The following is a 144,179-nucleotide window of genomic DNA, read 5'->3' on the forward strand; positions in this document are numbered from 1 at the left end:
ACGGTTGTTTTTGGAATCCCAGATGATGACACTGGGCACTTGAATGTGCAATGATGGGACACCAATTATTCTGAGGTGGTTCAAGTTTGTCTTTTTCACTTCATTATTTCTCTGCACTTTTTTGTCTTCTTTATACTGAATCTAGGTAGTGCCAAATGTGACATTAGTTCTCAGATTGACTCTTTGAGGAACGTTACTTTTAAGACCGAAGGATTCCTGTGTTTCCGTTGAATAATATTTCTAACTCCTCATGATAAAATGGTGGCTCTTAGTTGATGTATAGTGGGACATTTTGACAATGTTTTGGTTCTTCTTAGTAAATCGCCCTGGCATAATGGAAGCCATCTTGGTATATTGGCAGACTTGTCTATAGAATAGATTCTATCTTGGTTGTGGCTTAATGATATGCACACATGTCATCTTGTGTGCATTCTTGACAGATATGAGGTCACCCGCAGCATAATGACCCCATCCTCGACATAGTAAGGGCACTTGTGAGATAATTATGGCAATCCAGATTATAATGGTGGCCCCAGCATAATGGTCAAATTATTAACATATTGAAGAATCTTCACATAATTCTGGTCTTCCCAACCCTAAGGGTGGTGGAAATTCCTGTTGTATATTGCACAGTACGGGTACTTGACAATGAGAAATAGGTATGGCTGTAGTACAGCTGTGTACTTGATGAAAATGGTAATCTGCACGTTGTGGACTACACCCAAAAGAGACTTTTTTTCTCCTTTCAAAAAAGTTTTGTTCATAAAATTGAGAAAATTGCCCCCTATTTATTGAACATGAAAAGCCTGTAAATTGGGCAAATTTTCTTGATCGGTACATTTATAGTTTGGTATTCACCCCTCACCACTATTGATACGCACAAACTGTAGCGGTGAAAAGTGCTCCGATTTTAAACAAGCTCCTGCTGTAGCATTGAGAGCATCAAAGATACACAATGCCACTAAGCAGTCCTTCATTATAAAAAAAATTGACAACTTAATTTTATTATTCTTATTTTTTAGTACGAAAAATCTTTCTGATATCATTTCTGTATCATCTTTCTGATATTTTCTCCCCTCCAGACATTTAAAAAGGAAAACACCCTGAAACCATCACCCCCACAATCCTGTGTCCATTTCATGACCCGACTCCTGTCGCCTTGATGCCACCACGCATGTCCAAAAAGGTAGTAACGGAAGTGGGCATGGTGATGGTTCTGGCTACAGCATGTTGTTGAGTATTTTGGATCCCTTTAGAAAGATCACGGCAACTCTCTGCCTTTTTTTATTTTCACAATGTAGTTCAGGCTTGCCTCTTCGGTATCCATCAAAAATACTGCCTGAAGAATGTCTTCAAAATGGCTGCCCATGACATGCCCATCCATGAACACTTGGGAAGCATCACTGTCTTTCACTCTGGCTTGTATTCTTTTGCCACATGCTGGTGTCTCAATTCCCACTTTCTGGGAAGACGCATCACACATTTGCTAAGAAATATTTCCACGCCCAGATTTTTTTCCTCTACCTATATAAATGTTGTTTGATTGGTTATTTGGTACCCCTGTGGTTCTTTCTGTTCCATGCTTTCATATTTCCTATGGGGCATACTTTGATAATGATTGCAGTGTAGTTGCTGTTGGTAGTAGTATTGCTGGTATGGAGTGCCAGAGGGGTAGCTTAGAGGTGGTGTGAAGTTATACCCATCTGCTTGTCTGCTACTCTGGTATTCCACGACTTGGTAATTCTGAAACATGTCCATAGCCTGCTGCGGACCCAGGCCTTGCAAAATCCTTTGGCTCTGTAGGATTCTCTGGCGCTGTAGCCCCATGGGCCTGTCTTCTTGCTGCGGGCCCTGGCTCTGCATCCTGGCGTGGTTCTGGTAAGGGTGGCCTGCGCATCGCTGGAGGGTTCCACCAGGGTGTGCCTGGGAGAAGGGTGGAGAAGTCCCCATGTGTTCTCCGGGTTGGGATCCAGCCTGAAAATAACCAGAAGACATTTTAATGTCAATTATATAGCATTTACACCCTTGAGTGTACAACTTTACTGAGTAACAATAGACAGAATGCCATTATCAACTTCAGTCTGAATTGTCCAGTGTTTCAATGACACCATCCCAAAAACACCTCCACAAGCTTCCCACCATGCAACCCATTTAATATAAAACAGCTCAAACCCAATAACCACAGCATGGATCTGTTCTCTAACTTGAAGTACTGGTGCATTAACTTATCAAACAAAACATGGGAAGAACTTTATTTGATAAAAAATATATTCATAAAAGTAGAACATACAAGAGTTTAAACTGACCAAAATATGATTGAACTGCGTATTTTAAAACCACATAGTAGCAGAATATCATTAAAAACAATTAATAATATAAAAAGAAACTGAATGTTGCGGCTAAACATTTCAAGTAAGACACTGAGTTGCACAGGGACCCAAATGATAAGAACAGTTCAGTGAAGCAGCTATCAGTTGTCTAGTCGTCTGGATCACATTCCGTAGTGTTGCAGGGGCAGAGAACGCAGGTTTTATACAGAGTCACCTGTGCTCTTCGTTGAGATTGTTACAACATGAATCTTCGAGTCCAGATTCTATCCCTTCAGCACAGATGCGCCAAAGCTTTCTTCAGACTTTCTGTGGCCCCCAGGTCAATATTTGAGTTCCTAATTGATGGCACTGGACTAAATGATGTGCATCAACTGAATTTACCATTGTTTACCATCTCCAATAAATTAGAAAGGGAGATGGAGATACATATAGGGCACAAAAAGGAAGTAAGTAAGTATGTGTTTTATTTGCATAATTAATTAAAATCATTGCAATTCGTACAGGCACTGGTTGAAAATTAAAAAAGAAACATTAATCAAATTTGAATATAAACAATGAGCACATGAAAAGGGAAAAATTAGTTTTAGAGATTAGAGTTCATTCTTGGTCACCTAAAAGGAAGGGAGCACACACACTAACCCCCTTGTGATGCCAGACAAAGGCAGGAAGTCTGGTTTGAATGAGAATGATGCTCTTGTCTCTCTTAGATAGCAACCTTAAAAGGGTATGATATAAATATTCCAACATGGAAAAATGGACAAATAAATGAGCCCACTGATGAGACAGATTTTAAATAAACATAGAAGGCTACGTGGATCTCCAACTGAAGAGCAACGAAGCGTGGGATAGATCAGTTGATGTGTTGATTGAACTGGTGGGGTATGGACAATGATTGGAAAGGTGAATGGACCGGGAAGTTAGTTGGATTTGGTACGCATGCGAAGGTTTCACTTTTGACATTTATAGACTACAATGTATTGAAAAGGTTTAGAAAATTGAACTGGAAATCTTTGAACCTCACCTGAGATTAAACAAATAATTGATGGATAGGCTGGCGGATTGATTTTGGAATATGTTAAACATTTGTGGAGAAGGAGATGTCGGTTTTGTTGATTATTATGCCGTTATATGAAAAGTTGTTGTCAAAATAATGTGTTCTGTCACCTCATAGTCTATCAAAATATTGAGTATAAGTGCGGTCCTACAAAAATATCATGGCCATAATACTGCAATGTGTGCTGGCAAGAACATACAGGCAAGTGTAGGTTCACTAACCTTGACTACAAATATCTTTAGGGTGGGGTAGAATTTGCGGAGTTCCGCAGTGGGCTGAATTCCACACATCACCCTGCATGCCCAAATTTTTAGTGCCAAAAGCTTGTCCCACAATGTAAAATCGGTGTGTAAAAGGCACCACGTGACACACCAGAGGGTGCTGCTTCTTTCGAACACCTGGGTAGATTTTCTACTCGAGAGACAGCTTTCTTAATGTGAATAATCTCGACCTGCAGTGACCACTTGTGTTGAGAAATCTTACTTGGAGGCGTACTAGTGCCCAAACATCTCCATAGGAGACGCTACGCCCCGTGCTCACCAACTTAATGAGTTTTGCCAGAGTTCCATGTTCGATGGGGAACGTGGAGTGGGCAAAACACAATAAACTCTGCAGACGGAGCCCAAGTATTCACCCACCCCTTATATCTGTACCTTCAAGGTGCAGAGAGGTGGAGCTAAGAAGAGTAAATATGTGCTTACCTACACAGACCTAAAATAGATAAGAGTAGGGACCCCCTCTCAAATTCACTTCAGGTCAGGGAGTAGAGGGGAAGAAATAAACCAAAACAGCCAAGAAACTCCCTCATGACCTATATGTACTTTTACCACAGGAGATGCCTCCAATAGCACTGGCATACACAAAACATATCTTCACTTTTTTTGGGATTTACTCATTTATTATATTTTTGAAAATCTTTTTTTCTTTCATATTTCTTTATATCATTACATCCTGTCGCATTATATCTGTCGTCCAGTATACAACCATAGTTGTTTGATCTAAATATGGAGAAAATGGCCTGGACGACAGATATAATGCGACAGGATGTTTAGTGTTTGCTTTGAAGTGATGCATGTTTAGGATGTATGTTGTGAGTGTGTGTGTTCTTGGGTTCTCTACCTGGTTTAGCAGAATGGGCTTTTGTTTTTAGAATATATGAATTTGTGTAATTAATGTATGAAATGTATATTTATGGTCTGAATTAAAAAAGTTTTGTATAATGCATATGTAATGACTTTCTGTGTTTAGAAAAATGTTATAAAGAAATATGAAAGAAAAAAGATTTTCAAAAATATAATAAATGAGTAAATCCCAAAAAAGTGAAGATATGTTTTGTGTATGCCAGTGCTATTGGAGGCATCTCCTTTGGTAAAAGTACATATAGGTCATGAGGGAGTTTCTTGGCTGTTTTACCTACACAGACCTGCCATCATCAAATTGGAATCCATATCCTAGTTGGATATTTTTGCAGGAAGGCGATCTCGTACTCAACATTTGACGTAAAGCCTCACACTAGAATACAGCACTCACCGGAAGTAGCCACAAGGACTCTTTGTGATTTTTCTTGTGCTTCATCCGCCGGTTCTGGAACCAAGTCTTCACCTGTCAAGCAAAGCAATGAGATGAAACTTTCTGCCTGCAGTCCCCATGGAGAAACATTACCCCACCCTAGAGGCACCCACCGCCCTCCCACGCCCTAGCTGCTATCACCTGCTGGTACGTAACGTTCAGGTCCTTGGCCAGCTGCTGGGTCTGGGGCACATTCATGTAGTGCTGGTTCTGGAACCGCTGGTGTAGCGCTATCAGCTGCTCCTGGGTGAAGTAAGTGCGCTTCCTGGTCTTCTTCTCTGGACCGCCGGCCTTGTCAGGGGACAGCTGGGTGGACGGCTCCACTTTCACACCACTGGCGGAGTCTGGGGGTGGACAGAGGGCACCACCTGTGCACGACAGAGGATAGCACTTGCCTGTAACAAAATGGAGGAATGGAGAGGAAATATTCAAGACTCCCTGTTGTACCACTCAACATGTAAATAGCCACATTCCACAATTTTGTCTCGACTAAAATGCTGATTTTCGTGAGCAAGTTACCGTAGCTTTAAAAATGTTGATGTGGACGGGCGTGAACCACTTGTGTGCTTTCCACGTGTGTAGTGTGTGACAGTGGATTACTGCAGAGATCTTTAGATAATCTGGAGACCACATTGTTGCATCCATCAAGGATCTCACCCGCCCCAAGGTGAGGCTTGGAAAGCCCAGGGTCTGACTAGGAAATTACCCATGGTTCAGGCACTTAAGTTTGGTCTCATCCTAGTGATGGTGGAAAAACGGATATCAAATAGACCGTCTTCTAGGCACTGAATAAACATGGTCAACCACATCGTTTTTGTGGGGGCGTCAAATATTGGTTTAATCCCTCCCTTCCTCCTGCAGAATTGATCAACCCATAGCTTTTGCCTCCAAGGGCTTCTACAATGAAGACCCTTACTGTAACACAGAACTGTTGACCTATGACCTCCAAGAACGCTTTCCCCTGAACTGCCCAGCGCCCACTTACACCTGCCTGAGAACCTTGCACAACTTGGCAAAACTCACCGACTGGTCTGCTTAAGTCTCTCCAGAGCCAGCACTTCACTCATCACAAGCTACCCCTGTCCCGCCCCATTAGAGTCGTTATCCGCTCCAGACTAGGGCACGCATGCCAATGCCCTGTGCACAAGTCTCCCAATTTGCTGGACGCCCCCAGGCTTTAGGAAATCCAGCGCAACCTGCAATCGCCACCCCCCCCCCCCCCCGCACGAAAAACCCCACGTGCACATTACACCATCTCAAATCTGGTTCTTTATAGCGCCTAGAAAAGGCAGAAGTGCGGTATGAACACAGAAACAGGTTAAAGGGAAAGTTTTACAATCGCGTCCTGCTTATCAAACACCTTTACACGTGTGTGCGAGAGAGAAGGAGGCGGGGCTGGTTAAACTCGCAGGGACTCACCTGCAGCGCTAGGAGGCCGGGGATTATCATTGCAAGCGCTACGAGGCCGGGGATTAATTAAAGGGTCGTATTTCTGCTGCATCCCTTGGGTGCGAGTGCCTGTATGTAAACAGAGGGGTGTCTATGAGTGAGTATCCACGTGAATGGAGTATCTAAATGTCAGACAATTTGGGACTGTAGGGTCCCTTACTGAAGAAAATGACCCATTCTCTTGCAATGTTATGCATGCTAAAGGGAAGAATTTTCAATCATGTGCTGCCCCCTTATGGCAGTACTGTGAACTTCAAGCATAAACGCCATTGTCTACTCTCAAGGCCAGCCTAGTAACAATAATACATCCTAGTTTTTTTTAAATTTATTTTTAAACTTTTATATAGCGCTAGCTCAACCCGTAGGTATCAGAGCGCTTTACATACACACAGTAAAGAGCAGAAGGACATTATATTACATAGTAGGCTGGCAGTGAGGAAGCAAACCACAGAAAAAAGTACAGTCATTTTGGGCTGTTACCCTGTAATGATAAAGCGATGATAACTGTATGTAGAAAAAACAATAAAATACTTTGACATTAAAAAAAGAATTGAGAATCGGTAAAGAGATTCAAGAAGGGGATCTATAGGAAGTTTACAATTATGCCTGGAGCCATCGCTGCCTTGACGGATGAAGTATTCCCACTCGGACCCAATACCAAGGTACTCGGCGCGTCCTGGGGTTGGGGCTGGAGCGAGGGGTACATTTCCGTGTTTACACAAATGGCAGTTGATTGAGGCATCGTCAATCCCTGCGAGTGTTAAAAACCTTTCGATCGTGTCCAACAGATTTGAAAACGTAGTTTTAAATATAGTGAGTAAATTGTAAATTAAACAAATTGAACACGAAGTGTGCACGAAACGCGTTTGAATAGGAAAATGAGCATAGAGCACCGACAGAGGGGATTTAAAAATGTCTGCCCCTGAACTAGAGACACCGGAATAAAGGCCCCGGACGCAAAGTTTGCAGTAAAGAGAACATTCTCTGGAAGGAACGATGTCTGAAATATGGAAGAAAGTGTGCTCTAGAATAAGTAGCGGATCACACAAGAATGGGCTCCAGAATGAGCTGCGGGGCACGTGCTCTGCACGAGGCACGCGGGTGCGTTCTGTGCAGTGCACGCGCCCCTTAATATCCCAGACCTTCTGCTGCTGTGTTTACATTCCGGGTTTCGTTTGCACAGTAGCTGGAAGAGGCGAGGGGAGAAATCAGACATGCAGGGGTGGGGCGGAGGCTCAAGGCAGGGAGTGATGTGGGGAGGGCATGACCTACCGGCGAGGGGTCGGTGTGGGAAATACAAACGTCATCTGCCCTAATACCGCCACCACAACACCCAAAATATAGACCTGAACAAGGCGCACTACGAAAAAAAAGATGATCGCCTCTGGGCGCTTCAGCGCATCCTCGGGGCAAGTACGCGCCATAAAAATATATTTTACAATACAAACTTTGTGTAAGCCCGTCCATTTCATATTATTCGGGTTCAAATCACCAAAACAGTCCCCCAAGCACAGGTGATTGGGGTAGAAGTCGTCTTACCTGCCGGCGCCCTTGCGTCCGTCTCTGGCCCCAGCGAGGCCCCGGGCGGGGGCCGCTCGTAGCGCCGCTCCTCGGCCCAGTGGTTCGGGGCAGGGTAGGCCGGGCACGCGGGCATCGTGAGGGGGGCGCCTTGCTGCGGAGGGGGGCGCGAGGAGTCAATCCGAGGGAGCCTGGGGGCTGGAGGAGGCCACGGATATAAACCTTCTCAGCCGCGACCACTCTTATAGCGTCAACCCAGGTGTGGGGGTGGTCCCCCCTGCTAGGAGCTTTGTATCACAAAGATGGGCGCACCCCTGGGGGGCGACGGGCGGGGCGGGTCAGGTGAGACAAGTTGTTTTAACTAGAGAGATGTTGCTGAGGGTACATACAATAATATGCAGCGGAGGGGGCTGTGTGACTGCCCTCGGCCGAGGGAGCTGCATATAATTGTAAATGCCCTCAGAAGCAACTTTATGGTTTAGATTTGCAGAAACGTTCACTTGTAACTTGGATTTAAACAATTCGTTCAAGAGTTTGTGAAATGCACAGACCTCAGGGAGGGGTCTTGTGGACTCGAACACCTTTCCACAGCGGCCGCATTTCTCCACTGTCATGTGTTCCCACGGCCTCTGCTCCATCCTTCTTTCCACATCTGCCGCATTTCTCCACTGTCCTGAGTTCCCACGGCCTCTGCTCCTTCTTTCCACAGCCTTTGCTTGTGTTTATAGTCCTGTCCTATCCCTACCCTCCAGACATCTCCTCACTACACCCAACAGCTGTTCGTTTCCCACTTATGTAGCATCATCTCCCCACAGCCACAGGTCCGCTCCCTAAACCTAACTCCTCTCCACAGCTATCCTTCGGATCTGTTCCCCGCCCTACCTTATCCTCACCGCCCCAGCTTCACCCCACAGCCTCAGGACCTCTTCCTAGCCCCCCTCCTCTCCACAGCTGCAACATCTCCCCACAGACCCAGCATCTCCCTACAGCCCCAGCTTCTCTCTACAGCAGTGCTTTTAAATGGAAATATAGAGGTGCACGTACACACTCTTTAGAGCGCATGTTTGCTCTTAAGGAGTGCTGGTTCTCTACAATTAAATGTAGTGCCACAGTGCTGGGAAGTTCAGGTACTCTTTCTCTCTCTCAAATTAAAGAAGTGCAGGTACTCACTTCAAATTAAAGAAGTGCAGGTACTCTTGCTCTGAAATTAAAGAAGTGCAGGTACTCTCCCTCTCAAATTAAAGAAGTGCAAGTACTCTCCCTCTCTAATTAAAGAAGTGCAGGTACTCACTTCAAATTAAAGAAGTGCAGGTACTCTTGCTCTGAAATTAAAGAAGTGCAGGTACTCTCCCTCTCAAATTAAAGAAGTGCAAGTACTCTCGCTCTCAAATTAAAGAAGTGCAGGTACTCTCGCTCTCAAATTAAAGAAGTGCAGGTACTCTCTCTCTCAAATTAAAGAAGTGCAGGTACTCTCTCTCTCAAATTAAAGAAGTGCAGGTACTCTCGCTCTCAAATTAAAGAAGTGCAGGTACTCTCTCTCAAATTAAAGAAGTGCAGGTACTCTCTCTCAAATTAAAGAAGTGCAGGTACTCTCTCAAATTAAAAAAGTGCAGGTACTCTCTCTCTCAAATTAAAGAAGTGCAAGTACTCTCTCTCTCAAATTAAAGAAGTGCAGGTACTCTTTCTCTCAAATTAAAGAAGTGCAGGTACTCTCTCTCAAATTAAAGAAGTGCAGGTACTCTCTCTCTCTCAAATTAAAGAAGTGCAGGTACTCTCTCAAATAAAAAAAGTGCAGGTACTCTCTCTCTCAAATTAAAGAAGTGCAAGTACTCTCTCTCTCAAATTAAAGAAGTGCAGGTACTCTCTCTCTCAAATTAAAGAAGTGCAGGTACTCTCTCTCTCAAATTAAAGAAGTGCAAGTACTCTCTCTCTCAAATTAAAGAAGTGCAGGTACTCTCGCTCTCAAATTAAAGAAGTGCATGTACTCTCTCAAATTAAAGAAGTGCAGGTACTCTCTCTCTCTCAAATTAAAGAAGTGCAGGTACTCTCTCTCTCAAATTAAAAAAGTGCAGGTACTCTCTCTCAAATTAAAGAAGTGCAAGTACTCTCTCTCTCAAATTAAAGAAGTGCAGGTACTCTCTCTCTCTCAAATTAAAGAAGTGCAGGTACTCTCTCTCTCAAATTAAAAAAGTGCAGGTACTCTCTCTCTCAAATTAAAGAAGTGCAAGTACTCTCTCTCTCAAATTAAAGAAGTGCAGGTACTCTCGCTCTCAAATTAAAGAAGTGCAAGTACTCTCGCTCTCAAATTAAAGAAGTGAGGGTACTCACTTCAAATTAAAGAAGTGCAGGTACTCTCTCTCTCAAATTAAAGAAGTGAAGGTACTCTCCCTTTCAAATTAAAGAAGTGCACGTACTCTCTCTCTCAAATTAAAGAAGTGCAGGTACTCTTTCTCTCAAATTAAAGAAGTGCAGGTACTCTCTCTCAAATTAAAGAAGTGCAGGTACTCTCTCTCTCTCAAATTAAAGAAGTGCAGGTACTCTCTCAAATTAAAAAAGTGCAGGTACTCTCTCTCTCAAATTAAAGAAGTGCAAGTACTCTCTCTCTCAAATTAAAGAAGTGCAGGTACTCTCTCTCTCAAATTAAAGAAGTGCAGGTACTCTCTCTCTCAAATTAAAGAAGTGCAAGTACTCTCTCTCTCAAATTAAAGAAGTGCAGGTACTCTCGCTCTCAAATTAAAGAAGTGCATGTACTCTCTCAAATTAAAGAAGTGCAGGTACTCTCTCTCTCTCAAATTAAAGAAGTGCAGGTACTCTCTCTCTCAAATTAAAAAAGTGCAGGTACTCTCTCTCAAATTAAAGAAGTGCAAGTACTCTCTCTCTCAAATTAAAGAAGTGCAGGTACTCTCTCTCTCTCAAATTAAAGAAGTGCAGGTACTCTCTCTCTCAAATTAAAAAAGTGCAGGTACTCTCTCTCTCAAATTAAAGAAGTGCAAGTACTCTCTCTCTCAAAGTAAAGAAGTGCAGGTACTCTCGCTCTCAAATTAAAGAAGTGCAAGTACTCTCGCTCTCAAATTAAAGAAGTGAGGGTACTCACTTCAAATTAAAGAAGTGCAGGTACTCTCTCTCTCAAATTAAAGAAGTGCAGGTACTCTCTCTCTCAAATTAAAGAAGTGAAGGTACTCACTTCAAATTAAAGAAGTGCAGGTACTCTCTCTCTCAAATTAAAGAAGTGCAGGTACTCTCCCTTTCAAATTAAAGAAGTGCAGGACTCTGCAGCCCCAACATCACCCCATGTCCCCGCATCTCCTCCTGACCCCACCTTCCTCTCCACAGTCCAGCATTTCTCCACTGCCCCATCATCGCCCCGCACCCCTAGCACTTATTCTTGGTCCTAATTCTCCCCCCCCCCCCGCATCTCTCCACAGACCCACCTTACCCCGAATGCAACTGTCTCCCCCTGACTCTCCCTTCTCTCCTCAGTCCAGCATCTCTCCACAGCCCCTTATTCGCCCCACACCCCAGCATGTCTTCTTGGCCCTGCGTTCTCTCCACAGCCCCAGCAGCACAGCACATCCGAGCACCCCCCCCTGACCCTCCCTCCTCTCCACAGCCCCCCCCTCTTCGCAGCCCAGCAGCTCTCCTGGACCCAAGGCTCTCTTCGCCCCTCTGCAGCCCCGACATCACAGCACGTAGGATGATTCGTCCATAGCACACATTTTCCCTAAACTCAGTTTATTTTTTATTTTCGAAAAGGATGAGGGGCCCTGTGGCCCTGACAGCGAAGCAGACACGAGGACGAATGACGGGGCCTCTCCTAAGAGTCGATAAAAGGGGGGTCCGTCCGTTTTCCGCCCACCCCCAGCTCTGACCTGGGGGGGGGGGGCATGGGTGAACCCGGTTCAGCTGGCCTGGGGTCGCCCATTCTCCCCGCCGCCCCGCTGGCTGAGGAGGCGCGCTGATGGCCCCTTCACACCTCTTCAGCACCTGAGAAGCGCCCGCCCAGGTGCGCCCGGCGCCTCGAGGCTGAGCGACGGCTTCTGGCCGCTGACAGCCCTGGCAGGGGGTGCGACCCCCGCAAGCGGGCGCCAGTCTGGCGCAGCCCGAGCCCATTACAGCCGGCACCTTCACGGGGGCCCGCTCGGTGCTATTAAAGGGCTCCTCGCGCTGCCGCGGCGTCTGACTTCATTTGATGATGCGGTGCCCTAAAATGTATGGGCAGATTATGCTAGTAAACGTATATCCTCTGGTGTTGTTACAGAGACGCCTCCTTTAACGTCCCTGCTGCACTCGACACCTCCAAAGAAAGAATGGAATATCCCTCGGCTCCACGAGCGTCGTTAGCATGTGGTGCAGCGGGTGTAGTGGTGCTTTAGTTACCGCCCCAACTACAGTCAAAGGGAGCATTTTCCTTGCTTATTCCCAGGACCCCTGGGCAGACATTCCTGCTTCCCTAATGCTCGCCCATCTGTGCATTTTATGTATAGCTCTGCAACTTCCGGCTGGTTTTACCGAAGTACTAAGCAAAGGAAAGATTAACTGAGTTAGTGGTGAGGGAGACGTGATATGGGGACTGGTGACAACCATGGGCCGTTGTTTCTTAACTTGGATGAGAAAATACACTTGTGGTGGTAAAGATGTGCGAGGAAGAAACTGCCCCGCAAGTAAATCACCCCATGAACAGGCAGCTCACCACCCGTCGCGAGGGTGATGTTCAGCAAAGCCCTGTTTTTTTCAGGCCGCATTGCTAAGCATATATTTAACACTACAGACTATCTTCACTTCATCAACGACGTTCACGGCTCTCTTTGTCTAGAACTACTGTATTACCAATGCTGTTTTTATCAAACATGTGCACAGTACCTGCTGTTTATTTCGCATTGCTAAGCATGCTGGGACTTGCAGTGTAGAAACCCGTGAGAAAATGCCTCAAAATTTAGAATCTAACATCTCAGGCTTTGGGTGCGGTCCGGGGTGGCTAGAGGGACCTGGAGTGATGTAAACAACACACCAAGCCCTTTTTTTTGTCTCCTTGCTCGCCGGGACATCATGTTTCCAGTTTCTTACTCTTGCTTGACAGCCCAATGGTTTATGGGGCTTGTAGTACGAGTTTGCTTGCATTGGCGCTGTTGGTCCACAAGGGCTTTCCTAGCTCCACGCGCGGGAGTATATTTCGTTTCTTTGCATTCTGGGCTTTATAGTTGTGGTTTTGTCATTTTAGAGAAACCACCGACTGACCGAGGCACTCCGACAAGTTTGCGAGCTCAGTGCTGTCGACGAGGGGAGCCATTATATCATTTATATAGCGCTGAGCCATTATATCATTTATATAGCGCCTTATACCACTTTTTAGGAGGTCGAAGGGCAAGACAAGGAGATATATTTCAAGACAAATGCTGATGCGTTGTATTTGCCTGATGACTTAGAGGCGGAGGCTGAAGTATAGAAAAGGGAAAAAAACTTTTTGGGCCTGTTGTTCTAGCAAGGAGTGACTCGGCGATGACGTCATCAGCACGAGATGCCCTTCAGTCGCACCCACACCTGGTACACCCCACATCGCATGCCTCTGATTCACCTGCATGGACTCCCAAGGACACCTGCCCATGTTAATACCTGGAGACTTAGCTCAGTGGGTGGAGCGCCGGCTGTTGAGGCATGTGTTTATGCTGCTTTTTGCGGGCTTGACTCTGACTGTCATCCTTCTGAAGAGGATCCAATAAATATGCTGACCACATTTACGTTGTGACATTTACCAGCGCGCCATTGCGTCATTCGAGCGGCAAGCATCAATTTCGTTCAGAGTGGTCCTTGTTCACACACAGCAGGGGTGTACCCTGAAGGCGTCACTTCTACAAGGAGACGTGGCTCTGGGCAGTTTTTTCACGGGACATGTTAAACAAATTGTTGTTGTTCTAGTAGGGCAGGGGGAGCTGGGGTCACATTCTGGTCACAACTGCCTGCGCCCACTCCCAAAACTGCACCCGCCAGTTTGAGAGACCGGCTTCTCTCTTTTGTGGTACCAAGGGAGGGGTGGGGGAGCCCCCTCTGTGTGTGGCGCAGGGAGTTACCGCCCCTGCCTACACGACGGTGCTGTATGAGGTGTTAAAGACACTAGTAGGTGGCGGCACCTCCCGCCTCACCCAAACTCGAGTTAGTCCATGTATCTGCTGGGTGTCTGCACCCCCCCCCCACTCGTGCCCCCCCAGAGCCAAGCTGACGCCTTCTTCCGAAAACAGGTCACACATAGGAAGGGCAAGGAGCCTGCCTGCCATATTCACTAGTGTTTAAATGAACTCTGCCCTGGTATTTATTACAGATACAGACACAGCACCGCAAAACACGACTGCTCTACCGCCAGGATCTCGCCATACTTTCAAGGCTTTGCCCAAGTGGTGCACTAAAGTAATTTTTGCCCTCTATGGAGGAGTCCTGTGACAGTTTTCTGTGCTGCTGCAATGCCGACTGGGCCTGCGTGTTTCTTTTTGGCATATGTATTTTCCAGAATTGCCTGCGTCACGGTTTCGTTTTGGCATCTTTATTACACTGAATGTCCGGAGTGTTTTGTTTTGGCATCTTTATTACACATCCCTTCATCATTACTGTTAAGGTGGTCTCACATCAGGCATGAAGAAGACCAGGAAGTAACTTAAAACTCCACCCATCGCATTGATTGACTGATTTTGTATTACATTTATTGATCGTTAACTACAACTTTTACAACAATTAAAAACTTGGAACAGCGCCAACGGCTCAGAACTTCGGATCTGCTCATCGATTCGCACAATACCATAGTACAATGCATAAATGGCTAATTGCAGCAAATCTAGATTTTAGCGCAGAGCATATGAACAACAGATGAGTATGTCTGTACTTAGCAGACCACCCCTTCTCTGTGTTGCTTTTCCCCCTCCCACCCACCCCTTCTCCATGTTGCTTTTTCCCCTCCCACTTACCCCTTCTCGGTGTTGCATTTTCCCTTCTCACACACACCTGCTCCATGTTGCTTTTTCCACTCCCACCCACCATTCTCTGTGTTTCTTTTTCCCCTCTCACCCACACCTTCTCTGTGTTGCTTCCTCCCCTCCCACCCCTTCTCCGTGTTGCCTTTTTCCTCTCCCACCCACCCCTTCACCATGTTGCTTTTTCCCCTTCCCACCCACCCGTTCTTTGTGCTTGTTTTTCTCTCTCCCACCCACTCCTTTTCAGTGTTGTTTTTGACCCTCCCACACACCTCTTTTCTGTGTTTCTTTTTCCCCTCCCGAACCCCTTTGTCCATGTTTCTTTTACCCCCTCCTATACACCCTTTCTCTGTGTTGTTTTTTCCTCCTCCTAGCCACCCCTTCTCCATGTTGCTTTTTCCCCTCCCACCCATCCCTTCTCCATGTTGCTTTTTCCCCCCTTCCACCCACCCCTTCTCCATGTTGCTTTTCCCCCCTCCCACCCACCCCTTCTCCATGTTGCTTTTTCCCCTTCCCACCCACCCCATCTCTGTGTTGCTTTTTCCCACTCCCATCCAACCCCTCTCCGTGTTGCTTTTACCCCCTCCCACCCACCCCTTCTCCATGTTGTTTTACCCCTCCCACCCCACCCCTGTTCTGTGTTGCTTTTTCCATCCTCCCACCCACCTCTTCTCCATGTTGCTTTTTCATCCTCCCACCCACCCCTTCTCCATTTTGCTTTTCCCCATACCCCATGTCTGTGGTTGCTTAGCCCCAAAACTCACCCCTTTTCTGTGTTACTTCCCCCTTCCACACGCCCCTTCTCCATGTTGCTCCTTCTCTTCCCTCCCACCCCTTCTCTGTGTTGGTTTTGCCCCTCCCCTCCCACCCCACCCCTTTTCTGTGTTGCTTTTTCACCCTAACACCCACTCCTTCTCTGTGTGGTTTTTCACCCTCCCACACACTGCTTGTCCATGTTGCTTTTTAACCCTCCTACCCACCTCTTCTCAGTGTTGCTTTTTCCTCCTCCCAGCCACCCCTTCTCCATGTTGCTTTTTCCACCTCCTACCCATCCCTTCTCCAAGTTGCTTTCTCCACTCCAACCCACCCTTTCACTGAGTTGCTTTATCCCCCCCACTCACCTCTTCTCCGTGATGCTTTTTTGCCTCCCACCCAACCCTTCTCTGTGTTCCTTTTCCCCTTCCCACCCACCCCTTCTTTGTGTTTGTTTTTCTCTCTCCCGCCCACCCATTTTCAGTGTTGCTTTTTGCCCCTCCCACACACCTCTTCTCTGTCTCTTTTTCCCCTCCCGAACCCCCTTCTCTGTGTTTCTTTTACTCCCTCCTGCCCACCTCTTCTCTGTGTTGCTTTATCCCCTTCCCACCCCAACCCATCTCTGTGTTGCTTTTTCCCACTCCCATCCAACCCCTCTCCGTGTTGCTTTTACCCCCTCCCACCCACCCCTTCTCCGTGTTGCTTTTACCCCCTCCCACCCACCCCTTTCCTGTGTTGCTTTTTCCACCCTCCCACCCACCTCGTCTCCATGTTGCTTTTTCATCCTCCCACCACCCCTTCTCCGTTTTGTTTTTCCCCATACCCCTTGTCTGTGGTTGCTTAGCCCTAAAACCCACCCCTTCTCCGTGTTACTTCCCCCTTCCACACGCCCCTTCTCCATGTTGCTCCTTCTCTTCCCGCACACCCCTTCTCTGTGTTGCTTTTTCCCCTCCCAATCACCCCTTCTCCATGTTGCTTTTACCCCCTCCTGTTCCCCCTTCTCCTTGTTGCTTTCCCCCTCCAACCCTTCTCTGTGTTGTTTTTGCCCCTCCCACCCCACCCCTTTCCTGTGTTGCTTTTTCACCCTGGCTAACACCCACCCCTTCTCTGTGTGGTTTTTCACCCTCCCACACACCGCTTGTCCATGTTGCTTTTTAACCCTCCTACCCACCTCTTCTCCATGTTGCAGTTTCCCCCTACCACCCAACCCTTCTATGTGTTGCTTTTCCCCCTTCCTACCCACCCCATCTCTGTGTTGCTTTTTCCCCTCCCAACCACCCCTTCTCCATGTTGCTTTCTCCACTCCTGGTGAGTGAGGATGTTGTAAAGCTGAGTAACCTGTGGTTAGATAGACTACAACAGAATGAGCATCACTGAAGGTAACTAACTTTTTCTTCAAGGCAACCATAAACACCTTTAAGGTGAAATTCAGCATTTCTTTAGTGCGTTACACAACAAATGCATTTGCAGCACATACATACCCTGAAAAGAAACTCATCTGGAGCATGTCAGATTGTAAGTTTGAGCTGTAAAGTTGTCAGTGTAACACCAGCAACGAAGACGCATGAGTAAAATCGCATTTATTCACGCCAATGAGCCGCAATAAAACAAAAAAGAAGTGATTCACAAAAAGTAAATAGAATTGAGACCTGGCTTATGGAAGAAGAGGTATTAACCCACTTCCAGGCAGGGTTTAGACAGAATGTGGGCGCAATAGACCAGGTGTTTCGGTTTTGCGCGGTCTATTGGAAGTCAGTATCCATTAACAAAGGCAGCCTGTACCTGGCTTTTATTGATCTTAAAACTTCGATGTCATTCTCCGCCCCAAATTGTGGGAAGTTTTATTGGGAATGGGCTTTCCCAACTATCTCCTCCAATTTATTATCAAGCTCCATGAGGACAATTTTGCGAGGATTCGTTGGGGAAGCCAAGGGCAACTGACAGAGAGGGTACCAGTCAACAGAGGAGTGCGGCAGGGATGTGTGATGGCACCAACGCTGTTCTCCCTCTTCATAAATGGGGTGGTAGACCATTTGAGAGAGGACCCCGCGGATGCGCCCGTCCTTGCCGGTGAGAAGACCCCCACACTCCTCTTTGCTGACGATACCCTCCTGATGTCCAAGACCCCGTCAGGCCTCCAGAAACTGTTAGACCGCTTTTCGTTTTTTTGTAGCAAGCGGGGCTTAACAATAAATACCACGAAAACAAAGCTAATGGTCTTCTCGGTAAAAAAGAAGTCTAGGAATGTAAATATTTCACTCTTCGGGTCCCCGCTTGAGGTGGTAAATGAATTTGACTACCTGGGTGTTAGACTATCTAATAATATGTCCTGGGGTCCGCACTTATCCAAAATGATACTTAATCTTAAAAGGGTTTCTGGTGCTATAATTAAAAACCAGCGCCAATCCACCAGTAGACCAATCGCTCCAGCCATTTCAGTCTATGAGGGGAAGGCTGTAGCATCGGCAGTCTACGGCTCGGAAATTTGGGGCGCTGACAGCACCAGAGCCCTGACAGTCATAGAGAACAAGTTCGTCCGAGAACTGGTCTCACTTCCCATGTCAACTCCTTTGCTGCCACTATTTTTTGACATGGGTATGAAATGTATAGCTGATAAAGTCTATCTTAGACCCTTATTATTTTGGGTGCGACTGCGAAGGACGGAAGAATTGAAAGACTATGCCCGAGTCCTGGACGAGCTAATTATCCTTAATGTGAATAATAAAATAAAGTGGCTTAACAACCTCAAGCTTTTGGTAAAGTCATTAGGTCTGGGGGCATCCTGGACATCACAATGCCCTCCCACTAAACAAGAAGTAAAAAAGTTATATTGGGAATGGGTAGACTCCAAGATACATGCTAATTCAAATCTTGGCTCCCTGACCACCAAGTTCCTAGAACACAAAGTAGGGCGCAAAATTGAACCCTTTTTGGATTTCATCCAATCACCTAGAGATAGGACTTTGTTCTTGAAATTTAGACATGGAACTTTACCTGTCAAAGAAATAACGGCAGGATGGAAAAGCATGGAGGGGAAAGACCTAAACTGCCCAGGTTGTAGTTGCCCGAAAGAATCCCTGGGGCATTTTTTATTTGCATGTTCAGCCTATAAGCATGTTAGGAATAAATGGCTAAAACCAATCTGTAGATCCATGGGCGTGAATGATCATAAATCTGCCTTGCGTATTATGTTAACCAATACAGCTTCATTGTATATTGTCTGTGGGGTCTCAAAATACCTTGCGGGTGCTTGGTTTATCCGCTCAAAACTGCTAAGTGACACGGTAAACCCGCTTGAATCGAACAGCTAGTTATATTTACTTACTTCTTAAGTTTCAAATTTATCCTTCTTGTTGTAACACTTGGGACGGACTGCTTTTATATATTTTATGTATGTCCATGAGTTTGTATGTCTGTTCTTTTATGACGATTTTTTCGTCGAATAAAGTATTACAACAAGATTCACAAAAAGTATTTGAATACAGGAAGTAGAACCTAAGGAGAACTATTTTACATACCCTTACGTGCCTTTCTTATTTAGCCCCAAAACCCTTTTAGTAAAAGACCAAATAGAAGTCCTATTTTATTTGTGCTAATTATATATAAACATTCCTGACTTCTGCCATGTTATATCATGTTTTGAGGACAATTCACAAAGGCATCTAGGAGTATGTAAAAATGTGCTAGATCAGTTCTAATTTACATCCTTTGCGAATAGACCCGCCAAGAGGACAGCTATGGTCTTCACACATGACTTCAAGATACTCACCACATAGGGCCAGATGTAGGTAAATACCATTTACCGATTCTAAAATACCGAATTTTACCAATTCTGTATTTTAGAAAGGGTAAATGGTATGTAGGTAATAATTTGGTAATTTTGACAGAATCTGGAAAATTTGGTAAATACCGATTCGGTATTTAGCGAATTGGTATTCCCCATTCATTCCTATGGGCCTCCAGGCCCATAGGATTGAATGGGGAATACCGATTCGGTAAGGGGGGGAAGACCTACAAGGGTGGCAGGGTGTCACACTGACACCCTGTTGCACCCCTGAATAGTGCATGGGTGCACATGTGGCACACATGTGTGCCCTAAGGGCATGTCTGTCTGCCACATGGCACTGTTAAAAAAGCACAAAATAGCTTTTTTAACGGTTTTCGTTATTTACCACCAACTTGTAGTTAGTGGTAAATAACGAATCCTTACAGGTGAAAAACACTCACTTGAGTGCTTCCTACATTTCAGAATAGGTAATTTACCGAATCTGTATTTAAGTATTCGGTAATTTACCGAATCTGTATTTAAGTATTCGGTAATTTACCGAATCCTAAATGTAGCGACCTACATCCCAAATGCCTAATACCGGTCTGTAACGGCAGAAATTCGGTAATGTCGGCCGTTACCGACCGGTATTGGGGTTCCTACATCTGGCCCCTAAACATCTAAAGCACTCCAAAGTTGAAGCGTGCCACATTTCCACAAATGCTCTTTGGTGTCCATCTGGTGTGGTATACTAGAGCAAATTACGCAACATTTCTGAACAAATTCACAAAATTACGCATAATTACACAAAATACAAATCCGTCATTTAGTGCTATTAATGTGGAATGTGTCCTGTTGGACAGTATTTATCTAGAGAGCACTGAGGACCGAACTCTCAGACATGGACACAGCCTAACTCCTTATTATGGGAACACTTCATCTTACCTACATCTATCTTCAGGCCTGGACTCATAAAAGCCTCCATTATGGAAACAACCCCTCTTAACTGGACAGATCTTTCTCCAGGCCTGGACTTGGCATAGGTGGCCATAGAGGGGACATCCCCCCCTCAACTGGACAGATCTTTCTCCAGGCCTGGACTTGGCATAGGTGGCCATAGAGGGGACCCCCCCCCCTCAACTGGACAGATCTTTTTCCAGATGTTGACAGGGCTGGGCAGGCCTTTGTATTCCACCAGGCATTTCCACAGTGAGCTGGAGCCCTTGGAGGTGGTTTTGAAAGCCCAGGGCCACTCCTGGTGACTCTGTCACTTTCCTTAGCTGCCAGAGGTTGATTGCAGCAGGCATGGGGAGGCTTCAGGAAAAAGGGAGAGAAGGGGGAGGTAGAGAAAAAGCGATCAGACAGGGAGAGGAGAGAAGGAAAGAGAGCAAATGTATGGACAGGGAGAGAGAGTGCGAGAAGAAGGGAGTGAGGATGGTTGGAGCATTTTTGCCAGGGCTCCTGTTTTAGTTCTCCCGTCCGTCCCTGGGTCTGGACTCAGCATACATTTCTCTGGAGGAAACGCTCCCTCTTGAATGGACACATCTCTGTCCAGGCCTGGGCCGAGCAAACATCTTTTGTGAGCAGATGTGTCACCTCTCACCTGGATAGAGCTTTCCAAAGACCTGGAAACAGCAGGGTTTGGGGTGGTCCACTCTTTCACCTGAAAGAAGATCTCTCTCGACCTGGGTTCCTACTGTTTCTCACAGGGCCAGTGACCCAGCCAGCACAAGTGGGTGTGCCAGCATCAACAGTGTCCTGCCTGTAGGTTTCTGTTTTAGCTCTTTAGTTCCTGTTGGTCTCTGCTGCTTTCAGAAAGCCCCCTGCACCTTAAAAAACCTTTCTGGCCTTTCTTTTTTGTTATTTTTTCCATTTCTGGTTGTTGTTTACTCTGCCCACCGCAGTCTGTTCTCTTGATTGGTATTACTCTTTTCTCACCTTCCCACACACTGCAGGGGCTGCATCTGAAGAAGGCTTGGCCGGAAAACGAAAACCAAGGCCACCAGCTTGCAGAAAGGCTTACAAAAATTCCAATGCTCATAACATCTCTCAAGCAGCGAGCTGAGCCTTCTGGGTGCAGAGCTGAGCTGACGAGCGCCGAGAAGCCTTGGTGAAGCGCCTCCAGCCCCCATGGCCGACGAGGTGGTCTATGCAGAGGTCAGGGTGGGCCAGGTGCCCCCGCGTCCAGCAGGTATTGCTTTCTCCAAGATGTCTCTTGCACCTTCCCTACCTGCTCTGTCTGGAGGGTGCCTGGAACCCCTACTAACCTTGGTTCTCCTGACAGACAGGTGCTTCCAGGAGGCCAGTGACAGAAACATGGAACCTACAGGCAGACAAGTATCCCAGGCCCATTCAGCTCATGTGCAGCTTCTATGCCCCCAAAGAATACATGGTGGTCAACTTTACCCCTTCTAACTGTAATATTTTAGAGTATGGAAGGGCTGAGGAAAAGTCAGTCGTGCGCCAGACGAGCATTTGAAAATCCTGCACATTCAGGCAGTTATTAGACTCTGCTACCATGTGCCTGACTCTGCCCCAGTCCAACTGGCCTTACTCGCAAACAGGCCTTTGTCCCAAAGCCTATATGGACGGCTGGGCTTGACCATGTCTTATTAATCCTCCTTTCCAGGGCACAAGTCCTGAAAAAAGAAGTGGGGGGACGCTGACGTCACGACAGGAAGTGACATCACGAAAGGTGGCTTGCACCATCAGACTCATTGCCTCCCCTTGCTCACCACTTAGATGCGATTGCATCAGAGAAGCCAGCGCGTGAGCAGCGTTCTGAATGAACGCCGATCCCGCCCCAGAGAGGCCAAAGAGTGAATGTGTGGCTCCATTTGCTCCAGTTATCGAGCTCCCGGTTAAATAAGTGGGGGAACGCCATCCACCCGCGTGGTACCCCGACTTAGCCCTGCTCCTTTCCATACTTCAGGCCTTTGCCTCGCATGTCACTCCACCAAGGTCGACAGGATTACAAAATGGTGGTGAGGGTGATGATGGGGTGGGGTCAGGATGTTTTGCTCCAACAAGCAGTTTTGTATCATCCCTGGGGCTTAACCCCTTCCATGCTGTTGACGGCCGGGAGCCGTCATGGCACACAGTGCTCGTGTGGTGATGACGGCTCCCATCATGACCGCACGCGATCGGAATGTGCTGCACAGGCGCAGAATCGCGGCTGCGCCCAAGTTAAAAAAGACAGTCATTGAGCTTGTCTTTGTGCTGTTCTGGCACCTTCTACCGGGTGGAAATGGCGCCCTGTCCATTCCCACTGTCCCTGAGCACGGGTTGTGCAAGTCTCCATAAAACTCACGAGGACACTTGGGCGCAGTGGAAATTTCAGACTCCGAAAAAACTAAGGGGCATATTACCAACGTTAAGCGATATTTATCGCTAACGATGCTTAGCAACGAATTTTTTACCGCTAAGCATCGGCAGAAATTATCGCAGATAAACCTTGCTATTATCAAGGTTTATCGCAAATGCGATAAAAAACGGCCGCAATGCATGAATATCGCTGAAAAGTCAGCGATATTCATGCATTACCGAGCTAATGCTCTTAGCCATGTTATCCACATCCCATTGGATAACATGGCTAAGAACTGCTCAGGGCAGGTGTTAGTTTTTGGAGATATTCGCGCTTAGCGCGAATATCTCCAAAAGTTGGTAATAGGAGATAGCGATGTTAGCGACTGTTTCCAGTCGCTAACATCTTGGCACGCCCACTTTGCATGTCATTAGTGATAAATATCACTGACATGCAAAGTGGGGCCCAAGATGGTCGCTATCTCCTACTAGCGGTCGCTAACTGGTGTTAGCGACAGCTAGGTAATAGGGAGATAATTTTATCTCCGCTTTCTTGGCTTTCAAAGCCAAAAAAGCGGAGATAAACCCCCTTGATAATATGCCCCTAAATTGCCTCGGTTTAAGATATGATTTTACACCCTACGTAAATTTGTGCATAAAAAATGGAAAACAACAGTAAACAGTTTTTGTTTCTATTTCGCACGTGCTGTTTGTGCGTTTTTTTAAAACAATTGTATTCAGGCAATCACCTAAGACACTGGACGAAACGGGAGGGTTGTAAATTAATTTTACGCTCAGCTTGCGATAGGTGGTAGTGTAAAAAAAACCATTTGTTGCAAATATAATTGGCGTCCATTTGAGTGCTATTATATGGGTCTACATCATGCCATCAAAAATTTGCTAGACCTTCAACCAAATGACTTATGTAGCAATTTTGATAGAATTTAAGCCTTATCTTAAAAAGTTTATAGCCATAATAATTCTATTTTGGGGAACGTGTCCACAGGGTCGAACTTTGACTTCATCAGATGGCTTACAAGTAAGATACTTTAAATGATTTTAATATAAACAAAATCTAAGCCCATTTGCAAACGTAAGGGGGTTGATTATCTGAATTCAAGGGATGCATCTGATTTTTTAAAATATGTATTCATTCTTTTTGATTTAACACACTATAATATCACATATAGCAACGATATGTGATCTTTAGGGCTTGTTAGCCATAAAATAAATTATATTAAGAATATATTTAAATATTAAACATAAAAAATTCGATTGGTCTATTGATGAGGGTTGCCACATAAATATGTGTCACCTGTTTATGTTAGTATTGATAACGTATATAGAGGAGCCACACTGCAAAGGTCTATGCACATGCTTCGAAGCTGTGGTGCAGCACTTCACATCCCAGCCACTGCACAGAAGTAATTGAGCAACTGCACTTGCCTGGGAACTTAGCCTTGGAGCAAACACTTCTTTTCATATTTCCACCTGGAAAAAGTGCTTTTTTTCGATATTTTTATTAGTTTCCAAAAGGACATATAAATAGTTAAATACAATAAAAAAGTGATACATTGAGCAAAAAAGAATTATAAGAACACCAATATAAAGATATCATATACAGTAACTGTGACCAATTTCATAAATGTGTTGCGAAAGAGAAATAGGAACATCAAGAAACCATAATAAAAAATCAGATGTATCACTTTGATAATAAATAGTTAAAAAAGAAAAAATAGGAATAAAGAGAAAGCAAGAAAGCGGAAGAAGAAAAGAAAGAAGAAGAAAAGAATAGATCAAAAAAGAAGAAAGACGAATAAGAGTAAGAACAAGAAAGGGGAGGAGGAGAGGGAGGGGGGAGCATAAAAACGGATTCCAACCACTGATTTCAGCTCATGACAATGTGTATAGACTTTTCACTATATCAGTGAGCTCCCATAGTGTGCAACCAGTTTGCCCCACGTTTTTATGCCAGTACAAACACCCCAATGCATTCCCTTACACGCGAATAGCAAAATAGGTACAATTGGATTGCCCCTTTATTTTTGCATTAGTGCAAACTCTGATACAGGATAGTAAAGGGGAAGTGGTTACTACAGACAGCTTAGTTCATACCCGCTGAAGAAAATAAACAGAGCTAAAACACATCAGGAACATTTCGCAAGCATTTGTTGCAGGAGACTTTATAAGAAAAGACATTCAATGTGGCCATATTACATAAACTTTGCACTTGTTTAAAGAAATGGAAAATAATTTGCATAATTGTTGCTGCTTTTGTAAAAGGGTCTAGAACAAATGGTATTTGCACCAGGTAACCATGAGACATAACACATGATACATTTTTTTGCCTTTCTTAATTAGTAAAAATTGCAAAAAGTATATTTCTCCTCTTATCAGATGTGAAATATGGGTTTAAATTTGAGGTTTAATCTCAGTTTAATCATTGGATAAGTTGTAAAAACAGTGTAAAACTAGTCTGGTCTTTTAAACAAAGTCTATTAAACAAAACACACAAAATGATATAGCATCGCTAAAATCAATATAAAAACAAACATTAAAAAGCGGTTAGGTTACATTTCCATGTACGCCCCTCCATTAAAAAAAAGACCATGCATGCCACAGCGTGCAGGAACATGCTGCAGGTGCTGTTATGGCAGTGGACTGCATGTTAGGCTCTCCTATAAGCCCACCTGCCCACCGCTGTGAGATTGCTGCAGCACCACCTGCCCACCATGGATTACACATGTAATCCGATGGGCGGGCGCACTATGGGCTTTGCGGGCGGATGTATGACGGTACAACGCGTACCATTACAACGCGTACCTTTACGACGCAGGTTTAACAACGCAAGTCGTTACAACGACTTGCGTTGGGGGGCGCTGGATAGTGAATAGTTTAATTTACTATTCCAACTCCAGTCCCCGTGGATAGTAGAGAAGGTGTTGGATAGTAAATTAAACTATCCCCTATCCTAGAGCGCCCTCCAGCGAAAGTCGTTGTAACGACTTTCGTTGTAAATCCTGCGTTGTAACGGTACCGCGTTGTAATGGTTCCGTTGTAAAGGATGTTTCCCTTTGCGTGCCAACAGGGAAACCACAATACTCGTAATAAGGCCCTTAGTTTTCTTTGTAAAATAGTCTTGGTGTTTTCTGTTATTGCCATGTCATCCATGGACTATAGACATGGGGCGGGTCCCTCTAACCATACATAAACATGAGTCAATTTGTACAAGCACATTGGGAAGATCTGCCAAGAAAAATGAAAATAGTATTTGGGGCCAATATGCAACCTTGCAGTCTATTTATTTAAAATAAGTTTCTCAAATAAGCAACCATTATGGTCAGCTTTTACTCTGTCCCAGTTTTACTAATGTCTGTTTTTTTAAACTTGCAAGTAGGCAGGGTGGAAGTGGGAAGGAAGCACATTTTTCCCATATTAAATCATGGTTTTACCAATTCAAAAGTGTCTTGAAAATCAATAAAGCAGCAGAAGAGGTTATTTCGTTGTTCTATAGACTTCTTGCAATTACCTAGAGACTGAAGAAGTGATCAGAGTTTGAATGACTGTCCCCGAAACCCCTCTGCTGAGCAGGGATTTATTTTTCTTTCTTGAGCCATTTTTTATGACTTGCAGTATTAGTTTTCCATAAACGGTATCCCCTATGTCTTTTAAGTTGATTAGGCAATAATTGTTTTGGTAACACAAGATTAATCTTTTACTCTATTTGCTTAATCACTGGTTCTTCCCACCTGTCCTGGAACTAACCCAACTGTGTAAACCACCAGAAACAGGCAGCGAAAAATCTGGCACACCAGTCCAAGTTAGTTTTTATACTAGTTGCTGGTGGATTATCTGGTATCGCATCTCTTGTTGTTTTTAAGCAGCTCATTGTTTTTTACACTTTCAAAGATAGATAAACCGGTATTCAGACAAAATATCAATGTAAATATATCAAGTGACAGAAATATCGAATTTTTAATATTGTGACACAGAAATGTCATACGCAAAAATATAGTTGTAATATGAATTTTTCAAGGTAGGAAATATTGCGTATTACGTTTCTTTCTGTGTTGATATAATATGTTAATTGTATATGTTTTATATTGTTTGTGTAATAGTTTTTAATGTGTTTACATATAGTTTGTAATTTTAAGCTATTTATATTTTTAATTCAATTGTAAAATAGTAATTTATACTGTTGTAGCGGTTGTGAGGTTTGTAAAGGTACAGGGTGGGAATTTATTTAAGTATCATTAATTTATAAATTTATTTGAAGTAATATTAATTATGTATTTGATCATTAAGTAGTAAATTGTGTAAAAAATATTTTGTAAGTGATATTCTAGGTGCAGGTTGTTGGGTTGGTAGGGGTACAGAGTAAGAAGTTAATTAAATAATAATGTATTATATATTATTGATTCATTGTTAATTAATTATGTAAATTGTGTAATCAATATAATTTTTTTAATTGATATATGTTAAATGTGCATTGCTATGTATGTGGGTAGTGTGCAAATGTAATGAACAATGTATTAAATAGCACTTTTTTCTAATAATAATTATTTTAAATTTGATAATTTATAACATTTCATTTTTTAAGTTAATGGTTTTATATTTTTATAATATTAATATGTGTATTAAAATAAATATGTTTTGAAGTGAAGCACTTTCCCTACTGTTGCACAGACTGGAGTAGGAATAGTAAATTGTGCCCCTCCAGAGTTCAACGCTTTCTTTACTGTTGCACTGACTGGAGTAGGAATAGTACATTTTATCCCTCATTAGTCCAACACTTTCCCTACTGTTGCACAGACTGGAATTGGAATAGTACATTCACCCCTCTTCAATCCAACACTTTCCCAACTCTTGCACAGATTGGAGTGGGAATAATAAATGTTACTCCTCTTGAGTCTAACACTTTCCCTACTCTTATGGAGACTGGAGTGAAAATAGTAAATTTTACCCCTCCTGAGTCCAATGCTTTCCCTACTGTTGCATAGACTGGAATGGAATAGTGCACTTTACAACTCCTTAGTCCTACGGTTTCCCAACCGTTGCACAGACTGGAGTGGAAATAGTACATTTTACCCCCTACTGGCTCCAACACTTTCCCTACTGTTGCACGGACTGGAGTGGGACAGTATATGTATTATTCCTAGAATTTGATAGTTTTGTTTATATTGTTTACATTTATATTATTATTATGTTTCGGTGTATTCAAAAGAATATTTTTTTAACAGGTAATGATTGTAATGTATAATGTTTAGTACAATGTATTCTTTTATATGGCTTACTTTTATATGTGTAATTAAATTGGTAATTAAATTGGTATGTTTTAAAAAAATATCTAGTTTTTTAAAATTTCTTTTGTGTGTGTATGTGTGTGTATATATATATCTATATTCCCAGTAAACTCCTCCAGTCTTGTCCACATGAGGACTTTTGGCCAATCCTGGCCTTGATCACATATGAGAGAGTTCAACATCACTTTATAACCCCCCCCCCCCCCCAAGGTGCATAGACATACATACTTTGCACATCTAATAAAACTCAATTCATTGAGTTGCAATGAGGTCAAACATAGATTTAAAATACTGGTATTTTTGCACAATTCATGAATTACACAGTGGTATATACATCTAAAGCTGTTGGTTAAACACTGTTCACATGATGCCTGTAACGAGAGAAGTGGTGTATAGATGTCTAAAAATGTCACTGGTTAAATCCATGATGTCGGTCTTCAGCAAAAACAAGCTCCACCGAAAAATGGTAAACACATATAAGTATATAAAGAGGGTGTGTATCCGGTATGAAAGGGGTAACATTGATAAAAATCTAAATTGATGTTAATACATGTGATCGGATTTACAGAATAAATTAATCTAAATATCAAGATAAATCCATGTCCAAAGATACAATAAAAATAGTGCCTAAGACTCAAATTAAGGCAACTGCACATGAAAGTTCCCCTGTAAAACACTCAATATCCAAGTTCATCAGGAGACATATTGATCAAAATAAAAACCTAAATGTCATCGCTATGGTGGAAATAACAATCAAAGACATACTCCATGGACACACACTGGTGTTCATACCTCTATGTCATACCTACATCATATACCCATACCAAGAAGTGTATTACTAAAAATATATATGATAAAGGAAAGATGGCAGCGGAACACATATGCGTATGTCATGTATAGATACACTGCCGCCATGTGGAAATACACAGAATACAACATCCTAGATAAAAGTGTGAAGATCATAATCAAAATTCAAACCATTGGAAGCCTTCAAAACAAGATTCAAAATATAGTAAGCCTCTAATTGTCTCTGCAACCTTCTCCAATTGCCACCATGTATCGATTTCAGGACAGAATCATTTACAAAATCTCTGATGTGATTCTGAGTGCTGTTATGGTACTGAGCAAAGTACCTCGCGTCTGGATACGACTGGTTCCTGTTGGTAATGGCTCTTAAGTGTTGTAGCACCCTCTTATCGACCTGTAACTTTGTACTGCTAATATACTATAGTCTGCAATCGCATTCTAAGACATAGACTGCATATTCAGTTTTGCAGTTATACACCCCCTTGATAGGTTGCGCTTTCTCACAAAACGTAGTAACATATTCACTCATGTTCTTGCTAAATTTACACGCTATACATGAGCTACATTTATGAAAACCATGCCTTGACTGTAGCCAATTGCTTCTGGCCACTATCTCCAGACTCATCTTAACCTAGCCTTTCCTCATACAGGGTGACTTCTGGAAGGTAATAAATGGGCGCTTGTGGAGTGCGGGTCCTAAAACCGGGTCATTGTGCACTATTGACCAGTATCTATTGCGCATAGCTCTTAGCTCTTTCTCTTGTTTGTTAAAAGTAAGAATTAATCTAGTGGTGGAGTCTTGGACTTGCTGACCATGATCAAACAAGAGTGCCTCCCCAATCTTCTGATTGGCTTTTCTATTGGCATTGTCCAACACTGACTTAGTATAACCCCTCTGTAGGAATCTAGCATTGTTTTTTTCCTTCATCAATGTAACATCCGTAGGGTAACAGCAAATCCTCCTAAAATGAAGCATTTCCCCAAATTGAATGCTGGTGAAAACTGTTGGCATGCGGTGTAGAATTCCCTACAGTAGACTTCCTATGTAAGCATGTCTCAATTTTAGTATCCTTGATGTAGACTCTCAAATCCAAAAAATCAACCTCATTGCTGCTGATATGTGGCACAAAATGTAAATTGACTTTATTATTATTGATATCATACAAACAAAACAACATAGTTGTTTTAGAAGTTCCCCTCCATATAACAAACAAATGGTCACTATAACATACTATGTGGTCATTCCACAGATCGCCATGGCCGGCGATGAGCACCCACCCCTCCCACCAGCCCATGTGTAAACTTGCATAACTGGGGGTGAAATAGGTACCCATTGCCGTTCCGCGTTTCTGATAGAACACCTCAGATTGAAATCAAAGTAATTATTCTCCAGGCACCATTGATCATAGAGAATAGCATGCAGCTATGGAAATTCATGCACAATGGTCTACTTTTCAAAAAAATGCTCAACTTCACGTAGCCCATCTTGGTGATTAATATTAGTATATAGGGATGATACTTCGAGAGTCATTAAGAGGTAGTCTGAATATCAGGGAATGTCATAAATATGTTTGAGAAAATCACAACTGTCTAATATAAAAGAAGGTGGATTTTATACAAAATCCTGCCAGAAGAAGTCAATGCACCGGGAGGTATTTTCAAAAGTGCTTTGTCGTACTAAGATAATAGGTCTGCCTGGTGGTTGAGTCATATTTTTGTGTACTTTCGGAAGAAGATATAAATTAAGCAATTTTGACAAAGTTATTTTTCAAAAACTGACATTCCTCAAGACATAAAAGTCCTTCATCTCTCCATGTTGTTAACGGTACTCAATATGTCGAGTCTACTTTCCGTACAGTACCCAAACTGCTCCTGTCACAGCATGTTGAGTTGGTTATGCGCCGCTTGTGTGTATGTGTGTGTGTGTGTATATATATATATATATATATATATATATATATATATATATATATAAATATATATATATATATATATACATACTTGTTATATCATTAAATTAAAAAAATTGTAAATTATATCATACATAAAAATAATTGTTTTAAATACAGTTTTTAATTTCAAATATGTACATTAACATGCAAACATACATATATATGTGTTTGAATAAGTATATAGTTATATATATTTGGTATAACATTTAAATATATTTATTTGACATTATATTACTGTTAAACGCTAATATACTTAATGTTTACTATGCTTAACTATATATATCTTAAAAAACAATATTTTTGTATATATTTTTCAATATTAGTGTACAACAATTTTTTTTTTCTGATAGTTTTGTCATTTACATTATAAGTATAGGAATACGAGACTTTTGTGCTTTATATTTTTGACATGATATTTTTACCCATGATATTTTGTCAGTGTACCAGATAAACCCACAGTTGCACATCTCTTTGGTAATTTAGTAAATGATATATGGGGCATCATGGAGCATATAATTCTGCTACGAAAGCCTTCCAAGTGTCTTCCTATAATCTGCAAGTAAGTGAAGGCTGCTTCTTCAATAATCTATATCTCACACATTTTTAGTATTCTCTACTATCAGTGACAGTAATTGTGTCAAACATTTTATTCTAGAACTTGAAATAAAATTCAGTTTGAAGGTGAGTTTCTACAGGTAAGTAGAGTTTCACCTTATTTTACTCTACATTTACGTACCTTGATAATGTATATATTTAAAATACATAGATGTGAAATTAAGAATAATAAATCGATACTCACTTTTATGCACTTACCTTCTCGATATTTTGATCCTCAATATTTTTTACACTAAGGTCTTTATTACCATAGTGCGCGGTCGGACCGCCACCCACTATTGTGGCGGACAGGAGACCACCAGACAAGCAGGTCTGATCACCGCATTATGATCCGACTGCTGGGTTAGCAGTCGCAAAGTGCTAGTTTAAACAACAACGTCTGCTGTGGACCAGGAAAAGGACTGTAGCATAAGCCGCCGTGAAAAGGAGCACTTCCTGCATGTCCATGGACCGCGTGCCATGCATTATGAGGTGTATGGCACACGGTGCATGGAGGTGTGTGGGAGCACTACATGTACCCCCAGGGCCACTTTACAGTGGCCCGTGATTGACAGGGGCCCAAAAATCAATTTCTGACAGACTTTTCATGGCGGTCTTTCCACCATTAAAAGGCTATTGGAAAGTGATATCATAATCCCGGCGGCAGTGCCTACCTCGGAACTATGAGTTTGACTGCTGCCCCATCGAGATCACTGATCCTGCTGGAGGAGGCGGGTTTTCCCCTGAACACCGTCGGTCCGACCGCTAGTATTGTAAGCTGGTGGTCAGACCGAGGGGCTGTCCACCACTGACTGGACTGCACATTCAAACCATGATTAGGAGAGAAACATTTGTGCATATTTTGTAGTTAATGTATTTTCTAGCATAATTTGCAAGCAGCATGCAGGGTAAGGCTATGTGTAAAATAATGCAACATGAATTCTCAATTTCTTAGCTTGCTGTGATATTATTTTTAATCAAACTGTCGTACATTATTGGTAGAGAAGAAATACAGTTTTGTTGTTTGCATGTGCCTATTGTTGTGTGATTAGGATTGTTTCAAAATTTTCATTTGAATTTGGTATAGTCATTGAGGATGAGGTTCTTGTTTTTTTCACTCTTTGGTGTATGATACTGGAGGGCTGTAATTTGGACTCGTGTGGGATATAGGTGTTTCTTTGTACTGGATAGGCTCTACTCTCGGTGATGAGGTAGCAATGATGTACAAGTCTGTTGTCTCTAGTGGAGTCAGGAGGTGAAAACCCAGGTCTCCACCACCCTCCTGAGTTCTAAGTGATTATTGATAGCATGTACTATCTGTAGGTTTTCACCCTATTTTAGCACATTTTATCTGATGGTTTTATAATTTTATAATTAATTTGTTTGAGATTTAATTGTGATATTTTTGGTACTTAATGTCGTTTTTATCCTTGTTGGCCATGGAATTTTTTGAATTTTGTCTCTCATTGAAGTTTTTGTTTTGCTTTTATGGCCGTAAGGCCAATAATAAAGTTTTCCTGACTGACTGCTTATTGATAGCTTGTCTCCTTGCTGGGAGAGAACTCCATAATTTATCATCTTGGAAAGAAAACAATGTGCCCCCAATTGTATTGTATTGTTTTGGGTGATGTGAGTAATTAGACTGCTAGTTTGAAAAGTAGTGTACTTTTCTGGGATAATCTCTTCTGCTTAGTTCTTTGGATAACTGACCCTTTTTCATTTATTGTCGGACCTCAGGACAAAATCTTTCTATTATACCTTCACAGAACTAAAGTATCTGATATTCGATCCCACCTCACAACTTGAAACACAAATATTTGATGCACGTTGCTGTGATCACGTTTGATTTTGTTAGATGTCTTTTTGCAATTTTGATTGTCTTATTCCAATAAAATTATACTGTTGCTAGATGATATTATAGTATTTGCTTATATACATTACCTTATTGTAGGACATGCACCTCGCTTTAATAGGTTATACCTAACTACTGTAAATTTTTGGCTCACTTATTCTAGGATTATATGTATTTTCCCTACGGTAACACAAAATTAATTATTAATAACTTGTAATTATTTATTGATAAATCTGGACCTAATTTAGACCTCGTGGATGGGTTATTCCATCACAATGGTGGCGGATATTCCGGCTACGGAAATATAAATATATATATATATTTCAGCGGACTGTATATCTGTGGAGTAACCAGTCCGCTGAGATCTAAATCAGGCACTTTCTCTTTTGCTCGATCTGGTCTGCAGTATAGAAAACTGCCAATAAACAAATACAGTAAATACATTGGTGTTCCCCTTTATATTTTTAAGAATAAAGTAGTTTTGTATTGAGTTTGTTTAAAACGCACACTATTTTTTCATACTTAATGTCTAGTGACTAGGGAGCAGGACCCTATAGATATTACACAAAGATATACTGAAGATTGTGAAGCAACGCCCAGGAAATGTAAGTAAAACATAAGTTTAAAATGTCCTGTAGCATACACATATGAGTAGGCTGTCCTGTTTTCAGTTTCTATTTTTGGTCAATTCTGGTGGTGTTTTTTCAGTGTTTTCAATATCTTAAAAAACAGTTGTTATCAGTGGTTACACATTTTCACGCGCTCGCACTTTCCTTCCCATGGAAACTTGTGTGAAAAGGCCCTCCCAGCATTCATAGCCCCTTGGGCTTAGAACCGTCAGCTAAGGGACACAGTTGGGATGACTCTTGCTTTGATGCCACGTAAAGCACGAAATGATAAATATTTGCATTTTAGTTCCTGGGCATAAGAAAACAGTGCACCAGAATGGACTAAAAAGTCCATAGCATCCCTCATTAACTCTGAAGATTGTAAAGATGCTTTCAGCATACCATCTAACAAGTGGCAAGGATCTCCTACAGGGAATCACTTCAGCTCGGGTATCAATTTTGACTGGTCATCACACAAATGTTTTATATACGTAGCTGAATCACCACAAATACAAACAATATCACTCAAATCTTTGTTGAATTTGGAAATAACCTTTTTTTGGAGAGCATAACAAGTGACACTGCGTTTTCCAAAAGTATGGTGTCACGTTTTCACCACTAGCCCAGATGCTTGGTGAAATATATACTTGTCACTATACCTTGCATTTAATGTTTAAAGCCTGAGGTGTTGGCAATTCACCTACTATCAATACTGACCCACTAGAAACTATGGTCTGATGTATTAAGGGTTTTAACCATTCTCAGTGGGTAAATGTGATGACGCATATTAGGAAAGATTTTTATGAAACTAGCCATTTTACCTATCAGTGAAAGAATCAAATGCAGCCAAAATATAAAATGTGAGTTTGATATGTCCTGATTCTCTACAGTTTATAAAATAATTAAACTAAACCTAAAACGTGAAACGAAACCCTGCATATTTAGACCAAAGGCCATAAAACTGAAACGAATAAAAGGAAGAAGAAACAATATTTTAGTGACATCCCTAAAGAACAAAACTCAATCAGAATAATGTTAGACAGTCTTTCTTACTGCTAGCTTGTATAACAAAGTTACATTTTATTGACCCCTTCAGTAAGAACAAAATGGCTCTTTCACTTTCTTTTTCCTTTCTTTGAATGGCATTTAGTTTGTGGTTGTGAAGGTGTTTCTTCAGTGTTTATATGTTTTCACCGGTGAGGGCTATTTTTCTTTCAGTGGGGTTTTATCAGTTATTATAGGTTTAAACCTAAAACCCCACAGCCTACATATGAGTAAGCATGCTGTGAGAGCAACAACTCAACATGTGGCTTGGTAGAGCCCAGTCTGTCTATTGTTTGTCATCTCGGAGTGCATTGAGACCTTTGAATATGTTTCAACATATTTAGGGTTAAATATGGTGACTCTGTAGTTCTGCTTTTGGGAAAGCAGCATTTTGATCACTAACAAATTTGACACTGCAGGAGGAATTTGAACTGTTTTATGGAAAAATGTAGGCATGTTTTTCACGATCCATGTCAACTTGTAATGGGGGCAAAGCGTATAAAGCAGTAACAAACCTGTTTTTCCTATTTTCTATCCATTAGGAATTTTTGTTCTAGGACACAGCAAAAAACATACCAGACAGATAGATGTACAACGGGCAACCTACCTTTCTACTTACGTTTCAGAAAAGTGCCAATTGTTTCAACTCATAGACTCATTGTCGCTGTACGCCAGACTATGGGGTCTATTAGGATCGCGGACGGACTTGAGTCCGTCCGCGACCCCAGAGGAGGAGGGAACGTCCGCATGGGCTGCGGTGTTCCCTCCGTGCAGATTAGGATGTGACCGCCAGGGTGGCGGTCACATCCTCTATCTTTAACATTGCGGCGGGTGCAGCTTCAAGCTGCACCCGCCGCAATGTTAAAAATGCATGCATCGCATTTGCGTGCACAAAGCGGCAGGCACCGTGCGGTGCCTGGTGCTTTGTGCACGCAAATGACCCCCCATGTGCACCCCCCACACCCCCTTCACCAAGGGGGCCCGCAACGGGCCCCCGTAGTGAATGTCCGCATGCTTTTCCACGGCGGAAAAGCCGCCGTGGAAAAGCATATGATTTCATCCATCCTAATATGGCTGGCGGTGTCTGATAGACACCGCCAACCATGTTAGAGCTTTTCCGCCGCGGTCGGAAGGCGACCGCGGCGGACGGATTTCAAGACCCACCGCCATCCTAATATGGAGTTGGGTCTTTCGAGGCTCCGCAGCGGTTTTCCCGCATCCTCCAGGCTGGCGGTGGCTTCCGCCGGCCCGGAGGATGCGGGAAAACCGTTATCATAATCAGCCCCTATGTCTGTGTTTATGTGCTTTTGCGTCTGTGCGCTAACACAATATGCGCACAGACGCAAGCGCAATAAGCGCAGAGTTCAAAGTCTGCTCCAACATCACAACAGCATTACAAACCGATCCTCTGTAATGTCGTCGGGTGCATACTCTGGCGCACAGCGACAATTAGCGCTGGCGCAGTCATCGGTAATATGACCCTTGAAGGCTGTCTTGAGATCCCATGATCTCATGGGCCATCCCTTGCTCGGCCACAGTAGACCTTCATAAAAGTGTTTATAGAGGAGACATTCACTCAACTGGACAGATCTTTCTCCAGGCCAGGACTTGGCATAGGTGGCTATAGAGGAGACATTCACTCAACTGGACAGATCTTTCTCCATGCCAGACTTGGCATAGGTGGCTATAGAGGAGACATTCACTCATCTGGACAGATCTTTCTCTAGGCCAGGAGAAGGCATAGGTGGCTATAGAGGAGACATTCACTCAACTGAACAGATCTTTCTCCAGGTGAGGACTTGGCATAGGTGGCTATAGAGGAGACATTCACTTAACTGGACAGATCTTTCTCCAGGCCAGGACTTGGCATAGGTGGCAATAGAGGAGACATTCACTCAACTGGACAGATCTTTCTCCAGGCCAGGACTTGGCATAGGTGGCTATAGAGGAGACATTCACTCAACTGGACAGATCTTTCTACAGGTGAGGACGTGGGATAGGTGTTTATAGAGGAGACATTCACTCAACTGGACAGATCTTTCTCCAGGCCAGGGCTTGACATAGGTGGCTATAGAGGAGACATTCACTCAACTGGACAGATCTTTCTCCAGGCCAGGACTTGGCATAGGTGGCTATAGTGGAGACATTCACTCAACTGGACAGATCTTTCTCCAGGCCAGGACTTGGCATAGGTGGCTATAGAGGAGGCATTCACTCAACTGGACAGATCTTTCTCCAGGCCAGGACTTGGCATAGGTGGCTATAGAGGAGACATTCACGCAACTGGACTGAGCTTTCTCCAGGCCAGGACTTGGCATGGGTGGCTATAGAGGAGACATTCACTCAACCGGACAGATCTTTCTCCAGGTGAGGACTTGGCATAGGTGTTTATAGAGGAGACATTCACTCAACTGGACAGATATTTCTCCAGGCCAAGACTTGGCATAGGTGGCTATAGAGGAGACATTCACTCAACTGGACAGATCTTTCTCCAGGCCAGGACCTGGCATAGGTGGCTATAGAGGAGACATTCACTCAACTGGACAGATCTTTCTCCAGGCCTGGACTTGGCATAAGTGGCTATAGAGGAGACATTCACTCACTGGACAGATCTTTCTCCAGGCCTGGATTTAGCATAGGTGGCTATAGAGGAGACATTCACTCAACTGGACAGATCTTTCTCCAGGCCAGGAGTTGGCATAGGTGGCTATAGAGGAGACATTCACTCAACTGGATAGATATTTTTCCAGTATTTGACAGGGCTGGACAGGCTTTTTATTCCACCAGGGAGGTCCCTAGCAGAAGCGCAACTAGAGCCACATTTCGGGGGGGCTAGAATTTCTTTTCGGGGGGGGGGGGGGGGCTTAATCTCTAAGCAATAGGCGGAGTGGAGTTGCAGGGGCTCTAAGCAGGGGAGGGGGGCACCAAAGCCTCATTAACAAGCAAAAGGCCTTTAAAAGACCTGTGAAGTACCGGGTGCGGCTGTGTGTGTGCAGGAAGCTGTCTCAGCCGGGCTGACACACACAATGGGGGGGGGGGGCTGAAGCCCTTTGAGTCCAATGGGCATTGTGCGCCTGGTCCCCGTGAGGGGGAGCCCTTGGAGGCGGTTTTTGAAAGCCCAGTGCCACTCCTGGTGCTTTCCTCAGCTGCCGGAGGTTGATTGCAGGAGGCATCCTGAAAAAGGGAGGGATGGGAAGGTAGAGAGAAAGCGATCAGAGAGGGAGAGGAGGGAAGGAAAGAGAGAGAATGAATGAATGGATACGGAGAGATAGTGCGAGAAGAAGGGAGGGGGGATACTCAGCATACATTTCTCTGGAGGAGACGCTCCCTCTTGAATGGACACATCTCTCTCCAGGCCTGGGCCTAGCAAACATCTTTTGTGAGCAGATGTGTCACCCCTCACCTGGATAAAGCTTTCCACAGACCTGGAAACAGCAGGGGCTTCTCTTTGGGGTGGTCCACTCTTTCCCTTGAAAGAAGATGTCTCCCGACCTGAGTTCCTACGATTTCTCACAGGGTCAGTGACCCACCCCCCCCAAAAAAAGCCAGCACTAGCGTGTGTGTCAGCATTAACAGTGTCCTGCCTGTAGGTTTCTCTCTTTGCTCTTTAGTTCCTGTTGGTCTCTGCTGCTTTCAGAAAGTCCTCTGCATCTTAAAAAACATTTTTGGACTTTCTTTTTTGTTATTTTTTTCCATTTCTGGTTGTTGTTTACTCTGCCCACCGCAGTCTGTACTCTTGATTGGTATTACTTGTTTCTCACCTTCCCACACACTGCAGGGGCTGCACCTGATAAAGGCTTGGCCGGAAAACGAAAACCAAGGCCACAAGCTTGCAGAAAGGCTTAAAAAAATTCCAATTCTCTTAACATCTCTCAAGCAGCGAGCTGAGCCTTCTGGGTGCAGAGCTGAGCTGACGAGCGCCGAGAAGCCTTGGTGAAGCGCCTCCAGCCCCCATAGCCGAGGAGGTGGTCTATGCAGAGGTCAGGGTGGAGCAGGTGCCCCCGCGTCCATCAGGTATTGTTTCTCCAAGATGTCTCTGGCCCCTGCCCTACCTGCTCTGTCTGGAGGGTGCCTGGACCCCCCACCATCCTTGGCTCTCCTGACAGACAGGTGCTTCCAGGAGGCCAGTGACAGAAACATGGAACCTACAGGCAGACAAGTATCCCAGGCCCATTCAGCTCATGTGCAGCTTCTATGCCCCCAAAGAATACATGGTGGTCAACTTTACTCCTTCTAACTGTAATATTTTAGAGTATGGAAGGGCTGAGGAAAAATCAGTCGTGCGCCAGATAAGCAACCTGAAAATCCTGCACATTCAGACAGTTATTAGACTCTTCTGACATGTGCCTGATTCTGCCCCAGTCCAACTGGCCTGACTAGAAAACAGGCCTTTGTCTCAAAGCCTATATGGACGGCTGGGCTTGGCCATGTCTTATTAATCCTCCTTTCCATACTTCAGGCCTTCGCCTCACATGTCACTCCACCAAGGTCGACATTTACATAATACGTGTCCTAATAGGATTTCAAAATAGTGGTGGGGTGATGGTGGCTTTGGGGTGGGGTGGGGGCAGGAGGGGCGATGTTCTGCCCCCAAGCTGAGATTTTGTGTCATCCCTGAGGGTTCAAAAAGACACTTGTTGAGCTTGTCTTTGTGCTGTTCTGGCACCTTCTACCGAGTGCTACAACAAACCGAGGAGGGAGGGTCGTAGGGAACATTTTAAAGACCTGCCCTGGTTCACATCCCCAAATCCAACATTTAAACAACAAAGAGAACCGGGGGTCTAAAGGCCAATCGTATGGCGAGCTGTCCTTAACCCCACCGTGGCGAGTTAATGCCCAAGTCACATTGGAGAGCCTAAAAGAAGGGAAGAAACTAGTACGTGGGGACTAGTGGCTACAGTGCAGGCTGACAAGATCCAAACCACAGTATGTGGATTACCATCAAATGGACTTTGTGATCAGTCATATCATATGGTCATCCAGCTAATAATATGGTAAGTCCCTTGATCATCGAGACTGATTACAATACAATCGTTTATGGACTGGACCATGCCCACAAGCAATTGTGGACCACCATAGAACAGCTAATCTTTGATGGCTGTAATAGTGAAAAGCAGTGCAAAAGTGAATAACAATGTGGTGAATTAAAATAGAGTGATGTGTCCAAAAAATACTATTTTAATGAGGATATGGGCACATCCCCTAATTAAAAAGTAGAACAGTGCAAACGACAGTAATGACCAAATAACTGTCGGAAAAAAAGGCCAACATGTTTCAGCCTGTCTGGCTTATAGTCCCTCGGCTTTTATCAGGGCCTCTGCTCTCAAGAGATTGGCTACTGCTGCCGTTTATAAACTCATGAAAAACGTGATGATCAAATAAAATGGAATGTAGGTTGGAATAAATACAACCTGAAAAATGCTAATCCTCCGTGTCAGTGAATGCAGAAGACATCCAGCTGTACAGGGGACTGGACCTCACCTCACCTGGACCGTGCTCAGGTTATCGAGGCCCCGTTCTAACCGTCGGTACCTCAAAGCTTATCCTGAGTCTTGGGGGAGACCTTCTACCGAGTGGAAATGGCGCCCTGTCCATTCCCACTGTCCCTGAGCACGGTTGGTTGTGCAAGTCTCCATAAAACTCTGATTTTACACCCTACGTAAATGTGTGCATAAAAAATAGAAAACAACAGCAAACAGTTTTTGTTTCCATTTCGCACATGCTGATTGTGCGTTTAAATTTTTTTTTTATCATGCAGTTGGGCGATCGAGGCAGCCGGCGGAACCCCTTTTAACGATAACGACCGACTATCAGACGGGACTAACGGAAGCGGCAATTCGTCATGGTTCCGAACAGTGTCGGTGGAATCCCTAACTAAAAGCCCGGCTTGATTTAATTTTAAGTTAAAGAAATACCCGACGCATTATTTTGACTCGATCGGTGATACCGAATGCAAAGGACTAGAAAGTGCAGGACTACGTACCAAAACTACCTCCTTCCTGACGCCCGGCAGCTGCTAAGGAAGAAGCTATAAAATAAATACCAGAGCAACAAAACGGAAGAAAAAATGATAAAGCTACCAAGGACCTGAGATCTCTGTTTGGTTGAGTGACAAGTCTTATTCGGTTGAATAAATTGACCTGTTAACCCTGCAGGAGGGACTACGAGTGGATTCCTTAAATCTTGGACAATAAATGGAACTTACTCCCTCCTAAAATGGTGAAGGTGGACCTTACTGCGTAGGCGTCCCCAATAAACCAAACAGATTTTTATCCCTTATCCCTGCCCACCATACTACCTTGGCCCTGACGAAGGGGCGGCCATATTGGCTTTCCACCGAAACGCGCGTCGGCATGTTGTCCCAGGAATACGGCAACCCGTTCCAAATACATCAGGACCCATATTAATACCATCTGCCTGGTTGAACCCTCCGTTTTAGGCAACCTATTCAAGATCTATTGTTGTCTACGCCAGGACTATAAGAATGGATGAATGAGAGTTGAATGTTTCTATCGTAGTTAGGAAAATCCCTGTGTGAATGAGTGTGGTAGTTTGTTTGAAGTATGGGCAGGTCTTAATGCTGAAAAGAATTTTGTTTATATGTTTTGCAAAATATCACTGACTATTTAAATTTATATATGTATGTCTTTTGAATATATCTAAGAAGAAAAAAATAAAAAAATATGTATTTTTTCAAAACATGTTGTTGAGCTTGTTTGGAATGACTTAGTTTTGTCCTGTGCAGCCTCAGCCTCTGGGCTATTCACCCCCTCACTTTATCACAGTAGGATCCTCTAGTTGGGACCTCTATAAATAATTGGCAGGGTACCTTCTATTTCTCTTTATATTTGTTTCCATTTCGCACATGCTGATTGTGCGTTTAAATTTTTTTTTTATTCAGGCAATCACCTAAGACACTGGACGAAATGGGAGGGTTGTAAATTAATTTTACGCTCAGCTTGCAATAGGTGGTAGTGTAAAAAATAAATAAAATTGGTGTAAATATAATTGGCGTCCATTTTGAGTGCTATTATATGGGTCTACATCATGCCATCAAAAATTTGCTAGGCCTTCAACCAAATGACCTATATAGCAATTTTGATAGAAATTTGGCCTTATCTTAATAAGTTTATAACCATAAGAGTTCTATTTTGGGGAACGTGTCCACAGGGGCGAACTTTGACTTAATCAGGTTGCTTACAGGTAAGATATTTTAAAGGTTTTTGCCATAAAAAAATCTAAGCACATTTGAGAACGTGAGATTATTTGAAGTCAAGTGATGCATATGACTTTTAAAAATATGTATTAATTCTTTTTAATCTTAACACACTGTAATACCACATATAGCAAAGATATGTGATCTTTACAGCCTGTGAGCCCTAAAAAAAATATATTAAGAATATATTGAAATATTAAACATAAAATAATTCGATTGGTCTATCGATGAGGGTTGCCACATAAATATGTTTTATCTGTTTATGTTGGTATTGATAACGTATATAGAGGAGCCAGACAGCAAAGGTCTATGCACATGCTTCGAAGCTGTGGTGCAGCACTTCACCTCCTAGCCACTGCACAGAAGTAATTGAGCAACTGCACTTGCCTGGGAACTTTGGGGCCCATTATGATGTCGGGCGGACTGCCCCCGCCAGGCTGGCGGTCCACCGCCAGCCTGGCGGGGGCAATCCGCCCGACATCCACACTCGTTTTCCCCCCCGCCATATTAGTATGGCGGGGGGACCTCGGTGGACGGAAAGACCGTCCGCCGCTTTTCCGCCCCGGTCGCCTTGCGGATGGGGCGGAAATGGTTTAATATGGTGGCGGTGTCTATCAGACACTGCCAGCCATATTATGATGGTTGTGTTTAGGTGCCTTTCCACGGCGGCGATGCCGCCAAGGAAAGGCATGTGGTCTTCACTCTGGGAGCCCCCTGCGGGCCCCCGGAGTGAAGTATAGGTCGGGGGGGCACACTGGGGGTACCTGTGGTACCCCCCTTCATTTGCATTAACAAAGCGGCAGGCACCGCGCGGTGCCTGCTGCTTTGTTAATGCAAATGCTGAAATGCATTTTTAGCATTGTGGCAGGCGGTGCAGAGAGCACCGCCCGCCACAATGCTAAAAATGCAGAATGTGCCCGCCACTGTGGCGGGCACATCCTAATACCCCCCACGGGACCCCCGCCCTTATGGCGGGCGGTCCCGAATTCCGACAGGATCGCGGGCGGACAAAGTCCGCCCGTCATCCTAATGACCCCCTTAGCCTCAAAGCAAACAATTCTTTCCCTATTTCCACCTGGAAAAAAGTGCTTCTTAAGCATAAAAACGGATTCCAACCACTGATTTCAGCTCATGACAATGTGTATAGACTTTCCACTATATCAGTGAGCTCTGATAGTGTGCAGCCAGTTTGCCCCACGTTTTTATGCCAGTACAAACACCCCAATGCATCCCCTTCCACGCAAGTAGCAAAATAGGTACAATTGGATTGCACCTTTATTTTTGCATTAGTGCAAACTCTGATACAGGATAGTAAAGGGGAAGCGGTTACTACAGACAGCTCAGTTCATACCCGCTGAAGAAAATAAACAGAGCTAAAACACATCAGGAACATTTCGCAAGCATTTGTTGCAGGAGCCTTTATGAGAAAATACTTTCAATGTGGCCAAATTACATAAACTTTGAACTGGTTTAAAGAAATGGAAAATAATTTGCACAATTTTTGCTGCTTTTGTAAAAGGATCTAGAAGAAATGTTATTTGCACCAGGTAACCATGAGACATAACACATGATAAATTTTTTAGCCTTTCTTAATTAGTAAAAATTGCAAAAAGTATATTTCTCCTCAGATGTGAAAGATGGGTCTAAATTTGAGGTTTAATCTCAGTTTTATCATTGGATAAGTTTTAAAAACTGTGTAAAACTAGTCTGGTCTTTTAAACAAAGTCTAGTAAACAAAACAAATAAAATGATATAGCATCTCTAAATCAATTTAAAAACAAACATTAAAAAGCGGTCAGCTTACATTTCCATGTACGCACCTCCATTAAAAAAACAGACCATGCATGCCACACCGTGCAGGAACATGTTGCAGGTGCTGTTATGGCAGTGGACTGCATGTTAGGCTCTTCTATAAGCCCACCTGCCCACCGCTGTGAGACTGCCGCAGCACCGCCTGCCCACCATGGATTACACTTGTAATCCGATGGGCGTTTTCTGTTATTGCCATGTCATCCATGGACTATAGACATGGGGCGGGTCCCTCTAACCATACATAAACATGAGTCAATTTGTACAAGCACATTGGGAAAATCTGCCAAGAAAAATGAAAATAGATTTGGGGCCAATATGCAACCTTGCAGTCTAATTTATTTAAAAAAAATTCTCCAATAAGCAACCATCATGGTCAGCTTTTACTTTGTCCCAGTTTTTGGTAATGTCTGATTTTTCAAACTTGCAAGTAGCGAGGTTCTTTGGTTTTCGACTTCCTTCCGTATGCGGCCGCCATTTTGTGTCATGCCGCCATTTTGTGTTGCCTTCACTCAGGCAGCACGGCGAACGGAGTGTTTTTGCCTTTTCCAGCTGCTACGTGTCCTTTCTGTTAAAAAGTAACCCCCTACCCTTGTTTACGAAACCGATGTAAGGGTTTGGCCGAGTCCACTAATCCATGTCTGGGCTGATTGATCCCTGTCTCGACTGACTGTTGGCTTTCCCTATTCTTTCTTACTTTATCTTATCTGACTGGCCTTCGCTATTCTCTCCTTGTATTCTCTTGTTACACAACTATCCGTTGAGGCACACAAATACGTCCTGCCACCTGCAAATTGGATTACAGGCACTAGCACTGATTAATATGTGGGGAGGGGTGACACATGGGGTCTGAAAGAAGGGCGTATTAGGGACATTTGATAGCTTGTTTTCCAACTTTTCCTATTGGCCAGCCTTGTATGTATTGGGAGTAGACATTGTAAAAATGTGTGTTATAAGAGATTATGCGCCCCGAAGTGAAGTGGCAGTCTCCTAAGAACCTACCTTGTACTTCTAGGACAACTGTGCTTAGCTGCAGCTAATAAACCCTGTTTTCTATGCCCAACAGAGTGTCTCGTGTCTCTGTCCGATAAGGCAGGTGAACTCGAAGATCACAGGCGTGCCCTGCGCCGCCAGGCCCATAAGGCCCGGTTCTTCAACAGGCAGTGTGGAAGTGGGAAGGAAGTACATTTTCCCATATTAAATCAAGGTTTACCAAATCAAAAGTGTCTTGAAAATCAACAAAGCAGCAGAACAGGTTATTTCGTTGTTCTATGGACTTCTTGCAATTACCTAGAGACTGAAGAGGTGATCAGAGTTTGAATGACCGTTCCCGAAACCACTCTGCTGAGCAGGGATTTAGTTTTCTTTCTTGAGCCATTTTTTATGACTTGCAGTATTAGTTTTCCGTAAACTGTATCCCCTATGTCTTTTAAGTTGATTAGGCAATAATTGTTTTGATAACACAAGATTAATCTTTTACTCTATTTGCTTAATCACTGTCCCTTCCCGCCTGTCCTGGAGCTAACCCAACTATGTAAACCACCAGAAACAGGCAGCGAAAAATCTGGCACACCATTCTAAGTTAGTTTTTATAATAGTTGCTGGTGGATTATCTGGTATCGCATGTCTTGTTGTTTTTAAGCAGCTGATTGTTTTTTATACTTTCAAAGATAGATAAACCCGTATTCAGACAAAATATCAATGTAAAAATATAATGTGACAGAAATATTGAATTTTTAATATCTTGACACAGAAATATCATATGCAAAAATATAGTTGTCAAAAATATGATTTTTTCAAGGTAGGAGATATTGCGTATTAAGTTTCTTTCTGTGTTGATATAATATGTTAATTGTATATCTTTAAATTGTTTGTGTAATAGTTTTTAATGTGTTTACATATAGCTTGTAATTTTAAGCTAATAATATTTTTAATTCAATTGTAAAATAGTAATTTATACTGTTGTAGCGGGTGTGAGGTTTGTGAAGGAACAGGGTGGGAATTTAATTAAGTATCATTCATTTATAATTTTATTTGAAGTAATATTAATTATGTATTTGATCATTAAGTAGTAAATTGTGTAAACAATATTTTTTAAGTGATATTCTAGGTGCAGTTTGTTGGGTTGGTAGGGGTACAAGTGGGAAATTAATTAAATAATAACGTATTATATATTATTGATTCATCCGTAATTAATTATGTAAATTGTGTAATCAATATAATTTTTTTAATTAATATATGTTAAATGTGCATTGCTATGTATGTGGGTAGTGTGCAAATGTAATAAACAATGTATTAAATAGTACTTTTTTCTAAAATTAATTATTTTAAATTTGATAATTTATATCATTTCATTTTAAGTTAATAGTTTTATATTTTTATAATATTAATATGTGTATTAAAATAAATATGTTTTGAAGTGAAGTACTTTCCCTACTGTTGCACAGTCTGGAGTAGGAATAGCAAATTGTGCCCCTCCAGAGTTCACCGCTTTCTTTACTGTTTCACTGACTGGAGTAGGAATAGTACATTTTATCTCTCATTAGTCCAACACTTTCCCTACTGTTGCAGAGACTTCACACGAACCGCGGGAAACTAGAACGAGGAGGCACCAGAACGTTGCAATTTGAACAAGTGACGAACTCCTTGATGAAAGCACTAAATGAAATGAAATAAACCCTCGAATAAAGAAGAGGAATACACGGGAATTTATCCTCATACTGGTGCCATTTATCCTTAAGAACAGAGAGGAATATTTTGAACGCGGAAATAAATTGAAAACTGAATATAAACATGATCTAAATTGGGATCTATTACAATATAGCCAGACCACGAATAATAAGGGTCTGGAATCAGCTTCGCAATTAAACAATGAGGCCTAATGGTGAATAAATTAAAGAACTGTTTTTAACTGTCCTGAAGAAGGTGGTGCGCACAGCAAAGACCCACCGAAACGCATCGACTTGGTTTTATTGTATTTGAGTGGGTTTATATAATGTACCATGAATTCATATCTTTTGGGAGTGTCTGAAAAAACAAGCCTGTATAGAAACGAATAACAGCATGTTGATATACATATGAATACCCACCAAAAGAGATACATACATTGTGTGTTTTTAAATGTGAAATTTCTTTCATGTAAATTCGAAATTTTAAATAAAAAATATTTCTACTAACATATATATCCCGGCTACGTAGCGTATATAATTTAGACAGTAAGTGCTTTTTTGTGGTTCCATTTAAGCTCATGAGTGCAGAGCGCATGAATAATTGTGGCATTTAAACTACAATGAGACCTCCATGGAATTTATTTAGAGATCTTATATTTTATAGATTCTAGGATATAGAAACTCAAGGGAACCTCTTGTGTTTGTTGGTTACTACTTACCCTATTCCCTTGGTGTTGAAGGGTTACTCTCCCTCTATTTACACTAGATTTGGAATAGTACATTCACCCCTCTTGGATGGTACAACACTTTGGAGAAGTGTGGCTCAATGGTTAGAGCGGCAGACCCTGATGCAGAGGTCTGGCCCGGGACCAGGGTTCAATTCCCGCTTTGGCGGGTCTTGGGCTCAATTTCCTCGGACCTGATAATTCTCGCCTCGGTGCCTATTCTAATCATGGGTCCCACTCTGCAACTCTGGGCAATAGCTTGCTTAATCTCCACAACGGCCCCAAAAGCGCTGGGATGCCTGGCTGCACCTGGGGGGTGCCCAGGAGTGGACATTTCCAGGGAAGCCAGGAAGGGTTCCTAAGCGGTATACGGACAGCGCCGGGACACCTTTGGTGGAGGTAGCTGTGCGCTTTACAAATTCCGACATTTACATTTACATTTTACTTTCCCAACTCTTGCACAGATTGGAGTGGGAATAATAAATGTTACCCCTCTTGAGTCCAGCACTTTCCCTACTCTTACAGAGACTGGAGTGGAAATAGTAAATTTTACCCTCCTGAGTCCAAGCTTTCCCTACTGTTTCATAGACTGGAATGGAATAGTGCATTTTACCACTCCTTAGTCCTACGGTTTCCCAACCGTTGCACAGTCTGGAGTGGAAATAATAAATTTTACCCCATACTGGCTCCAACACTTTCCCTACTGTTGCATGGACTGGAGTGGGACAGTATATGTATTATTCCTAGAATTTGATAGTTTTGTCTATATTGTTTACATTTATATTATTATTATGTTTCTGTGTATTCAAAAGAATATTTTTTAACAGGTAATGTTTGTAATATATAATGTTTAGTACAATGTATTCTTTTATATGGCTTACTTTTTATGTGTAATTAAATTGGTATGTTTTAAAAAAAGATCTATTTTTTTAACGTTTTTAAATTTATTTTGTGTGTGTACGTGTGTGTATATATATATATTTATATTCCCAGTAAACTCCTCAAAGGGACCGGCACAGCCACCAGTTTTATTATTTTATTGATTTATTGTAGTCTTGTCCACATGAGGACTTTTGGCCAATCCTGGCCTTGATCACATATGAGAGAGTTCAACATCACTTTATAACCACCCCAAGGTGCATAGATGTACATACTTTGCACATCTAATAAAACCCAATTAATCGAGTTGCAATGAGGTCAAACATAGATATAAAATAATGGTATTATTGCACTATTCATGAATTACACAGTGGTATATACATCTAAAGCTGTTGGTTAAACACTGTCCACATGATGCCTGCAACGAGAGAAGTGGTGTATAGATGTCTAAAAATGTCCATGATGTCGATCTTCAGCAAAAACAAGCTCCACCGAAAAATGGTAAAAACATATAAGTATACAAATATTGTGTGTATTCGGTATGAAAGGGGTAACATGTATTAACATCAATTTTGATTTTTATCAATGTGATCAGACTTACAGAATAAATTAATCTAAATATCAAGATAAATCCATGTCCAACGATACAATAAAAATAGTGCCTAAGACTCAAATTAAGGCAACTGCACATGAAACTCCCCCTGTAAAATACTCAATATCCAAGTTCATCAGGAGACATATTGATCAAAATAAAAACCTACATGTCATCGCTATGGTGGAAATAACAATCAAAGACATACTCCATGGACACACACTGGTGTTCATACCTCTATGTCATACCTACATCATATACCCATACCAAGAAGTGTATTACTAAAAATATATTCGATAAAGGAAAGATGGCAGCGGAACACATAGCAGCTCAAATGTGTATGTCATGTATAGATACACTGCCGCCATGTGGAAAAACACAGAATACAACATCCTAGATAAAAGTGTGAAGATCATAATCAAAATTCAAACCATTGGATGCCTTCAAAACAAGATTCAAAATATAGTGAGCCTCCAATTGTCTCTGCAACCTCCCCCAATTGCCACCATGAATCGATTTCAGGACAGAATAATTTACAAAATATCTGATGTGATTCTGATTGCTGTTATGGTACTGAGCAAAGTGACTCGCGACTGGATACGACTGGTCCCTGTTGGTAATGGCGCTCAAGTGTTGTAGCACCCTCTTATGGACCTGTAACTTTGTACTGCTAACATACTGTAGTCTGCAATCGCATTCTAAGACATAGACTGCATATTCAGTTTAGCAGTTATACACCCCTCTGATAGGTTGCGCTTTCTCACAAAACGGAGTAACATATTCACTCATGTTCTTGCCAAATTTACATGCTATACATGAGCTACATTTAAGGAAGACAAAAGTTGTGTTGGGATGCACACCTTCTATTCTTCCAACATAATCCATATTAGTCCTCATTTATTTCATCAACATGTGCGTGCCTAATTGGCTGGATGACATGCCCCCAAGTCACCAGTGATAACAACTGTAGCCAGGTGGGGCGACTGTACGCCCCAAGCCAATCGCACTGCTGAGGCAACTTTGCCACATTATTTGAAAATTATTCTTTTGTTTTGACGTAGTTTAAACGATGTATTCATTTCTTCAAACTTCACTATTCATGACTTTCAACACATTTTAGACGTTCACCAGGCGAGATACTTTGCAATTTCTCAAGCTTCTCATGCCCAAGTTGTGCCACTCCAGACCTCTTTCAAGAACACGACAGATGCAATAGGTTCGTCGTAGCAGTGTTTATTAAAAGACCCAATGCATTTCAGGCTTGAAAAAGCCCTTCGTCAGGGGTAACTGTAAACAACAAAAATTACCATGAGATTATGAACATCATATTTATACACATTAGATTGCTGCATCATGTCAAGTGAACCCTATGTTGTACCAATTCCCACATATTATCAAATTCTGAGTACCTTCACGGGTTATACAATTCCTTAGCCCCTCTTTTATCCTAACCTTCCATGCAGCCCTGTTTTTTTCGTTTCCCTCCCACTCATCTCTTCCTTTATATGTAAATTAATCACCACCTCGCCCCTCATTTAATTCACTCTCTTTTAACACCCTTCAAGTGCCTATTACTCTCCCGCATACACCCACCGTTCACAGTTCAGCCTCCCCGAAATTATTTAATTCACATTCTCTAAACACTATTCTCTTTCCCTACATTCTCCCGCATTCACTCACAAGTCACAGTTCCGCCTCCCCGAAATCTGTGTCACCCATACATACTCACATGCACACTCTTTTATTCCATTCCCCCACTCTTTCCCTATTACATTGCACTACCTTCCATTCACAAACAATAAACAACACTTCTTCTCGTACCTGCACGACTTTTAAAACCGGTCAGTTCCCATCTCATTTCCAAACAACAAAACTCACTGTTTTCTCCCTGACTCATATACCCAAACAGCCCGCTTAAACTCCTCCCTAATTGAGTGCACATGCGGATCCCTCGACCTAGGGTTTTTTCGTGCCATTATTTCACTTGTGGTTCAAACAACTTCATTTCCCACAATGCACTATACGCAAATTCCTAATGAACGGCCCCTGCAGAGTTTCAACAGTCACTTTCCATGATACATTTAAGGAAACCATGCCTTGACTGTAGCCAATTGCTTCTGGCCATTATCTCCAGATTCATCTTAACCAAGTCTTTCCTCATACAGGGTGCCTTCTGGAAGGTAATAAATGGATGCTTGTGGAGTGCGGGTCCTAGAACCGGGTCATTGTGCACTATTGACCAGTATCTATTGCGCATAGCTCTTAGCTCTTTCTCCTGTTTGTTAAAAGTAAGAATTAATCTAGTGGTGGAGTCTTGGCCTTGCTGACCATGATCAAACAAGAGTGTCTCCCCAATCTTCTGATTGGCTTTTCTATTGGCATTCACCAACACTGACTTAGTATAACCCCTCTGTAGGAATCTAGCATTGTTTTTTTCCTTCATCAATGTAACATCCGTAGGGTAACAGCAAATCCTCCTCAAATGAAGCATTTCCCCAAATTGAATGTTGTTCTTCAAGAGCCTAGGGTGAAAACTGTTGGCATGCGGTGTAGAATTCCCTACAGTAGACTTCCTATGTAAGCATGCCTCAATTTTATTATCCTTGATGTAGACTCTCAAATCCAAAAAATCAACCTCATTGCTGCTGATATGTGGCACAAAATGTAAATTGACTTTATTATTATTGATAGCATCAAAAAACCCAACTTAGCTGTTTCTGAAGTTCCCCTCCATATAACAAACGAATGGCCACAATAACATACTATGTGGTCATTCCACAGATCGCCATGGCCGGCGATGAGCACCCACCCCTCCCACCAGCCCATGTGTAAACTTGCATAACTGGGGGTGAAACAGGTACCCATTGCCGTTCTGCGTTTCTGATGGAACACCTCAGATTGAAATAAAAGTAATTATTCTCCAGGCACTGTTTGATCATAGAGAGTAGCATGCAGCTATGCAAATTCATGCATAATGGTCTACTTTTCAAAAAAAATACTCAACTTCACGTAGCTCATCTAGGTGATTGATAATAGTATATAGGGATGATACATCGAGAGTCATTAAGAGGTAGTCTGAATACCAGGGAATGTCATAAATATGTTTGAGAAAATCACAAGTGTCTAATATAAAAGAAGGAGGATTTCATACAAAATCCGGCTAGAAGAAGTCAATGTACCGGGAGGTATTTTCAAAAGTGCTTTGTTGTGCAGAGATAATAGGTCTGCCTGGTGGTTGCGTCATATTTTTGTGTACTTTCGGCAGAAGATATAAATTGAGCAATTTTGAAAAAGTCATTTTTCAAAAACTGCCATTCTTCAAGACATAAAAGTCCTTCATCTCTCCATGTTGTTAACTGTACTCAATATCTCGAGTCTACTTTCCGTACAGTATCCCAACTGCTCCTTTCACAGCATGTTGAGTTGGTTATGTGCCTCTTGTGTGTGTGTGTGTGTATATATACACATACTTGTTATATTATTAAATTAAATAAATTGTAATTTATAACATAAATTAAAATAATTGTTTTAAATACAGTTTTACATTTTAAATGTGTAGATTAACATGCAAACATACATATATATGTGTTTGAATAAGTATATAGTGATATATATTTTGTATATTATTTAAATATATTTAATTGACATTATATTACTGTTAAACGTTAATATACTTCATGTTTACTATGCTTAACTATATATATCTTAAAAAACAATATTTTTGTTTATATTTTTCGATATTAGTGTACAACAATATTTTTTTTATGATATTTTTGTCATTTACATTATAAGTATAGGAAACGATACTTTTGTGCTTTATATTTTTTACATGATATTTTTACCCATGATATTTTGTCAGTGTACCAGATAAACCCATTGGTGCCACATCTCTCTGGTAATTTAGTAAATGATATATGGGGCATAATGGAGCATATAATTCTGCTACAAAAGCCTTCCAAGTGTCTTCATATAATCTGCAAGTAAGTGAAGGCTGCTTCTTCGATAATCTATACCTCACTAATTTTCAGTATTCTCTACTATCAGTGATAGTAATTGTGTCAAACATTTTATTCTAGAACTTGAAATAAAATTCAGTTTGAAGGTGAGTTTCTACTGGTAAGTAAAGTTTCACCTTATTTTACTCTACATTTACGTACCTTGACAATTTATACATTAAAAATAGGTAGATCTGATATTAAAAATATTAAATCGAAACTCACTTTTAAATACTTACCTTCTCGATAATTTGATCCTCAATATTTTTTGACACTATGGTCTTCATGACCATAGTGCGCGGTCGGACCGCCACCCACTATTGTGGCGGTCAGGAGACCGCCCAACAAGCAGGTGGTAGTCTGATCACCGCATTATGATGCGACTGCCGGGTTAGCAGTCGCAAAGAGCTCCTTTACACGACAACATGTGCTGTGGACCAGGAAAAGGACTACAGCATAAGCCATGCTGAAAAGGAGCACTTCGTGCATGTCTATGGATCGTGTGCCATGCATCATGAGGTGTATGGCACACGGTGAATGGAGGTGTGTGGGGGCACTACATGTTCCCCCAGGGCCACTTTACAGTGGGTTGTGATTGACAGGGGCCCAAAAATCAATTTCCAACGGACTTTTCATGGAGGTCTTTCCACCATGAAAAGGCTGTTGGAAAGGTATATCGTAATCCCGTCAGCGGTGCCTACCTCGGCCATTCAGAATTATGAGTTTGACCGCTGCCCCATCGAGATCACTGATCCTGGTGGAAGTGGCGGCTTTTCCCCCGAACACTGTCGGTCCAACCGATAGTATTGTAAGCTGGTGGTCAGACCAAGGGGCTGTCCATCACTGACGGACTGTCAGTGGCAGTTCACCTGCCATCAAAATCAGCCCCTATATTTTTTTTCCCACAATATTTTTAGCCTTAATATTCTGCCATACAAACCTTTGCTCTTACATTCAATCATTCCAAGTTTCTTCGGCTCTACCTTAAGGCACCTAACCACCTCATTTATAGTTACTTAATATCATTCCATGGACCCTCAAACTAAATCAATGATATGCACTCCCATATATAAATATGAAATTATATTAGCTGGGAAAAATGCATTTCTCTAGATGGTGTGGAGGATATTCTAAGTTAAGAGGGACAGTTCTTTGCCGTGCACATTCAAGAATGTATGTTATCCTAGCTTGGAGCAGCCAATGATCACTCTCATCATGTCTTACAATAGGAAAACCAAAAAATAAGTTAAAAAAACTATACTGTTTTAAAGATGTAATTAATTGGGCATATTTGGTTGTCATTTCTAAATCTATTGGATGCTGGAATATCTGTTGGAAGTTGTCCATTTAGATAAACTATACCTAAAGAAGTGAAGAAATTCAAAATCATCTTTGCATATTTGGATGGTGATTATTTAACTGCTGCAGGGTCAATCATTTCTAGCAGATTTATTTGAGACAAATATAAGTAGTCCTCTGATGCACAACCCCTATTGTTTGTCACAGCAATCATATTCAGCAATACAAAACAATCAATCTTAAGATATTGTTTTCTTTAACAGATGTGCATTGCCAAAGATTTATGTGTTAAATATTACTCAATAAATGACACACATTTTGAACATGGGGTTACACTTCATTTGTGGCATGGTATGTGTATTTATATATTGGCCACTACTCCTGTTCATGTGCAAAAGTGCTTTGCTGATAAGTATCATGCTACTCTGTGTCAGCCCAATGTTAGTGATTAGACAAGTATAATGGTTGTATGTAGCCATGCTGTTAGTTGTAGACAGGCCATGGAATTTGAAATATTCTTTCCATGCAGCTTACTGCAATATTGTGCAGGTTCTAATGTGATTCTAAATGTATGTACTTAATAGGAGGTTTCACACTATCAGCAATATGGTCATACTGATGGAGAATAGATTGTCATGCTTTTGTAGTTATTCTTATGGATAATGCATTATCAAGCTGTTAGTTCACTGTTTTCACACTATTTTGTATAGAAATGTATTTGTACAATGGTTCTTTAAGTTTTTATTTTGGTAGAACGCTATTTAATCATGCCCTGAATCTGGGAACCCCCACTGAGTCATTAGTGTAAGCTAGGGACACCAGCTTAAGCAATTGCTATAATTTGTGCCTCAAACCGATACACAAAAATAGAGAAACAAGCATTCATCACACAAATTCACAAGTGATGAAAAATTAAAATAACAACCAATTATAAAAAAATTAAGCTTTTCATTTTATTTGAACGGTTGAGGACTTTCTAAATTCAACAGAGGTCATCCAAAGTCTGTTCTGTAGTCTGTATGATGCATTTGCACTGCTCCCGAAAATCAATATGAGGACCGTTAGCCTCCAATTTCAAATTCCTTCACATTGAAGGAATGTTTCCAAATTTTCAGCTTTACATTCTGCTTTTTTATTTATACACTGTACTATTCGGTAATTTGTTTGTAAATTTCTGATTTGTGTGGAACCATAGAATAGGTGTTGTGGCCCCCCAGGAGTCCCCGGACCACAGGTTAAATGCAGCTGTATTTGCATATTAAAATCTGCTATCTACTTTGATGAGTATGAACGTTTCAGATTGTGATCTAGAACTGTGCTGGACTGCACAATTAAACCATGATTAAGAGAGAAACATTTGTGCATATTTTGTAGTTAAAGAATATTCTAGCATAATTTGCAAGCAGCATGCAGGGTAAGGCTATGTGTAAAATAATGCAACATGAATTCTCAATTTCTTTATTGGTAGAGAAGAAATACAGTTTTGTTGTTTGCTTGTGCCTATTGGTGTGTGATTAGGATTGTTTCAAATTTTTCATTTGAATTTGGCATTGTCATTGAGAATGAGGTTCTTGTTGTTTTTTTCACTCTTTAGTGTATGATACTGGAGGGCTGTAATTTGGGCTCTTGTAGGATATAGGTGTTACTTTGTACTGCATAGGCTCTACTCTCGGTGATGAGGTAGCAATGATGTACAGGTCTGTTGTCTCTAGTAGAGCCAGGAGGGGAAAACCCAGGTCTCCACCACCCTCCTGAGTTCTAAGTGATTATTGATAGCTTGTCTCCTTGCTGGGAGAGACCTCCAAAATTTATCAGCTTGGACAGAAAACAATGTGCCCCCAATTGTATTGTATTGTTTTGGGTGATGTGAGTAATTAGACTGCTAGTTTGAAAAGTAGTGTCCTTTTCTGGGATAATCTCTTCTGCTTAATTCTTTGGATAACTGACCCTTTTTCCTTGATTGTGAGACTTCAGGACAAAATCTTTCAATTATACCTTCACAGAACTAAAGTATCTGATATTCGATCTCACCTCACAACTTGAAACACAAGTATTTGATGCACGTTGCGGTGATTGGGTTTGATTTTTATAGATGTCTTTTTGCAATTTTTTATTTTCTTATTCCAATAAATTTATACTGTTGCTAGATGATATTCTATTATTTGCTTATAAAACCTCACCTTATAGTAGGACATGCACCTTGCTGTAATATGTGATAGCTAAGTACTGTACATTTTTTGGCTTACTTATTCTAGGATTATATGTATTTTCCCTACGGTAACACAAAATGAATAATTAATAACTTGTAATTATTAATTGATACATTTGGGCCTAATTTAGACCTCGTGGATGGGTTACTCCATCACAATGGGGGCAGATATTCCGGCCACCGAAATATAAATATATATATATATATATATATATATATACTGAGATTTATATTTCAGCGGACTGAATATCTGTCACCGCTGTGATGGAGTAACGAGTCCGCCGAGATCTAAATCAGGCACTTTGTCTTTTGCTCGATCTGGTCTGCAGAATAGAAAACTGCCAATAAACAAATATAATAAATACATTGGTGTTCCCCTTTATATTTTTAAGAATAAAGTAGTTTTGTATTGAGTTTGTTTAAAACGCAGAATATTTTTTCATACTCACTGTCTAGTGACTAGGGAGCGGGACCCTAAAGATATTACGCAAGGATATACTGAAGACTGTGAAGCAACGCCCAGGAAATGTAAGTAAAACATAAGCTTAAAAAAATCCTGTAGCATACACATATGAGTAAGCATGCTGTGAGAGCAACAACTCAACATGTGGCTTGGTAGAGTCCAGGCTGTCTATTGTTTGTCATCTCGGAGTGCATTGCGACCTTTGACTATGTTTCAACATATTTTGGCCCCCATTAGGATGGCGGGCGGACTTTGCCCGCCCGCCACCTTCGTGGAAAACGGGACCGCCCGTGAGCTGAGTGGAGGTCACGCACTGCATATTAGTATGCGCCTGCCACAGTGGCGGGCGCATCATGCATTTTTTACATTGTGGCGGGCGGTGCTCTCCGCACCACCCGCCACAATGCTAAAAATGCATGTATGCATTTGCATACACAAAGCGGCAGGCACCGCGCGGTGCCTGCCGCATTGTGTATGCAAATGCAGGCGGTTACCACAGGTTAATAAATATACAAATTTCGTAGCACACTCTGCATCGCACAATGCGATGCAGCATGCAACACGAAGTTCGTTTTATTTATTAAATTGTTTACTTACCTCCAATTATCCATATTCCGTTGTTTACCACCCCCCACCCTGCCCCTTCCCCGCACCGCCTCCCTGCCCCACCAAACTCCCTCCACGGGCCGCGGCTGCACAGACGCAAACACAATAAGCACAGAGTTCAAAGTCTGCTCCAACATCACGACAGCATTACAGACCGATCCTCTGTAATGTCGCCGGGTGCATACTCTGGCGCACAGCAACAATTAGCGCTGGCGCAGGAATCGGTAATATGACCCTTGAAAGCTGTCTTGAGGTCCCATGATCTCATGGGCCATCCCTTGCTCGGCCACAGTAGGGCAATGAAAATGGGAGACCGGGCCTTACTCAAGCTTACTATGAGAAGCTTACCAGGTAGGATTGTAAACAAACAATTGCTACCCTGAGACATTCATACAAGTGTTAACCTTTCAGGAGACATTTTAAGGCTGCACAGACATTGAACTTCCCATTACCAAGAACCAATCACACAGCCTCTTGCTGAATATTGTACATATGACATAACAGCCTGTGAGGTCAATGTCACCAGCAGGCTGCAGGTCAAACTCTCACCTCCAAACATTTGTAGATGAAATACTGTCCCGTGAACAAACAAAAGAGTAGTCTAGGTGCAGAAAGCATTTACAGTCAAACTGAATGATGATGTGCACCTAGGTAGTACTTAACTGTCTCACAGCGCGTTCCCACAGTAAAAACGCGAATCCCTTCAATATATAGATAAATGACTGTGTAGTTATAGCTGACCAGACTTCCTTTGGCACCGTTTCATGAACTTTCACGAAACCTTTAAACAAAAGTTCGTCCACCTCAGCTCCTTCCTGGAAAGGTTTGGGATGATCTGTTAAGCGGGCGCCAAGAAAGAAGGTGACCGGAAACATGTTTTCTCAATGCATTTTCACATAGAAACTTTAGACATGGATGCAGAGAAAACAGCTATACAGAATTACACCAAATTTAGCAGAAAGCTAGATCTTTACTCAGACAGTGTTCTTTTTTGTCACTTGGTGTAAATATGCTTAGGCATTTTAGAGAAATTAAGTTTCAAAAGGTAATGATATCTGGACAGTTGTTGCTGCGGGACAAGAACATTTACAACAAATAGAGCATTCTGATTGGCCAAGACAGCTTTTTTTCCACGTTGGAAAGGTATGACGGTTCACAAAACACAAAAACACAAAAGTTAAAGTGACATTAGATTTTGGTATAGTAAAAAGATCTTACTTTACTTTTAAAAATATCACTGAAAATAAACAAAGGTTAAAGTTTCTTTAAAGGGAAGTATGGTAATATAATTTCACATTAAGTAAAATAAAAACTAGAAATTCACTAAAAAAACAAAGGTTAAAGTGATGTTATAATTTGGTGAAAATATTAGTCACAATGTCAGAAAACCCCTAGAATTCACCAGATATAGGCCCATGTCTAGCCTGGAACTGGAGAACTATTTTGGAGGAACTTCAGAGGCCTAACATCACCTTTGCGTTTCGGCTGATTTCCACTGACATTTCTTCCATGCTGCAGTTCTGCAGAGGTACAAAGGACATGTGACTGTTTAAAAAAGTATTTTTTACTGATCCTTCAAAGGGTAACGTTTTTTGAGGTCCACATACTTCGGCCTAGGGGCCAAGAGGTGCCCAACCTGCCCCATAATATAACCTATTACTTTTTTATAGGATGCTGGGACCTTGAATCATATCCGGAAATGTCTGCCATAAGAGAAAGTGTTCTCTTGCAGTAGCCAATGAGATCACTCGGATCTGAGTCTGGAACGGCGGATTCGAAAAGGATGATGGGGGAATGTTTTTTAATTTCTGAACTCATGGAGGATCAGCAGATCCCAAACAATTAAGATATACTAAAGGGTTAACCCTTTAAAGTCCACTTGCCAACTTTTTAAATAGTTGAATCTAAATACTACTTAATATATTTACCCCAAAACAGCATACTTCGTAGTAACATTTTACTTTTATGCCAAGTTTGATGTTCAGTTGTTTGGGCTGTAGAGGCAAGTAAAAAGTTCCTACTGGAGCTAAAATGGGATTTAACATATTTTATAACCACACCCTTAACTTTTCACTCCCACTATGGGGCTCATTAGGATGGAGGACGGACTTGTGTCCGTCCGCCACCCTAGAGGAGAGACCATCCGCAGGGGCCGCGGCGGTCCCTCCAGTGCAATTAGGATGTGACCACCAGGGTGGCGGTCATATCCTCTATCTTTAACATTGCGGCGGGTGCAGCTTCAAGCTGCACCCGCCGCAATGTTAAAAATGCATGCACCGCATTTGCGTGCACAAAGCGGCAGGCACCGCTCGGTGCCTGCTGCTTTGTTCACGCAAATGCAGGGGGGTACCATAGGTACCCCCCATGTGCACCCCCCACCCCCCCCTTCACCCAGGGGGCCCGCAACAGGCCCCCGAAGTGAAGGTCCGTATGCTTTTCTACGGCGGAAAAGCCGCCGCGGAAAAGCATACATTTTACACCATCCTAATATGGCTGGTGGTGTCTAATAGACACCGCCAGCCATGTTAGAGCTTTTCCGCCGCGTTTGTAAGCCAACCGCGGTGGAAAAGCAGCGGACTGAAACCAGGACCCACCAGCCATCATAATGTGGCGGTGGGTCTTTGGTGGGTCCGCAGAGGATTTTCCGCATATGCCGGGAAAGTTTCAAGATGACTGAGAACAATTACTTAAAGCCCGTATCCAACCAATCACATCGTACAAAAAACATCAAAATGTGACTGACAGGATTAGTGAATCAGGACTTCTGGTTTAAAACAGTAGAAATATACAAAAGTATACATGTTTAAATTCTAATATCTCAAAAACGACTGAATAGATTCATGACAAACCAGCTAAAGCAAGCTTTCTGAGTAAGGTTCTACTTTCATACCAACCTTTGTGTACATCCATTGAGCGGTTCAGATTGTAGCTGTTAGCTAAAGTTTCTAAAGGTTTAAAATGTGCAGTCATTCCTTTTTGACCCTCAATTACTTTTTTTTTACCTGCACATGTGTGCACGGTAATTGCCATTCTGCACCTTATCTGAATTTTCTGAATTACGTGTGATTTACCAAGTTTTGTGCAAACCCCTCAATGGGAAAGTTATAGGCAAATGTCTATCTCTCTCGCTCTCTCTCTCTCTATTTATTTGCCTCTCTCTATCTCCTCTCTATCTGTATTAAAATATAAGTAGTAAATTCGAAAGTCATAAATATAATATAGTAATTTAAGAGATAAAAGTTATTTCAAATGTGATAACATTTCTTTTCATTAAAAAAAGAATAGTGATTTAGCAAAATAAAAATATAATTGAAAGTTGATTAAGGAAGTATTGGAAGCATTCATTTAATAAAAATAGAACTACATTTAATTTAGATTAATATAATAAAAAACATTATATTTCTATCTATCTATCTATCTATCTATCTATCTATTATACAGTCACTGTAACCACTGCGTAGTTATACTTGAGTCCGAGTTTCCATACGTGAGTCCACGTTTCCATAGAAAGAGTGTTTTCTGTTTTGCTCTTAACTTTTGCAGCGTTTGACAAATCTTCCTGAAAGTTCCCCCCAAAATGTTCATCATCTCAGTTTTTTTCCTGCGGACGTATCATAATAAAATGATACTTTATTTTAAAAGATACATAGAACCTCACAGAAAAAAACAAAGGTTAAAGTGCAGTTCTATCTAGGTCTTCAAATAAAAAAAAAGTCTTTTGAAATCAAATAACCATTGAAATTCACCCATAATATGTAAGTGACATAAGTATAACATGCACCACTTTGATGCACTGCTTAGGACATCATATATTACATCACCGATGACATATAAAATCGATGGCAGTGAAAGTTATGCTCATGTCATTTACATATAACTGATGAATTTCAATGTTTTTTTAGGTTTTATATTTTTTATAATTAGAAGATCTACATATGAATCGAATTTGACCTTTGTTTTTCTAGTCCAATTGTATAAATAAATTGCGCCCTAAAGTAACTATAACTTGTGCCCCCACCATGCACAGCATTGTCAACAATGATGTCATGTCAGATGTTGCAGTGATGTTGACAATGACGTCATAGAACATTTCATAAGTGATGTAATATTTTAAGTATTTAGCAGTACATAGTGAGGGTGCAGATTATATTTACTATAGGGCATGGGTCATAGTTACTTGAAATAACTATAACTGCTGAATTTCAGAGGCTTGGTTTGTTTAAAATAGTATGTTTTTACTAACATTTTCACCTGACTATAATGCCCCTTGAACATTCATTTTTTTCATTGAATTCCTAAGGTTTTTTTAAATGTTGAGTAAAATATTATTACAATTCCTAACTATAATGTCACTGTAACCTTAGCTTTTTCAGTGACTTTCTACCATTAAATAAGATACCCATCGCCATATATGGTGTGGGGTTTCATGTAAGTCCCACTCGCACAGGCCAAGCCCTACGCCCAACCCCCACTGCAATGCACAGCTGATTAGGTCATATAAGAAAATAAAGACTGTCATTTTAAGTAAGGTGGACCTATTGGCCTATTGTCTTTGTCAAAGGTCTTAATGCCAAAATATAAAAAAGCGGTGGCCCTTTTGGATTTACCAAGAGGTCAGCACATTAACATATATAAAGCAGACCTATGGACTCTGTAAAAAAGTCACCAATAACTATGTTATAATGTTATGTTATTTGCATTTGTATAGCACGCTTACCACCTGTTAACTTGAACGGTAACAGTAAATGTAATACCTCCATTTCTAACCTAACCCGGTTATCATCTATCATCACTTTCGAATTGGATGATAAATGGCAACGGTTGCATGACATGTTCTGTGATCTTCCTATTTTCGAAACGCATGCTTAAGATACCCGCACTGTGGGCAACTTTTATTGTTCTATTTCAATATTGTCTTTACTTTGAAATTTGGCCATCTGAATATGGCGGGTCCTCTATAATATAGGCCGCCATTGATGTCTGTCAATGTGTAAATTTTTCTTACCTCCCACGAGATCTTGCATTATACGAGGGTGCTTTGCCAAGCATGGTTTTGCGTATGTTTTACGATAGTTTTCACTTGCTCTAGTATATATACTTTAAGAATTTACACCATCTAAATATGGCGGACCAAGTACACTGTGAGCCGTCATCCATGTCGGTTACTGATCAGCGTGTCTGACACCCCATGTGATGTCGTACGTTATGGTATTGTCTTACTTAAGATGGCCGCGTGCCTCGAGTGTGTCTTCAGTCGCGTTATCAGGCGTGTAGGCTGCTGTCGCTCAGGATACGTGATCCAAGCGACGCCCGGGGGGTTATACTTCTTATATAATTAAGCTTAGCGCTTATATCCAGCCAAGTTGGGTTCTAATACCTTGTTTTATACAAATTCCGTCTAGATTACGGATGTCGATGTTCATGCTCTAACCACACTTACACTGCTACAGGTAGCGAGCGTTTCTTCAGTCGTGTTATTAGGCGTGCAGGATGCTGTCGCTCAGGGTAAGTGTTCCAAGCGACGCCGGGGGGGTTATACTTCTTATATCATTAGGCTTAGCACTTATATGCAGCCAAGTTGGGTTTTATTGCCTTGTATTATACTAATTCCTCCTAGACTACGGATGTCAGTGTTCTTGTTCTAACCACACTTACACTGCCACAAGTAGCGGGTGAATGCTCTACTACACCACATACGGTACATGTGTTAACATATTAATTTGTCAACAACGGCTGCTTTTAGCTGGATTTTACTTATTATATATTCTTGTGGTTTTTTCTCTCTCATATTGAATATTCAGGCCACGCCCCTTACCGTATCTCCTTTTTTCGTCATTTGTGATCAGCACCTTGATTGGTTTATCATGCTTTGTACTAGTTAAGGTGAGCACCATAAAATCCATGTGGTTGTTAGTCTTCACCGTTTAAGCTTAACACAGGAATAATATGGATGTATGTTTTGTACATTTTCTCGATAGATTTTGGACATTATCTATGGACATAGGAGGTGACACTCCAATTTCATACCATAAACAGTATAGTGGAACTCTATTTCCGACCTGTACCCCATACCGGGTGAGTGCCCAACATTGACTCTTCTCTTTATATTATGGGAATATGACCAATTTACTGGTTTTTGTCACAACACTCCATTACATTGGTGTGGCCTTATCCTTTGGGCATAATTGAGCGTGGTATGACATTTGATTTCTTCCTTAACTATTATTCTAATAACAATATGTGGATAACTGGATTCCTCTAAATATTTAAATTTTAGAGACACTCCCTGAGGATGCAAGTCGATCTTTTTAAGCAAGCCAATCCAAAAACAAAACTTAAGAACCTTCTTCCTGCGTCTTATCTCATACCGGGTGAGCGCTTGTCATGATAATACTCCTTGTATGTATGTCGAACAAGCTTCATTCTCGATCTTGGCCTTATGATACTTGATTGATTTGCTTTAAGCTAGATAATCAATTTTTAGGTCTCGTCCTATGCAACGCGCATGCGTTGCATAGGAGGGGACCTAATGCCATCGGCAGAGCTTATTCAGCAAAGAAGTGCACGTGTTGCATTGCTTGCAATGCAACGTGTGCACATCTTGGCGATTTCCTTTTGGGAGCACGCAGCGCCATATGGTGGCACCATATGGTCGCACGCTCCTGAAAGGAAATTGCCCATGCCCCCTCCCCCTCTGCCACTTTCACTGCCGCGCGGCCAATGCTTGTTTCTTTTGTTTTTTTCCTAACTTTATTTGTCCACTTCATGTCGTACTACATGCGGCACTGCGCCTTTAAGTCATGTCACAATGTAGACGCGTAACCGCGTCACGCATGCATTTCTGACTTTCACGATTCAAATTGTTGAAGTCTTCCAGGCAAGGGCGTTTACTTTTAGAGTCCAGATTTGATCATGATGCACGGGTTCCATTTCAGTAGAGCAAGGTGAGCACCAAATCATGATATATTTACACGCATTTTGGATTAGGTCGTTGCATATCAGCATGTGAGCCTGCCGCATACCATCTCTTTAAATGCCAGCATGATTTTCACATCGCATTTTAGATTTGTTCGTTTTACGCTTTTATCAACCTGTGAGCCTGCCGCATATCATGAGATTCGATAACCCACTTCTTTTAAATGTTTGCATGACTTTCACATTCATTTTGGCCGAGAATGCCGAGTGCATGTTCTCCAGCGCACCTTTTAGTTTGGGTCACTTGTTTATTAACACAGACATTTCTGAACGCCAACACGTCACACATCTGCGCACTTTTGAGTTCGGGTCACTTTTTCAGCAATAAGGCCATTTCTGAACTTCAGCACGTTATTTGTATAACGTCACAACTGTTGATGTAGTCATATATTCACTGTTTCGGTACCGGTAAGAAGGTGTTGTCACCAGGCATTTTTCCCTGAGTACGAGGAACTTTTTCACTGAACACCTGAAGGTCTCTTGACCATTTATAAATTTGATTTTGTTTTGATGTGGACTGTATGGTCCTGTATGTGGTCCTGAGGTATGAGGCTGGCCCCAAAACATGCCTGCCCTTTTTCTACCACATTATCGGTAAGCAGTCACAGTTCCTTTGCTTGCATGAAGGCCAAGGGCTCCCTTGCTACGTCACTGTTAGTTTTACCAGGCTGTTGGGGTGCATTGCTATTTGTGCAGTTAAGTGAAGTTTAAGAAATCGTTTGTGGTATTGCTTTCATGTTGGTATTTACGCCAGTCCTAACCTAGCTGCCCAAAAGCTCTGTGAAAAAAAAATCAGGACAACCACAATTCACCACTGACAGGAAGTAGCATGGTGTGCAGCAGACTCCACAGCACACATTAAAGGAACTTCGCAAATGCCAGCTGACGCATGTTGGGTGTTGTTTAGTATTAATGTCTGCGCATATATTTTTGAAGATGTTATTTATTTTGAGAGTATATCTCACAATACACCCAGAATACGTTTTGTTTTCTAAAATACTGGGGTGGCTTCAAACGAACGGACAAAGCATGCAGTATGAAAGTTTAATGGACAACAGCACGGTAACATTTGTAGAAAGCAAATAATGTGTGTAAGGATATAAACACGTCTGCTCTTCAATGTTATGCTGCGTGCATGTGTATAGTCCATTAAATCCATTCTCATAGTGCACAATGCTTTTTTGGAGTCCGATCATACTTTGCGGTTCTGAGGTGCTCGCTCGGAGGCACTGTTCTCTGGAATTTGCATTTACTTGCTGTCAGTTGTTTAATGATCAGTATATTGTATAACAGCTGGCCAGATCAGGATGGAGTATGCTTTGTTTAATGAAAGAACTGTCTTGGATAGCGCCAGCTAGATCCTGTCATACATTCCTGTAGGGTATTGTGTGCATGAATGTGTTTGTATAAGCAGTTTGCCTTTTGTTTTGTTCTTTTGGGGTGCACTCTTATGAAGTGTTAGTCATTGTTGGCATTTGTTGTGAGCTGTAGATCACAAGTTTGAGTCCCATGTAAGCAAAATGCTGCTTTCATTTTTCACTTGCCGGTCAAACACATGTTCTATTTCAAATAATTGTTTTCAAAAAGAATGTACTAAGGATATTTCCGGATATTATCTGTTTATGTCACCCCAGCACATGGGCAAGGATCATACTTGCCCAGCCCCTATCATCACAGTCCTCTCACTTTTAAGCATCGCATCAAATTTTCTATTCTTGTTTATTAGTGTTACCTATGGTATATGAAAGGCATGTTGTCTGGTTCTGTCTGTTGTCTGCCTAGCTTTTTTCTGTCTTTTCTGTCTTTCCATGTTTCTCTTGATAGCTATATCTCTATCACACTGTCTTTTCCTCGCATTTCTCCCCATCTCCCTCTGTCCCATTCTTGGTTATCTCTGCTCCACCTTCTCTCTAACTCCTTTATTCTCTCTCTCTGTTATTTTCAACCCTAATCGCTCTTTGTTCTCGTCACATTACACACCACATACTTACACTCTACTCAATGCAACATAAATACACTCCACTTAATACCAAACAGTGCCACATAATTATATGCTACATAATTACATTGCACTCAATGCAACATACAGCCCTACTACCACTCAGTGCCACATAATTACATGCCACATAATTACACTCTACTGAATGCAACATACACTCCAAACAATACCACTCAGTGCCACATAATTACTTGCTACATAATTACACTGCACTCAATGCAAAGTACACTCCAAATACCACTCAGAGCCACATAATTACACTCTACTGAATACAACATACACTCCCCATAATACCACTCAGCGCCACATAATTACACACCACATAATTACACTCTACCCAATGCAACATAAATACACTCCACATAATACCACACAGTGCCATATAGTTACACGCCTCATACTTACACTCTACTCAATGCAACATAAATACACTCCACATAATACCACACAGTAGCACATAATTATATGCTACATAATTATATTGCACTCAATGCAACATACACACCAAATACCACTCAGTGCCACATAATTACATGCCACATAATTACACTCTACTGAAGGCAACATACACTCCACACAATACCAGTCAGTGCCACATAGTTTTTACTACGTAAGTACAATGCACTCAATGAAACATACACTCCAAATAATACCACTCAGTGTCACATAATTACACACCACCTAATTACTCTACTGAATACAACATACACTCCCCATAATACCATTCAGTGCCTCATAATTTGGCGCCACATAATTACACTCTACTCAATGCAGCATAAATACACTCCACATAATACCACTCAGTGCCATATAATTACACGTCTCATACTTACACTCTAATCAATGCAACAGAAATACACTCCACATAATTCCACACAGTGCCACATACTTATATACTACATAATTACACTGCACTCAATGCAACATACACCAAGTATCACCCAGTGCCACATAATTACACACCACATAATTACACTCTAAGGAATGCATCATACACTCCACACAATACCACTCAGTGCCACATAATTATATGCTGCATAATTACACTGCACTCAATGCAACATACACTCCAAATAATACCACTTAGTGCCACAAAATTACACGCCACATAATTACACTCTACTGAATGCAACTTACACTCCACACAGTACCACTCAGTGCAGGAAGAAGTTGCCAGCAGTGCAAGTTCAAAAACATATAGAAGACATTTTTTATGTTAAAATCTTTTTTGATTCCGTTTTTTTCAGTTGTATATGTCGTCTTCGTTTGTATAAAGGTAACAAAAAGGCTTCACACGTTTTAATATAACTTTTCAACATAATGCACAGCAGCCACAATGCTCTACAACATAGCCAGAAGTTCTGGCTAAACGCGTAAGGTCCCAAAGGCGAGATCTATTGGCTATGCCAATGCTTGTTCTCCTTGTTCTAGAAAATGCTATTTTTAGACTGCTATGGTATATATACGACATTAATGTGACGTTATTTCTTTATATACTAAGGTCACTAGTTTAATGCCGTGCGATGTCGATACAGGACTCTTTATGTGCACATATATATGGGGTGCATCCTTACTCGTCCGGTCTCACATAGGTGTAATTTAGCTCCATATTAGGATGTTACTAATGTCTCTCTGTATTACTGGTTTTGAGATACTAAGTCTAGTTGACTAGATGCTCATTTGTTACGTGATCGTGATTTACCAAATGTTTGCGTTTATTTGTCTATGTTTAGGACCTGTCTGGCTTAGATATTTCCTGTTTTGCTACCACATCCACTTCCTTCAGCGACTGAGAAATTCTTTGTGGTTATTATACCACAACTTCAAGCGGCCTGATTCATTTAAGATATTCTTGGTGGGTTCTTACTGTTCGAGCTTGTCCTCAACTGCATGCAATAGGTTCACTGACATGATACATCATTCATGCCTTATTTTCCGTCTTCATCATGCCTTGTTCTTTCTGGTGCTGATATTTTTTCCTTGAATATGCTTGATTTATTAGCACTTGGTCTTTGTTTTTATTAATTCACGAATATATTTGAGCCTTTATAGCTTCCTGATGCTCATTTCAACTAGAAGAATTCTTATTCCTCCAATCTCTTTTTAATCTTGCTTTCACTATGGGTCTTTTCTTTACATTGAGCTTTTTTCTGCAAATTATTTGGTGAATATTTTACTTCTTTATCTTCTTCTTGCGCTCTTGGTGTTTCATTATGCTTAGACATGATCTGATGTTCTGTAAGGGTTATCACCTCTGTTTGATTTGAGTTTTATTCTTTGTGTCTACAGCCTTGAGGAAGTCTGGGTACGAACTTTGTACTGACGAAACACGTGTTGGCTGATTTTGGCGCTTGAATTCGAATACATGAATAAAAGAAAATCACATGCACAAAGACTTCGATTTGGTCATCTTGTTCGGAAATAATGTATTGATGTATTACGTGCATATTACAATTGTATTGTTGAAACAATCTTACGACCAACAAGTTATTCTCAATATTGTAATTTGGATAGTGCTGTACTGACCCTTTCAATTTTCTGTGTCAGCAGGTCATATCGATTTGCTTTAGTCCTTCTTGGTAGTGGGTGACAGTGGTCTCTCTAGCACTCCGCCTGTAATTACAGCAATTTTGACATTTCTGTGCCCTGATTAGTAAGTTCTCCTATACTTATATATATTTAGATGTGCGGTTACTCCCTTTTAGGGAACACCACTACCAATTGTCTTTTCACCTGTAAGGATATCCAGGTGCTTTGCAGGTAAAAATGTCAGCGCCCTCCTTGGAGTGATTTTTTGAAAAGCCGGTCTTCAGTAAGTCTGGGCAGTGAACTACGCTCCGCTAGCGGACTTTGCGGAGATTTCCGCACTCCTCGCTCGCATTCGTCAACGTCAAGTTGGCGAGCAGGAGTGTGGAAAATCAACATCCCAGTGAGATTTCTAACGCAGGCAGTCAGATTTCTCTTTGCGAGCGGTCAGGTATGCCCGTGACCGCTCACGTTGAGAAACTGTCCGTTCGTGTTGAGAAAGCTGCAGCTCGAGTAAAAATCTACTCAAGTGGCAGAAAGGAAGCAGCACCCGCTTGTGCTATGCATGGTGTCATTTGCGATGATTGCACAGTGTAGACAAGCACCTGTCACTGAAAAACACCGTGAACAGCATTTCTCCGATGCACTCCGCTGCTTGCGGAGCACCGTGTAGCGTGGCTGAGATTTGTTTTGCACTTTGCGGAGTTCCGCTTAGAAGAACTCTGCGAACTTCGCCCAGGCTTAGTCTTCAGCTTCTTGTGGAACTTGAGAAGTGAAGAGGATGCACTGATGTGGTGTAGGAGGCCGTTCTATATTGAGAGTCCAGCTGAGCAAAGTTGTTTAGGAGGTAGGTGGAAGTGAATGGGGCTGTTGAAGTAGGCGGGCCCATCTTGCCAAGTGCATTGTGTGTGAGGAGTTTGAACTGGGTCAGTTTGTGACTAGGAAGTAGGAAAGTTCTCTGAGATGTGGGGTAATATTCATCCCTCATGGTAGGTTGAGGATGAGCCTTGCTGCAGCATTTTGGATGTTTTGGAGCCTGTTCAGGAGCTTCTTATGAATTCTCATGTATAGTGCATTGCCGTAGTCAATTCTGCTGGTAAGCAGGGCCTGTGTAACTGTCTACCTGGTGTTTACCCATAACCATTTGAAGATCTTTCATAGCATCCTCAGGATGTGAAAGCAGGTGAAGGTCATTGCGTTTACTTGGGCCATCACATCAAGCTTGTTGTCCAATATGATTCCAAGATTTCTGGCCTGGGTGGGGAACCGAGATCCGTTGGCCTATAGGTGGAGTTCCAGGCTGAGACTCTTCTTGCGAAGTCCACCACTTCAGTTTTGCCTGTGCTGAGTTTGAGGCAGTTGGATTTCATCCAAGTGGCTACTCCAGTCATGCAGGTGGCGAAGTTGGTTTTTGTTTGGGAGGTCTTGTCTGACAGGAAGAATATCATTTGGGTGTTGTCTGCATAGGAGAGTAAGTAGATGAAGTTGAGCAGCATGAGGACTGCTGTATCTCCCCGGTCGAGGGTCAGCCTGATGTCATCTGTGGCTGCGATGAGGGTGGTCTTGGTAGTGTTGTTAAGATGAAAACCTGGTTGCTTGGAGTCTAGGAGCTGGTGTGCATTGTGGTACTGAGCAAGTTACATCTTGATAGCTTTCTCCATGACCTTGGCTGGGTAGCCTAGAAGGGCGATGAGATGGTAGATTGCTTGTTGAGTGGAGTCTTCAGCAGTGAGTTGACCCACAAATGTTTCCAGGCTTTCAAAACATCTTGGGGATAATGAAGTTGTTCAGGATGCAGGTGAGGACTTCACTGCTAGGGGAGGCACCATAATTTAGATGTGATGGGGGCATGGTCCGTTTGAGACCCATAGTGGATGGTCCTCATGATGTTGTCTGTTTGTTCTGCAGTGAAAGTTTCCCAGGCAGTCAGGGGTATTCTGTGGAATTTTATGGGTAGGCTAGAGGTGAAGGAGCAGTGATCTGGTTGGGGTTGAAGTTATTGTAGATGGCTTCGATTTTCCTGCTGAAGAAGTCAGAGAGGTTGTCACATAGGTCTTGCGAGAGGGTGATGCTGTTCGCGGTGAAACCTGGGGAGGTGTTGTCTTTGATGATTCAGAAGATTTCTTTGCTGCTATTGGAATGGTTGTCTATAGGTTATGCTGGACCCTTCTTTTTGGTTTCTTTGATTTGCAGGCGGTAGCATCTCAGGACTACTCTGTATGTTTCTTTTTTGTTGTCACTGTGGTTTTTTCTCCATTTTCTTGCCAATTGTTTGCAGGGTTGTTATGTTGCACACAGTTCCTCAGTATATCAGACAGCCTGCTTTCACGCCCTCCTCTGAGTTTTGTGTTTATGAGGTGCCAGGGAGAAGGAGCTAGTTGTGATCCATTCATCAAGATGTTTGATGTTGCTATAGAGGCTGTCTGTAGGTTTTGGCTGGTTCCAGCATATGGCGTCGAGCCAGCTGGATTCCAAGATACAACTCTAGCTGTCCCTGGCAAGGCTTGTGGTGGTGGGTTTTGTTTGGCAAGATATGCTGATTTGGGATTGCATAATGGTCAGGTAAAAGGCTTGGCTGCAGTGAATTTAATGTCATTGAAAGTGGTAAAGACAGGGTCGAGGGTGTGTCGTGCGGGGTGTGTGGGTTCGATGATGTATTATGTCAATCACAGGTTCTATAAGTTCTCAAGTAGTATGATGGTGTTGGTGTCCTTCCTATTCCAGGTAGAATTAAAATCCCCTAGCCGGATCAGTAGTTAGAGTTGATGGCGAGGTGGGTGATGAAGACAGCAATGTTGTGGGTGAAAGTGGCTTGTGATCCCAGTGGTCAGTAGACGAGGGCTCTGCTCAGGGTATAGGATACCAGTATTCATTGCTTGAAGTGTAGGTGCTCATTGCAGGTGATAGTGTCGGAGTGGTTTTAGTGCAGTTGTAGGATTTTTGAACTACTATTGTGATTCCTCCTGCTGGACTGTGTTTGTGGTCCTGATGTGCAATCTTGTATCTTGTTGGGCTGGCTGTGGTGATGTTGGATTCAGACTCGGAGGTCAGCCAGGTTTGCATAAAGAAGAGGAGGTCTGGGGTGCTAGTGTCCTGGATGTCCAAGATTTCTGTGGCATATTTGCGAAATGATTGGTTGTTGAGGAGCATGCATAAACGTTTGTCCTGGGTTGCATAATTATAGGTGGGTACAGGGGTGTGGTTTGTGTGGGTGTAGGTGGTGTAAGCATGGTGGGTATGGAGTTTTACTCGAAGTGGTAGTGGATGCAAGTGAATGCTCAATCTGTGTAGAATGGTGTGGCGTGGCAACAGTGAGTGCAAGGGTGCCCCGGGTGCAGTGACCAGAGAAACGCTACTGGGTAGTGTAGGACAGTGGAAGGACAAGCATTCATGGCACTGGGTGCTGTTCATGTGCAGAGAGGCACAGACAGGTTTTTTTAGTGCACCTTTGGAACATAGTGGAATGTCCACTCTGTGACCACCATTAAGTAGGTCCTGGGAGGGGGAGGAGTGCTGGGGAGCGCATCTAGGTGATGGGAAATGCAATGGTCACTTCCTTTGCAGACAGGGAATGGGAAATCAAGTCCTTTTGTTTGGCTATTACTTTTAAAGGTGTTTTAGTCGGAAACTAGTTTTGTCACTTCCTGTGCGGATGGATGCTGGGAAATCCAAATATGTCACTTCCAGTACTGATGGGCAATAGGAAATGAAATCCTCTTGGTTGGTTTCTCCTTTTAAAGAAAGTTTCCTGTGCAGAGTGAAAGCGGGAAAATCATAGATCATTATATTTAATAAATTCACACATTTCAATGTGATTGTCTCAAATGTAGTTGAAAAAAACATTAAACATGCCTTTGAGTCTTGGGCCCCCAGTTGTCTACATATCAAGCATTATTTTTTCAAAGTGGGTGCCCCACCTGGAGCTCCCACATTACCAAAATGATGGGGTGATGCGGGAGGAGCCCCAAGGCCCCTGAAGTCCAGGCCATCCCTTTAGCCAGCCTCCATTATGGTCCTGACAGGACCTGGCTACATTTCTTTGCTCTCACCTGGGTGGGAGCAGCTCTTTACTGTGCTTCCACCCAGGCAGGAGTGAAATTGTGTTTTCTGCACAGGGAGTGTGGTCAGGGAATAACCACATTCTCTTGGACATGAAACAGCAGAGTCCCAAGGAAAGGGGTCCCTGGGGCCAATGACCTGCTGTGTGTGGAGACAGATGCCATCTTCCCAAAATGTAACATTCAGCCCTGGGAGATAGTGTCCCCATGCCCATAAGAGGCTAGATAAAGGGGACATTTGCTGCCCTCCCCTAAATAAGCATATCAGCCCCAGGGGATAGGTTTCCAGTAGCCTGAAAATGTCTACGGGAGTGCCCCCCAGGCCCTAGCCAACCAAAGGGGCTCAGTATGAACATGGGTGGGAGCCTGCATTTGTTTTTATAGGATCTACAGATGCAGATAAAAAGTAAGTATGTTTTCTGCCCGTGGGGATGGGTACCTCAGGGATACCCTGCTCCCAGGCCTAAGGGGACAGGGTATCTCTCCATGCCTCCAAGCTTTTTTAATGCTCTTTTGTAGGAAAGGGGACTATGTCCCAGTCCTAAAATGTCCTACTATGTCCCAGTCCAAAAATGGCTGCCAGCACATATTTGTTGATGTGGTGGGAGCCATTCAGATTATAAGAGCTGTTGGCTTTGCAGATCCTCCACTGTGTGGTATATACAATGTTTTTGAACCTTAATTTCTTGAAAAACTATTGAATGGATTTAATCCAAATCACAAAAAGCACACTTCCTGGACCAAGATCTAGCATTTATGCTTAGTTTGGTGTAATTCCATTCTGTTTTTGGCTGTAAAGCTGTTCAATTTTCATGTGGAAAATTGCATGGAGAGCACGTTGTGGGGACAGCCCCCTTTATTCTCAGCCCCCACTTGATGCATCACCCTGAAACTTTTCACAAAGGAGCTGAGGCGGGTGAACTTTTTTTCTAAAAAGTTTCATCAAATGGTGCCAACGTTTTTTGTTTTAAAAAAAATATTTTTATTTGCATTTTCAACCAACACAAGAACCATCAGCATGTCACATATGATCCACATCTTGCTGCACATCACCTCCTCCCCCCCATGGGCCTAGCATAGCTGCGGTGCCTCAACCAGTGTCCTCCCCGGCAAGGTCCTTCCCAAGTCTCTCATCTACCTGAGAGGCAGGCCCAAAGATCCCCTCAAAGCAGGCACAATCGAGCCCAACAATTGTAACTGGCTAGCCAGCTCCCAGCCCTTCATCCATTCCATAGTATTTCCTTCATCTTCCCCTCACCCTATGGAACTTTCAAAGGCACCCTCTCGCCTTATATGTAACTCCTTCTGCCGCCATATACATATCCATCCCTCTCTTCCATTCCCCCATTTGGGGAGGCTGGGCGCGGGCCACATCTCGCTTTGCTACCACCAGTTCTAGTTGCGTGAAGATTAGCTGAGGGCGGCCCAAATCAATGTCCCCGGATATACCCAGCAATACAAATTTGGGGTAAAGGGATAGTGTTTCTCCCAATACTTTACATAGTTCCTCCAGGACGTATACCCAGAATGTGTGGATAACGGGGCAATCCCAAATAGTATGATAGAAGCCCCCCTGTGGCTGTCTACATCTCAAGCAATGGGGTGCACTGCCTCTACCCATTCGATGGAGTCCGGCCCTTTCGTAGTAAACTCTGTGCAATATCTTACAATGGATGAGTCAAAGGCGCAATTTAATTGCCACCTCTCTGTGATGCATCAGGGCCGCCTCCCAGTCCACTGTTTCCAATGCGCCCAGGTCCTGTTCCCATGAGTCCCTCAATCTCCCCAGTCTATCAGGCATGTTATTGTTCAGAGTCTTGTATGTAAGGGAGGCTGCCTTGTGGGATATCTGCTCCTGTGGTAGACGACCCTCCAGCGGGGCATAGTCCGGCAGGGGAGTGGAAAGCGAGTACTCGGCCGCCCAGGCATGTCTTAGCTACGCATACCTAAATATTTGGGTAGCGTGCAGGCCGAATTCCGCTGCTAGTGTCCTAAACGTTTTTAGTTCTCCCTTAGCCACTACATCACCTACATTGGAAATGCCAATAATGGTGCCAAAGTTATTAGCAAAACAAAACATGTTTTTCCAATAGAAACATGGCCCTAACTATAACTACCCTGTAGCGACTACCCAGACAGTACATTAAACTTTATAGGGTGAAAAGAATTCACAAGTGAGTAAATATTTAATGCCCTAAAACAGACAGGTGTTCTAAACCTCAAATGTCTAATAGCCACCAACTCCTAAGACTTAAGTATACCTTTAACACTAGGTGATAAGAAAATGTGTACCACTGAGCTTTATGACCTATTTTTTCCTAAGTAACTGTTCAGTTACCCTCTGTTCTCCTGGAAGTGTTGAGGGGCAGTATCCTTCAAAGTCATTTGAGAGCAAAATTCAAAGGCATTTTAGGTGCTTTCTTGGGCCCTTCTGCATGGTGTCCAAGGGACACTTGTTTTTCCAGCTACTGGTACTTGCTTGAAGGAAACAAGTCCAGTGAACTGGAATCAAAGTTCAGTAACCACTGGGCCACTGAGTGGACAGTGGCTGAATAGGGTTTCAGCTCACCACCGTTATCTTTGATGACTGATGGGATACGGGGACCCGTATCTCAAAACTCTCTAGTTGTTTTAGAGATCGTCTGATGGCAGGTGCACCCACATTTACGGGAGCACGCTCAGCGGCACTGGGAAGCTCAAAAGCCAGTGGAGTACTAGCCTTGACAAAGGGTCTTTCCTTGGGCTTAAAATTGCAGAGGGAAGTGCAACAACTCTGGAGCGCGGAGAGGATCAGGTATGCTGTACGCTAACATTTGTTAGTTGTGAAGTAAGTGGAGCAGCTGCTTGATCTAGATGGTGTTGTAGATTCCTCAACGCCTAGCTTGATAGACCACTCGGTTATAGGCTGCGATTCAAGATGTCGTTCTAGGAGGTCATTCCAGCAAGCTGGACTTGCATAGCCAGGTTCTCTTCCTGGAAGTTGAAGTCCAGCATCTCCCAGAGGAAGATAAGCAGCCTTTTCTTTGCCTGGCATGAAGTAAGGTGTCTCTGAACTCTTCTCTGACTTAATCCCAGTCATGAGGGAGTGAAGCTGGGCCACAGCAGACCAAGTCCTGGAACCTCAGTATTCTTGTCTCTTCTGAATGTCCAATGGTACTCCTTGGTATCGAGTCGAACATTCAAACTGCCTACCCGTAAGGGTGCCAGTGTTCATCTTGCCATGTTAGCCATATTTGCCTAATCAGGTGGCCTCTACCGTCAATCTCTTCAGTCTGAGGAGCACGGTCCCAGTGCAGTCACCTCATTCCTACCTAATTCCCAGGTCATTTAGCACTTACATTGGAAACTGAGAGACTTTGGAAAAATCCCAATCCTTTTCTGAGTCTTTCTCCACCGTTAATATTTCATGGCCATTTTGTAAACCACACTTAATCCCTACATCCTGATTACTTTCTTAGGTTCACTCATAATGCCTCTTCTCTGTTCTCAACCTATTGCTTGCTACTACGTCCCAGTCCATTCTGTTCCATCCATAAAATTCTCTAGGCCATGCTCGAGTCTCTGGCTTTCATGGTCAACATCAAACGTTTATCCCTCCTTCTAGACATACTTTGCGGGTCTCCATCCATTTATTGGTAAACACTTTTAATAGTGATCTTTCCTTGGTGAACATTCCAAATGTCACTTCTAAGGTAGAAACAACCCATTGCCATGCTGCAGATTTCGCTTCCTTCATAGTGCATACTGAAGCATACCCTCCTTCTTGATAGATTCTACAGATTCCCATCTTTTGAGACACTCTGCAGATACTGTTCCCTTCCATAAAAACACACTATACATTTCACCCTATTTCACAGTGCATGTAGACTCAGGTTTGTTGTCCTTGATGCAATGGAGAGTTGTGTGAAAAATGACAGCTTAGTGCTGCGCGAAGGGCAGAAAATAGGGCAGCAACAGGTTTAGTATCGGCCACCTCTTTATTACAACATTGGTGGTAATTGTGCTAAAAGTGGCTGTTCTGCATGACGCTCAGTCTTATGTTCTTGTGCAAAGGTGAGCTATCAGTGTCTAGTCTACAATTTGTACTCAAAGTATACAGCCCACTACAACTTCAAAGTTTAGACGAAAGTACAGTGGTCAGTAACATCGGAGGGGTGCTAGTATGAAGCAAATGTGTTAAATATGTCATGTACAACACCACTTGACTGCTTTCTTGCACCTGCTTTTACTTGGCATTAGGATTTGGGGCTAAATCAGATCATGCTACGTTAGTAGAGCTGGCTGTGCCACATCCTGTGGTTTTGTGCTAGCCTGCCCAGGACACCTCCTCTTGCATACATTAACAGGGGGATGGAACAAAGAGTTATAGTGCTGTTTGAGGGTCAATGTATACCACAAAATAGGTTTTGCTTATGAAAGCTTTTCTTGCACAGCTCTTTGTGCTACTTTGCAACATTTTGCATTACTTTGTGCCACACAAATGCCAGCCGAAACATTTAGGTAATCTTGGCTTTTAAGTATTTTTTTTAAATTATGTTATCTAAAAATAAATTACGTACCTGCGTGGGAAAGTACTGCATGGTAAAGGATGCCTGGTAGAAGAAAAAACCTACCCTCTGTACATACCTGTGTGGCACCAACCTGAGTGGGAAATGTCATGTGTCAGCATTGTAAAAACTGAACACGGTGTCCATTAACTGCATTAAGCCTCTTTGTTATGGTCTTTTTTCCTTTAGGTACCAAGCAGCAGATAACACAATGGCAGCGCATCTCTCTGGTCCTTGTGGCAGTGTGTGTCCTAGAAATGGGTATCCTGTTGTATTTCTTGTGTGCAGGTAAGTCCCAGGACATTCCCTCTGGACCTTCAGCACTCAGAAAGTAGAAGATGGGATAATTTATGTATGTAGTGAGTGGTAAAATAGCAGGATGATTGGGTAAGTGTGTGCTAGGGTTGGTGAAGAGGTGAATTTAAGGATGAGTAAAATAAGTGGCACTGGGCAAATAATTTCATGAATTGATGGACCTGTAATTGTGTGAATGAAAAACTGAATTTACATTTAGATGCAAGGGTGCACATATAGGATGAAAGGAATGGGTGATGGATGATGTGTGAAATTGATGGACAAAAAGTGAGTACGAAGAATATTTCATGTTTGGGTGGCAAATGGATGGCTTAGGAAATGGATGACTGGTTAGGTTAATCTGTGGGGTGAATCAGTAAGTTGTCGATAGATGGGCAGTTAAACAAGTCAGTGCATAGATCCAGAAATGGTGGAAGAAAGAGTGTATGAGGATTTCATTATGCTGGTAAAATTTATGAAATACTAGCTTACCCGTCGCGCGTTGCTGCTATCTCAGAAGAAAGGAAATTCAAGGAAACTCGTTATGATAACATTAAATTTACATTGTGTCATTGTTATTGAAACTTATTCATTTTATTTTTGAAAACATTTCTAAGTGTGGCTTGAGCAGTGCGTCCTCGATTGTCTTCCAATCTTGATTCTGGTTGCTCTCCTGTTTCATTCAAGCGGGCTTGAGCAGTGCGTAACTGATAGTTTACCAATCTTGATTCTGGTTGCTCTCCTGTTTCATTCGAGCGGGCTTGAGCAGTGCGTAATCGATGTGTTTCCAATCTTGATTCTCGTTGCTTGTTGGTTTGGGAAGAACGGGCTTGAGCAGTGCGTACTCGATCGGCTTCCAATCTTGATTCTCGTTGCTCGTTCGTTTGAGAATTACGGGCTTGAGCAGTTTGTATTCGAACAGCTTCTGATCTTGCTTCCCGTTGCTCGTCTGTTTCTGAAGCTCGTAATGCCTTTTTCTTTCATGCTTCTGATGTAGATTGACCAATCGATTTCCGTTTGGGGGTCATAACTGTCGACGATGCTCGCAAATTCGCTGTCTATTTCGGTATTCAAAAGATTATGAGGGGCTTGGAGGGTCGATTTTTAAATTAGTTTTTTGACAGAAACCCTCGCGGGAGTGTACTCAACAACTTCCCAAAGTTTCATGGCGATCGGATGAATGGTGTAGTAATGCATAAAGGGCAAACAGACAGACAGACATACTTTTGTTTTTATATAAATAGATTAGCTTACCCGTCGCGCGTTGCTGCAATCTCAGAAGAAAGGAAATTTAAGGAAACTTGTTATGATAACATTCAATTTACATTGTGTCATTTTTATTGAAACTTATTCATTTTAATATGGAAAACATTTTGAAGTGTTGTTTGAATTCTGTTTATTTATTCGAGTGCTTGTGGATACACGGTATTTTTTGTTTTTCCGTCTGGTGCGTACACAAATAAATCTGAAGGTTTTCCGACGCGTGAGCTGGCCATATACATTTGTCCATGTGAGAAGCACGGATTCTCCAAATCTAGTCCACACGCTTGCAGCGATTGTCCTTGTGCTTTGTTGATGGTCATTGCAAAAGCGAGTCGCACCGGAAACTGTAAACGTTCAGTATTGGAAAGATTATGAGGGCCCTGGGGGGCCAGGGGGCCGATATTTAACAAATTTTTCTTTTTTTCTTTTTTATTGCAAGAAACCTTTGCGGGAGTGTACTCAACAACTTTTTAAAAAATTTAATTTTTTTTTTTTTTTGCCAAAAACCTTCGTGGGAGTGTACTCAACAACTTCCCAAAGTTTCATGCCGATCGGATGAATGGTGTAGTAATGCATAAAGGACAAACAGACAGACATACATTCGTTTTAATATATATAGATTTGTGTAAGGATTATGTACTGAAAAGTCTCACAAGTTACCAGGGGAGTGTGGGGATAGTAGAAAATGTCTCATCATTGGCCTGGTTGTTGCGAAACCTGTTTTACCCATGATGTGTATTCTGGTAACAAAAGACCCTAGAAACCAGCAAAGCAAAAAACATAATTTTGCAAACATTTCATATAATTTCACAACATTTCATGAGAAACAATTACTCAATTTCACCCAGTTTAAAGGAAATCATGTGTCCAGCTTGCAAATCTGATTCATAACAGGCAGTGCTATCAGCCAAAGGATGCAAAGTAAATTCCACCTACCTTTTCCCATTGCTCTCCTCTTTCCTGCTTAGTTTTATAATGCTATATAGGATGCATGGATCTAAGAAAAATCGTAGCAAAGCCCCTTACTGCACACAACACAAAAAAAACAGGTTTTACTCAATAGAACGGAGCTGCACTCATGTGGCAGCAGAGCTAGAGTAGTACTGGATGGAGAGCCATGTCATTGTCTACCTGCTGAATCCCAAGTTTAGAGTGCGTAGAACTTGTGGGCAGGTATTACAGTCGCCTGGATCCAGTCTGAAGCCTGCGGGATAAAACATTTGTGTTTGGTGATGTGAGCTGAAGATTATATCAATATCATCAGTGTAGTTATATAAGAGGTGGAAACATTTAGTGGATTGTCTAATGAATACTTTGCAGAGGAGTGAAAAGATTAGTGAACCTTGAGGAACTCTTGCCTTGCTACTGTTAATGTAGATATGAAAGGAGATACTGGGTTAATGCCTAATCTGTCCATAAAGTAGAAGGAGACCCAGGTGAGGTTGATTCTTTTAATGTCAATTTCTTTCAGTGCCTTTTATTAGTGTTTCACAATGCACAAATTCAAAGGCTGACAATAGGTTGATGAGTGGCAGTGCTGCCGCACCTTTCCGCCGCTCTTTTCAGATCATCTAAAATTGAGATCAGGGCAGATTCCGCGACCCTCCTTGGACATAAGTCTGTTTTTAGTTGGCTTGTAGGTTGTTCTTCGGCCAGGAAGTTTGAGAGCTGGTAGAAAGCCTCTCTTAGTGTTCCAAGAAGCAAACCATTAGAGATTGTTAGCTGTTAGGTTCTCCAGGATTCAGGTTTATTGTCTTAATAAATAGACATGTATATGACATCTTGTTTTCTGATGAAAACATGACTGTAGTTAATGAGATGTTGGTAATGGTAATTGCTGAAACTGCAACAGATTATGGTAGGGTCAGCTGATTGAAGGAAATTAAGAAGGAGTCTTTTTTGAGGGGAGAGATTTTCATACTGGTGTCCCAAATGGCAAGAGCTTGTTTTATTAAATAGATAACATTCTAATAGCTTTGCTTTTATGACAATTTAATTTGCCATTTGGTCAAAGAAGACTTCGGATAGAGGTGTGGACACAGCTGTACATTCTAGGTGGGCAATAGTATTTTTTTAAGTTTCTTTCCTGGGAACTTAGTAATGGAAATCCTGCCTGAATTGTGAGCCTTTTTTGCATTTTAATTGAAGGACTCATGTTGTATCTCTGAAGTTATATTTTGTCTTGTGTGTGTTTGATTTGTACCATTGGCATTGAATGGTCGAACAGCTGTGTTTGATCTTTTTATTTGGTCCATTGTGGTTTGCTCTCTTTCCAGGTTTTGTTGTGTAGAGATTTCCATTAGAGTTATTCTGTTTAAAGCTTTGGTCTTCTAGCTTTATATTTTGTCTACTGCTATTTGCTCAACATATATGATTTTCAACATTGATCATGAATCGATCAACATAGAGTTTAGCTGTTGAGTGGAGGGAAGCTGGTGGCATGTAGAACACAGGACTGGCGTACGCTGTGGAGGGTGAAGACACTGGTCCCTTTGTGTCTCTAGTACGTGAAGGGGCGGGCATTAATGGAGATGGGAGGGGACTAAGGTCCAGCTTGAGTGATCAGAAAGCTGTGATTGATGTTAATGTTGGTGACAGTAATTGTGTGTTTGATTTCAAATGTACTTGGGCTTTAATTGGGTGAGCATGATAGTTGTCAGATGAAGAGTGCAGTAAATGGTGTTGGTGTAGAGAGCAGTGTGTTTGGATGACTGGAAATGACAGAGGAAGGTGGTTGTGTAGGAGACTGAGGTGGTGAAATATTGTAAGTTTCACCGGGGTAGGTGATAGATAGAGAGGAAGCAGATGGTGAGATGTTGTGTTGTGTGAAGGAGGAGGTGGTTTGGGGACATGTTGAAGTATTCTTGAAGGACCATGAGATGGATTGAAATCAGAGAAATTGGGAAGAGCAGGCAGATGAAAAAAATGAAGGTTGCTTTTGTTGTGCAGCAATAGGGAGTATAGAGTATAGTTGAGGCCAAGTTTGGGGTTGCTGGTTGTCACCTTTGAAGGTTAAGAAGGAATGGACAGGTGTGAGAACTGAGGGTGGGAATTGAGAATTTTGATATGTCCGGTTGGGAATGCTGAGTGGAATGAAGGGGATTGGCGCAGTCAGGAAGTGGATGTGTGTTGGAGAGCATTATGATGATGGGTAATGGGTTTAGTTTGATAGGAGAAGATGGGTTGGTTTCAGTTTGAGGGAAAGAGAGAGGAGCATGAAATGGGTCAGTGACAAAAGTGGATGGGTAGCTTGAGATGTGGCAAGGTGTCGTGGGAGAAATGATTGAGTTGTGGTAAAAGATTATGGAAGGAGAAGTGAGGAAGGCTAAATGTTGTTCCTGTATTCTGTGTGATGGTGTATGCTGAGGAATCAGATATGTTAATCTATTCAGTTGTAGAATGGAGTTGGTATTGTTTACATCAGAAGTAAGGCGGTTAGTGTCTTTTGCTCAAGCAAGGAGTTAAAGTAAAGGAGGAAGTGACAAATTCAGCATTTGTTTGTGTTGTGTTTATATGGCTGAGAAGTCGTGCTAGCAGTGGAGTAGGAACTGTTTGAGGGCATAGTGTAACCAGGCTGGAGAGTACTGTAATGGCATTTGAAGCTCTGTCTGGAAGCAGAGTTATAGATCCTGAGGTAGAAGAGTTGGATGCAATGTAGTGATTGTTGCGGCTCCATCCAGTGTTAGAATCGGAGAAACTCAGTAAGAATTGTTAGAAACTATTGTAATGGTCCTTGTAGAGCTACCCAGGAGTGTAGAACAACATAGCAAGCATAGATGGAAATCAGTGTCCTTGTAACTCTACATTAGAGTGGAATCAGGGCAACAACGTGAGAAGAGTTAGAAGCAATTCAGAAAAGAGTTAGAGACTAGTTTAGTGGTATGTATAATTCTGCCCTTGTAGCATTAATAGAAGTAGAATTGAAGAAAATCATAGAGAAGACATGGAAACCACAGTAATGCTTATAGTGGTCTTTGCAATTCTTCCCAGGATCAGATTTAGAGCAACTCAGTGGGAGGGCAGGAACCCACTGTAGAGGTCTTTATGTCTTTGTGACGGAGGATGAGTTAGAGGAACTGAAGAGGGGAAGGTAAGAGAACACATTAATAGTCCTTTATCTTATGACTTGAAGTGAAGTGATAGCGGCAGCCAAGTTATCAATTAGCATTAACATTGGAGGGAGCGGGTAAGGGCAAGTGATGCTGGGCTTTCAATAAGGGCTTACGAGGGACTATCAAGCGGTGATGAGGGTTTCCCTCCCCAGCACCTTCCTGGATATTTATTAACTTGTATGCTTGACATGATAATGTAGAATGTGCCTTTAAAACAATTGTGAATATTCATAAACTCACAGATTTGTGCTTGTTCATCAAATTTCCAAGGAATCCCATGCTAGGATGCCCACATCAAATCCCTTGTGAGAAAATGTTCTCATATGAATAGTTATACCATACATGTAGTATTACCCACACTATTGTGATAATAGGTGCGAGTAAACCCCTTTTGAGTCTAAATTCACATTTTGTGACAATATAATTAACCCACTTACGAACCAAAGTGCTCCAAGTGTGATATACAAGAATGGTCGATTTTTAAGGTTGCGGCCATAAAAGTAACTATTTGCGAGGCCAATATCACAATAGCACTGGGATCATAACTTTCAACTTGAACTTCTTCAGTTCTCTGTAGAACTTGCTCAACACAGTCTCCACCAGACACTGCACAACTTTAGCATGTCCTTAAACTGTAAGAACTCCCCTTTATAAAGGGGTTCACATTAGGTCTGCAGGTAACCTTGCTCTCCCATCTAGTCTTGTGTGGCCAAAGCCACCTCCTACTTCTCACCTCGCTTGAGTGTGGGTAATCACACCAAGACAAGGCTAACCTGACTGTTACCAACACATGACTTCACACTGTCTGAGCAGAAGAATAAGACAGTGGTGGATGAGCCCTAAGGTCATCGGACTCAAAACTCCTTGATTTCTGATCCTCTTTTAAACTAATAGATTATAACAGTCTATTATTTACTTCTCTGTTGGTATATTAAAATTGTGTTGAGGAGCAGCCTGAAGCAGCGACATCTATGGGTCGGTTGGTGCAGGAGCAGAGACGCGTCTCCAACAGTGATCAAACCGGGTGTCTTTGGCTGGCTAAGTCATTAATATGTGAAAGGAGAAACAAAGAGAAATCCTCTTTGGCGTATCTTGGAGATAAGGAGGTCTATAGTAGACATGAGGCCTTTAATTCTCGGAAAGTTGTTATATCAAAATTAGAAATCGATGGTGCTAGTAGATCTGCTGGGACAGGCTCTCCTAAACAGTAGGTTGGGTTAGTACAAACAGTGTAAAAAGCTGGCAGCACTCTAGATAAATATTGTGCAAAAACACTTTAAGACAATTAATACTGGTGGAGAATTAACGTGTCCCATTCGTCAAAAGTTTTGACAACGAGTTCAGAATCTGCAGAGCTTTTCCTTAAATGAGTGAATTGATCTACTTCATGTTGATGAATTTGTTTCCTCTCTCTTGGTGTTGTAGTGATTCATTGAGTATTTGGGTCTTGGGCAGCTGATCTAAGGAGGTGGGCAATATATGTATGTACTGAAGAGAACTAGTTGGGTGGTGCAGTTCAGAGTACTTTAGCAGTCCTCTCTTTTTTGGAAGAGCCATACATGTTGTACCTTTATTGAATTAAGGAGGTCAGTGTAAAAGGTTGTATGACGTTACAACGCATACTTTTACAACTCATGCCTTTACAGCGCATTCCATTACATCGCATGACACGACATCGCATTTAAAGAAACTACCTTTACAACGCATTCCATTACATCACATACTACCTATTCAACGCATACCATTACAACGCATACCATTACATTGCATTTATGGTAAGTATTGGATTGCATTGGGGTAAAAATTACTATTCTAGCTCCAGGGGGTGCAACAGTAGGGTAAGTGTTGGATAGTGTAGGGGTAAAAATTACTATTCTAACTCCAGGGGGTGCAACAGTAGGGTAAGTGTTGGATAGTGTAGGGGTACTATGCGTTATAGTGGTATGCGTTGTAAAGGTATGCATTGTAATGACTGCGTTGTAATGACATGCGTGTTAATGGTATGCGTTGTAGTGACATGCGATGTAATGGTTGCGTTGTAATGGCATGCGATGTAAAGGATGTTGAGATGTAATGACTGCGTTGTAATGGTAGTGCGATGTAAAAGTTGCGTTGTAAAGGTTGTTTCCCGTGTAAAATGTTGTACTCCACATAAGAAAAAATTATTCACATTGCTAATGCTTGTTTAAATGAATGATGTGCATGAAAGAGTAAACCCTTAAAAATATGTGTGCAGAGTTTACTTTTGGATTTTCTTGTGAATCAAGGAATTTTGTAAATAGAGTTGTCAACTTTGTAACCCCTACCTGACAATTCTTGCATTTTAGCCAACAGGGCATTGTATGCCGGGGTATGAGCTCATGATGAAACTGTTAAAGGCAAAACAACAAGCCCCACAAGGCAATATGCTGACAGTTGGGTAAAAAAACACACTGTTGGCATCATATGCCGTAACACCAAAGTGCAGAGTTGTCAAATGCAAAATAAAATTTAGTTCCTGGCTTTCTGCTTTTTACAGGTAATCCCGAGTTAAACAGTTCAGTGTGTGAGAGGGCAGAGATAGGCTTTTAGTTGAAAATGCCAGCATCTCGCTGCTAATGGGTTAACATTAACACTCTGTAGAAAACCCGCAGAAGGCATTATTTACCACAAGAATGTGAGAAGCAACATTTAGGTCTGTCTAGACACACAGAAAGGAAAAATAATGTCTTGTCACCACTATTCTCGAACACTTTTCTGGCCTCGAACTTGGTACGATTTTCATGGTGCACACACATCACCACATGTGAAGTGCCCTGCACTGGAGAGGTGCTTCACATGCTACAGGAGCTGCCCCACGAGGGCCGCCAGTGGCTGATGTGTTTTGCGTGAATGAATGAATGAATGAGGAGTTTCTTGTAACGCGCGTACTTAGCCCAGTGGGCGTCAAGGCGCCTAGATTAAATACAGCAACTTAAGGCCCTACCTAGTCCTATTTAATCATGAGTAGGCCTTCTTAAAGAAATACGTTTTTAGAGCCTTTTTGAAAGAGTCGATGGAAGGGAGAGTTTTTATCTCCATGGGGAGGGAGTTCCACAATTGCGGAGCGACGACGGAAAAGGCTCTGGCTCCCCATCTGACAAATTTAATGCGGGGGACAGCTAGTTGACAGAGTCCCGCAGAGCGCAGGTTTCTTGTGGGGGCATAGCGCGAGAGAAGAGAGCCAATGGCACTAGCAGGACCATCCATCAATGCTCTGTGGGTGAGACAGAGGATTTTGAAGGCGATTCTGTGCTGTACCGGAAGCCAATGAAGCTCCTTCCTGGCTAAGGTGGCAGAGGAGGCTTTGGGGAGATTCAAAACAAAGCGTGCTGCAGAGTTCTGAAGAGTCTGCAAACGGTGGATCAACCCTTTGTTGACTTCCATATAGAGGGAGTTGCAGTAATCCAGTCTCGAACCCACCAGGGCGACTGCAACCTGTTTACGCGCCTGGGGGGAAAGGTACCCACGGATTTTGTTGAGTACCCGGATCACACCACAGCAGGTAGCAACGGTCCTGTTGACTTGCAGGGACATAGAGAGTGAGGTGTCAAATATCACTCCCAGATTTCTGGCAGATAGGGAGGGAGTGGGGCAGATGCCAAGAGAAGAGGGCCACCACTCGCTCGACCACAGATTCTGGTTCTTCCCAAATATCAACACCTCGGTTTTTTCACCATTCAGCTTCAGGGAGTTTATAGTCATCCAGTCTGCCACATACTGCATGCAAACCCTGAAGCTGGCGGCAGATGTACTAACCGAGGTGTGAGCAAGAGAGACCATAATCTGCGTGTCGTCTGCATAGGATACCACCTCCATCCCCTGAGATTTAATAAGTCTTGCAAGGGGGGCCACATAGATGTTAAAAAGGGTCGGACTTAAGGCCGACCCTTGTGGCACCCCACATTGCAGAGACTTGGCAGGGGAGAGGTGGTTCCCAAGCATCACTCTCTGTTCCCTTTCAGTCAGGAAGGAATTTAGGAGACTCAGGGCCGATCCAGTGACACCCGCCTCCCTTAGCCGAGATGACAAGATGGCGGGGGAGAGGGTGTCGAAAGCGGCCGTGAGGTCCAACAGAACTAGGACCGTGGTTTGGCCAGAGTCCACCTTGCGTCGGATGTTATCGACCACATAGGTAAGGGCGGACTCTGTGCTGTGGTGTTTTCTGAAACCGTGCTGAGTGTTATCCAGGTATTCAGAAGATTCGAGAAAGGCAGATAGATGGAAATTCAAATGCGACTCAAGCAACTTCGCGGGTGCAGGAAGAAGCGAAATGGGCCTAAAATTTTTCAGCATGGCCGGGTCCAAAGTTGGCTTCTTAAGTAGCGGTTTGACTATTGCCTTCTTCCAAATAGAAGGGAAAGAGCCTTGAGCGATGGCCTTATTTAAGACGTCAAGCAGAAGAGGAGAGAGGTGGATTCTACACTCTTTCAGTTTCTTAAGGGGTATCGGATCAAGGGGGGAGGCCGATTTAATTTTGTCAAGAAGTGAATTCAGAGATTCAAGGGATAGGGAGGGGAAAGTTGTGAGAAGGCAGGAGGGGTCCTTGCCTAGTGCATCAAGATTGGATATGAGAGGGGGAGTGTTATGATCAAGAGCAAGACGGTGGGATTCGAGAGAGACGTGAATGTCATGTATTTTGTTGTGAAAGAAGTCTGAAATATCGTTACAGAGTTGTTGGGAACTGACTACTGGGTCGGGAAGTTGCAGGGAACATAAAGAGTCAGCGATTTTGAAGAGATCTCTTGAAGAAGAAAGAGAGCTGGTCAGATTTGAAAAATATTCCTGTTTCTTGATTATCACTTGGTATTTGTAGGCACGTAGTGCGGATTTATGGGCCTCTCTATCTTTTAAGTCCCAGGATTTCCTCCACTTCCTTTCACTACTCCTGCAGCCCTGTCTCATAAGTCTGAGCTGGTCAGAGAACCAGGGTGCAGTAGGTTTAAGGCGTGCTACATAGCACAGGGATAAGGGCGTGGTCAGCATATATCTTAGAGCTTTCTCAAGAGTGCTAGATGAAAAACACAGGAATGGCAGATCATTCGGAGTTACATGTGGATTACTCACTTTATACATTATTTGCATAACTTTTCTGTGTGGTTCTAATCCTGCAAGGCAATTTCTTTTTTTTTTAATTCCTTAAAATCCTTGATATGTAATGTTAAACGTAAGGGATGCATATGTTAAAGGCTACTCCCATTGTGATGATATTTAAGACTTCGAAGTTTAGTTTTGAATTTGACTTCAAGTAATTTGCTTTTCTGGCTTTCAAAGGTGAAATAAACAGACTTTCTAATGTGCGATATTCTATGGAAGATTCTAGGGGGCATATGTATCATTGAAATTCGCATTCGCAAAGGCCGAAATTCGCAGAATGCGAATTCTCAATATGGTATGTATTAAACAAATGTGGTACAAAATAGGGAATCGCACAATTTGCTATTCCTTATTTTGCGATTGCATTTAAGGAATCGCAAAATTTGCGATTCCTTGAATGCAATGTATGATGCAATAAAATATTGCTAATTGTTCCTAAGGAATCGCAAATTACCACCAACTTCAAGTTGGTGGTAAGTTGCGAATTCCTTTTAAAAAGCATTTTATTTAAAAACAAAAGGTGCCATGTGACGCTCATACATGCCCTTAGGGCATGTATGTGCGCCATATGCGCACACATGTCATTTTCAGGGGTGCAGCCGGATGTCCTTTGGACACCCCTGCACCCTTGAAATTATTCTCAATTTGCGATTAGCTCATTGCTAATCGCACATTTCCCCTTCATTCCTATGGGCCTCCTGGCCCATAGAAATGAATGGGAAATTATTCCTTAATTGCGATTAGCAATTTGCTAATCGCAATTAAGGAATATTAAGAAATCGCTAAAAAGAAGCTGATTTCTACATACATACCATTGTGCGATTCCTAAATAGCGATTCCTTAAAAATCGCTATTTAGGAATCGCACAATGGAATGTTGATACATATCGCCCTAGGTCAATGAGAATTATTTAGGAATTGTCAGGAGGACCCATGTTACTACTGTTACTTTCATTTAGGGCCAGATGTACGAAGATTAGGAATAGCAATTTCCTAATTGGGATTGCCTAACAATCACAATTTGGAAATCACTATTTCGAATGAATGAAACTCTTTTAAGTTTCATTAATGATTCCTAGTGGGTCACAAGTAGACCTACCTCATCCATATTAATGAGGTAGGGAACAATTTGCCACCCACTAGGATTTGATGCCATCACAGGGGTGGTGGCCTGCTAAGGTCAGCAACCACCATGACTGTGACTGCTTTTAAATAAAGCAATTTTTTAATGCAGCCTGTTTTCCTTAATCAAAAATAGGATGTGTTTAAAAAGAAAAAAATGAAACCTTTAAGTTTTTTTTTTTGGAGTAGGCAGTGGTTGATGGGACCACTGCTCGCTCCTCCAAAATATTTATATAGCCATTCCGAAAGGGGAAGGGGTCCCTGAAGGAACACGTCCGATTTACAAATGGGTTACCATCAACTTGGAGTTGCTGGTAAATTACAAACGTTTTGCGACCTCATTTCGGTCGCAAAACATTTGTACATAGCACTGTGGATTGGTATTAGGAAGGTACGTCCTAAACATGCTCCTTCCAAATCCCAAAACTCAAATTGCGATTTAGTAACAAGTTACTGAATCGCAATTTTGGTTTTGTACATGTTAAAAAAAAAAAATTCCTGTGGCAAACAGCCCGATTCTGTGAATCAAGACATTTGCCACTGCAAAAATGCTTTAACATCTGGCACTTAGTCCTGTTTTATAACCAACAGCACTACACATGCTAATAACTGCACTTCCAAACAGGCTAGACACATCAAGCGTAAACATGATACATAGTATAACAAGAGAACAGAACAATGAAAAACACTAGTCACTAACCTATGGGTGGAAATCTCTGCCTCGATCTCTACAAGCGTATCTGTGAAGAGATGTCTGCCACAGTGGCGGAGTTCACCTGACTCCTCAGCCTATGTTTTTGTAGTAAATGTGGGTTAGACAAAAAGAGGGACTAGAAAATGGGTACTGCTTACTACTTAGGGGCTGATTATGATGCAGGTTGGAAATGCTTCCCGACCGAATCGGGTTGGAAATGGTTTCCGACCCACTCGGATCGGGAGAGTCCGACCGACCAAGTACGATGCATTCGGATGCTTCCAGATACGATTTGGTTGGACTCACATTGACTTCAATGGGAGCACATGTTCCTAACGCATCATAATTGGGCACTGGGTCGATCCCGATCCTATTTGGATTGAGCAAATGCCATTAGGAGGCCTTCCTAACCGCATCAGAATCAGGCCCTGGGTGGGAATGCTTTCCAACCCTCATCAGAATCGAGCCCTAAATGGGAGAGTTATAGGGAAAGGTAAGGAGTAGTTTAGGGACAGACAGGCAACTACAAAAGCCTATTCACAAAAAAGTAACACATTTGCTGCTCACATTCTACACTTCTAAAGTTACTACAGCCCTACAGGTGACAAAACACTAACAAGTGCTCCAGTCCAGCCATGGAGTAGATGCTAGATACTGCAACACATGCCTGTAGAAAATATTGGTGGCAGAGACGCCATGGGAAATATTGTTAAGTAAATACAATTATTTCGTCTTTTAAATAAATGTCACTGTATTTGAGATTTTTTTTAAAAATTGCTTTTAAAGAAACATTATTTGTAAATTAAATAAATATATTTTAATGAATTCTTTTGTACACTCATGAATCCCGTTGTAAGGGTCTCCACCTGGGGGTGGACACATGTAGGTCAACGATAGGAAAGAGTGAACATCAAAAAGTGTAGATTCACACTGAGGTATAGCAGTAGATTTACTCTTGAGTAAATTTAAACATGTAAATTTACCTCTGTGAATCAGACCCTTAGGTATAAATCTACACTCAGGAATAGTGACTAGCAAAAAAAGTATGGATTTACACATAGGTGCAGTAGTAGATTTACAGATATGTAGAAATATATCTTTGTGTGTCAGACCTATTGGTTGCTGAAAAGCCTGACTTTCTGATGGTGACCATCATGAGGCGGGGCGTGTTGGCATGTAAGTAATCATACTTTTCTCTCTCTGGTCTGCCTTCAAGGTTGATGGCCTGCTCTACCCAACCAAAGCATATAACCACTTTATGAACACTGTCTTCAGCTTGTGCTGCTCTGGTTTGAGTTATAGAACATTACCCCTCGTAAGGAAGCTTTTTTGGGGTCTCTGGAGAAAATTAGAGATCTAATTATTTGTTATTTTCCAAGGTGTTCAGAGCTCTCAGAGTCAGCAGGAGGAGAGGAGGAGAGCGCGTCTAGCACACATCGCCTGCAATGAGACCCTCCAGTCACTGGAGCTGGAAGGGTCACGGCGGCTCCAAGACTGTCAGCAGGACCTGATGGAACAGGCAAATCTCTATAAACATGCACAGAAAACCCTGCAGGATCAACAAGAGAAGTTCAAGCTGTCCAAGGTGGTATTGTGTGAAGGCCCATCAACATCTCATGTCAAAGGTGAGGATGCTGATGCTAGTTCGGATTGTGTGAATTGAATCTATGGGGCCTATTAGGATGTCGGGCGGATTGCCCCTGCCAGGCTGGCGGTAGCCACCGCCGGCTTGGTGGGGGCAATCCGCCCGACATCCGCAACTGAATTCCCCCTGCCATATTAGTATGGTGGGGGGGGGGGGGGGGGGGGGGCGGAGGCGGACGGAAAGACCGTCTGCCGCTTTTCCGCCCCGGTCGCCTTGCGGCCGGGGCGGAAAAGGATTAATATGGTGGCGGTGTCTAATAGACACCACCAGCCATATTAGTATGGGCCAAAAGAGATGCCGCCACAGAAAGGCATGCGGTCTTCCCTCTGGGTCCCCCTGCGGGCCCCAGAGTGAAGGAGGGGGGGGTGCACACGGGGGGTACCGCATTTGCATACACGAAGCAGCAGGCACCGCGCGGTGCCTGCCACTTCGTGTATGCAAATGCATGCATACATTTTTAACATTGTGGCGGGCGCATCCTAATGCATACATCGGGACCCCCGCCCTCAAGGCGGGCAGTCCCTTTTACCGATGTGATGGCGGGCGGACAAAGTCCGCCCGCATCCTAATGGAGGCCTAAGTTTCATTCCATTTGAAAGTTCATTTTCATTTGCATGGTCTTAAGATGGTTGTCAGAATCTAAGGCTTCCTCTGAAATTGGTCAAAAAAGGGATCAAGCCAGGAAAATATTTCCTTTACAGGATACCACAAGGCCAGCCTTCTTTCGGGTACTCTGCCTCTTCCCAGCAAATACCTGCACCTGAATTACCTTCACTAAGTAGGATTGACTATCAGGCCTGGGGGTACCATCGCCTGGGGCCAAAACATATATAATAATAATAATAATAATAATAATAATAGTTACATTTGTAAAGCGCCTGGTTACACTGAGACCAGTTTGTCCCCGCGCTACAGTATCAACAGAACAACAGCAGCAACAACCAAAAAAGAGCAGGTCAAAATTTAAGAAGCTGGGAATAAGTGCGTCTTCAGACCTTTCCTAAAAATGGGCTCAGAGCTCTCTAGGCGGAGTGCCTGAGGAAGCGAATTCCACAACTGGGCTGCTAAGTAACAGAACGAGCGTCCACCCATCCTGGCTCTTTTAATTTTGGGACCATACACCCTAACTGATCCACTGGACATTAGCGATCTAGTAGGTGCATAGGGAGTTAAAAGACCATACAAATATGCGGGACCTTTCCTTTGTAAAATACGATGGCTCACACCCAGAGCCTTGAATTTCACTCTTTCCCTGATAGGGAGCCAGTGCAAGGACGCCACGCCCTTGTTGCTGAGGCACTCTTCGGGAGCATGAGAATTAATCTTGCCGCTGCATTTTGAATGCATTGCAAGGGCTGGGTCTTCCGAAGTCTCAGAATACCAAAGCAAGCGCCTGCCACCCGCCCGATATGGTAGTCAAAGGACTGCTTATTATCCACCCAAGATTCTTGGCATGTTCGCAGGGTATAGGAGTGGGGCCCAACGACTGGGACCACCACTCTGAGGACCATACTGAAGGGGCCTTGCCTATCACCAGTATCTCGGTTTTACTGCCATTCAACCTCATGCAGTTGTTTGCCATCCAGCCCGCCAGTTCTTGAGGCAGGATGCAAAATTGAAGGCTGCACCAGGCTGGGCCTGGGTCAGGGAGACCACCAGCTGGGTATCGTCAGCGTAAGACAGGGCATAAAGGGGAGGGGGCCATGCAAACTTCTCCATGGCTCTTAATTGGCCCAAGGATCCCATCCCCTTCGGCCAGTTGCAATACAAAGGGGACAGGGGCCAAACGGCCACCCTCCCCAAACCTTCTTGGACTTCAGGGACCCTATACTCTGGGGTAAAAATCTAAGGAAGGGGGGGCATCTCCTCTCTCCGAGCCTTATTAGGCCCTGTGGATCCCATTCATGGAGCCAAATTTAATATGCTTTCCCATAGCCATTTTTTTTATGGCAGGGCATGGAGCCCACTCCAGCACTGTAGCAAATTACTTTTTTTAACAGTTTCTAGTGCCCCGGTCCCACCTTAGACACCAAGAGCCTTGTTATTTTAAAACAACTACTGGCAACCCTGGGAGACACCTCCCATGCTGCTGAGCCCTTACATCCAGTGCCCTCAGGAGCACCAGCACCTTTCTACTGTTGGCCCGCTCCATGTAGGCGGGGTGCTGCGATGTGCGTCCAGCTCCCCAGTCATGGGGAGTGGGAGAGCACATAGCAATGTGGAGTGTGTGTGACCGTGCCACCTTCTCTTTTCTGTGGGGTCCCAGGGATGGGGTCTGAGGACCTCTCACAATCTGTACTGCCCCAGGGGAGGTGGGAGCCCCTGGAGGCTTCTGCTAGCTCTTTGAGAAATAGCAATGCTCCAACCCTCTGGTCCCTGGACCTCCCCGGTTTATAATTGGAAAGGACAAGCCTGTCCTTGTTTTATTTTTTATTTTTACTACAGCATTGCGGTACTACAGTGGTACCACAATTTTATTTTTATTTTGGCCATAGTAGGGGTCTCCTCCCCCACAAGGCCTAGTGGGCCAGAATACCCTTATTATGTCCCCTGTAGGAGTTTTCTTTCTTCTTTCTATGACCCAGTGACTGACTCCCTGAAGCCTAGAATGGCTGCCAAACATCTTTTCTGATGTTGTTGGCAGCCGTTAAGATCATTATTCTTTGAACAGCCAGTGCCGCAGCAACATATACACTCCAAGGTTGAACCTTAATTGCTCAAACAATAAATCTGAACTAATTTACACCAAATCACAAAAAAGCATACTTTATGGGTAAAGATTTTGGTGGAATTCCAATCAGCCGTTCCAGCAGGCATTGCAGGACTGTCCATTGTGGGACAGAGTAAAGATATATTTGAGAGGCTTGTTTTTGTAAAGGTACAATATGCACATAACAGTAGTATGGATGCACCTAGAACAATTCCCAGTGATTAAGAATAATTCAAGCATTCCACTCACCCTTGCCACATGTAATTCAGTCAATAACAAAAGCACACACAGTGTCTGTGAAGGATGATTTTTGAAACCCTCCAGTCAATACTTACTACTTAGGCCCTGATTATGATGTCGGTTGGACATCACGCAGATTCAGGACTGACCGACCTCCGGTCGGTGGTCCTGACCGCAGGATTACAATGTGACCACACATAGTCCAGTCACATGCTCACATTTCTCTATGGGAGCTTGTGCTGCAGCCGTAAACCAGCCATAGCACAAGGTCCCATAAAGAAAAGGGAGCTCCTGTTAATTCCTGCACCGTGTGGCAGGCACCTCAACGGGAACCATATGTGCCCCCTTGGCCCCCGGCCACAGGCCGCAGGGAGAAGGGGGCCCTGCTAGAGGCCCCAACGGCGCTTTGCAACAGGCTTTCCATGTGAGAAAACCTGACATGGAAAGCCTGTCAGAAACCGACATCGTAATCCCAATGGTGAAAAAGCTGTCATATAGATATCATGTGCCTGTTTTGACTGGCCGACGGGCTCCTTGAGCCTGTCAGAAGCCAGCCGGAATGACCAGGCAGCTTCATTTCCGAACAACATCAAAATCAGGCCCATAGCATGTCAATGACAGGGAATTTCCTCTGAGCACCTACAACAAATAGGAAATACTCTGGAACACCATTATGGGATATATATTTTAGACGTGTTAAAATGATAATGGTGCCTGTTGAGATTGTGCATGTTGTAATCTTTTTTACCTAAAAAATTCTATGGTTCATGATCAATGTTACATATATGTTTGACTGCTTTTAAACCCAAGGCCCATTCAGACTCACATTGCATTTCATGGTTATTTTCTAACATATCCTCTATGCAGACTTGGACTTATTTTCTATCCCAAGTCGTTTAAGTTTGGAATGCTCATGTTCTCTCTATTGCACCTTAATGTTGTGCCCCAGATTTGTGTCTACGTTTCTGGTTATTCTGATTTGCTTCCTGAATGTGTTCCTTATGCGTTCGGCTTGTGTTTCCCACATATATTTTCCATCATGCACATTTAAAATGCAGTTTGGACTCTTAGGGGCTGATTAGGAAGGCAGGCGGACATTCGTCCGCACAAAATCTACTCGGAAAAGAGACCGCCCGACAGGCATTCGGCGATCCTGACATAGGCATAACGATGCGACGGCAACCACAGCAGTCGCAATTCCTATATTTTGTATTGCAGAAGGCGCTGCTGGCTGCAGCACATGCCTCAAGACAAAAAGGGGACACTTGACATATCCCAGTGCTACGTGGCAGGCTTCATGTGGTGCCTGCCACATGGTGCAGAGATAAGTAGTGGGCACCATAGGTGCCCCCCAGGTCTCATATCTGAGAGCCAGGGGAGAAGGGGGACCCACTAAAGGGCCCCCAAATTCCCTTTCCACCTGCCTTTTTTATTGGGGGTTAGCCTCAATGAAAAGGCAGGAGGAAAGGGACATCATAATCCCTATGGCGGTGCCTGGTAGGGATGCCGTTGTAGGGATATTATTCTCCTCCGATGCACCGGAGGGCTCAAGGAGCCGGTCGGATGCATGTCGGTCGGTCCACCATCCTAATCAGCCTCACATTTCTGCAATTACATCTATGCATTACTTTATTTTATTTTTAATTTAGCTCTCCAATAATATCATCTGTCATCTTGCAACAGTAAGTCAGCACCAAAAAGTAACAATGTAATAACTCCTGGTGAGACATGTACTAATGAAGATTATCACTCTCGACCCACATTTGTGTTTTTTTGCCAATTGTTTCAGCATTGGCAATAACCATTCAGCAAAGCTGATGGGACTGCATTGGTAAAGCCAAAAGTGAGGTTGAGTGGCTTTGTTTACTATATTAAGAATAAACATTAAAAATAAAACGCAACTATATTGGTGATCCAATAGAAGACTGGAAATCCAGTAACATGAAAAACTATTATTAAACACTATAAAATTCAGATCTGAAAAATGTGCATGTAAGAACATCCAACAAAAAGAGGACATACAAGAAAAGGTGAAGGAAATAGAGAATGGATGTGAAAATACAGGTCTACTAGTGTATCGTAAAAATATAAAAATTGAGTTGTAATGACAAAATATCAAATTCTTTTTTAATTCTGAATAGTGCCTATAGGAACTAAGAACAAATTAAAAACACATTGAAGGAGATTTAGCAACTTCGTCATTTGCAATATTACAACTATCACAAGATAAAGATGTTTTTGTTAAAGTCTGTCACAGATAGCTACAGTTGCAAATTTTTTATGAACATCTGGATCAAAGAACAATTAATAGTGTTATTTTATGTACATGACCTATGCCGTTCCACCATGCCCTATATGAAAGTTTCGGTCAGCTGTACCTCCATGCGAAAGTATTTTGCAAAGACAGGGAAAGAATAGTTTAGAATATAATATAAATCTATCCCCAGTCCAATTTCTGGCCTACTTTCAAACACCGCACATTTAAAGGTACTAAGATAGCATGAACATGACCAACAAAAGAAAAATTGGGGTATTAAATTTATTAATTGAAAGTGTGTCAATTTTTGTTTCCAAATTAAAGGTGAAAAACCTCTACTTTGGATTTAACATCAACCCCTGCAATATCATTTAATTAATAATATATTGCTGAAACTCTAGGGGGCAAATTAAAATAAAATGAATGAATACACCTCTGAAAAGAGTTAAAAGATGTTGCCATATATACCCTTTAATAAAACATTTAAATTGCTTCCTTTAATCTGATATATTGTTTTAAAAAAGATTTTAGCATATTACACTTGTCCTATAAGTGGGCCAAATGTAGCCAATCACCATGATCAAAAAGCTGATTAAACCAGAAAATAGCTCTGTCAGCCAAGCATTTACAACATATAGTTTTGTTATTAATTCTAATATTTTATAGTACGAAATAGGTGAAGCATTAAGTGTATTATTATGACCTATTTTGCAATTAGCAACAAAAGTTTGATATAAGCGACATATTTTTGAAAATAGGTAACACTAATGAAATGGGTTTTGTGAAATAGACCAAAAATAAAAAAAGGGGCAAGGAAGGATTTCTCTAACCCTATCCAAATCTGAGATTCATACACACATAGGGGCATATTATCAAGGGTAAAATGCTTGGTAATATGCCCCATAGTTTAGTAACTAAAACCAAAGTTGTTTAAAGGATAAAGCATCATCATAACAAGAAAATGAACTAATTTAACTCCTGTTCTTTCTTTAGGATATTCTAATTTATACAGCGAAATTCTAGAGTTTTTATTTTGACATAAAACTTTATATATAATCAAATATCAATCTTCTTAAAGAAAGCCTCTCAGTAAATTAATTAGTAACACTGAAACAGAATATAAAATAATTGATGAAATCAGCATTTTAATAGAATCCAATCAACCCCACCTAGATAGGTATAAAAGAGACCATATGTTATTTAAAGACTCAATTTTTCCAAATAATATTGCAAAATATATCTTAAAGTCTTATCCAAGCTCAAGAAACGACTTATAGAGGCTGAATGTTTTCCTTACACCAAACATCATAACTTTAAAAAAAATCGTTGTAATCAAATTTATTTAAAAGGAGAACCTCTGATTTGTTTGAACTAAGTTTAAAACCAGAAACATAAGAATGGTTTTCAACTTTTGCATAAAAAGCAAATAAAGAATGCTCAGGATTTTTCATACAAAGCAGGATATCGTCCACATAGAGTATTTCACTTCCATAGAGTTAGGTCAAACCTCTTTAATATTTGAATGTTGGCTAATTCTACCTAGAAACAGTTCAAAAGCTAAAATATAAATAGAATGAGACAATAGACATCCATGCCTAGTGACTCTTTTAATAGGGAAAAGGGATTCAATAACAATATTAACAAAAATAGATGCACAGGGAGCTTCATATAATGAATGAATGAGTACGCTCTTGTATAGCGCATGGCTACCCTGAGGCATCCCAGCGCTGTAAGACCATGGACAGAGGAAGACATTCAGTGGAACAAGAATGTCTTCAATCGCTTCCTGAAAACAAGATGATTCATTTCCAGCCTGATGTTGTCTGGGAGTTTATTCCAGCCCTTGGCTACATGGAAAGAAAGCTGGCGGCCACCCACACGTGCTCGCTTCACCCAGGGTACCACCAGCGAATTTCGCTGATTAGATCTCAAGGATCTAACGGCATGATGCCGGCAAAACAAGGGCTGGAGAATGGTAGGACCAATATTACTTATAGCCTTGTGCGCCATACAGAACGTTTTAAGCAGAATCCTTTCCTGGATAGGCAGCCAGTGAAGTGACCGCAGTGCCGCTTTCGCGGAACAGCGTATGGGAAGATTCATAAGCAGACGGACTGCACAGTTTTGTACTGATTTAAGGATTTGGATAGAACCAGCTGGAGCTCCCAAATAAACAGCATTTGAATAATCCAGACGCGATAAAATCAGCGACTGCACCAGCACGCGTCTGGCCTCAAAAGGTAGGAGGGACAGGACTTTCCTGAGAACCCTAAGCAGTCCATAGCAGGTCGCCGCCACTTTCTTGGCCTGGACCTGAAACCCCAAGGTGGTGTCTAACCAGACCCCCAAGCTCTTTATTTGGGTCTTTGGGGTGGGCGGGGATCCCAGACAGTGCGGCCACCAAGGGTCGAGGTTGATGGGAGCTTTGTAACCCAGAAGCATGATGTCAGTTTTGGCACCATTTAGCTTTAAAAACGACGTCGTCATCCACTCCAGAACCTAAGTGAGACAGGGGAACAAGTTCTTACTCCCCTGATCTCCGGCGTCATCCCTTGCCAGGGAGACGACCAACTGCGTATCATCGGCGTAGGTGATAAGCTGAATTCCCCAGGGGCGCACCACCTCAGCCAATGGACTCATGTAGATGTTAAACATGGTTGGACTGAGAGAGGAGCCCTGGGGAACGCCGTGATAAAGTTGCAGTTGGTCGGATGATACCTCCTCCTCAAAGACGGAGAAGAATCTCTCCGCCAAAAAGGACTGTAGCCATTTAAGGGCCATTCCTGAGATCCCTGCCCGGTGGAGGCGCTGGAGCAAAAGGGGATGATTTACAGTGTCGAAGGCTGCGCTGAGGTCCAATAAGACCACCGTAGTGCAGCCCCCGGCATCCACAATACTCCTCGTCGCCTCCACTACCGCCACCAGGGCAGTCTCTGTACCCTGTTTGGCTCTAAATCCCGTCTGAGAGGAATGGAGGGCGCCCGAGGATTCAACAAATGAGGAGAGGATCTGGTTGACGTATTTTCAGCAATCTTACTCAGGCCCGGTAGTAGCGAGATAGGTCTATAGTTGGCTAGATCTTCTGGGTCCAAGTTTTTTTTTTTAGGAGGGCTTTCACTTTCGCCATTTTCCAAATAGGGGGCACCACACCTGACTCCAGGGACAAATTAATGACCTGCATGATAGCAGGGCACACCATCCTTGAAACCTGTTTAAGGGCTGCAGGAGGAATTTGGAAAAGGTCCATAGCCAAGTAACAAAATTCATCTGTTGTTTTGATATCTGAGTATTTGAATGGATTAACAAATACAGTCCAACTGCATTAAAACACTTCGAGCGATAGCTAGTTAGATATAAGATTTTATTGATGATTTATATTTTGCATTTGATAAATGTTTATATATTTTTTATCTTTTTTGTATTTCTCTTTATTTGTGAAGTATGTTGTTGTAAAAAACAATACAATGTATAAAGTGACTAATATTGTACATAGAATTCGTGTATTTACGTATTCATTTACATTCAATAAAGATTTAAAAACATATGAAAAAAAGGAATATAATCAATAGACTTGAACACTCAGCAAATGTGTTGAGGGCAATACGGTAGATAACACTACGCGCGTTTCGGCTCTGTGGCCTTCATCAGGTGACCGTCTATTGCTCTATAAGATGTGAAAAGAAAACATACATCACTCATCTAGCATAACAAATTTATATACAGTGGACAAGAGAAGCAAAACATATGTTATTCAACTTACTTAACCAATTTATATACAATAGATCTGACCAATATAGGGTGAGTACATGTATACAGTTAGACAACCCTGTAAACAGATACGAACAGCACATCCATATGTATGATAATCAGAGATTGCTATTATGTCCATCTATTGGCAAAACATCTGATGCATTTGACACATAACCAAGGTGTTGATAATATAGTGGGCATTCTGATAGGTGGTTTTTATCTTTATGGATTGATATTTTCAAATAGAATGTTTTTTAGAGAACCTAAACAATCGTTAACATGATGGAAGATACATTCAAACCAAATCTAGATGGAGCTATTGTCAGAAAAGCTTTTTATGTAGATGTGTCCGTATCTGGTGGAACAAATATGGAGTCTGTATGTGACGCACAACATACGTAGTTAATAACCTTTCGTATTCTTTCTAAGATGATTGAGTGGGTGGTTTAATGAAGCCGACAGAAGTACATAAAGATTATAGGGCTGAGTATAAGAGATGAAATATACTTACAATACAAAAATTGAGCCCAGACTTGATATATGGCAAAAATGAATTCAGACAGCTGCAAGGCAGAAGGTTCGCTCATGTATAAAGATTTCTGGATATCTGTGAGTGAAGAAATGTGTATCATGTTTGAATTACACACATTGGAAGGACGACCAGATAAGAAAGGGGATGGGGGGAAAAACGGGGAAAGAAAGGGGGAACCTCTATAATATTGTCACAAATGAATCAGTGACTGAGATGGTTCTGTACCTGTTTAAGGTGCAGAAAGGCAGTATTGCTGTTTGGTTCATACGTATTATTCGTATAGTGATATATTAAGTATCTGTAAAAAAAGAAGAAGTGTAGCTGATCATTTAAGAAAAACAGGGGGAGGGGGGTGGGGGGGCTTGATATTAGACTCAGAAATAAATTTTAGGCGATTTGATAAGTTAATTGCTTAACTCTTTATAGATGGAGATATATCAAAATAATTTATAGTAGACTGATGCATATGAATATGTGGCAATTTAATGCAATTCGAATATCTGTAAAGAAAGTCTAAAACTTATAGAGAAGAAAGGGATTCATTTATCAAAATGGATTGTATATTGATTTCATTTTGTACATATGACCATCTAGATGGATGCAGTAGCAGCATATAAGTACACAGCATATATATACCTGAATGCTTACACCTTCTTCTAATGTAAGCGTGGTTGGCGGAGAAATGCTGCATAGATTCAGTAGCGTCTTTAGTTGTCTATGGATCACCTTAAAAAGGTGAGGACGCAATGGTTAATATTACTGTCTAATTACAAAATGTAAAAAGGCAAATTAGGTAAAGTTTGCTAGTTCTGTTTCTAATTACCTTAGATGTGATGATCTATCATATTTCGGACATTATGATCAGACGGATGTTTATAGATTGTTGGAAATGTAACTGTAAATATAAAAGTAATAAGAAGTAGCGTCCAATAAAAAATTGGTTTACACGATCTTGTCTGTTATTTACATTTTGAAAAATTATGTTTCAGGAACATGCTACATATCCCATAAGGTAAAAATAACTAAACTCAAGATGTAAACAGTTGACTGATTACCTTTAAAATGATGATCTGTCGTTTTCCAGGAGTTCGAAACAAATGGATATATGCAGATTACGGAAACCGTGACTGCAATTGAAAATAGAATGGAATGAATTAAAACAAATAATATTTGATGGGAAATCGATTAACGCGATTTTATCTATTATCTAGTTTTTTTAGAAGACTGAACTAGGAGCATGGTAAATATCCCATCTGATAAAGAAGGACGACTCCGGATTTTGTCACTTAACCAAAAATCATTAGCGCCATTGTTTATATTCGCGGTTTCTATGTGTCCTTGACCGAGTTTGGCGGTCAAAGTAAACAAAGATAAATAATGAGTGGAGCCTGTTAATACACTGTCTGTTTTTAAACAGGCTGTTGGAGTTTATAACAAAAGATAAGGTTCCTTAGTTATGGCTCTTACCTGTTGGGGGCCAACCGATCGCAAGGAACTCCCGGTACAAATGGTCGAGGATGTGTCGGCTGTCTGAAAGCGGGATACTCGGGTTCAAAAACCCGCAGTGCCAAACCGCCGCTTTTATATAAAGGTCAGGTGTGTGTGTGTGACGATGTAAAGTAGTAAAAATGGATAACAGACTCAGAAGGGTCTTGGTATTCAAATAGTTGTTTCATAGACACAGAAAAAAGACCCTATAAATAGCGATCTATGTTTGAAAAGAGTTCCTTTTCTGAATGATGAAAACCGATCATCATTTAATATTAATCCATTTCAATTAAACAGTTTTTGCACTGTTATGTGGTATAGTAATAGAGGATTTTGAGAAAATGATCAGGTTGGCGATGGAACAATTTGTACGATATAATAAAATAAATATGAAACTATTTATCGTTATAGGTAGAGGTCTGTGAGAAAGATAAGTATGTGTTTAATGTCATAAGTAAGTTTTGGACAAAGCTACTGTCGAAATATGATTGTATCTTAATATTAGTCCAAGGCATATCGAGCTTAACATGCTATTGTCTATGGACAAAACATCCATGATTTCTTCGAAGCTTATATAATTACATGAACAGTGTTTATTACAGCGCGAATATCTGAGGTGTTTATCGATATATTCACAGTATGCAATTATAGAATCGCATGGTCCCAGGGAATTTCTAAATTTAAACCGTCCTTCACCGTATTGAACATGAAAATGTGGTAGACCTCCCGTTTTTGCCTTATTTTGTTACAGCAGAGCCCTGCTGTAGGGGAGATTTTTTCCAGTATGTACCAGCGCATATCATCTGGTGAGTGTTGGTTCTCCAAGTAATGGCATACAAGTGGTGCAGGTCTTTTTTGAGTACGTATTGCCGATCTATGTTCGGTGAGCCTTGTATGTAGAGATCGAGAAGTCTCTCCCACATACGCTTTGTCACAAGGGCACAGTAGTATATATACCACGTTTTTACTTTTACAGTTTGTGATGCCTTTATTTTCAATTGTTATACCATTGTGGCTAAACGATCTATTTTCTATGGCCATAGGACATGATTTACATGTCCCACATTTGAAGTTACCATGGACTGGTTGTAGGTCAGTTATGTTGCGTTGTATTGGTTGTTTCCTTTGTGGCATACGTGACCTTACTATTAAATCCTTCAGATTTTTATTTTTTCGATAGGCAAACATAGGTTTTGGTACAGTCTCTTTCGTGCAGGAGGCGCAGCATCCAGAGGGGAGCCCGATTTGAGGCCATCGAGGAGTCTTTCCACAGTGGCCAGGTCGAGTGGTGGAAAGGCATCAAGACTTTCTGAGACATCAGGAGGAACCTCTTCTAGAATCCCAGCCAAGCTTTCCGTAGGGTCAGAAGTCTGTCCGGATGACTCGAAGCCTGCATAAATGTCAGACACCTTGGCAGCAAAGAAAGCGGCCAAATCGTCACATCTTTTCTGGGGATCAGGGGAGGCTATAGTGGCCGAGGGGGGGGTGACCAGGGCTTGGAATATTTTAGAGATTTCTCTTGGCCTATTAGCTGCTTCCGTATTTTTGACCTGAAAATACGCCGATTGAGCAGTTTTAAGTTGTTTTTTATATGCCCTTAGCTCTAACCTATATTCATTTTTGGAGACAGTTGCAAAATCTTTCCTCCACTTCCTCTCCGCTATTTTGCAACGCTGTTTTTGCTCCTTGAGTTCCCTAGAGTACCAAGGCTGTTTGTTGGGGCCAGTCCTGTGTTGAACCACTGTTTTAGGGAGAGTGGCATTTAATGTTGAGGTAAGCCACTCATTAAAGGCCTCGATGGCAACAACGGGGTTATCGTGAGGGGCCGGGGGGGACCTCAACAAGGCAGCCTCCCAGTCCTCCACCGAAAGCCTCGACCAAGTTCGGCTGACTTTGTTTGAGAGACTCGCTGTAGGATGATATTGATCTCTAGGGGCCCAGACAAAAGGGAGTAGGGCATGATCTGACCATGGAACAAAACTAGGATGGTCTTGCCTAATGTCGCTAAGGTTAGTGAAAAAATGATCTAATAAGTAGCCTGCTGTATGTGTGTGGCCAGTCACAATTTGCTCCAGGTTCACAACTCCCAAAGTGTCCAGCAGACACTGAGAAGCAGCGTCGTCCACCTCATCAAGATGTATATTGAGGTCACCCAGGATTGAAAAATTGGGTGAACTACTGATGGAAACTGAAATCTTGTCCAATAGATTGTTACAGAAGCCGTGATAGTCGCCCGGCGGCCTATGGACCAAGATACCTGACATGGTGCAGGAGGGCGAGAAGGCAGAAACCATAATGAAGAAACCATATTTAAAAATGGCCTTAACAATGCCAATACAAGGCCTTTAACATAAAATTCCAGTTGAGGCAGTCAAAAGCTGTTTTAGCATCCAAAGACAATGCTGCAAAAGGAGACCAGCAGACTTTCATTGCAGACATTTTTTAAGAAACCTCTTGCATTGTCTGAGGCCACCCTTTCCTTAAAAAACCCTACCTGTTCTGGTTTAATGAGATCAGGAACAAACACTCTAATCGATTGACTAATATTTTAGCATATATTTTTCATCCATTAATTATTGATATTGAACAGTAGCTTTTATAAAAGGAAGTGCCTTTTCGTGGTATAGGATTGAGGGTTATCATAGCTTGCAAGAAATTGACTTATGGATTATTAGTATATCAAAGAGATAATGGTTCACTGAGGTTTCATTCTTATATCAGGAACCTCTCTGCTGTCTTTGGTTTGTGCCCCCTCATTTTCTGCTTGTTTTTCTGCCTTTTTCTGCTTATTTTCTGCCTTTTTCTGCTCATCTCTGACCTTTATTTCGCTTCTTTCTGCTCGTTTTTTACCTTTATTGTGCGTCTTTCTTCTCATTTCTGACCTTTATTTTTCATCTTTCTGCTTGCTTCTGACCTCGGTCTTTGACAGAGACATCACATCCATAGTGCCCAGATACCCTAGGGGCGACAAAGCTGCGTTAAACAAATGCTGATTGATTGATTGACAGAGGGCAAGGCTATCCACCTATGGATATACAAATGTCATATATATGTGCACATATATGTGTCAATATATGGCCTATTAATTGTTTCCAATAAACAAGTTTCACACAAATGGTTTTCAAATAAATTTTTTAAAAAGCCATTAGTGCACAAGAATTTAATCCCAGAGTTTTTTTTATTTTTTATTGAAGTATTTGCATTAGAGCTAGTGCTCGGAAACATGAAAGAAAGTGCGGTGGTGAGTAGATAGGTGCAATTGCTATACACAGGACCCATGGCACGGGTCTGGACCGGGAATCACATATCAAGTACATACCCATTGGGTAGAGGCACCCGCCCGGGATGCCCGCTGTCACCCCTGCTCTTTGTGCTTGTGTTAGTGCTCTGGCCATCAAGCTACGGATAGAGGCAGGACAACTAGGGATCAGACTGTATAATGTCATGCATGTGCTATCAGCATATGCTGACTATATACATTTATATGCCAAGGACCTGCTCAGCGATCTAGGACTGATCATAGACATCTTTAGTCAATTTGAGCTGATCTCGGGACTGGCCATCAATGAGACTAAATCGCAAGTCTTCTTCTTTCACCCTTGTGTGTGCCCAGACAGACTGCAATTTGGGCAGCTTTCTGTAACAGTTGCGCAGCATACCTTCAAATACTCAAGGTTATATATATATATATATATATATATATATTGTGCTCCAATTCTTTCACAGTATTGAAGAATTACCCACACTCACGGGGTTACCGTTTTCAAGGTTGCTTTTATTTACAGACAAGACAGACGCCCTCGCGTTTCGGCACTCAGCCTTTCTCGATGTCGGTAGCCACCAAACACCGGCATGATTTTAAACAATATCCCCACAATCAAGGACGGACTACTCGCTAGTTAACATTATACCAGCGCCATCTTGGAGTGGTGTGCTATTTACAAGGATATAATTTCATTCTATACATATCGTAATTTAAACAAACATGTAAGCCACTCCTAATGCAAGTAATTTCGAACTGTGAAATTTACACGTATTTTATCCATTTCAGACATACACTTTTAGTATTTAGTCGAATTACATTGCAAACAAACAAATATATATACACAGAGAACAACAAGACTTAATAGTGGGCAACCTGGCCAGGGCGATTAGGGCGCTTCGATCAAAGACGGCGTTCCGGGTCTCGCTACCACTACCTGTAATGGGACTGGTGGCAATCTCTAAAATGGTCATCCTCCCACGAATACTACGGACAGAGGAGGGCTGGGAGTCCCTGATCTCTGGGCATACTGCTATGCAAACTAATTACAGTGGATCTCGTTCTGGCTGGCAGGGCGCAATCTGCATGAATTGGGCTACACCTCTCAGGACCTTAACTGCAGGACTCTGCATTCACTCCTACTGCCCCGATCTCGGGTTCACCAAGACGCCCCGAAGCTATTGCACACAGCTTTGGCATACTAGAAGAAAGCATTACATTACAGACGCCAGTGCACCCCATACTCAAAAAACAGACCACTACTCGGTATACCTATGCTCACAGGCCTCATCACAGGGCGGAACACCCGTAGCTGCATCGAGGAAGGAGTCACTCCAGTAGGGGCACAGACATGCCAACCCTCCCGATTCAGGCGTGAGACTACCGATTTCAAGGCTAGTCTCCCGCCTCCCGATTCCTACAAGCAAAAACCCGATTCCTCCGGGGTTTCAGCTGACAGGGCTTGGTATTGTGTAAAGTGCCAATTGTTCCGGCAAAGAGTGGCGATGCAGGGGCTCTTGCTGGGGGGGAAAAACCAACATAGCGTCATTAACAAGGGAATGGTCTTTTAAATACCTGTGAAGTATTGGGGGTGGGGGGCGTGTGTGTTCACAGGAAGCTGTTTCAGCCCCGGCTGTCACACAGGGTGGTGGGGTGGGGGTGGGGAGCATGCACTGCCAGCAACCTGCCAGGCCAGTGCACAACACTTGCATCACCCTCTCTCTGCCTGCCATTGCGCTCCATACTTCTAAAAGGTAAGAAAAAAGAACGTACATTTGTGTTTCAAATGTCCGATCCTACAGCAGCACACTTCCAAAGCCCATACATGCCAGTAACCCGATTCAAGGCCCCATTCTCCCGATTTTTTTTCTTTTTTATCTCCCTCTTTGCTCTTCTGAAATGTTGGCATGTATGGGGGCACTATTCAGTGCCAGGGTTCTCATGGATCACGCAAACTTCCCCAAGGTAGATAGGGTCCCTGGGAATTTATATATGACATATGCAGCGCTAATCGCATATGTCAAGAGGCACTGGGATCCTGCAAGAGAGAAACCTCCGACACATGCGCTTGTACAAGCAATGTATCTGATGTGAGAGGGGTGACATCTCACATGATGACTCTACATAGGTATTCGGGCACACGCTGGGATCGCGCTTACTGATCTGCGTAACAAATGGTCAGCGGTACTAGGGAAGGATCTATCAGATAGGGAATAGACCGCATTGTTGGAATATCCCAAGATGGTGTCACGCAATGCTAACTTTAAATTTATTCAACATATGGTCCTCCAGAGAGCTTACCTCACCCCACACCACTTACAACGTATGCTTCCGCACACGCAGCAACATTGCCCAAGATTCAAGGCGGACGACGCAGACCTTCTGCATATGTTGTGGTCCTGCCCTGCTCTAGTGGAGTTCTGGACGGAGGTCGTCCGGAATGTAAGTGCGGTGGCGGGTATTCCTACAGAGGAGACAGCAGGAAACTGTATACTGGGGATGTAACGGCGACAAAAATCACGGTAGGTACACTCACAGTTTGCTGACTTAGCACTTATCCTTGCAAAGCATGCAATAACCATGAGGTGGAAAGTGCCAAAGGGCCCATCAGTGTACCTGTGGCATGGGGAGATGGTGAGATAGGGCAATGCGGAGAGTGCTGCCATTAGACGGGACAGGCCCGAGGCCTGCATAAAACAGAGCTCTTAATGGACTGAGACTTAATGTTAGAAGCATTTTAAGCCTTAGAACCTGCGCCTGTCCCACTGGCACATGATACATAGAGGAGTATGCGTAAACAGTCCCCTGATGTCACGGCCCGACCCAAAATGTAAATCGGTGCAATGTCACTAAATGCAAATAGTATTAATTGTGCCAACATGTGTAGAAGAAGGAACCAGGGTGAACTAAGCACCAGAGGTAGTAGTTTTAAGGAAAGCCAGAGGGTGGGGCGGGGTGGTATAGGGTTTGATAGTTGTTGAAGTTAATATAAAAGCACTTGTCAGAATGTCCTGATGCTACAGTGTTACCTCTTAAATAAGGTTCCTGCAAAATATACTGTGAGAAATGTTGCAAATGTTTGAAAACCCTGCAACATTATGATGCACATCTGTAGTTATGCAAGATAACACTACCAGGACGTTTTTATAAAAAAAAAGCAGTATAGAATGCAATGTACGATTTATGAAACCAACAAAAACTCAATAAAGTGCAGTGGTGAGTGACAAGCGAAACAAAGTGCATCATAGATAAAAAGACTTATGACTGCTGACTCCTTATATTGTTTCCTAAATTTGGGGTCAAAGGGTGGGGTCCTTTTACATCTATGGTTGACAACATTATGACCTTGGGTCAATAAGAGGTCATGATTAGGACAGGACAGAGAGCACCAAGTATCTAAACATATATACACAGAAAGATTCATTACTGGAAATAAAAATTGCTGGGGCAAAACCTGTCAGGAAGAGGGTATAAAACTAGAACTTGCTTACCTTGGTCAAGTTGCTGCATGGGAATATAACATTCGAGCAAGGGACTTCTCCTAATTAGCCCTCTGAAAAGTTAATAAAGCCAGACTTAATCAAGGAAGGGGATTGAAGAATCCCACTCCCAAGAAGAATTCAAATGACTCCTGGTCCGAAGGGGGCTTCTTCTTAATACGGCCCTATGAATATTTAAAAGTCCAGACTCAATCCTAGGATTTAAAAAAAATTGTTAATTCACAAGGGAAAATGTACAACAACAAAACATTCATAAATTATGTACATGATAGGTATTTGCCTAGGTGTATAAACAATGTAGGAATTAATTGTACACAGAGATCTGCTCACAACTGTATATGCTCACAACTGTATATACAATCTAAAAAAAATGATGACTAGCTGTTGGGATCGTAAACTATAGATCCATAAGATGACATACAAGAAACATTATGACAAGAAGAGAAGATGTAATTAAACATTAAATGACCCAAAACAATGTACAGAAAAGCTGAAATTAGATGAACAATAAAAAATGGCCATCAATTATGTACATGATGGATTATTTTCCAAAGTCTATGTACAATAGAGGAACAAATTACACATACAGTTTTATGTCCAGTCTGGTATCAATCAATCAATCAGGTCATTTGTAGAGCGCACTACTCACCCGTAGGGTCTCAAGGCGCTGGGAGGGGGGGGGGTGCCGCTACTGCTCGAACAGCCAGGTCTTGAGCTTCTTCCTGAAGGAGAGGTGGTCTTGGGTCAGGCGCAGATTGGTCGGAAGTGAGTTCCAGGTCTTGGCGGCCAGGTAGGAGAAGGATCTTCCTCCTGTTGTCGCTCTTCGGATGCGGGGGACGGCGGCGAGGGCGTGGTTGGTTGATCTGAGGAGGCGCTTGGGAGTGTAGAAGTTGATCCGGTTGTTGAGGTAGCTCGGGCCTTGGTCGTGTAGGGCTTTGTGCGCGTGGGTGAGGAGCCGGAAGGTGATTCTCTTGTTGACCGGGAGCCAGTGCAGATCTCTCAGGTGTCCGGAGATGTGGCTGCGTCGGGGGATGTCGAGGATGAGTCTCGCCGAGGCGTTCTGGATCCGCTGGAGTCTCTTCTGGAGTTTGGTGGTGGTTCCGGCGTAGAGGGCGTTGCCGTAGTCCAGTCGGCTGGTGACGAGGGCTTGGGTGACCGTCTTCCTCGTCTCGGTGGGGATCCACCGGAAGATCTTACGTAGCATGCGCAGGATGTTGAAGCATGACGAGGAGACGGCGTTGACTTGTCTGGTCATGGAGAGGGAGGAGTCCAGGATGAAGCCCAGGTTGCGTGCGTGGTCCGTCGGTTTGGGTGCGGTGCCCAGGGCGGGGGGCCACCAGGAGTCGTCCCAGGCGGAGGGCGTGGAGCCCAGGATGAGGACCTCCGTCTTGTCTGAGTTCAGTTTCAGGCGGCTGGTCGTCATCCATTCGGCTACGTCTCTCATCCCTTCGTGCAGGTTGGCTCTGGCGGTGTCGGGGTCGTTGGTCAGGGAGAGGATCAGCTGGGTGTCGTCAGCGTAGGAGATGATGTTGAGGTTGTGTTGGCGTGCGATGGTCGCGAGGGGGCTCATGTAGACGTTGAAGAGGGTGGGGCTCAGTGAGGATCCTTGAGGGACGCCGCAGATGACTTTGGTGGCCTCTGACTTGTACGGTGGTAGGCGGACTCTTTGTGTTCTTCCGTCGAGGAAGGAGGTGATCCATTCCAGTGCCTTCTCCTGGATTCCGATGTTGCTGAGGCGCTGTACTAGGGTGCGGTGGCAGACCGTGTCGAAAGCCGCGGAGAGGTCCAGGAGGATGAGGGCCGCTGTTTCTCCGTTGTCCATCAGGGTTCGAAGGTCGTCGGTGGCGGCGATGAGGGCGGTCTCGGTGCTGTGGTTCGCTCGGAAGCCGGACTGTGAGGGGTCGAGGGATCCATTCGTCTCGAGGAAGGCGGCCAGCTGTTTGTTGACGGTCTTCTCGATGACTTTGGCCGGGAACGGGAGGAGCGAGATGGGACGGTAGTTCTTGAGGTCGGTGGGGTTTGCTGTTGGTTTCTTGAGGAGAGCGCTGAGTTCGGCGTGCTTCCAGCTCTCAGGGAAGGTGGCGGAGTCGAAGGAGGTGTTGATGATGTCCCGCAGGTGGGGTGCGAGGACAGCGTCGGCCTTGTTGAAGATGTGGTGAGGGCAGGGGTCAGTCGGAGATCCGGAATGGATGGAGTTCATGGTGCGGATGGTGTCTTCGGTGCTGATCGGGGTCCAGGTGCGGAGGGTGGTGGTGGGTGGCGTCGTTGCGGTTGTGGCTTGCGTTGGTTGGTTGTTGAAGCTGTTGTGTATGTCCGTGATCTTGTTGTGGAAGTAGGACGCGAGGGAGTTGCAGAGGTCTTGCGATGGGGTGATGTCGTTGTTTCCGGCGCTGGGGTTGGAGAGCTCTTTCACGATGTTGAAGAGTTCCTTGCAGTTGTGTGCGTTGTTGTCCAGCCGGTCCTTGTATGCATTTTTCTTGGTGGCGCGGATCAGTTGGTGGTGTTTCCGGGTGGCGAGCTTGAGGGCAGTCATGTTGTTCGGTGTTGGGTCTCTGCGCCAGGCTTTCTCGAGGGCTCGACAGTTCTTCTTGGAGCTCTTGAGTTCGTCGGTGAACCATGGTGTTTTTCTGCTGCAGGATCTGCTGGGTGGGGTTCTCAGAGGGGCGAGTTCGTCTGCGCAGTCGTTGATCCATTTCGTGAGGTTGTCGGCGGCCTGGCTGGGGTTCGCTGAGTTGGCGGGAGGGTGCTGGCTCAGGGAGGCGGTGAGCTGGTCGGCTGTGATCTTGTTCCAGCTTCTTCGAGCAACCTGTTGCTGGAGGTGGTGGATCGTCGTTCTTCTGAAGGTGAAGTGGACGCAGCTGTGGTCCGTCCAGTGGAGTCCTGTTGCGTGGCTGAAGGTGACGTCTTTGCTGGATGAGAAGACGGCGTCGAGAGTGTGTCCGGCGAGGTGGGTGGGGGTGGTCACCAGTTGCTTGAGTCCGAGGTTGTCGAGGTTGTCGAGCAGGGTGATGGTGTTGCGGTCGTTGGTAAAGAGATGCAGAGTTACACGATGTGAGTAGTTATTCTATTATATTGCATTGCATTGCTCTGTTGTGTTTAGACATTGGGTGATTGATTGACATCTAAAGATCCATTAGTATTCCAGTCTGATCAGCAATAATTCAGTATATTCCCCCCCTATAGGTTGGGATCTGACTGTGTGAATCACTTGCCACAGAAACTCATTCTCAGCGTGTACGACACTTAAGAAATGTTCAACTAATAATGCACTGGTTACTTTAGAATTAATTCTTCTTTTATGTTGGGAAATCCAGATCTTCAACTTTTGTGTGGTTTGGCCAATATAGAATAAAATCATGGAAAATTAATGCAATTGATTACATTACTTGAATTACAATTAGTAATTGTAATGAAACTCCACGAATTCCACCCACACCTACTGTAGAGTAAACAACATTACCCATCCAATTTGTTTTCAACTTTTCAATTCAACATCATTTCAATGAGTCGCTTGTAATATTACAGGGACATATTATCAAGGCAGGCAAAATTAAATTATCGCCGCTTTTGAGGCCGTTTTCGGCCGCAAAGCGGCGACAATTTCATCGCCCTATTAGCAAGCTGTCGCTAACATCAGTTAGCGACAGCTTTTAGGTGATAGCGAGCGGTTTGGGGCCCGCTTTGCATGTCAGCGATATTTATCGCTAATGACATTCAAAGTGGGCGTACCCAACCAGTTAGCGACTGAAAGCAGTCGCTAACGTCGCTATCGCCTATTAGCAAGGCAGGCGCAGCGATAAAAAAATTTGCACTAAGCGCGAATATCGCTAAAAACTAACGCCTGCTCAGACCAGTTCTTAACCTGTATATCCAATGGGAGGTGGATATTCACGTTAAGACCCTATTGGCGTTAATGCCTGAATATCGCTGGTTTTCCAGCGATATTCAAGCATTTCGCCGCTATCGCCGGATATGTTATTGCATTGGAGATAAAAGTTGCTAATAGCACGTTATCTCTGCAATAAAATCCGGCGATGCTTGATGATAAAAAAATCTCACTATGCTTCTTTAGCGATAAATATCGCTACTTGCTGATAATATGCCCCACAATATCTACGTGTAATCTAGAACAATAAGTTAACACTCTTTGGTGTTTAACTAAGTTATGTAGACTTTTCACATTCCATGAAATTATGCATACCGTCTCATAACATTAAACAAAAAATCAAGAACATCCCTACCTTGCTTTATAGAATTGTAGTGACAGACAGCAAAGAACATATAAAAATAGGATAGGAATGGGAGAACAAAGAAAAACAAATATGTACAATAACAGGAAGACATATATCAGAAGATACAGACAAGACATGTAACCTGAAGAATGAAGGGAATTACAATAGTGCATGTTGAATTTCATATGAACAGGGAAACAGCTCAGGTACCAGCACAACAGATGAGGAAATTCATTAGGGAATATAACAGCAGGCAAACAAGGAGTTATTAGGGTGACACAAACCAATAAAGAAACAGAAAAATAGAAGATAGATCATAAAACAGTCCATAGGTGAAATATAACATTTAAAATATGAAGAAGACAAACACATTCCTTTATTACAACAGAAACATAAATATATAAACAGGAGAACAATTAAACTATTACCTGTTTAGAAATATCAATGTCATCATCTCTCTGATTAAGGATGTAGGGCACGATTCACAAAAGTAATCTGAGACAAAATCCTAACTTCACGACTTTCGGTAGTCACAAAAGACATTTAGGAGTAGTAAAGCTAGGATTCCTAACTTTACTACTCCTAAACTGAGACAAAATCCTAACTTTACGATTCCTAACGTGTGCCCGCACATGTGTGTGTATGTGTTTTGTTAGATGCAGCAAAGGAACTTGGGACTGTAAAAACTGTGGGACTGATTCATAAAGGATCTCCGCACTCCTGGCGGAGGCCCCACATTCGAGGGGGAGTCTCCGCACTCGTGGCAGAGTCTCCACACTCAGAGTGGAATCTCCACTACGAGAATTCTCATTGCGGAGATTCCGCCCTGAGTGCGGAGACTCCCTCCACGACAACGGGGCCTCCGACACGAGTGCGGAGGCCCTGTGTGATTGTTTAATCTGCTATTTACAATTTCAAGAAATATACACAGACTAGTATTAAGATATGAATGAAGAAATTATAGTGTTTGGAAAACCAGGGGTTGATATTTACAAACTGGCAACTGTAAGAAATTTCTAAAGTCAAATGAGTTATTGATTAAAGTACTATCTCTCATGGGGCTATGAAGAAGCTGTAAAGCACATACAATTGGAAATGCACTGTTTAAATAGAGTTCTGCTCTGAAGATTAAAATGAAACATAATGTGCCTATCAATTACTTGAAATTGTCAATTGTAAGTTGTTTTCACTATTTCATGAATTTTGTGATTTTATAAAGGGTTATTGTAATAGCAAAAGAGTTGAGAGAACTGTATGCACTTGTTTGATGGATTTCTTTTTAATAAATATTATTTACTAGTATAACTAATATTAAACTGACTCAAAACTCCAATTATATGATTTTTGGGGGTTCGCTATTACTGTCCTCTATCTACCTGCCTCCTTCCTGGGTCCTCCCCAGCCTCCGATTTTGCTATCCTTAACTATTCTATACTTTTCTACTCTCTCTCTATTTAGTTTTAGTATGTCTTTGGCGTCCCCTTTACCATCTTGTTTTTCCCTCGCTGCCTCTCTCGCCCTCTTCTCTCCCTCCCTAAGGGGCATATTAGCAAGAACCTCATTAAAATAATCGCCGTTTTAGTGGCAGGACACTGCCGCTAAAACTGCAATAATGGGCTTGCTAATACGCGTTATAGAATTCCAATAGAAGCCCAGGTTAGATGTCTTGCACATCTAACCTGGGCTTCTATTGGAATACTATAACGCATATTAGCAAGCCCATTATCGCCGTTTTAGCAGCAGTTTCCTGCCGCTAAAACGGCGATAATTTTAACGAGGTTCTTGCAAATATGCCCCTTAGTTTGTCCCATTATCTCCTGAATAATTCTTTTTTTTTCCTGTCTGCAGCGTCTTACTCCATCTGTCCTGAAGACTGGGTCTGCCTGAGGAACAAGTGTTACTATTTCTCATCTGAGCAGGAAAAACTTTCTTGGCTGGGAAGCAAAAGTTTCTGCTCCAATAATGCCGGAGTTCTTGCTACCTTGGATGATCGGGAGGAGAAGGTAGGTTTAACATTACACTTCCTGGTCCCCATTAAAAGGATCATATCAGTAATGGTTTAATAAATTCTGTTTAGGAAAGAGTTGAAGGTTCGATTGTTTACTGGCAATGCCTTTTCTCCACAGGGCACTCTCAACAGCAGAACAGGAGGCGAGCAGAATTTCTGGGTGGGCCTCCAGAATGTAGGTCGTGGCCATTGGCGTTGGATTGATGGCCGTGAAGAATCCAGCATGTAAGTGTCAGATAATTTCACAATTTCAAACTTTCTTTCAGGTGATCACTTCATACGTCATCATAGAAAAGAAAACAACATTGCCCCAGAACATAAAACTCTGTTGCCTGTGCATCCCTGTGCCTGTAATGTGATGTAATGTTCCTGGTAACATCTGTAACATAACATATGTAAAGGATGGCAGTGGTACCCTGTGCATTAAGCATTTATTAGTCAACAGTGGCAATGTGGTTGCAAGGGGGCATCTATTTATTCAGTGGCGGCTCCTCCGCTAAGGAGGAGGAGCGTCGCCCCACTGCCTCAGAGCAGGAAAAGAAAGGAAAAATAAAATGACAATAACTAATGTTATAATTTTATTTTGTCCTCCTGCTGCGGCAGCTCGTGTGAAGGGGCGGGGCGTGACTGAAGAGCAGGGGAGGAGTAGTGCAACTCTCCCAAGTGCGCAATGACTGTTTAACCAGTCATGCACGCTTTCCGCCTTCTCCATGCAGGCTGCATACAGCCTGCATGGAGAACATGCTCACCCCTACAGCCCCTGGCTGATCGCCGTGTGCCGGCGCTTAGACCAATCACAACGCTGCATTGCATCATCGTGATTGGATGCGTGAGAGTGGGAGCCCTAGTGCTTCCTGCTTTCTGTTTCTGACAAGAAGCGAAGAAGAGGACACAGGAGGTAAGTGATTTTTTTTTACAGATAGGGATCAAACTACTGCTGCTTCCAGGCAGCAGCCCGACTGTATTTATTTTGTATTATGGGCATACAAGGGTGCCAAAACAAATTGCAGCACGGCTTTAAAGTTCTAGATGATGTAAAGCCTTTCTCAGAGCATGAGGGCTCTCTGACACATCCCAGATCATTTCAAGGACATTCAAAGGATTGTTCATCACAGCATACATTCGTCATCATGTATTGATGATGTGTGGAAGGCAGTTCATAAAAAGAGATCTTCCCTGTCTCTAAGAACAAACATTGTGGACAGTCCCAGTTCTCCCAGAGTATTTCTGTATGTTACACTGCATGCATTAATCAGAACATTTGGAGAGAACAGACAGCCCTTTATGTGTTCCATGTAACTTCCTTCTGTCACTGTTGCACCATGGACTGGGAACAGAGTGATTGAACATGAGCATGTGTCTTTTTCACCCTGAGGTCGGAGTAGGCTTGATGCACTATGAGATTAAATGGAATGCCAGCAGATTTTGTCTCACTTAACCCATGGAGTGGGGACAGAGTATGACTCTTACACCCTGGGGTTGGCATAGACTGACTGGACCATGAGTCTCCTCTGCTTTGTTGCATAACAACTGCCTAGCAATGATGTGACATTGTTCTGCATTCTGTCCATCAACTGTTCTTTTTGCATCAGGAATGATGTGAATGAATGAATGAATGACTACACATTTGTATAGCGCATGGTTACCCGGAGGCATCCCAGCGCTTCGGTGGTCCATTCATCCCCGATGGTTTAGGGGAACAGAAATGTTTTCAGCATATTCCTAAACCTGAGATGGTTCTCCTCCAGACGGATAGCATCGGGCAGGTTGTTCCAGAGTTTTGCCGACTGTACAGCAAAACGCCTGCCGCCCATACGGCTTCTCCTTATCCTTGGGATTGCCAGTAAGATCTTATTACTGGATCTAAGAGTCCTGTTGGTTTGATAGGGGCGGAACAAAGGTTGAATGAGATCGGGTCCTGTCTTGGTCAGGGCTTTATGAACAATGGTCATAGCCTTAAATTCAATCCTTTGTTGTACTGGCTGCCAGTGTAGTTGCCGGAGCGCTGGTTTGGCTGAGGTTCTTCGTGGAATGTCTAATAGCATCCGGGCTGCACAGTTCTGGACAGTCTGTAGAACCCTAAGTGTCCCCTGTGGGGCCCCTAGGTAGACTGCGTTGGAGTAGTCAAGGCGAGTTAAAATCAGAGCCTGTACTAGTATCCGCCTTGCCACAAACGGAAGTAGCCCAATGATTTTACTAAGTGATCTCATCAGGGCATAGCAAGTAGCTGCTACCTTCCGAGCTTGCACCCAAAAATTAAGCGCTGGGTCCAGCCATACTCCCAAACTCTTAATTCGCTCTTTTGGGGGAGGGGGCTGGCCCAGAATATTCGGCCACCATCCCTCCACCGAGGAGGGAGCATTATGTCCTAGCATCATGACCTCCGTTTTTGCTCCGTTGAGTTTGTGAATCAAGGGAGAAGTCAGAAGATTTCAATACCCCCACTTTGAACCAAGGCCCATACAAGTGAAGCAAGTGAGCCCGACCCTCCCCAGATCTTTCTTGTCTCTTCCATCCAATCATCTATCAAGTCATCCTTTCACCTTTCCATCCACCCGCTAACCACCATTTCAACTTCACATTCTGTCATCCATTCATAATTTTATTCATTATTCAGTCTTTCACCATTTCATCCATCCATTGGCCATTCCATCTATCCGTTCACACATTCATCACCTATGCATTCACCCATAGTCATTCACCTGCACATCTATCATTTGACTTACCCATCCATCATTAAAGCTCTTTATCTATTAATTCATCCAGCCTTCCACCTTCAGATTTTCATTTACTCTGCCATCATTTAACTCACACATCTACCTTTACATTCAGGGCCGTACTGGGAACGCAAAGCAGCCTTGACTATTTCCTCGGACCAGCCCCATGGAAAGTATTTCCTGGTCCAGAGAGGCTGGAAACGCTTGCCTGCTGCTTTTGTTACTGGGGCTAGTATTGCAGAACGTCTGCAAAACCGGCCCCCTGACTCAAAACCGGCCCCCACTGCTGTAAAACTGCTCAAAGTAACAAAACTGGCCCCCACCACTGCAAAACCGCATCCCAGCCATCCAGGGAAATACCTGATGCCCTGTACCGCGAGTCTGGCCCTGTATCCATTCACCCATCCTTTCCCCCACTCATCCATTCATCTATCCCTCCTATCAGCCTTCTTCCAAACCTTCCTTACTTTCACCTTTACCTCATTTTAACCATCTACACTCCTTTCCATTTTCTGCCACCTGTTTTTTCTTCCTTACAGCCTTAATTGTAAGCTTTTGTCTGCCAAGTTGCAAACCCATAAAGACCTCCACCCCCACTGTAGATGCTAACATACCCCTTCCCTGGTGTCACAACTTCTTGGTTCATTCTTCATGTAGACACTTAAACCTTGTCTATGTTTTTTTTTCTCAGGCAAACCAGGGGCTCCAATGGCGACTGTGCCGCCCTTAAAGACAAGCGTCTGATGCCATTGCCGTGCCACATGCTGCTCAGGTGGATCTGCATGCGCAACGTCACACACATTAATACTCTATGGGGAGAACTGTCTCACTTCTGACAGAGTGACCAGAGGAGGACTTGAAATGAGCTCTGTCTTGTGTAACTTGTTCTGATTCTGCATGTAACCAAGGGGCATATCAGCAAACGGTAGCGATAATTATCGCTGGCCGCATATAGCGTGCAAAATTCTAACGCCGCCTAACGCCGGATTCTATCGCCTGGTCAGCGCAATATTTACAACGCACATGGCCGAGGCGATAGAAATTCCGGCAAAAGCGGCGATAGGAATAAAATATTGCAGGAATACCAGCGATATAACTAACAGTTAGAGAAAACCTTGTAAATAGGGAGAGGTGGATCTAGCATTATGATCCACCACCCTTGCAAAACATTGCTAAGTCGTGATTTTATCAGGTGTAATAGAACCGGCAAAATACCTGGTTAGAGCTACAGTTAATGCCGCTAAAGGTGTTAGCGACTTACTAGATAATAGAGAGTAGCCCTGTTAGCGATTATTCCCGCTGAGTTTCAGTTCGGTACGCCTACCTCACATCTCATTAGCGATGCGAGGCGCTAGGAAACCATGCACAAAGGCATGGATTCACGCGTTAGCGTGTCCATGCTGATAGGGCGTTAGGATTATCGCCGCTTTTCGCCCCAAAACAGACACTAAAGCAGCGATAATTCTAATGCCGTGCTTTGAAGATATGCCCCCAATATTCTTTGCAGCTGCTTTGCATTATTGCATGTGAGGGCTGCTTGCGGTGGTTTTTGCTTTCCCACATTCATTTGTCTACCTTTTGTTCACTTGCTCCCATGTACTTGTTTGTATGCATCAATGTGGACAGCAATTGAACCACTGACGTATGGAGGAAACTTGCAAGCTGGCTGAGCCGGCCGTGCCATAATACCACTTTTCCTTCCTCTCCAGGGCTCACCTGTGATTTTCATCTTTGCCTCAGTTTGAAGGGCCTCTTAACCACAGAGATAACCAAACTGCAAATGTATTGCCTACCAGGAGCAGCTTTGGTGTGCCCTAGGACAGGGGTGACCCAAATCTAGTCTCCCTACTTCATGGTCTCAAAGTGGCACACCTCCTTGATCCCATTACCCTGGTGGCATGTGGGCATTCTATGGTTCTGGGGTGCAGTTGCTAGAGTCTATTGACCCCAAACTATGTCCAGTGACCTCTGGGAAAAGGGAATTGCTTGCATCTTTATCTAATTGATGTTATTGGTAATGTTATCAGGAATGTGCTTGGATTTATTTTTTTGTGTGTTTGTCATTTTTGTGTTACATTAATATGCTCAACAGTGATAAAAATGCATGCAGTGTCTGAAGGAAAGAGCAAGTGCTATGTAGGGGTGGGGGAAATGTGAAAAAAATCATGAAATACACAAAATGCCTTAGAAAGTGACGCATATTAAATAACATATACTTGGTTAGCAGCACACATGAACATTGAATGCAAGGGCATACCACCTGTACATACATCATGCATGGTACTGACAGGAGACTGGTTTGAGCAGAAAATATGTATTGGCCACAACAGGCAAGCTGCCCTATGCTTTGCATGGCTGAAGGCCCTCAATGGCTTGGAATTGGCTGCAGAGCCTGGCCTGTAGCCAAGCCCTGCCTCCAACCCACTCAGAGGCAGCCAAACCCACCCTCTGGGAACGGCCTGTGGATGGTGGGGAGTTTGCCACAGGACCTGGCCTATGGCCGGGCCCTGCTTCCAACCGCTTGCAAGCAGGAAACCCCACACCAAGCACAGCCTTCTGGTATGCAAAATGTGCAGCTGGTCTTGCAGACCCTGGCTGCACTGAGGCAGGCTTACTGGCTTTGCCAAAGAGTCACAACACCAAAATCTGAAAACTCTCAACTTTCTCCCAAAATCACAACTATTTTTAATACAGTGTATATTTCAAAAATTCACACAGTGAAATGTTAAATTAGAGTGATTATTATAAAAATGTTTAATAAAGTTTCAATCAAAACATGTCTGTGAGTCTTATTTTTTTAACATAGTTGCTATTATTTCATTTTGTGGGTTGAAAAACGTTTTTAGAAAAACTCAGAGACACATTGTGCTTTTTAAAAAATAAAATAAACATGTCTCTGAGGGGCATATGTAGGTAATTTCCATTTTGCAATTCCCAAATAGCGATTTTTAAGGAATCGCTATTTGAGAATAGCAAAATGCAATATAGGTAAACATTCGCAATTTCCACGAGAATTTTTAATTGCGATTTTCTATGAGAAAACCGCAATTTGAGAATCGCAATTCCAAGGGTGCCAGGGTGTCCAAAGGACACCTGTTACACCCCTGGAATGTGCCTGTAAGTACATGTGGCGCACAGACATGCCCTAAGGGCATGTCTGTGCGCCACATGGCACTTTGAATTTTTAAAAAAAATGCATTTTTGAAGGAATTTGCAAAATACCATCTACTTGAAGTAGGTGGTATTTTGCGATTCCTTATGCAAAAATCGCAATTTTTAAAGCACCCCTACATAGCATTTAAGGAATCGCAAAATTGCGCTTCCTTAAATGCTATGAGCAAAATAAGGAATCGCAATTTTTGCGATTCCTTATTTTGCTAAGTGGCACCTACATATCAAAACGCCGAAATTCGCTGAATTTCGGCGTTTGTGAATCGCAAACGGCTACCTACATATGCCCCATAGTCTTTCTTTTACATTTATTTAGCCCACAAAGTGTAATCATAAAAACAACCACAAGAGGGCATTGCACTTCAGCTAAGGACCATAGAGCTCCAGCAGGAGTACTTTAAAGCAATATGGTAAGCTCTCCTGAGGTCATGGTTTTAATGACCCAGGATTCTTATTGTTTTCTTTTTATTGTTGCTTTAAAATAATGTCTAGTGGAGCCCCTCCCTATTATACTGAGACCACCAAGCTTAAAAAATGATTACACTAAAAAGCATTTGCAGGACATTATGGGCGTTCCAGGAAAGAGCAGTGTACAATTGAGAGCCTCCTGTCCCTCCCAAAGCCACTTTAGTCCCAAGGGGATTTACTTATGTTAAGGGGAGAGAGGTACTCAGCCCCCCCTCTTGGAGCCAATAATGACCATGGGATACAAAGCCTGGGGTCTTGGAGAAGGCCCTAGTGGCTACCCAGGCCACCCACAAAATTCTATGTTGTGGGCCACGTGGTATACCAGAAGGCCCCCATAGCCCCAGCTGGCTCCCCAGGAGGAGGAGCGGAAATCTATTATTTTGGTCCGTCACCGGTGGAAGCAATTTGTTTTTACTGCTCCTGCTGGGTGGTAACAAACTGGAGTTCTCTGCCCGGGAGAGTGCGGGCAGGGTATGCCATAATCTCCAGGGCAGGGAACCACAATAGACTCCCCAGGACAATGTGAAGTATCACACCCCAGGGCAGGGGGTCCCAGGGATGGATTCCAGCACTGGAAGAGAGCTGGTGGCCCCCTCCCCCTTTTTAAGGTATATAGCCACAGGAGATATGGCCCCTGGGCCCAAAAGCAGCACGGGGAGGGTGGCCACACATCCCGCTCCTTTTTAAAAAAATTGTCCTCAGGCACTAGGACCCTTGGGGTGTCAGGGTAGCTCAGGGAGGGGATCCACATGCCCCCACCCCATTATTTAGTAATCAGCCCTGCAGGATGAGGGCCCCAGGGATTACCAGAGGCACAAAGAAAGGAGGCTGCATGCCCTCCCCCTTTCATGTGATGTCAGACCTGGGGGAGGGTGTTCCTGGGGCCAGGAGTGACTCTAGAAGGGAGCCCCACTCACATCATCATCACTAAATGTTTTAAAATATGGACCCCGTAGCTCTTCCCTACCCAGGGGGTCCAATAATGTAAATGGAAAAGGACTCTGGCTGGTGTTTTCTTTTTTTTAAAGCAGCAATCAGGCAAGAGTTCCACGTGATCGCAGATTTAAAAAACATTTATTAATGTTGAGCTCAGGGGGGTTCCTCTAGGACCCCCAACAAGGGCTAGGAGGAATATATGATTATACCACGCTTACAATTACCACGCGAATTTTACTTTGCAAGTGGCTTTACCACGCTGGAATTTACAATGAAGGATTATACCACGCGTAGAAACGTCATTAAGCATCCAACGTCAATTAAGCACAAATGACTCTGTAATAAACATAATGAAACTGATAGGCAAAAAAAGTATGTCTAGAGTATGTAGTAACTGCATAACAGCCCAATCGATCAATTTTTTAAACAATCAAAAACTACAAATTACCTTAGATTTATAAATTCTTTTAATTTAATGTGCGCTTAAATATATATATATTTTTAATAATGATTATATTCTTACCTGACACCTGCACGTCTTTCACCAGCAGCCCTTACTTCCATCCACCATGGAAACAAGCGTCAAAACACGTCTACCAAATTTAAAAAAGGACTGCTATTTTGACGTACACGGCACGTCTTTGGGGGAGGCTCTTTCCTTTTACTTCAGAGGTACTGAAGAGCGTTTTTTTAAATTTAAGTAACCCACTCCTTGTTTTTTTTTTTTTGGGGGGGAGACCCCCCCCGAGCCCACCCCAGGCCCCCCCCAGCCCCCCAAGCCCACGCAGAATGACTGGAAGGAATACCACGTCTCCCCCCCAGCCCACGCAGAACGTACTTGCGTGGTAAAGACGGTCGTGGAAGGCACCAGCGTTGAAAAGACGTTTGCGTGGTAAGTGTACCGTGGTAAACGTTATGCGTGGTAATGCCTTCGTAGTAAATGATGTTTCCCGCTAGGTGGGTACGGTGTCCCTACCCTACCGCCTTATATTTTTTTTAAAAAACTAACTGAGGACTAGAAACTAAGTCCCAGAGTCCTGTAACAGCCGTCTGCAACATTTTCTCTCATGTTACAATCAGCCAATCCAAGTGCTCGCTCTCGTGGGAGTGTGGAGTAAGGAAAAAAAGCCTGTCAGTTAATTTAAATTTTAGATTATTTTTAATTGACTTTGAGAGACCCAACCTAATCGTCCAGATATGCAAATATTTTTGATCCTTAATCTCTCAAGAACTACTGAATAAAATTACAGCAAATCATAAAAAGCACACTTTCAGGACCAGGATCTAGCTTCTTTCCAAATTTGGTGTAATTCTGTACAGCAGTATTTGCTATAGCGCTGAATAAAAGATTCTACGGAAACGGAAAATGTATGTGGAAGTTTGGTTTAAGGTCCCCTTTTTTATCTGCCCTCGCTTGACGGATCAGCTGAAAATTCCCAGGAAGGAACTAGGGTTGATTTTTTCAGATTATTTTGTGAATATTTGTGGAAAAAAAAATATAGATATACATATATATATATATATAGATACATGAGGCAATTTTAGGGTTTAGTGGTGGGTAGTGGTAAAGGGTGGTAAGAGTAATTTTAGGGATTAAGGGTAGTAAGTATTTAAGTGCAATTTTAGGGTTAAGGTGTGGGTAGTGGTAAAGAGTGTCAAAAGCAATTTTAGGGTTTAGTGGAGGTAAGGATAATTTTCGGTTTTTGTGGTGGTGGTGAAGGGTGGCAAGAGTAATTTTAGGTTTTAGAGGTCTTTAGTGATAAGGGTGGTAAGGGCAAATTTAGGATTCAGGGATGGGAAGTGGTAAGGGTAATTTTAGGGTTTAGGGGTGGTAAGCATAATGTTGGGGTTTAGGGTGGGTGGTGGTAAGGATAATGCTTGGGTTTAGGGGTCAGTAGTGATAAAGGGCAGTAAGGGTAATTTTAGGGTTTGGGGTGGGTAGTGGTAGAGGGGGGTAAGGGTAATTGTATGGTTATGCGGTGGGTAGTGGTAAAGAAGGGCAAGGAAAGATTGTGGGGCTTCTCCAAAACAAAAAAACAAAAAATTAAATATTACAATTAACTACATGTATATGTGATCAAGACCTCTTGAAAGCCGAAACGCGTCATGGCGGTAGTGCTGGGTGTTTGAAAATAAAATCTTTGCACAAAAAATTGGGGCTGTATTTGTCTGTTCCTATCCGGCTGGATTTGTTTGGCGTAGTGTGCTACATATATATCAATATATATATCTATGATGGGTTTTGCTTCCCTTATAATATTTACCATGCACGGTAAAAGGCATTGGCATGGTAAAGGTTATGTGGAAAAGGCATGCATGGTAAATACCTCGCCTACCAATGATCACTTTGGCAAGTTGCAGGACCCTTGTATTTACCATCTACAGACTCGACAGGAAGTCTTGATTTCATAAATGAGCTCATAAACCAGTGAAGACAGAACACTGATAGCAATCATTCCCGGCACAACTTTCTTTAGGCTTAACTTTAGATGACTGCATCATTTTTTTAATGAAAACTAAATGTAAAAAAAGCATAGGCAACGCCAATAGGTCTGGTGTTTGCTGCCAGCCTCTTGGCAATGCTTGTTTTATTTTGTCATGGTTTTTGCAAAATATTATTGTTTGAGCAGATGCCGGGCCCTAATCAATCTAAATAGAAACATTGCTTAAGGGGAAATCTTGTTTTGGTCTTAATAGAGCACAAATTGCCAAAGTACTCCCTGGCACTGAAGGGAAATACATGTGTTGATGCACTCCTTGTGAAAGGGCAGCAAGAAGTATTTCATAGTGAAGTCAGCCAATGGCTGAAGTGGGATGACATTGATTCTTGATGCATACTGGTGTGGATGGAAGAAAAATGTAAATGATAGAACCACAGACTAATGAACGAAGTCTGGCTGAAAACCCTTATATGGTATATGTTATACACATACTTTTATACTTTTAGTAATATTAAAACCTCTTGAGTAACAGACTTTAAAAAAGCCAATCGGTCTGCTATTGGCTGCCAGCATCTTGCCTTTAGGAAAGAAGGCAAGAAAGAAAGAGTTAGGCAAGAAAGATAGAGGAAGACAAGAAAGAATGAGGAGGAAGGCTAGAAAGAGAAAGATAGAATGAAAGAGGAAAGCAAGAAAGAAAAATGAAGAGAGCAACACAAGAATGAAAGAAAAAACTGAAAAGAAACAAAGAAAGAAAGAAAAAAAAGGAATGAAGAAAGAAAAAAGAGAAAAAAGAAAGGAAGAATGGCAGAAACAAAAAAAGAAAAAAGAAACAAAGAAAAAAGAAACAAAGAAATGAGGGAATCGGAAAAATCAAAGAAGGAAAGAAAGTATGAAAGAAAGAAAGAAAGAAACAAAGAAAAAAAGAGTAAGACTAGAAAGAATGCTAGCAAGAAAAGGGAAGACAAGAAGGAAAGGAAGGGGAATAAAGAGTTAGGGCCCGATTAGGATGGCGGACGGACCTGCGTCCATCCGCCACCCCAGAGGTGGAGGGACCGTCCTCAGGGGCAGCGGCGGTCCCTTCATGTGAATTAGGATGTGACCGCCAGGGTGGCGGTCACATCCTGTATTTTTAACATTGCGGCGGGTGCTGCTTGAAGCAGCACCCGCCGCAATGTTAAAAATGCATGTTTAACATTTACATGCACAAAGCGGCAGGCACCGCGCGGTGCCTGCCGCTTTGTGCATGTAAATGCTGGGGGGTACCATAGGTACCCCGCATGTGCACCCCCCGACACCCTGTGGGCCTGCAACGGGCCCCCAAATGCCAAAGTCCACATGCTTTTCCACGGCGGAAAACCCGCCGTGGAAAAGCATGTCTCCGCCGGCATCTTAATATGGCTGGCGGTGTCTGATAGACACCGCCACCATATTAGAGCTTTTCCGCCGTGGTCGGAAGGCGACCGCGGCGGAAAAGCGGCAGACGGAAACATGACCCCCCCAGCCATCCTAATCTGGCGGGGGGTCTTTTCTGTGTTCGCATCGGTGAATCCGCATCCTCCGGGCCGGCGGTGGCTTCCGCTGGCCCGGAGGATGCGGATTCACCGCAATCCTAATCGGGCCCTAAGTAAGGAAAGAATGAAAGAAAAGAAAGAAAGAAAAGGAATGACAGACAGGTTTGCAAAGAGGGCACCCTCATGTGCTTGCTTGTATTTAGAGCTAATGTGAGCTCCTGGTCAAGTGTGAAAAAGCAGCAGTGAGATAAACAAAGGCTACTTCAAAAGGAATTTATAACAGCATTGGCCAGAGACAGGAATGGAAAAAGCTGAAATGGTCATCTGTAGAAAGCATTGCTCTATCAGACCCGACTCAGCAAAAAAAGGTAAAACACTACTGTAATAATAAGGTAAAAACAAAAACATTGGTACTTAAATTAACTTCCTTGTGTGTGGATGTGCTTCTTCAGCCCCCCCCCGCAACGCCTTGAGTGCCTCACGGGTAAGTGGTCGCGCTTAACAAACAATGATTGATTGCTCTGCTACTTTTTGCACAATGCATGTTTGTACAATTGTTTTGTCCTTGGAAAAGTTGATATAGGATGGTTCATGATCTGAAACTGTCAATGCTCTTTAACTGTTAATGCCCTATTGCACAGTATTTCATTGATGGTCGTATAATGTGCATTTGAATGTTTTTCTTGCGCTTAGCCAGTTTTATATAGGATGATCTATGACTTTAAGCTGTTTATTACCTTTGCACAGTATGTACTTTGATGTTCACACGATGCACTTTTGTATGATCTTCCTGTGCTTAATAACAGGCTATAGGATGGGCAGTATTTTGCTGCTGCTTGAACAATGCATTCTTGAATGATTTTCTGGTGCTTAGCCAGGTTGGTATAGTATGGTGTATGATTTGAAACAGTTTGTGTTCCCTTGTAAAATATGTCCTTTGATGCTAGCCCCAACAGCGCTAGGATGCCTGGCTTCACCCTGGGGGTGCCCAGGAGTGGACACTTCACAGGGAAAAGCCAGGAAGTGTTCCACAGTGGTATGCGTACAAGCGCCTTGAGGCCCTTGCGATGATACGTGCGCTATACAAGTACTACATTTACATTTCTTTTTTTTTAGCACAATGCACTTTTTGCATAATTTATTTGCGCTTAGTCAGTTGTTTCAGCTTTGTAATTAAGCTGAAGATGTAAGGTGGATTATCTTTTTTGTTTGTACTGTGCATTTTTATGGTATTTAGTAACTAATACACTTATATCAATATTAATAAATAAAAGCATTCATGTCTGTTGCCAAATAAGAACATCAGAAGTGACAAACTTTTCCCTCCTGACCTATTGCCAATTTCTCACAATTTCTTGCTTTGCCAGAGCCTATTTGATGCCTCTATCCGCTATGCAGATGCTTGCAAAATTGCAGCACAAGCACCGGATAACCCAAAAGCAGTGGACAGCCATCCTTGGATTTCCATGACTGCCATCACATTGTGTTTAGACAGCCGGCTTCTCTTTAGGCAGAACCCTTATATACTGACCACCAGGACCCTGCAGCAATTTCACCAGAAGCATCATGATGGCCACGGGAAGGAGCTCTAGGATTGTGCTCCTGGACTTTGGGATCACTTTCAGTGTAAATCCCTGCTGCGGTGCCCCTCAGCCCCCGAGACTTGCCTTGATCACAATGCCGAAGGGGTGAGCCGGGAACATGCTTGTGTGCCCACTGCCGAGAACACCCAGCCACATCTCTATGTCTCCCGGGACGGACCCGATGCCTCGGAGGTGAGTGGAGGAGGACTGAGGCATCGCCGCCCCTCCATGCTTCTGAGCCTGCTTGAGAGGGTGAGTGGCACTGCGCTGACCCCGGACAGATCCAATACCTCGTGGAGGAGCAGGGGAGGACCGAAGTGTCGTGGCACCTCCCTCCCCTCAGGTGAGCCTGCTTGCGGGCGGCAGAGAGCAGCTACGGGACTCACGAGGGAACGTTGCTGTGCTCAGTGTCGGGTGCAGAGCCACTCGCAGGCGCCCAAGCGGGTCGCTACTCTCGCTGGCCTGGGTAAACTGTGCACTCAGTCGAGGTGGGGGGTGCTGACCCTCTGTGACTCAACAGACTGGTTCTCCCAAAGGACCGGGTGCATCCGCCACCAGTAAGACAAATGACAACAACACGCTATACTGTCTTTTCCTCTACCATCTGCAAGGAAACACTCCCACATTCGGAGAACACCTTTCTGACCTGATAACACACTGCTCGCTCTTGGACTCCAACAACATAATACTAAGTGACCTCAATCTCCATTGGAATGATAAAGACAATACACTGATCCAATCCTTAAACAAACTTCTACTCAATAATAATCTTATCCAACACTGCACAGAGCAAGCCTATCACAGAGGTGCAATCCTTGACGCCATTATAGCTCATGAAGATACATTTACTATCGACCACATCCTTCCTGTCGACTGGTCAGACCACCACATTAGTCTATTTCACATTATACAAATGACTCATTGCCTACCCTGTACACAGGAATCCCTTCATTGGGTGAAAAATTTAAGACAGATTCCCCTTGCTGAACTGGAAGAAAGGGTAAGAACACTACTTCCCCCCACCACGAGTGACCTCTCTACAACTGAACTTACAACACACTAATTGCAACAATAACAACCATACTAGACCAAGTAGCCCCCTTGAAACAAAAAAGAGTCAGGAACAACCCAGCGAGACCCTGGCTCAATACAGACCTAAACTCTAAAAGAAGACATCTCAGAGTTGCAGAAAGACTCTGACGAAACAACCCATCCACAATCCCCCTTGACCAACTCAAAACAGAACGCAGGAAATATAAAAAACAGATCAAGAATGAAAAAAACGACCTTCTTCCGTAGTGCATTAGACTGTAGAAATGTGCCTTTTTAGGGGCACACCGATGCAGGGTTCACCCTTAAGTTTGTCCACGGGTCCTTAGACTAACAAAGAAGAGATTGGCATCAAAGCTGGAATTCAAAGAACAAGTTTATTAATCACTCATGAGTGGGACTACATCAATACAACGCCCTCAGGCACTGTAGGAGGTAGTACATGGAATACAGAAACCATGGGCCTTTTATACTTAGTTTGTTGCAGAGTAAGCATGGAGTTACAAATAGAAGGTAGAGGCCTACACAGGAATAGATACTGACAAACATGGGCAGATGGATATCACTTAGTCAGCAAAGTGGGAGGGGAAACAGAACTGATTACATCAGTAGGATATGATAGACAGTTACATTCTTAAACAGGTGCATTCTAGCAGCTACAGGCCTTTCTGAGATCATACATTGCTCTGGCTCAGTACAGAAGGAGTTAACTAATGTTGATGACTCAAGCAGAATAGAAAAGCAGGCAACAGTGAAGACGGCAGAATCACAAGGCTAACAAAATGGATGCTGCAAACAAGATGTCTTCAGCTCATGCTAACAGCAATTATTTTCGATTTCCACAAGACAATGCCAAAAATCCGTCCCAAAGAACTTTTCAATCTCATTAAACAACAAACATCCAGGCCTCCCACAACAACCGTGCAGGCCTCCAAAGATCTATGTGACAACTTTGCCAATTTCTTTTAACGAGAAAATCAAGATTGAGTGCTCCCTTGATGACCACCTCCTGTCACCCAACCAAACCCCGCCCCCTGCATAAAAAGGAAACAACCCCCCATGCTCCCCCCCAGCAGCTGGAAGACATTCAACCACATCTCTGAAGCAGACATCACTGAAATGATTATCAGGTCCAAAGCCTCCTCACACATAGCTGGCCCTATTCCTGCTCAGCTGGCAAAAAAGCTCAATCTCGCCCTAGCCCCTCTCTGGGCCAAGATTACAAATAGCTCCCTGAGAACCGGAGTCATGCCAGACTATCTTAAAATCAGCCAAGTCACGCCATTACTAAAAAAACCACGCACTGACCCAAACAGTCCCAATAACTTCAGGCTGTCTCCAATCTCCCCTTCTTAGCCAAACTCCTGGAAAGACGTGTCCTCCTCCAACTTAACCAACACATTGACAGCAACAACCTTCTGGATGCTCACCAATCGGGCTTCAGAAAAGGATGCAGCACAGAGACAGCGATCCTGAATGTCATAGATGATGTCTACAAATCGATGCAGATCGATGCTGTGTACTCATACTCCTTGACCTATTGGCAGCCTTCGATATGGTTGACCACAAACTGCTCATAAATGTACTCAGAGAAAGGATTGGAGTAGATGAGGTGGTCGTACAATGGTTTACCTCCTTCCTTCAGAACCGCTCCCAATGAATAAAAATTAACAACTTCATGTCTGACCTACTGCCTTTAACCAGGGGAGTCCCACAAGGATCAGTTCTCTCCTCATCACTGTTCAACATCTACATGAAACCCCTCACCGCCATACTCAAAAAAAGCCAACATCCCCTTCCACCTCTATGCGGAAAATACCCAGATCTACCTAGAAACATCCTCAATGGGAGACATACAGAGACTAAATGACACTCTAAGAGAACTCCAGCACTGGATATACCGCAACCACCTAAAGCTCAACCAATATAGGATGGAAATCCTTCTCATATCCAACAAGGAGCAGACCCCCCCCAAGTCACAGAATAGCTAAAATCCATTGATGCTTTCAACTGCAATCTTTCCCTGGCCGACTCTGTAAATTCCATGGGAATCACTCTGGACCCATTCCTAAACATGGTCAAACATATCAAGAACACTGCAAAGAGCACATTATTCAACCTAAAACTACTCAAAAAAATAAAACCCTTCATCCCTCCTAATGACCTTAAACAGGCCACACAATCCTTTGTTCAGTCCAGATTGGAATACGGGAATGCAACCCTCACAGGCACGGCAAAATCATACTTAGCTCTCCTCGGATCAACTTTAAATGCAGCTGTCAGGATGGTCACCGGAGTAAAGAAATACAACTGCATCTCTCCCTCCCTAAGAGAGCTACAATGGCTCCCAATTGAAATGCGTTCCAACTTCAGAACAGCATGTCTCACACAAAGCTCTTCACACCGGTAAATCTGCCTACCTGGCTTCCAAACTCAAAAAGGCAGGCCAGACGAGGAATCTTAGGAGTACTAACACACTACTTCGCATTCCCCCCGTAAACTCACAAACAAAAAACCTTATCATGCTCCTTTTCTGGAAATGTACCTAAAATGACACCACACCTCTGGACACTCCACTGGTTCTCAGTGTACAAATGTGCTCGATTTAAACTCTTCACACACACACACACTTAAGGCCCTACATAACTCAGCCCCTCCTACCTGAACAGTCATATCTCCTTTTGTTAACCACCCAGACAACTCCGCTCAGCAATACTCCTACCAGCACCCATCCCACACATAGACAGTACCAGATAGGGAATACAGACATTCTCTTCCATCGCTCTTAAAGCATTGAACTGACTCCCTCTCCGATTGCCTCCTCCTCTCTTCTTGAACTCCAAAATGTTAGACCTGACAACCTAAGGGTGGTCTTCCCTCAACTTTTTGCCTGCCTCCCTCCCTCCATTTTTCTGACTGTGTATTTGCTGGCTTTAGAAGCTGTGAAAATCAAAAACTGATGAGGTGGTCCATCTCCCTACAGGGAATGGACTTTATTGTGGAGCATCAGCCAGGGATAGACCACGCTAATTCTGATGGTCTCTCAAGATTCTTCTGTCTTAGTGAAAAGAACTCGCAAGGGGTTGGGTAGCTGTCTCTACTTTCAGCGGGGGAAATACATGTTAGACCTGACAGCCTATGGGTGGTCTTCTCCCAACGTTTTGCCTGCCTCCCTCTTTTTTTCTGGCCTTGTTTTTGCTGGCTTTAGGACTTTACCACTGCTGACCAGGGATAACGTCCTTGTGGTCTCTCCCTTAGACATGGCAATATTGACTCAACCCCAATTGGCATATTTAGTTTATATAAGTCCCTAGTAAAGTACACTACATGTGCCCAGTACCTGTAAATTAAATGATGCAAGTGGGCCTGCAGCACTCACTGTGTCACCCACTTAAGCAGCCCTATAACCAAAATTTAGGCCTGCCATTGCAGTGCCTGTATCTGCAGTTTGACACTGCCACTTCGACCTGGAAAGTTAATCCTCCTGCCAGGCCTAAACCTTCCCTTTTTACACATATAGGTCACTCCCAAGGTAGGCCCTGCATGACCCATAGGGAAGGGTGCAATGTATTTAAAAAGCAGGACATGAACTTTTACGTTTTACATAGCTTGAAAATCTTTTTCACTACCACAAGGTCTATCTCTCCCATAGAATAATACTGGGATTACCGTATTACATCTTTTAAGTGTAATTCCTAATTGTGAAGAGATATATTTTTCAAGTTTGGTGTCACTGGACTCACAGTTTAAAATCACAGCTTATGGTGAAGTTTGATTTTAAATTACAGTTTGGCAAATGCCACTTTTAGAAAGTCTGCATGTATTTACTTTATGGCAACACAAACAAGCACCCCTGGGTCTGAATAAAAATGGCAAAGTGCGGGGTAGTCCGTTTTTCAAGGACAGTTTCCCTCACCCCCGTGGGTGGCATGCTTCATAATCAGGAACCTCTTCCCACAGTGAACCTAGTCGCAGTGTGGGCTACAACCCCCTCACTGAGAGGAAAGAGCTCAGGGATGTTTTTTCAAGGTAGCTGTGAAGTATTCCAAAACCTTCAGATGAGCCGGGTGTGGAGGGAGTATGTGAGGATAGTGAGGGTGAAGTTAAAACTAATTTCCTAGTATGCTAAAGACAAACTTTAATGGGGCATCTAGGGGTTAGGATTAAAAAGGCGTGGGTTCTGGCAAGAAGATTCAACCTGTCATGGTCTCTGGATGGTCGACATGTTTCAGCCTAAATGCCCTCCGCCTAGGTGACGTGGCTTTCTTCAGGACCAAGTGATATGTGAAAAAAAATTGTAAACGTGAATTGTGCCACAATACCTAATCTGGTAGGTGGGATAAAAGGATACAGCCAGCCAATAGGGTATTTAAACAGTTATAAAGATCTGCTAGTCAGCGTCGTCCCCGTATTGTCGGGGGACCTAATGGCAGCTCATTTTCTGCGCTTGCACTTGAGGTGGCTTCCAAACCCTCGGGGACAAGTTGCTCCTGACTGCTTCGTGCAACAGTGATGGGATTAACTTTAGCCATTTGGTGTCTGCTGTCTGTCTTTGTTCAGTCTAGGTAGGGTGACAGCTGGGCTTTGTGTATTCCCTCTAGACAGCAATACACAAAGGGAGCTCTTCATGATGGACCCTCCAGGCAGATGGGCGAGAGAAGCTGGGCACAGCCTCACAATTAAATCCGAATAGGCTGTGTCCTGTCCACACACAATCGGCAGGTCTGGAGCCATGTCAAAAAAGGAGAACCTCTGTGCACTTCAAATCTTTCTTTGAAGTCACCCCCACTTCAAGGCACACCTGGGTATAAGTACTGGACCCTTGACACCATGACTTTAGTACACTTCTGAACCTGTCAACACTTTGCCAGGAAGAAGAATTGCAGTGCTGCTGATAGAACTGCCACTCTGTTGGACAGCTGCCTTGCTGCATCTTCTTCACCTGCTTGGTTGAGATGGACTGAACCTGCATCACTTTAACCCAGAGTGACTTGAAGGGCTTGCTAACTTGCCTCCTTGATTGAAGTCTCAGGGATACAAAAGACGTCCAACTACCTGCCTTTGCACCTGGACTTTGCAAGCTGTGAGACTGCCCTGCCACTTGGTTCCACCCCAGTCCTGGACCCTTGAAAGTGAGGCCTACGGTGCTTCCTCAAGCTAACTCATGCCTCCTCATCAGAACCAGTGAATCTCCACCATTGCATTGGTCAGAACAAGCGTGACTTCGTCGAAGAATGGAACAGAGCCAGCGCATTGTACTTGGAAACAGCGCATCTCCTTCGGAATTGACACATCCTCTGTTGCAGGAGCAGTAGCTGTGCATCACATTCCAAACCAGCACATTGCACTCAGAACCAAAGCATTGCTGCCATAGTGTGGGAAATCTTGATGCATCTCGCCCACTCCGTGGCTTGGCACCAACGAATTGCTTTCGCTGCACCTCGCATCTTCCCAGGGGCTGCTGGGACCCAGGTAGAGGAGAGGTGACCAGCGACTAAAGCTACATTTTCTTTTTTTATATTTATTATTTCTAACCCCACCCCCGCATAACCCCCAGCGCTCCCTCTACCCTCCCCATCACCCTTATTTTTGGTGGCTGCCACTGAAAATTATTCTCCATTCTTCTAACCTGGCTGGAGTCTTTTTGTTGTGTTTTCACTGTGTTACTGTTTGAAGTGTTGCACAAATACTTTACACATTGCCTCCTAAGTTAAGCCCTGCTGCTCAGTGCCAATCCATTGGAGGGAAGCACAGGATAATTTAGGTTGTGTTGTGACTTAACCTGACTAGGATTGTAGTTCCTGCTTGGACAGGGTGCATACCTCTGTCAACCAGTAACCCACTTTCTAAAACGCGAAGCTGAAGACATGGTTTTCCAACTAATCAACCCTGCATAGGCAAGGTTGTGCACACGCACATGCTCAGCAACAAGATACCTTAGCAGGTGATAGTGCACTTTACAAATGTACATAACATAATATAACATAACGATGTACCCATTTTTGAAGAACAGGAACTAACGCATTAAGATAGCCAAATGTCATATCCTATGCTTCCTGAAAGGCGTCATGTTGCAGCTTCTAAGTATAGAAAATAAAGTTCCAAGGTAACCGGCTGCCGCTATTAGCTTTGCCAATGGCAGCTCAATTCTATGAGCATTGGTACAGCTAATAGCAACAGCAGTCAGAGATCACATAACATGTGTTTTTGTAAAACACAAGTAGGAGAGGTAAACTTGAGGGGAGAGACATCCACTTGCCTTAGTGCTCAATGTAGGCAGTAGAGGAAGGGATAGAGACATGCATAGGCAGTGGGTGGGTGACTTGTAGAGGGGAAACGGAAGATGATTTTAGTAGGCAGGAGTGGGAAGAGAGTGAAAGAGAGGAAATCATGGATGGAAAGAAAGTTAAAGGGAGAAAGCTTGAGAGACAGAAATGAAGGAATGGTGTATGTTAAAATGTTGGTGACAATACAGCCCTGCCAAGTACCACCCACCAGGCGTTAGACTAATGCAAATTAGTGCAGTGGTCCACATTACTGCACTAAAATGCATAGGTCACACATTTATAGTGCCTCCTGACACCCCACTTGTGCTACCTGGCACAAGCTGAGACGGTAGGAGGAGCCACGTTAGGCAAGCAGCTCAAGCCTGGTGTGCTGAGTTATTGTTTGTTTACTGACATTTTAACAATGTCATCCCCATTTTGTAGCTTTAGCTTGTTTTAGCAATGTTTTCAGGATTCATGGCTCCAGTGGGAACTATTGACAGGCACTTGTGCTTGTTCTGGAAAGCAGGTTACAGCAGCACATCTACTCAGGCATCTTCAGTCTGCGAGCATTTCCTTTCAGTTTAAAGTAATTAGTTTCCTTAACATGTGTTGTTTAGCAGCAAATGTTAAGTGGGGAAATTTAACCTTGTTTTTCTTGTTGTGGTGCTGGCAGCAGGCACAGAGTATGGAGCTAGCGTCCTTTTGTCCAGGTGGGGCTTCATCAGCAGCACACTCTGTGTGTGCTTACCAGTCTTCACAGTGCTGTCACTTGCGTGACTGGAACTATGCAGCTTGTTTATAATGTTACCACCTTTGCTGCCTGTCCCTGTGCCTCTCCTACCTCCCCACTCTAGGAGGCTTCTTGTGTAGGGTTTGATCCTCTCCAGGTTGGATTATAGCAACGCTCTATACTTGGGTGCTCCAGAAGCCACTATAATTAAACTAAAACATATCCAGAACTCGGCAGGGAGACTGCTAACTGGATCCTCAACCAAGCTATCAGCCAAATCCGCCCTCAGATCCCTCCATTGGCTGCCAATACGGGAGAGAGTCAAATTCAAATTGCTGTGCATTATGCACAAATCCTTACAGGGCAAGGGCCCCTCATTTTGAGAAGCTTGGTCAGCTCCTATAGCGAAGCTTTGGAACTCCCTCCCCCTCAAGATTCGCACTGAACCCAGCCTTCAGAAGTTTCGTAGGCTGTTGAAAACCTTCCTTTTCCCTTAAAGGTTCCGCCACTTCTGTTAGCTCTGGTCTAATCTCTTCTCTTAGCGCTGGGACGCCTACGGGTAACCACGCGCTCTATAAATCCTATTCCATTCCATTCCTTTCTATTCCTGTCCGCCCCTAGGAAGGCATTGCTGGCCTCCCCCGTAAAACAGCATGCATGGGGCCTTGTAAGAAGAAAAAACTCCTGAGGAGAACGGCCTGTGGCTCTCCATGAGCTCTGACACATCTTAAAATTGCAGCTGTAGACCTTTACCTTGAGCCCCAAGACACGTCGCAGCGCAGACTAATCAATGCGAGCCGGAGAAGCTCCTGGCGTGGAGACGTTTCCGGGCACTGGTGGAATGCAGCGGTCAGGTAAGCCACGTTAGGGCTGATAACTTTTCAAGAGAAAAATTGCTGTCCAGTACACAAACAGGACTGGAAACAATACTGAATTGATGTATTTGTAACATGCCATTTCTGTATATGTTTACTTTATGTTTTAGTCAAGGATCTCCCATAGAACACTTTTAAAAGTGCTTTCTATTGGTGGAGAAGCGTGGCTCAATGGTTAGAGCGGCAGACCCTGATGCAGAGGTCTGGTCCGGGACCAGGGTTCAATTCCCGCCTCGGCAGGTCTTGGGCTCAATTTCCTCAGACCTGTTAATTCTCGCCTCGGTGCCTAGTCTAATCATGGGTCCCACTCTGCAACTCTGGGCAATAGCTTGCTTAATCTCCACAACGGCCCCAACAACGCTAGGATGCCTGGCTTCACCTTGGGGGTGCCCAGGAGTGGACACTCACAGGGAAAACCAGGAAGGGTTCCACAGCTGTATGCGTACAGCGTCAGGAAACTTTACAAGTACAAATTAATTTCATATTACAATTTGGCCTTTGAAGTATGTCCAGCTAAAGTCCAAAAATACCAGCTTTTAGTGATTTTACTTATTTTTGCACCATCCGCTGCATCAAAATATCTGCCCCGTGTTCACTTGATTTCCGCAGCATGTAATGGACTGAATTAGGACCCAATAAAGTGCAATGGCATGGGTTTTTGAGATGTTTTAGGATGGTTTCTTAACTTTTATATCTCCTGGGCACACAAATCATATTGGCATCTTAACCCTCCATTTCAGGGGTTTTGAAGCAGTTTCAAGATATTTAGGCATTATCAATCAAAAGGGTGCCATTTCTAATATTTACATCTTTCCATGCACTGCATTGCCTGGTTTCACTCGCGAGAAAATGTCACACAAAGGGCCTGGTTCTGATCTCGTTGGGAAATCATTGCAAATGACTTGGATCGGAAATGCTTTCCAACCAACTTGTACGGGTGTAGTCCGACCAAGCGAATACGATGCAACTGTATTTTTACGGACTCCACTCACTTGGACTTCTATAGCACTCTATGGGAGCTTTGTGTACCGCCTCGCACAAAGGCTCCCATAGCAAAAAAGTGGTGAGCAGGGATAAGCGTACACCCAGTGGCGGGCACCCCATGTTGCCCGCCACACTGTGCATGCTAGGACCGTGGGGACCCATGCGCACCCCCTGTGACCGAATCAGAGCGCTCCGGGTGAAGGGGGCCTGCTATGACTCCCGAAGTACAAATTTGACAGCTGTTTCATCTCAATGAGACCGAGTTGATACAGCTGTCTGATTCGTGCATTGTACTAGCTCGGAAAACAGTTCCATGCGTGGCACGATTCGGCTACGAACATGTCGGACGGACAGGTTCGGGTTCGTAAATGATTTGCACGGCGCTTACGGGATACTCACATTGTACTTGGTCGTTCGGATGTCGTGTATTTCTATAGGTTCTGAATCAGTCCCCCTATTCCTGACCCTATTTTGGTTAAACTAACTATCAAGTTAACTAACAGTCAGCCCATGAGGCAAGAAAACCCCCATGATGCAGATACCGTTATCTGACGCAGTCACACTCCGGCACAGGAACGTGTTATCTGATTAGGTCATAACGCTTGAGATCTAATTAGACAAGCGACATTCCTCCAGCCCCTGATAAGGCATACGACGTTCTCATAACAAATCAAACCTATGACAACCTGGATAATCCGTGCGGCCATTGTTTTGATTTCACAGAGAACTTTAGTAAAGAATGTGCTAACGAGCAAGTCGTATGACATCTTTATTGACGTATCTATGTCCATCCTTACGTCAATCTCGGCACCTTTAAGGTATAAATATTGCCGACCTTGCCCTATGCAAACACACGCGTGGTGACAAGACGGAGCAGCCATACTTGCCGAAGCCGAGAGCAGAAGCAGACCCCGCTGGCAGCAGCCCCGCCTTCCTGACGCGCTGAGAGACGCGCTGCTATCTCAAGCCGAGAGACCCAGCACCGGCGCTTTCAGGCAGCCCTCGCAGGCAGCCTGGAATATCAAGAGCAGAGAAAGAGATACCATTCCTCATTCATCCTAACTTCCAGGTACAGAACTGAATAACCCCTCACAGAGAATTCTTTAGTTATTCACTTGGCAAAAACAAACTTAACTTAAACTGTAACTTTCTATTCCCGCCCAGGCATTAGACTTAGGTCAGGTACACGGGGTAGGCGTATTTAGAAACACCAGTTGATTACGTTTAGTCAAATGTATATGTGTATGTAAATATATTTTAATCATTTTAACATCATATGGCTCAGAAACCATATCAATGTTTTTACAGTATTATTTTATACTATTGCTTCTAATGTATGCACTTTACTTAACTATAAGTATTGCAATAATATCGATCCATTTCTCTTGTACGAGAAAAGAGACTGATCAATAAATAACACCTTTTTATTGAACACGCCCGTCTCTTCCTTTTCTCTACATTCTGATGAGACTAAGAATGCACGTACTGACTGAGTAAAATAATTGCCTTGTGCTCACACGACTCTCGAGATTGACTCTTGATTAGGGGAGAGCAAAGTTGTCATGTTCTATGGTTGTCAGAAACTAAATCCCTTCTTGTCTAATCAGGGAAGTTAATCCTTCCTTGAACATTCGAGAAAGTTTCTAGCGAACTCTGAGCTTAGCTGGCAAACCCAAAAATTAAGTCTAGTATCGACAGTAGTAGACCTAATTAACGTCTGGCCTAGGCCTTTACTGCTGTAGGTACTATTCCAATGCGCAGAGCCTATTGGGAAAATAGGAGCTACACTACATGGCGCCCAACGCGTTTGGAAAGGGCGATAAAACTAACGTAAGACATTTAGAGTAACTCAGTCGTGCTTTCTCACTCAGACCCCTTTTCCCAAATACTCCAAAGACGTCTGGAGTGGGTGAAAGGTTATATCCTCCAAAACCTCGCAGGAGGGAACTCCTATGTATGGTTCTTGGTATAGTCAACGTTGAAGGATAAACAGTTCCAAAATATTGTGCATCTAATCTTTGTTCCACAAAGAAACCTGATCTGCAAATAGACATAATACCATCCTGTCTGTAAAATGGGAGACAGTGATGAAGAAAGAGAAACAGTTAGATTAGCTACTGAACTCGCAGATGCTGATGCTACCATGCAAGCAGCAGACCCGAATATAACACTCATTCGGTCATTAAAAGGAGATCTATAACCTTAAAACTTATAGAAAATGGACTGACACCTAGAGGTGGCACAGTCATATTCGTAATTGAGGCACACGAATATCGGCAGACAGAGGTATACTATTCATGGATACATTTTCCAGCAGCAAATGCTGTAACAAAGTACTTCCACTATTACAAAATAGAGGAACCTCCTAATGAGTACACTCCTTTCGAGGAGGTGGAAGTACCACTCAAATTCCAAGAGCATTTGCTCTTATTTGATGGCGCCCTAAAACATAACAATCACATTACAAGGCTCGGTCCTTTAGGAAGACCAGGAGCAACGTGGCCGGTCTTAGCCGGATACACACCACATCCAGACATCGAAAGAATGCCTGCAGCAAAGCTGTTAATACAGCTAAAACAACTACTAAAAATTCATAGACAATTAGTTCAGTATGTAATGCGGACTTCAACAATTCAGCCAGTGATTAAACTTCCACAGCTGACCCCTCACCAGGGGAACACAAATAAAATCACACCACAGAACATCCAATCCTGCCTAGGTAAAGTTCCAGCTAAACGGGAACAAATACCATTCTGGTTGGCACAGAAAATCACCCAAATAGAGGCGGTGTTTCCTGACACCACCCCGCTGGAAAAACACAGGATTCTGACTATATGTCTCCCAATGGGAATCGCACCACACATTGAGGACTGTGACACTTGGGGTACAGTCTTTGCTTCCATCTACACAAAAACGCACGGTGTTCCATCCATTTCGGTAATACCAGATGTGCTAAAACAAATTCAAGATGAATACGGTCCAGAACCTGCTTTAACTCTTGGTATGAAATTACTAAAAGACTTCAAGCAGGTCTCGGCTATATTATTAGCCAACATAAAAGGTGAAGCAGCAAACGTGGCGATCCGCCAGAGGTTAAAAGAGACAGATATAGCAGACCAACCAGCTGAAATTGCCAGAATCATAGAAAAATCCTATGAAGAACTAGGCAGAGATAGTCTAGGTGGAATACCAGTAAAACCGCAACTGACTACAAGTCCGGAAAAAATATTTTTTAATAATAAAAATTCACCAAAAAAGAACTGGGATGGAAATAAACAATCCAATCCTAAAGAAAAGAAATTCCAGTCCAGAGGAAGGTCTCCGAGGCGAAGAGAGAAATCTCCAAACCAAAGACAGAGGTCACCACAGAGTGACCCCTCTGGGAATAGATATAACCTTAGAAATAGGGATAATATTAAAAAACCTGATAGATATCAAGACATTGATACACGTCCCTCTCAATCTTTTCAGAATTCCTCGCAGAAATCGGAAAGAAGAGGACGATCAGAAGAGCACGCCAAGTCCAAAGACAAGGAACCTGCTCAGCTAAAAAAGAAATTACAATTTCCAAAAAAGAAGGTAGCCAGTATCAAGGTAGTTAACAATGCAGAGAATACTGAGGACACAACTGAAAAACGGAGAGTGGGCTCAGACAATGCTAGACAGCGCAGCAGAGGTGAGCATAGCTCGCAAAGTCCTTATGAATCATCTGGAGACAGTGGACACGAATGAATACCTTCAAGTGGAAACTGCAGACACCAGAGTTAGCAAGCCCCACAAGATATACGAGATAACATTACGTATAGAGGGAGATAAGACTAGGAAAATAAGGGGACTATTTTGGGATAACCTCTCCAAAGGCTATGACATCCTTCTAGCTGAAAAAGACTGGCCACCAGAGTTTGTCAGGGAGTGCCCTCATGGCGAAGAAGTAATTATGCATACCTTCTCGAATCAAATACCGATTCATAAAAAATACACACTTGCTAGAAAGTGGGCAGTGGCCTTAGCACCTGCTTTATATAAAAATCATGTAGGATGGGATGAGGATTCTCCTCCTCACAAAATCCAGTTAAAATCACAACCAACTGCACAAAGGCAGTACCCAATTAAGCAAGAAGCTAAAAAACAAGTAAATGAAATACTAGATCAGCTAGAATACCAGGGGGTGATTGAAACTTGCACCTCACAAATGAACAATCCTTTGTTTCCGGTCTCCAAACCAGACAATTCGTACCGTCTAGTTTTGGATTACCGACACCTTAACACATGTTGCAAAACCTTTGCAGTGCAAAACTCACACAGTGCTGCACTAATGAATAACATAGTGCGCAAAAAATACAAAACAACCTTGGACATCTCCAATGGATTCTTTTGTCAAAACATAGCACCAGAGAGCAGATATTTAACTGCATTCTCAGTAAATGGCACTCAAAAGCAATTATGTCGGTTAGCCCAGGGGTACAAGAACAGCCCGGGGGTATTCTCAGCGAGAGTAACAGAATTACTACAACTATATGATGATGAAGCATTATCTTATGTTGATGACATTTACCTAACAGATGATGACTTGGAGACTCACTTGAAAAGAGTGAACACCATAATACTTGGGTTCGCTGCAGAGGGTTACAAAATTCAACTTCAAAAAGTCCAGAATTGCCCATCTGACGGTCCTATTCTTAGGATATGAGTTATCAAGTGAAGGTAAAAGCCTGGCAGACAATTTCCTAGAGAAATGTGCCGTAATCCAAGCTCCTAAAACACTAAAAAACTTACAGTCAATTCTAGGCTTCCTAAATTTCGGAAGAACATACATTGCAAATTACGCAGAAAGGGTCAAACCCCTTTATGATCTAATTAAACCAGACTTTAAAAGATCCAGTTGGACTCAAACACACACAGAAATGTTGAGATCCTTACAAACAGACATGCTAATTAAAACAAAATTAGAAACACGTGATAACACACGCAATCTTGTGATTCGAGTCATCCCAGGGAGATGCGGATTCACATACCTGACTTCTAATGAAGGGGAAAAGGTACCAATTGCATTCAAATCACACTTGTACACAGAAGCTGAACAGAAATTCAGTAATACAGAAAAAATAATTCGTGCAGTTCAAACCGCAATAGCTAGAGAAAAAGACATAGCTGACGGTAGACATATCACAGTCAGAACAGCAGAATCAGCCTTTGAGGCACTAACAACACCGTGTAATTTACCAACAACAACATTGAATCCGGAATGGATACAATGGGTGAATTCAATCACAACGGACAAAGTATACTACTACTTTGATCCAGAACTAGAAGAATTAAAAAATCTAAAATATGAAAAGACGTATCCTCTGCCAATCGACATTCTGCCTCTACGACATTACGCCTGTGTAATCTATACAGACGGACATGCTCAACCCTCCGTTTGGGGAGAACAAGCATACAACCCCACATGTGAGATTACAAAAGAAGTGTGGCGCGGAGGTAAACTAAAACCTCTATTAACAAAATCACACTCAGTAGAAACTAATTCAGAACAACAAACTGAAATAATAGCTTTGAAAATGGCGCTAGATAATGCGGATCGCGAATTCCCGACACTTATAGTGTCAGATTCATATTACTGCGTCAAAGCATATAACAAGGATTTGCAGACATGGATTCAGAACGGTTACAAAGATGACACAGATGCATCAATAAAGCAGAGACTGCTCTGGGAACAAGTAGCTCTTTTGAAAAAAGAACTACCAAAGACTCACGTGACTCACTCACTGAGTCATCAACGTGATGGCGTTCACG

The 144,179-nt window shown here is 42.9% G+C and overlaps 1 pseudogene; it reads right to left on the reverse strand.

Annotated features, from left to right (window-relative positions):
• Positions 1-1,486: 1,486 nt before the first annotated feature.
• On the reverse strand, positions 1,487-53,036 carry LOC144768914 (uncharacterized; annotated as a pseudogene).
• Between the last annotated feature and the right edge of the window lie 91,143 nt (positions 53,037-144,179).

This window comes from Lissotriton helveticus, chromosome 7 (assembly GCF_964261635.1).
Source record: "Lissotriton helveticus chromosome 7, aLisHel1.1, whole genome shotgun sequence".
Taxonomy (NCBI): Eukaryota; Metazoa; Chordata; class Amphibia; order Caudata; family Salamandridae; genus Lissotriton; species Lissotriton helveticus.